Source organism: Myotis nattereri (assembly GCF_964212035.1).
Source record: "Myotis nattereri genome assembly, chromosome: 16".
Classification (NCBI taxonomy): domain Eukaryota; kingdom Metazoa; phylum Chordata; class Mammalia; order Chiroptera; family Vespertilionidae; genus Myotis; species Myotis nattereri.
The window spans coordinates 52,727,779-52,864,146 of NC_138091.1; the positions used below are offsets into that span (position 1 = coordinate 52,727,779).

The 136,368-nt window shown below is 56.5% G+C and overlaps 10 protein-coding genes across 12 annotated transcripts in view; 3 read left to right on the forward strand and 7 right to left on the reverse strand.

Moving 5' to 3' along the window:
• The window catches only part of GPRC5C (G protein-coupled receptor class C group 5 member C), a 14,346-nt gene extending 2,133 nt beyond the window's left edge, over positions 1–12,213 (forward strand). The window contains exons 2-5 of one of the 2 annotated variants that reach the window (XM_081110208.1): positions 3,520–4,602; positions 6,541–6,635; positions 8,534–8,683; positions 10,333–12,213. In XM_081110208.1, the coding sequence (XP_080966334.1) occupies positions 3,552–4,602; positions 6,541–6,635; positions 8,534–8,683; positions 10,333–10,365 (1,329 nt within the window). In that variant the 5' untranslated portion in view covers positions 3,520–3,551 and the 3' untranslated portion in view covers positions 10,366–12,213. Of the gene's footprint in view, positions 1–3,519; positions 4,603–6,540; positions 6,636–8,533; positions 9,130–10,332 lie in introns of those variants that run through there. The other variant, XM_081110207.1, reaches the window with a different exon arrangement.
• Positions 12,214–24,337: 12,124 nt separating this feature from the next.
• On the forward strand, positions 24,338–37,270 carry CD300A (CD300a molecule). 2 transcript variants are annotated; one of them, XM_081110559.1, is made up of 7 exons: positions 24,338–24,698; positions 28,275–28,607; positions 30,261–30,429; positions 32,977–33,077; positions 34,489–34,526; positions 35,129–35,233; positions 36,292–37,270. In XM_081110559.1, exons 1-7 carry the CDS (start codon positions 24,638–24,640, stop codon positions 36,493–36,495), a joined length of 1,011 nt encoding a protein of 336 aa, XP_080966685.1. In that variant the 5' UTR covers positions 24,338–24,637; the 3' UTR covers positions 36,496–37,270. The 2 variants fall into 2 exon arrangements, with proteins under 2 accessions (XP_080966685.1, XP_080966686.1); XM_081110560.1 differs by lacking the exon at positions 35,129–35,233 and having other exon boundaries at positions 36,292–37,254.
• An 11,686-nt stretch (positions 37,271–48,956) lies between these two features.
• On the reverse strand, positions 48,957–52,425 carry CD300LB (CD300 molecule like family member b). Its single transcript, XM_081110297.1, has 3 exons — positions 52,099–52,425; positions 51,004–51,064; positions 48,957–50,263 (listed from the first exon to the last, which is right to left on the reverse strand). The coding sequence occupies exons 1-3, from the start codon at positions 52,199–52,201 to the stop codon at positions 50,101–50,103; spliced, it is 327 nt and encodes a 108-aa protein (XP_080966423.1). The 5' UTR covers positions 52,202–52,425; the 3' UTR covers positions 48,957–50,100.
• Positions 52,426–57,485: 5,060 nt separating this feature from the next.
• LOC308532743 (uncharacterized protein) lies at positions 57,486–64,794 on the reverse strand. The gene is made up of 5 exons (XM_081110291.1): positions 64,409–64,794; positions 63,082–63,426; positions 60,407–60,751; positions 57,937–58,678; positions 57,486–57,823 (listed from the first exon to the last, which is right to left on the reverse strand). Exons 1-5 carry the CDS (start codon positions 64,467–64,469, stop codon positions 57,676–57,678), a joined length of 1,641 nt encoding a protein of 546 aa, XP_080966417.1. The 5' UTR covers positions 64,470–64,794; the 3' UTR covers positions 57,486–57,675.
• Positions 64,795–67,514: 2,720 nt separating this feature from the next.
• Positions 67,515–71,377, reverse strand: LOC308532746 (CMRF35-like molecule 6). Its single transcript, XM_081110294.1, has 4 exons — positions 70,996–71,377; positions 69,890–70,234; positions 67,987–68,134; positions 67,515–67,865 (listed from the first exon to the last, which is right to left on the reverse strand). Exons 1-4 carry the CDS (start codon positions 71,054–71,056, stop codon positions 67,733–67,735), a joined length of 687 nt encoding a protein of 228 aa, XP_080966420.1. The 5' UTR covers positions 71,057–71,377; the 3' UTR covers positions 67,515–67,732.
• A 3,054-nt stretch (positions 71,378–74,431) lies between these two features.
• On the reverse strand, positions 74,432–78,374 carry LOC308532745 (CMRF35-like molecule 6). The gene is made up of 4 exons (XM_081110293.1): positions 77,937–78,374; positions 76,822–77,166; positions 74,898–75,063; positions 74,432–74,776 (listed from the first exon to the last, which is right to left on the reverse strand). The coding sequence occupies exons 1-4, from the start codon at positions 77,995–77,997 to the stop codon at positions 74,644–74,646; spliced, it is 705 nt and encodes a 234-aa protein (XP_080966419.1). The 5' UTR covers positions 77,998–78,374; the 3' UTR covers positions 74,432–74,643.
• A 1,213-nt stretch (positions 78,375–79,587) lies between these two features.
• Positions 79,588–84,837, reverse strand: LOC308532747 (CMRF35-like molecule 6). The gene is made up of 4 exons (XM_081110295.1): positions 84,444–84,837; positions 83,221–83,565; positions 81,301–81,430; positions 79,588–81,174 (listed from the first exon to the last, which is right to left on the reverse strand). The coding sequence occupies exons 1-4, from the start codon at positions 84,502–84,504 to the stop codon at positions 81,042–81,044; spliced, it is 669 nt and encodes a 222-aa protein (XP_080966421.1). The 5' UTR covers positions 84,505–84,837; the 3' UTR covers positions 79,588–81,041.
• Positions 84,838–86,504: 1,667 nt separating this feature from the next.
• LOC308532748 (CMRF35-like molecule 6) lies at positions 86,505–91,483 on the reverse strand. Its single transcript, XM_081110296.1, has 4 exons — positions 91,091–91,483; positions 90,004–90,348; positions 88,154–88,265; positions 86,505–88,032 (listed from the first exon to the last, which is right to left on the reverse strand). Exons 1-4 carry the CDS (start codon positions 91,149–91,151, stop codon positions 87,900–87,902), a joined length of 651 nt encoding a protein of 216 aa, XP_080966422.1. The 5' UTR covers positions 91,152–91,483; the 3' UTR covers positions 86,505–87,899.
• Positions 91,484–94,217: 2,734 nt separating this feature from the next.
• LOC308531894 (protein CD300H-like) lies at positions 94,218–100,345 on the reverse strand (the record flags this gene model as incomplete). Its single annotated transcript, XM_081108985.1, is given in 5 exon segments — positions 94,218–94,350; positions 95,870–95,924; positions 98,138–98,282; positions 98,286–98,431; positions 100,306–100,345. Coding segments are annotated over 5 exon segments (519 nt in total).
• Positions 100,346–114,867: 14,522 nt separating this feature from the next.
• Positions 114,868–121,674, forward strand: LOC308532744 (CMRF35-like molecule 7). Its single transcript, XM_081110292.1, has 4 exons — positions 114,868–114,939; positions 116,408–116,737; positions 118,030–118,273; positions 120,657–121,674. Exons 1-4 carry the CDS (start codon positions 114,900–114,902, stop codon positions 120,775–120,777), a joined length of 735 nt encoding a protein of 244 aa, XP_080966418.1. The 5' UTR covers positions 114,868–114,899; the 3' UTR covers positions 120,778–121,674.
• Positions 121,675–136,368: the final 14,694 nt, after the last annotated feature.

Consider the following 136,368-nt stretch of genomic DNA (forward strand, 5'->3'; position numbering starts at 1 on the left):
GTGTCCAAGGCAGGGCGTTCAGTGTGTCTTGCTCGCGACCCTCAGACGTCGGAGCCTGGTAGGGGAGACACGAGCACACACGATTCTCACACTCAGGTCTCAGAAGGCCCAGCCTCGCAGAGCAGGCTCTAGGGACCCATGGGAGGGAGAGTCTCCAGGCAGAGCTGGGTCCGTTTCATTGAAGTCCGTTCCCCCTTCACCATCTTAAAGGTGGCACCCGCTGACTGGCTCAGTCTGCACTCCTGGAGGTCAGACTTGTCGGAGTTACCGTCACCAAGTCTGCTGGCTTCCAGGGGTCGCTGTCCTGGGCAGCGGACAAGAGCCGGGTCCACCCGGCCCAATTTCCCCACCCGAGTCAGCGTATCTTGTCTCCCCGCTCGCCCTTGCTTTTGCCAGGGAGTGGGAGACAGGAGACCCATCAGGGCGGGAAGATGTGTTGCCTCGGGATGGCAAGTTTCAAGGCCTCCTGTTACCTGGACGTGGAGGAGGGGCGCATTCCTCTTCCTTCCCTGGAAATCCCCTTGTTGGGGCCACCCAGGGGAGACTGGCCCAGGGGTACAGGCAGTAAGGATCGAAGAGCAGGATGGATGGAGGAGGAGTGGCCTGTAAGGGTCGCAGGGCTAAGTGAGGCTTGGTGTGGTGTTTTCATAGAGACGTGGCTGTTGTCAGACTTGAACTGGTGGCATAGGCTTAGCATCCTTCCTCCCACGTCCACCCAGGCCTGGGATCTTATGTTGGAAAGGATCTCTCGGATCGGCCCATTCCGGCTTACCTTGGGTCTGGATCTTTCAGCCGGATGAATGTGTCCTCAGCAAATCGCTTGGCTGTGCCGTGTGCCAGACTCAAATCTTAAAGCACAACCCTGGTTCTGCCGCCATCAGGCAACAGAACAGCCTTCCGTGGCTCCCCCCCTGCCGTTAGAATAATGCTCCAAACCCCTTCCCTGTGGCATTTCTCCTCCGACTCCCGCTAGCAACTCAGTTCACGCGTGGGGAGCTTGATGGAAGGTCCCGTTCTGCCTTTTCTGACCCCCTGGGCTGGAGGAGCTTCCTGCTCTGTGTTTCGGTTGTGCCTTCTCTCCCCCAGAGGCCACGTCTGCTGTGTGGCGCTTACCTTATTCCTCACTGTGTAATTTTCTTGTAGATCTATCTTATCTCTCCTGATAGATTTTTTTAAAAAAATTGTATTTCTTTATTGATTTCAGAGAGGAAGGAAGAGGGAGAGAGAGATAGAAACATCAATGATGAGAGAGAATCATTGATCGGCTGCCTCCTGCACGCCCCCTACTGGGCATCGAGTCCGCAACCCAGGAAGAGGCAGGTGGATGAATGAGAAGCCCTTGAAGATGTGCATATGCCGGGAGGCTAAGTCTGGGTGGCCATTCTCAGGGTGCGGTTCCTCATCTCCCAACTTCACCCCAATCTCTGGCTGCCTCGCTGTGAGCCAGAGATGCCCTAGATGGGCCGAGTGCTTAGGATCCTGTAGTGTAGCAAGACACCGTAAAGTCCCCCCTGGAGCGGTTCAGCGTTTCTCCTTACCCCTCAGCCCTTCCTGACTCCCTTCTCGGTCCCACACTTGTAAATACAACGTGTGCTTTCTTGATCTATGATTACACACAGTCTCCGGCAAAAGATTATTTAAGTCACGACATAGGGAAACCTGCTTTTACATTGGAAGCCAGAAGTGCCAGTTATTTAGGAAAAAAAACACGATAGGAAAATTCACACAGAATGTTAATTTATTACAAGTGGATGGGTGGTCACTTCGTAAGGTGTTTAAATGCCTAAATGCTATGTTGTGCACCTGGTACTAGCAATGTTGTATGTCGACTGTAATTGAAAAATAATTTAATTAAAAAAGAGTTAATGGGAAAAGCAAGCCTAATTGAACGGTGAGGAGGTAGCTGAGAAGGCGGAGATCCCTAAAATATCTTTAAGGGGCACGTGGGATATCCTCATGGTTGTTGAAAATGGGTGATCTTGATTATGTCAGTTTCACTTAATTTATGAATTTTCTTCTTCCCGACAGTAGCAGTGTCCTTCCATGTAATTGTGGCGAGACGATTTATACTGACTGAGATTTAGGCTCTTTTGTTTCCTTTTAGAAATTAAGGAACCAGGAATGGTGAAAACGTAAGGGACTAAACCTCCTCCCTCCCCCTCTTCCCTCCACCCCCAAAATGGGAAGAGAGGTGGTGGGGAGGCTGGAGTTGGATCATGCCATTCCCCTGCCAGCCACTAGTGGTCACTGTCAGCCAGGAAAGCTCGGTTGCTGTCTTTCTGGCGAGTTCCTGGGCCCAAGGGGTGCGAGGAAGAGGGAGGGTGATCGCTAGTATTTGAGCATAGAATACCTTTAAATATGGAGCACCTGCGTTGCATAGAATTTCGGAATTTACAACCTCCGTTATAGAGCATTTGCATTTTCTGTTCCCCAAGTACATGTAAAGCCTTTAGTTGGGAAACTCATTGATTTGGTCTTATATTTCCCTTAACCTCCACATTCTGTACTTCCACCTCATACAGGGAACATCCACTTGCCATTGAGAGCAGGAGCTTGGCTTCCTTTGGTAAAGCTGCAGCCCGAATGGCCGAATGAGCGGCTAGAATAATAAGTTCGCTTCCTGGTGTGAATAAAAGACATTTTTCTTGCTTTCAGCGGCAGTGTTTTAGAGTTTTCCATTATAGATTCATTCCTTTGGGTTCTGCATTGCCCTTGCCTGGTTCTTGCTTTTAAAATGTGAGCGCCTCGTAGGAGACGTTTCGCATTAAGTCATTAACTCCCTTGCTGGGAAATTACTTAATCCTGACGCTTATGCATTTGAGCTGCACAGAGAACTTTGGATTCTGAAGAGAGGCTTTGGCACTAAAAGTGGGAGCGTGAAGGGCAGAAAAGGGAAGTGGGAGGGAGGGGTCAGGGGGAAGTGCTGATAAGTACAACTTTCAACTCTCTTCATTTTTTTTTTTATTCTCTTCCTTTTTTCTGGCTGCAAGTTATACCTGTCACAGGGGCTTGTGAAATACTTGAATGAATGAATGATGGACTCAGTGAACTTAGGCTGATCACCATGGACTCCGGCATCCCATAGACAGTGTTCAGGGCCATGGTATCTGGCCTACTGAACACTGGGAGTACTAGAGCAAGAGAGGAAGTGCTGAATGGGTGGCATGCTTGGTTTTGACTTGCTCATAAACCCCGCCCCGCCCCGCCCCCCCCCCCCCCCAGGCTGTAAGAACTCAGGGAATATTTAGATCCACATTATGGGGGTGGGACCTGAAAATGCAATGACAATTCCTTTCTCTTCCCTGAATAGGAATGACAAATGGGCTTCATCTCATTTGCCTCTCTGGTCGGTTGGCAGGCCTTCCAGGAGTTCTGTGTTAAGAAGGATTCTGAAGCCCAGGGGACAGTCTCCTGGTCAGCGTGCACCGTCCGCCCTGGTTCAGGCTCCGGGAAGCGACACCCACGTCAGCGTCTGACTTTGGGGAGGACTGATTGTGTCTTTTCTCCCTCCGTCTTTAGGGACCCCGCGGGAGCCTGGCCTGGGAGCCAGGATGGCCACCCACAGAGCCTTGCTGACATGCCTGGGACTGCTGCTCTTCCCGGTCCCTGGGGCGCAGGCCCAGAACCGGGCCCCGCCCGGCTGCAGCCCGGACCTCAACCCCCTCTACTATAACCTGTGTGACCGCTCCGGGGCCTGGGGCATCGTCTTGGAGGCCGTGGCCGGGGCGGGCGTGGTCACCACCTTTGTCCTCACCATCGTCCTGGTGGCCAGCCTGCCCTTCGTGCAGGACACCAAGAAGCGCAGCCTGTTGGGGACCCAGGTGTTCTTCCTGCTGGGGACCCTGGGCCTCTTCTGCCTCGTGTTCGCCTGCGTGGTGAAGCCCGACTTCTCCACCTGCGCCTCGCGGCGCTTCCTCTTCGGGGTCCTGTTCGCCGTCTGCTTCTCCTGCCTGGTGGCCCACGTCTTTGCCCTCAGCTTCCTGGCCCGGAAGAACCAGGGCCCGCGGGGCTGGGTGTTGCTCGCCGTGGCCCTGCTGCTGACCCTGGTGGAGGTGATCATTAACACCGAGTGGCTGATCATTACGCTGGTCCGGGCCGTGGGCCGGGACGGCGCCCTGGGCAACGGCAGCGCGGGCGGGGCCGCGGCCTCCCCCTGCGACATCGCCAACACGGACTTCGTCATGGCGCTCATCTACGTCATGCTGCTGCTGCTGGGCGCCTTCGCGGGGGCCTGGCCCGCCCTGTGCGGCCGCTTTAAGCGCTGGCGGAAGCACGGGTTCTTCGTGCTGCTCACCACGGCCACCTCCATCGCCATCTGGGTGGTGTGGATCGTCATGTACACCTACGGCAACCGGCAGCGCAACAGGCCCGCCTGGGACGACCCCACGCTGGCCATCGCCCTGGCCGCCAACGCCTGGGCGTTTGTCCTCTTCTACGTCATCCCTGAGGTGTCCCAGGTGACCAAGGCCAGCCCGGAGCAGAGCTACCAGGGGGACCTGTACCCCACTCGGGGCGTGGGCTACGAGACCATCCTGAAAGAGCAGAAGGGCCAGAGCATGTTTGTGGAGAACAAGGCGTTTTCCATGGACGAGCCAGCCTCGGGTAGGTCCTTTTCCCTCCACGTCGTTCACTGCAGGCCTGGGGGCTGGTCTGGAGCCAGGTCCCTGAGGTTTACCCGTGGTGTTCTGCCTTAAGCTCCCTTCGTTCCATTTCTTAAAAAAAATGTGTTTTTTTTTTACTATAGTCAGTGTAACTCACGAATATATTTTCACCGTAAAAATCTCAAACATTACAGAGAAACAGAATTTCTCCCAACTGTTTCCCCAGTTCCTTCCTGTGCATCACCAGAGCTGACTGTCGATTGGTATTTTAGCTGCACGTGCCTCAGTTTCCTCGTCTGTAAAATGGGGATGATACAGATCCTGCTCCAGAGGATTCTGATGAGGACTCGTTAATGTGCGGGAAGGCGCGCTGGGAGCACGGGCTGTCAGCTGGGCGTGTTACTGTTATTTTATTCTGATCATCATTGTCCCTCCGGAACTGGTTTTCCTATTACGTACCGCCCCTGGTCATCCTGGTTCCCTTTAAAAGTCTTGTCAGTTGATTTTTCCCCTTTTTTTTAAAAATATATTTTATTGATTTTTTACAGAGAGGAAGGGAGAGAGATAGAGAGTTAGAAACATTGATGAGCGAGAAACATCGATCAGCTGCCTCCTGCACATCTCCCACCGGAATCAAACCTGGGACCCTTCAGTCCGCAGGCCGACGCTCTATCCACTGAGCCAAACCGGTTTCGGCGATTTTTGCCTTTTTGATAAAAGCACTCATGCCCCATCCAGGCTAAAGCAGCCCCCCTGTCCCGCGGCTGCTCCCCAAGCTCCTGCCCAGGCCCCGTTAATGGGACAGGCTTTCCTGGCAGAGCCCCGCTCTGGGTAGTCCGGGTGCCGGGCGGTGCAGGAGACCTGGCCAGGGAGCTCCCAGCGCCCGCAAGGAGTCCTCTCTATCGTTCGTACCCGGGGAGGACCACGAGCCTTTATGGAGCACCTGCCGTGAGCCAGGCACTGTGCCTTTCTCGGTGTGTCCTAGGCGTGCACCTCGCGCTTTCTCAGCCCGTGTGTTTGTCGGGGCCAAACGCTCCCAGCCTTTGTCCTCTCAGGGCAAACAGCTGGGGCTGTGAGGGCTTCTTTCCCTGTAGTTATTTATTTTTTCCTCCAAATGGAAAAATCAATCATCGCGTGAGCCCGGCGCTTAGAAGTGCGATGTGGCTGTGGTCCCTCGGAGCTGCGGGGCCGTCGGCCTGCAGCGGACAGACAGCCCTCCGCGGGGCCGGCCTCCAGGCCCAGCCCGTCTTGGGCCCGGGCTGGTCAGCAGGTTTCCTGAAACACCTGACGGCGCCCAGCGGGTGGAACAGGTCGGAAGCCAGCTCCCCGCGGGAGGCTGGGGGAAGTGTTCCTGCCGCTGAAAATAGTCCTGGAGCCGGGCCCAGGGGCCGAGGGACAGGATGTGCGTGCGGTCCCCCTGGGGGGCTCTGGGCCGTGGGTCACGGGGAGTCGGTTCCCAGCTCCGGAGTCTGGGGCTGTGGGGTCTCTGCTGTATTTACCCCAGCGCCTGGCAGCTGGCCGGCGGCGGCGGAGGCCCGAGCTGGAGGCTGGCCATCTCGGAAGGCGGCCGAAGGCCTGTGTGCCCTGGTGGCCTCTGGCCCTGGAGGCAGATGGCGATGGGGATGTGAAGGTTGCTGACAGGAGCTGTTTTCTGAACTGACCAGGAAGGGGGGGGGGGTCCCCACACTGCAGGAAAGGCCGAGGGAAAGGCAAGCAGCCTCATGGCTCCCGCGCATCCGAACAAAGGGGTGTTGGGTTCCGGAGGGGCCCCCACACCCACAGCCTCACCCCCAAGCTGGCCGCCCCCGGCCAGGCTCCCTCCTGGGTTAGATGTTACCCCCGGGAAGCCTAGCCCCTCTCCCCGCCCCCGGGAGCCTGGCCCTCGGTTGGGAAAGGGAGCTGAGGGCCCAGCCTTCAAACCTCTCCTGTCTCCTTGCAGGCAAGAGACCGGTGTCACCGTACAGTGGGTACAACGGGCAGCTGCTGACCAGTGTGTACCAGCCCACCGAGATGGCCCTGATGCACAAAGGCCCGGTGAGTGGGGTCCCCGAGTCCCCAGGACCCTGCGGAAAGCCACGGAGCCCAGCCTCTGTGGGCGGGCAGAGGGCCGTGCGGCCATGTGGGGCGGGGTGAGGCGCAGGGGGTGGGGAGAAGGCAGGTGTCTCTCTCGGTGCCTCAGCCTCGGGGAACCCAGAGCTCCGGCTCCTGGTGCCTTTTCCTGGAGTCAGTGCATCCACTGCCTTCAGTTTTATTGCGATGGCACCTGCCCGGCCCGTGCATCGGGGTGTCACACACTGAACAGAGGAGGGCCTCGGCCAGCGGGGGTCATGCTTGGTGACTCCAGGGGACAGGGGACCAAGCCTGGGTAGGTGTTTACACTCCCACCACAGCTGTCTCCGGGGAGGCCCCTCCCCCACCGCAGGCAGCTGCTCTCAGCCTCACACCTCCCCTGGGTCCTGGAAACCAGATGCTCCCTGAGCCCTGGGAGGGGGTGGGAACAGATTCACTCGCTCCATATATGTTCCTGCTCCCGGCTGGCAGACTCGGGAGAGGACGGCGACCCGCCTTGGCAGGAGGCTGGGAACAGGAAGGAGGGAGGTCAGCAGGGTGGCGTTCTCACCCCTCCCGCTGGGAGCCTGGGTAAAGCCAGCTCCGAAACTCCCAACCCAGCCCTTTGGTGTCCCTACGCCTGACCCTGCGGCCGCCGGGAGCCGCGATGGGCAAAGGAGTTTGCAAACACGAGCGAGTCTGCTGGGCCCCAGGGTGCCCACGCTTGCCACCCTCCTTGCGAGGGGGGTGGAATCTGGACTGACAAGTGTTGCTCACAGTGTCTGCAGGCCTGCGGCATCACCAGCACCTAGGATCTTACTAAAAATGCAATTGGGTGGGGCCAGTGCTGTGGTGAATCCAGTGGTTAGCATCTCCTCAGTGACATCACCCTGATGCATTATGGGAGTAGCCACCTGTAGAAATCTGCAGACCCTACTCATCAGGGCTTCCTCCCTTCCCGCCCACCTCGGTTGTTAAACATTTGCCGGCCACGCACCCACCACCGGGTGTGGGTGGGGTTTAAACAGCCCAGGTGATTCTGATGCGCACCCGGGTTTGAGAACGCCCACGGGGATGTTCCAGGAGCTCCCAGGGCAGCAGTCAGCAAACTGCAGCCTCTTGAGTGTGGCTCTTCCACAAAATACCACGTGCGAGCGCGCACGTACAGTGCGATTGAAACTTAGTGGCCACACTCAAGGGGCCAAAGAGCCGCGTGTGGCTTGCGAGCCGCAGTTGTACTAGGGTTGCCGACCACTGTACTAGGGGATGGGGAGCTGGAGACCACCAGGTGGGCAACTTGGGGCCCTGGAGCTGCCCGGAGCTGGGGCACCCAGGACCCTCTGCACCCTCAGCCAAGGACAGGGCCGCTGTAGCTCGAACCAGGTTCCAGGCAGCTAATTTGGGTCTGGGGTCTCCAAAACTTAAAATACTCACACCCAAAAGCATTTGGGATTTAAGCCTCCAATCAGGCAGGCCAGCCAGACTTCTAGAGGAGAAATATGTGGGCACGGCCAGGGCCTGGCACACCAGCAACTGTAATGCTGTTGGGGGTTGGAGGGCCAATGGTGAGACTCGGTAAGAGTCTTGGAGGACGGGAGGCTGGGAGCTCCAGACAGGTGACGGCCGCCCAGCGTGTTCACCCTCCACTGGGTCAGGTCTGAGGGGCAGCCGCGCGGAGCCCCAGGAGCACCCTGGGGGCCTCCTTCCCAGGCCCAGAGGCCGGGCCCTCTGCAGAGTGAGATAAGGGGCTGGAGGTCAGAGGTGGGCCGCTGGGGCCTGGCTGGGGTGGGGAAGGGAGCCGGCAGGCCCCGCCTGCAGGAAGCCGCGTGTTTGTGCATCTGCGCTGGCGGAGCCTGGCTGAGACCTCCTGCTCTTCCTTCCAGGCGGAGGGACCCTACGACGTCATCCTCCCACGGGCCACCGCCAACAGCCAGGTGATGGGCAGTGCCAACTCCACCCTGCGGGCTGAAGACATGTACGCGGCGCAGAGCCACCAGGCGGCCACGGCCCCGAAAGACGACAAGAACTCTCAGGTCTTTAGAAACCCCTACGTGTGGGACTGATTCGGCGCCAGGAGGCGGCGGGCCGGTGCGGGGAGGGCCCTGGGGGCCTGGCCTGGGCCAGGGACAGCCTGGGGGCCCCGGGCCCTCCTGCTCCCCGTGCCCCTCGATGGCTCAGGGCAGCTTGTGCCTCAGCCGTGAGCCCTGCCTGGTGGCCAGGGTTTCGTGGTGTCCCAGGTGCCCCTGCCCACTCCTTGGTGTTTGTGGAGTCGAGGAGCCACCGCCGGCTTCATGCCAGGGTCCCTCCAGGGGTCACGCTCCAGCCAAATAGTGTTCTTGGGGGGTGGCCTCGCAGCACCTGCATTCTCTGGAGTCTTTGGAGAGATTCCTGCAACCTCGAGAGATTTCACAGGCTCTGCCCCGGGCCTTGCTCCTCCGTGAGGAACAAGGTGCCTAATAAACACGTTCTTTCTGCTTTGTTAACGCTTCCTCTGGGAATGTCGTTTCTGACCCGGCTCTGGGTTTCCGACGAACCGCTCCTCCTCGGCCCAAGGGTGGCTCCTTCCGCCTCCTCCCTCCAGACCCAGCTCACGTGACAGCTGCACTTGTCTGCAGTGGGGTAGCAGACACCTGCACGCGGGGAAGGGTCCGTCCGCTGAGCCTGTGTCCCTGCCGTGTGGGCTCACAATGAACCCGGCCAGCTCCTGTCCGGGGGCTGGTCCATCATCCGAGCTCGTCTGGAATTGGACAGTTTTCCTCCGGGTCCCCCTCCACTGGCCGTACGTGGGGACCGAGCCGGGAGGTGGCCCACCAGCAGGCACCCTGCAGAGGGTGCTGGTAAGGGAGGGTGTGCCAGGGAAGACGGGCTACCCTCAGCCCCTCAGTGGGGACGGGGGTCCAGGTCCTTTAGGGCACGGGTGGAGCCTCACTCTGCTCCGTGCTCTGAGGCCACATGACCAGGTGGGTTCACAAAGGTGGGAAGGGTGGAGCCACGCTCTGGTTGGGTTCACTCCTGGGCAGGAATTGTTCAAGCGCCAGTTTGCTCAGGCCCCTACGGTGAAGCCCTCCGCACCAGCTCCCTGGCACCCCCATGGCTGCCCCCGTAGGTGGGCAGGCCATTCTCCTTTCCAGAGTCCAAATCCCAGAACTGTTCCCTTTTTAGGGTTTGACGCGGCCGTAGGGGAAAGTTGGGGGTTAGCTCTCCTGTCCCCTACTTGAGGTTAGCAAACTGATTGAGAGCCTACACAGCCTCCCCAGGACACGGCCTCCCCAGGACCAGGCAGGCTTTCTCTGGACCCCGACTTCCGGGGCCCTGGGACAGCCGCGGGCCCAGGGCCCGGAGCGCAGACAAGCAGCAGTGTCCTGACCCTTGGACACGGGTCATGGCCTCGCAAGGGGACTGCCAAGCCCGCCCCTCCCAGGCCTGGGAATGTCTCTCCCCGACGAGCCAGAAGCTATTTTCTGACACCGGTTGTAGGAAAAAAATGTCCTGTTGGGAGGGAGAGAAAGGTGGCCGGAAGAGAGGAATGGACCTTCGCCCGAGCCTCTCCTATGTCAGACTGCACCAGCCCCTCATCCCCCCTCCCTCCCCCGCACAATGCTTTTTTTTTTAAGTAAAAACCAGCACTTGTGCCCCGAGCAGTGGGGTCCCCTTTGACTGTTGTTCTTTCTGGTTACTTTAGGCTCAGTCCCCGCAAAATAAAACGAGATGGTAGACGCCCTGCGGCCTGGACTGCACGCCGTCCTCATGTCCTCTGTCCTGGCTGGCAGGGCCCTGCACCTTTCCCACCTTGGTCACTGGAGCTGGGAGGGCCCGGAGGCCACCGATCTGGAGCAATGGACCAAGTTGGGTGGCGGGTGGGGGGGGGGCGGGGGGGACTGTGAAACCTGAGGCTTAGTCTGGGGCTCGAGGGCCACCCCTACCTGCCCTGCCCAGCCTCTCCTGGTCCCCACGTGACTGAGGCCACAGGAGCTGTCTGCAGACCAGCCTGCCTCCATCCCCCTGTGACACCCTCCCCCACATCACAGCCCGTGTCCTCGTGCCGTGGCTCTGCAGGGGCCACCCTCAGATGGCCCTGTCTGCACACCGTGGGCCTCCCTGGCCATCTTGCTGGTGTCCAGCAACTGCCTGTCCCTCTGCACGCGGTGAATCGAGGCGGAGCTCCGTGAGTCTTTGGAGCCACACCCTGGCGGGACTGCCCCTGGCCTTTCTCCCCGGGGCCATCACCGAGTGAACGTGGAAGGCCGCGAGCTGGGGCAGGGCTCATTCCAGCCTGGACAGCTGCGCCTCTGTGGCCTGAGGGCCCTGGACCTGAGCCTCGGCCGTGCTTCTCTCCAAGACCCGCCTTCCTCACCTTCGATGACCCGGGTCCCATGGAGACACAAGGTGGGGCTGGGGCTGCATTCTCGGGGACCAGTGGACAGTCCTGGGCCATGTGGACGGGGGTCTAGGCCTCTTCCAGGACAGACCTGTGGGACTGGGGGAGGCCCCTCAGATAAGTGGCATCTGGGCTGAACACTGCCATTTCCTGATGGGCAGGGGAAAGGTGCCTACCTCACCCTGGGCACCTCCATGTGCTGGTGCTGTGCTCCTCACCCAGGATGCCCAGAGGGTCCTGACGCCCCAGGGGAAGTGGGGACGTCCGCGGGGCCTGCGTCATCCTGGCACCAAGGATGGGAGGTGCACGGCTCCGGGTTTGTGGGGACAGCTCTGTAGCATCGTCTCCCTGGCCTTGTCCTGCTCTCTGGTACCTGACAGCAGGCTCGTCCAAGAGGGGCCTCCCCAGGTGTGCCCCCAGGTGCAGTTCTCACCCCAGCATCACCTCTGGGGCCGTGAGGGCCAGGACCAGAGCAGGGGAGGTCACCCTGCAGTCAGGCCCACAGCTCCAGTGCTGCCCCCTGCTGCCTGCACCTGTGCCTTGACCCCGGAGTCTCCCCAGAGAGGCGTTGGGTGAGCAGGCCCAGCAGATGAGAGTAGGGCTGCCCCCCAAGTGTGATAACCAACCCCCCCCGCCCCACCCCCCCCACACACACACCATTTACCACGGGTTGTCAGTTCCAAGAGTGGAGTGTAACCTCCCTCTGATGGAAGAGAAGGGGGAGCTCTGGACCTCAGACTTCTCCTGATCTAGGTTAGTGGCCCCAGGATCCCTTACGGTGAACAAAGGGACGGTCCTGCTTTTCGAGGTGATGGTATCACGTGAGCCCTTCGCCGTGCCAGGCGGCCAGGGTAGGCAGCCTGCAGTGAATGTGGGTTTGTTCCTAGCCCGCGTCCCCTGGGGGCCTGTGGGGAGGCACGGGGAGGGGTACAGCCTGCCCGGCCTCAGGCACACCCCTGGCCGAGCAGAGAAGATAGCAAAGCGATCCAGCTGCATTGCAAACAGGCCTGGGAGGGAAGGACGCCGGCACAGGCCCGAACCCGCCGCAGGCAGGCACAGGCCGGCACCTGGGTAAACCTCACAGCCACTGTCGAGCTCCAGCTCAAAGCAGAGTAGTTTGGACTTCGTACCTGCTCGGAATTAAACGACCTTATTCCTCTCTGTTTGTGAGGAATTGCTACCAGGAATCCCTGTGTGTTCGTTAAGAATATTCTGGGCTTTCTTAATATATATTTTTAACGTTCTCCTTGCCTCCTAGACCAAGAAAGGATGTTTGATTCCAAGTACCTTTTTTCTTGGTTGGGAATTTATTCTAAGAGGGGAAACCAGGTCTCCCAAACCAGCCTGGCCCCAGACCAGTGCCCTCTCACCCACCCAACACACAAGGCCTGGGGATGTAGGGATGGGGCACAAGCGGGGAGGGGGGGCTTTATCTTAGTCCTGCTGCGGCCTGGCATGCTGGGGGGAGGGGCACCGCTGGGTGAAATACTGGGCTCCTGGGAGGGCGTCCTGGGGCCGGGGGTGGTCAGTACCTCCCCTGGGTCAGGAGGACATGGTCAGTGCCGCTCCCAGGATTTGGTTAGACCCGTGGCTCCCACTCATTCAGGGACCTTCCCGGCCCATAGAAGAGCCTGAAGCAGATCGGCTAAGTGGCAGGCCTGCGGTCACGCAGCTAGGAAGGGTCCGTCAGCCCGCAGCCCCCTTCTCACCAAGCCGATCACTTAGTCTAGCCCCGGGGGGGACGTGCTGGGTCCCCCAGGTGCTGGTGACCAGACGGTTTCCTGTCTGCCGTCTGCACCGGGACCCGCCGGAAGCTGCAGCGCTGGCTCACAGCAGCCCATGAATTATTGAGCATCTGCACCCGCCTCTAATGGTCTGACCTCATCCTCCTTGGGCTCCGGGCGCCTCTGACCTGTTTCCTTGAGAGGATGCTGCTGGTCGTGGGGCTGAAGGTCCCGCTGTGGGGTGCGGGGTGCGGGCGATGGAGGAGGGGACACCAGCACTCAGGAGAGGTGGGGGCCAGAGACTCATCCCCTTTGTGACGGGAGGCAGCTCTGCAGGGCAGAGAACGGGACTTAGCGATCAGCCGACTGCGGGTGCCGCTCTCAGCCTCGCTTCCCGGCTCTGTGACCTGGGGCAGCTCTGGATGCCTCAGTCTCCCCATCTGCGCAATGGAAGTGCTACTCCCTGAGTTCATAGTGTTCTGGCCCCTCAAGGTCACTCCTAAAAGTCACGGCCAAGGCAGAGCATCGAGAGCTGGCTGCCCTGGGTTTCCTGCAGACACGCTGGCCTCCAGGCCAGATCGCACCCGTTGCTGCCACCTTCCCTGTCCTCTGCGGCCCCTCACGTGCCAGGCCCTCAACGGGTGGGATGGCGGGATCGGAGGGGTGCACTGGGCAGGCCCCCGTGAGACCTGGTTCTTACTAGTCCTGACCTGGGGCAGCTCCCCACCCTGCCTCCGCTTGCTCATCCGTGAAATGGACCTGAGCTCCCAGCTCTGCCTAAGCCCTGGTGTTGGGGTCCCCAGCAGTTGGGAGGTGCCCCAAAAGGCAGGTCTGGAACTGAGCTGGGCGGAGCTGTCCACCATCTGGCTGTGCCTGGGACCGAGGCTCTGGGTCCCCTTAGGCAAGGGGCTGAATTCCAGCTGGCTCCCCTCCCCCAGATCTCTCCAAGGGAGGGGGAGGGGGAGAAGGGGGCTCTATGGACTGGAAGGCCCAGGGCGGACGCACACGGGCATCAGCTGCTCCTCCCGTCCGAGGGAACCCGAGGGCCAGGGGGGCTCGCCGCCTACGGCAGGTTTTACGGTTTCTTAACCGAGCGTTCCAGCGGCGGCCCTGCCCTGAGCGGGCGGCAGGAGGGCGCGGGCTCCCCAATCCCTTTGGCTGCACCCCCAGACACCAACCACACTGTAACCTGGGGTGGTGGCAGGTGGGGGTGGGGACCCGACCTCGGGCGCTCCGACGTCACCCTCCAGCGAGGGCCCGCCCCCTGCCCCCAGCCAACCCGAGGCCGCCTCCCCGCTCCCCACCCCAGGCCCCGCCCGACACCCCTGCAACCTGATCCCCGCGGCCGCTGCTGGGACAGCTGGCTGGGACCGGCTGTCTCCGCTCTGCCGCTGCCTGGGGGCTGCCCGCCCAGCTCCCCTCCCTGGTCCCCCCACCCGCCTGTAGAAGGGGGGTCGCAGTGCCCTGCCAACCCCCATGACCCGGCTCCTCCGCTCAGACCTGTTCCCTGTCCCCTCAGGCCGAGAGCCCTGGACCTGCCGACCCTACAACCTTCATCCCTGTATCTCTGGGCCCAGCGAGAGCAGGTCCCAGGTCCCTGAGAGGAGCCTCTTGACGTTCCATGGGTGGGTGCCGTGGTGCCCAGTGCCCAGGGTCAGGGTCTAGGGGGTTCTTAGCCAGGCCCTGCTGACCTTGGGGCTGGTCATTCTTTGTGGAGGAGCCTGCCCCGGGCGCTGTAAGATGCTGAGCAGCATCCTGGATGCTGAAACTGTCCGGGCTGCCAACCCCCCCCCCCCCCCCCCCCCGCCCAGGGCAAACTCTCCTGGGTGAGAACCAGGCTTCTGGGGTGTCAGTGTGGGCACTGGTCCCCCCAGCCCAGGAGGGGGTGAGAGTATCCTGGGCCCCCTCCTCAGGCCTGAGGGTAACTCAGGGACTGTGACCCTTCCCTGCCAGCATCTGAGCAGCGTGTGACCAGCCCGCCCCTCTTACTGGACTCACACCTTTTCAGCTCCTGCCTGATGAGGGTGCTGAGCGGGCCCTGGGACGGGGTGCAGGGGACCCGGGTGTCTTCCAGTCACTAGGAGTCAGAGTGGGGCACCAGGAGACTCACATGGTGTGCCCCTCAGGTAGCCTTGGGGTTCAAGGAGAGGAGCTGGGGGAGGGGTGCAGTGGGCTGAGGCCACCAACTGAGGCTGTCAGGATTAGGGTCAGGGGAACATCCTGGTCAGCAGGGGCTCAATTGTGGACCCCAGTCCTTGGAGCTGTACGCGCACACACACACACACACACACACACATGCAAATAAACGAATCGAGCCTGGGGGGTGTGGCTTAGCAGTTGAGCATCAACCCATGAACCAAGAGGTTGCTGGGTCTCAGGCTCCATCCCCAGGAGGGAGCATGCAGGAGGCAGCTGAGGTGGGGGTGCTCACCAGAGCCAGGAGAAGGGCACAGAGAGGGTGGGGGTGAGATACCCCTCCCTCGACCCCCACCCCACCTGCAAAGTAGAATTTCCAAAAGGATTCACTCCCGTACTTAAGATAAATATGACTGCCCCAGTCGTATTTGCCTGTATTTGCATAGAGTCAAAGGCACCATCACCAAAGGTGTCACTGGGACCTGGCAGGTGGGGGACAGGGAGGCTTTTTACTGTTTTCTCTCTTTCTTCCCCCTTCCTTTCTCTCATGCTTTCCTTTCCCATGAAAACAGCCCCCCCCCCCCATCAGCCTGTTGTCACTGCCCCAGCCTTCACAAGCCAGGCTCACAGTGTCCTGGGCCTCTTCTCACCCCTCGTCCGCCCTGCCTGGCTTTTCCAGTGCCTTCTCCTCTTGGGGGACCCAGGGAAGGCAGTGTGTGTGCCCCCACCACCACCTGCTCCCCAGCCTTGTGAAATAATCGCCTTCTGCGAAGATTGAATTAGGTCGACATTCGTGGAGCAGGTCGGCAGCCTCTCTGTGTAGCTCATTATAAACCTGCTGTGTCCCGCAGGGCAGACAACACGGGCCCGGGAGTGACACTTGGCGCATTAATCCATTCATTCATCGGTTCTTCATCAATATTTATTAAGGCTGTTCCCTGCCACCATCTGACTGACATCAGTTCTCACCCGGAACTCTCTCCTAGCGCCCAAGTCCATCTGGCACACGGTTCTGCCTCCTCAAATCCGTGAACTCCTTCTCCCCCATCAGCTCAGAGGGCAGTCGGGCGTCCCCAGGAGGAGCCACCTACCCTACCATCTGCAACATGAATTCTGCAACTACTTTCCCAAATCAGTAAGGTGTTGGGGTACAGGACAAAGCTGGGGTACTCCCTGTGTGTGTGTGTCCATGGACCTGCACTGGGGGCGAGGGCCACCTGGGAGAGATTGTGTCAGGTTGGGAAGGGGAGGGAAGGGGACACTGTGAGCTGGGATGGAGCGTCTCCCTGTTGGTCATTCTCACAAAGGTCAAGAGGGGAGTTTCCGAGTCATCACAAGGCCCATTCCCCACGGGACCAGCGAGGAGGGACCTGGTTGTCAGTTTGCTGGGGCTGCCTGCCGAAGGGCCTCAGACTCGGGGCTCACCAACAGGAGTGTCTCAGCTCACAGTCCTGGAGGCTGGAAGCCCGAATTCCAGGTGCCGGCAGGGTGGGTTCCTCCTGAGGCTGTGATCTGTCCAGGCCCCGCTCCTTGGCTTGGAGGCGGCTGTCTTCTCCCTGTGTCCCTTCACATCACCTCCCTCTATGCGTGTCTCTGTCCACGTCTCCCCTTTTTACAAGGACACCGGTCCTGCTGGATTAGGGACCCCCCTAATGACCTCATTTAAGCTGATTACCCTGTAAAGACCCCACCTTCCAACCACATCACATCTGAGGCACTAGGGCTTCACCATAGGAATTTGGCGTGTGTGTGAAGTCAACCCATAACACCAGGGCTGGGCTGGACGCGGCTGAAGGGAATGAGGGGACGAGGCTGGCCCCAGCGGCGAAGGAAGTCACCGGAGGCCGCTTGAGGAAGAGGGCGCCTTGTGCATCCTTCAGAAGTGCGGTCTTGCAAACGTGTCTGTTGTTTTTCCTCCTCCGGGAAAGCAGATGGCATTGATAATGGAGACACTTAACATGGAGACCCGTGTGCCCATCCCAGACATGGGCTGGCAGTGAGCGGGCATGGAGAGTAAACCCAGTGCTTAGAAAGCAGGCTTCCTTGTTGTTCGTGTTTCAGTGAAAGAACAGGACAGAAACTGCCCCTCCGCACAGCACCCCAAATGCGATCGAGACTCTGATGGGCTGTCAGCGGGCCCACAGTTGTCCTCTAGGCAGTGGGCATCTCCCTACCGTGGGTGGCAGAGGCATCTCGGTATAAGTGCTGGCCACTCCCAGGAGTGAGCAGCCCTGAGCCCAAGACCATCTTTGAAGGAGGAGGGCCTGAGATGGGGGAGGGGCCCAGGGCTGGGGTCCGGGACCTGGGGTCACTTGTCTGTGCCATTTCCTGTGTCTGATGAAGGGGGGCCCCTCTCTCACCCACGCCCCTGGGATGCTTGCCTTGACCTGAGTACCACGGCTACCTTTTAAGGTAATCCTGTTTTCCCGTCTTTGTTTTTACATGTTTCCCACGAAACCACAAACTCCTGGAGAGGAGAATTGTTTTATTTTTAACCTTCATGTCTCCATCTCTGGGCCCAATGGTTGGCACAACGTAGGCAGCCATTCAAGAGCTGTCAAATAAACAGATAAACGCTACCCGGGCATAGAGTGCCCCCTGGTGGAGTCAGAGAGTATGGCAGCGTCTTAGATTTTGGCTGGAGCAGTTGAAGGGGAGGGAGGTGTCCTGGCCCTCTGGTTCTGGGCAGCCGGTCCGAGTGTGAGGTCACGCGGGTCAGGGGTAAGCGCAGGGGTCCATGGACAAAGTCTTGTGGGGAGGGACAGGCTGGGCCTTTGAAAGATGTGGTTGTCGTAGGGTAATGAGGGGCAGGTGGGAAAGGGGCACCCAAGGCACGGAGAGAGAGGAGGGAAGAGTTGAAAGAAGTCTGGGCTGGCACGCAGACCAGTGAGGCTGGAATTCAAGCTGGGCAATGAGACCCAGAGTCCACGCTCTTAATCACTGTCAGCGTACACTCATTCATTCATTCATTCATTCACTCATTCATTCATTTCCAGGGCCAACCTATGGATCTGACCCTGTGGAAGGGTTGGGGTCCAGTCCCCCTAGAGGAGCCCCCTCCTTCTCTGGGGAGAGTTTTGGTGTCCAGGGGTTGGGACTAAAATAAATTCTGACTTCTCTGTTTCCTCCACCTGCTCCAGGGCGTGCCCAGGGTCTGAAATCTCATTTCTGCTCCCTGAAGCATTCCTCACCCTCCCTCTTCCTTGCGGTGTGGGCTCCACCCAACAGGCTGAGTCAGAATCTCCACGCCAGTTGGGTAGGAAAAGGGGAGGGGGCTGGGGAGGAGGCTCAGGCATGGTCCTTAAAAAAACAACAAAAAACAAACAAACAAACAAAACTCCCTAAGAGAGTCTAATATGCATGCAGGGCTGGGAGCCCTGGAGGCTTCTGGGTAAGCAAAGGTGGCCGGCGGGATGGGGAAGCTATCGGACTAGGCCTCTCTCTGCTTCACCCCACGGGCCCTGCACCCCACTCCCCACATGCACCTGACCCCGAACTGCCCACGACCAAGGTGAGCCTCCTCTTCTCTGGTGCCGGGAGCCCTGCAGGGCTGAGGGTCTCATTCTTGGGTCCCTTCCCCTGTGGCCAACACACATGTCAGCGGGAGCCACGGGGGGTGCAGCCGCCAATGCAGAGCCTGAGGGTGGAGAACTGAATGGGACGGGGGGGGGGGGGGTGGATAGGGGGTGGCAGGGCTGGGAGGTGTGAGACCGGTTCCTGTCTCTGCCTTCTCAGTCCCCAGGTGGAGGCTGCTGCCTTCTCTCCCTCCCCCGACCTCCCCCCCTACCCCCCTGCAGCCTCAGCGTCATCCCCCATCTAGGGCAGTCCTCTTCCAGGGCAGGCAGGAGCTGCAGCGCCAGCCTGTTCACCCCAATGGGGCAGCTGGGCAGCCCCAGGCTGGCCTCAGAGCCGGTGGTCCACTCGGGCGTCTGGGCACCCCCTGGCTCTCATTGGCGGCAAATACGCCTGAGACACGACGAAGCCTGAGCTCCCGCTTCCCCCCTGGGTGGCCTGGTCTGAGGGCCCGGCACTGTCCTGCTTCCTTCTCCATCATCCCCACCCCTTCACTCCTCCTCCGCTTCCACAGCCTGTCTCTGAAGCCCCCAGACCCCCTGCCCAGGGGCTGGAGCCTTCCCCTGGTCCCCAGTCTGTTGGTTGAAGGGTCTGGAAAGATCAGCCGGGCCCAGGGTGGAGGTCTGGCTCAGGGGCTGGACGGCTGGGTCATGGAATGATGGTCTGGACTAGAGGTCCTCAAACTTTTTAAACAGGGGGCCAGTTCCCTGTCCCTCAGACATTCCACACATGCGCACTCGGGCCCGGGGCCAGTCGGCTGCTAAGCAGGACAGGCAGCGGCGGCAAAAACACCCGGTGGGCCGGATAAATGTTTTCGGCGGGCCGCATGTGGCCCGAGGGCCGGAGTTCGAGGACCCCTGGTCTGGACTACTGTGGTGGTGTGGACCCCGATAAAAGTCTGGAGACTGGATTTGAAATCTGGGCCTCAGCATGAAGGTCTGGGACCCGGATGTAGCTCTGAGCCCCAGTTGGAGGTCTGGGTCCTGGGACAAAGTTCAGGGCACTGGGCGGAGTTCTGGGCCCCCGGTGGAGGTCTAGGTCAGGGGTTGGACCTCTGGCTTATGGAATGGGAGTCTGGACTGCTTGGTGTGGTCACGAACCCAATAAAGGACTGGATACTGGGTTCGAGGTCTGGGCCCCGGCATGAAGGTCTGGGACCCGGATGTAGCTCTGAGTCCCGGATGGAGGCCTGGGTCCTGGGATGAAGGTTTGTGCTCTGGGCAGCTGTCTGGGTCAGGGGCTGGAGCGCTGGGTTATGGAATGGGGGTCTGGACTGCTGTGGTGTGGTCACAAACCCAATATAAGACCTTGATACTGGGTTCGAGGTCTGGGCCTGCGCATGAAGGTCTGGGACCCGGATGCAGTTCCAAGCCCCGGATGGTGGTCAGGGGCCTGGGAAGGAGATCTGGGCACTGGAGGGGTGTCTGTGCCCCAGGAGGTGGTCCCAGTCAGGGGCTGGACCTCTGGGTCATGGAATGGGGGTCTGGACTGCTGCAGTGTGGTCTGGACCCCGATAAAAGATTTGATACTGGGTTCGATTCTGGGCCCGAGCGTGAAGTTCTGGAACCCGGATGTAGCTCTGAGCCCCGGATGGAGGTCCGGGTCCTGGGACAGAGGTCTGGGCACTGGACAGAGTTCTGGGCCCCGGGGGAAGGTCTGGGTCAGGGGTTGGACCTCTGGCTTATGGAATGGGGGTCTGGACTACTGTGGTGTGGTCATGAACCCAATAATGGACTGGATACTGGGTTCGAGGTCTGGGCCCTGCCATGAAGGTCTGGGCCCCGGATGTAGCTCTGAGCCCCGGATGGAGGTCTCAGACACACACACACACACACACACACACACACACACACACACACACCCTCCCCTTCCCCCTCCCCCTCCCCACAGGAGCCTCCTCTTCCCTTCCTGACTTGCAGGTGGGAACAGTTACCTGCCCCAGAAAGGCGGTAGTGCAGGCAATTACCAGCAGGTGGTCTGGTGCTGCTCATCGCTAGCCAACTTGGACTTCCTGCGTTCCCAGAAGAGCAGCTTCTCTCTACGGTGCCGGCTCCGCCTAGTTGCCCAGGTGCCAGAACCAGGGAATACACACCAGGCCTGACTGAGGTAGCCCTTGGAAACACACATCCCCCCGGCTTCCGGAGGTGTGTGTGGGAAGACCCCTGAAGACAGGTGAGCTGTGAGGTCACGATGGTTGTAGGGGTGGGGGTGGGGAGCTTTGACCTTGCTGAGGCCGCGGGCGTTGGGGTCATCCCCTGAGAGTCAGAAACTCATGTCTTCAAGCTCAAGGGCCAATGTGGCTCCCGAAGCCAAACATGAGAGTTTTCTGAACCGGCAGCTTGCTGGTTCGCCCCGCCCTGGGCCAGCACAGCAGCCAGAGCCACAGGCTGTCCCAGGTGAGGAAGGAGGAGGAAGCAGAGGGGCGGGGAGGCGGGGGGATGGGGATCCCCTGGGAAGCCTGTCGGTTTGGGTTCCCATGGCCCCAGTTGCCCAACATCCTCTTCCTCCTCTGCTCGTGGTCAGCAGTTTGGGCGCGTTCCCCGGCCTCCCCCAGCCACTCCCTGCCCTGGGCAGCCATCCCCCAGAGGCACGGAGTGTGGCCCGAAGTCTGGGGGCCAATGGGGACGACATGTTAAAAGTGACCGGCGGGTAAGGAATCTGGGCTGTGAGGAGTAGAAATCTATGCTCGCACGTGGTGGCATTCAGCAAACCACACTCACGTGACGTAAATGAATTCACGTCTCTGTTCTCATGTCCGGCTTCCTACGAAGTGGGTAAGGTGCTTAGCAATGTCCCCATTTCACAGAAGGGAAAACTCCCTGGACAAGGGTGCACAGGCCCTAGAATGCAGCTCAGGGCCAGGACACAGGGCAGGACCTCCCCCCTACCCACCCGCCTCGATCTCACTCCATGTCACAGTCAGTGGTCCTCGCAGGCCTCCCCTCACCTGCCTCCCGCCCTGGCCCTGCTTCCTGGAGGGATCCCAGCGTATTACCTGTGATTCAGGAGGCAGCCCCCTTAGACGCTACTATCTCTGGGCGCCCCGGGGAGCTGGGACGGCGTGATGCCTCCCCTGCTTTCGGTTCCAGGTGTGCACACCCCTGGCCTGTGCTGGAACCTGGCTGTCACCCAGGTGGAGGGCAGGAATCTGAATCGCTCAGCTGGGCAGGTTTTAACATGCCCTCACCCATTTTAAGTTCTATCCCTTTCTTCTCCCTGGGGTGGGGTCTGGAGAGAGGAGACGGAGGCCTCCATGCCCAGCCTTCTCTGTATTGAACTCCAATTCTGGCTCCCCGTCCCCGGGAAGTGCAGTGGGCACATGAGCCTGGGGTTGTGGGGGCCCCGTGTGGACAGGGGTGCAGGGGGAGGGGGCTCAGAGGGACTGGGAGAAGCAGGGCCATCTTCTGAGGAGATGGCTTGAAGGGTCATCCCTCTGGCTGTGGGTGCCCCAATCCCTGTGACTGTGACATTGAGGAACCCCAAAACTGTTTCTCCAGGTAGAGCCAGGAACAGGCCCACGCCTGGTGGGCCGCTCCCCTCCTGCGCTGCGCCAATGGGTGCCCTGCTGAGCTCCCAGGTCCCCATCAGAACAGCTCTCCATCCCCGGTCCCTGTCCAAGGTGGGACAGGGCCTGCAGGGAGTGCTGGCTCTGTGGATGGGGGGCTCCGGGCCACTGGCTGGGCTCCCCCTCTCTGCTCACCCACAGCTTCCTCTTCCTCTCCATCTGCACCACAGCGCAGCCAGGACCAGGCGGGAGAGCGTGTCACAGGCCATCGGCGCCAGCTGGTTGTGGACTGTGAGGTTACAGATGCGGCCATGCTGGGGCAGCTTCCCCAGAGGTGGGCAGGAGGGTGGGGCCTGGGCAGTGCCCAGAGTCCAGCAGAGGGGCAGGCCGGCCCGATGGGGCAGGGCCAGGCCGGCGATGCTGGTCTCACCCAGGCTCCTGGGGCAGGCAAACCAGTACTGTGTCCCCCTCCCTGCCGCCCCTGCCCTGCTGCTTCTCATGGTGTCGGTCCATTTGCCTCATGGATCTTGCAGTGATTAACCCCCGAGTCATGTCCATTCAACCACGACCAAGCCCTTGGTGGGAGGCATTGTCAGCAACACCTCAAGCAGCTTCCAAGCTCTTCTCCCAGCAGCCTCATCGCGTGGCCCCTCCCACGCCTCGCTGCGGCTGGGGCACAGCCTCTTCACCTTTAGGCCCCACTTGAGCCCCTCACTCAGGGTGAGGAAGCGGCAGAACGAATAGGGAGCCACGGATTGCCCGGGAGAGCGGGCAGCTCTAACCTGGGCAGAGGGAGGTTCTGTTGAGAAGTCCCACAATTCAGTCACCCCCAAATCTTTTCTGGGGCTCCCACCGTTTGCAGGACTCAAAGCTGCTGCAAGTCTGCCCGGAGAGCCGCCACCCAGCACGAGCCGCACCCTCCCCACTGGACCCCGAAAGCTTGGGTCCACGCCGGGAAGAGGACCCAACCCAGTGAGGGGCCTTGTGGTTGCAGCACCCCAATCCCCCTGAGAAAGGGGGCTCAGGCCTGGGCTCAGGTCTGCCCGTGGTGAGCAGGGAGCAGCAGCAAGGGGGCCACTTCCTTGTTTTCCTGACATCATGTGGTAACCTGACATCATCCCTCTCTTCCTCAGGGTTTGGGGCAGGCTGGGTGAGCAGGATGCGTGTGGTGGGGACCGGTTCCGCCCGCCCCTTCCTCTCCTCCGGCTCGGATCCCATAGATTACACGTAGAGCCCACTTCTCACCATCGAGTCCTGCTTTCCTGTTGCTTTTCACTAAAGATGTACTCCCCGGGAAATGCCTGAGGATATTCCTACCTCCCGTCTGAGTATTTTCGTAATTGTTATACTGTTTATTCCCACAGACGAGCTATTATCATCGACATTTTAGTTTTGTTCGAGGTCACCCCGAAGGTGATGGATGAGCCACAGGAGAACCCAGCCTCCTGCTTCTCAGTCCTGGGTGTCCCCCTCTTCACCGTGACACTCACAACCGTAGCCAGGCCTCTCCGGGGTTGAATTGCAAAATACACATTTCGGGGAAACTTACGCGTATTTGACAAGTAAGCCACCAGAGGTGACAGCCCTTCTCCGTTTCCCGTCCAGCTCTGGTCTTCACAGCGTTCGCGGGTCTGTGCCTGCATCGTTCTAGAAACCCTCCCGGTTCCTACCAAGCTGTCCGCGGAACCTTCCAGAAGGAGAGCCAGCGAGGCTCCCTGGTTCCCTTGCACTCCGGGGGAAGGTGATGGGGCCAGAGGGCTTGCAGATTCCCTGCTGTGTCCTGCCCTGAGCCGGGTCCAGCGGGGGCCGTGCAGGGTGAGAGGTCACAGCCTGAGGACCTGCCGGTCACGCTGAGGCCATGTTTCCAAGACCAGACAGCATTCAGGGACTCGGGGGACACTGTGCCAACTTGGGGGTCAGGCCTGGGGCCTGGAGCTGGAGGCTCATGGGAAGCGAGCTCCCCAGCCCGGCCGGCCTGGCTCAATGGTTGAGCGTCAACCTATGAACCAGGAGGTCACAGTTCGATTCCCAGTCAGGGCACATGCCCAGGTTGCGAGCTCAATCCCCGGTTGTGGGGGGTGGTGCAGGTGGCAGCCGATCAATGATTCTCTCTCATCATTGATGTTTCTCTCTCCCTCTCCCTTCCTCTTTGAAATCAATAAAAAATATATATATATTTTAAAAGATAGAGAACTCCCAGGTGGCGTTACTGTGGGTGCTGCCCAGGGCTCCTCCCCTCAGTCTCACCCTGACCACATGACAAGGAAATGGACTGGGGGAGTTACTGGGCCCCACTGGGAGGAAACCTGGCCCTGTGGTCTTGGGGGTGTGAGAGGGGAGACGCAGGCCTGTGAGCTGTGGAGGTGGTGGTGGGGGTGGGGGTGGGGGGAAGGTGGGGCGTCCTCCCTGGAAGTATGTACAGAACCGGCGGCTCTGGGATTAAGTGGGGGCAGGCCCGGCTCTGGGGCGTCTCAGCCAGCCCCCCGGCCTCTGCTCCCTCGAGCCCTCCATTTCCTGACCAGCTCTAGGAACAAAACCAGAAGCTGAACAAGGAAGCAGCCGCACAAAGAAAAACAGAAGTGGGATCTGGGCCTGGCCCTCCCGGTAAGGAGGACAGAAGCCGTGGGTCCAGCAGGCCGGGCGCCGCTGCCCGTGACCTCGTGGCGCAGAGATGACCCCGCAGGGCCGGGCGTCCAGGCTGCCGGCAGCCCTGCTGCTGCTCTGGGTCCCAGGTGAGGGGCTGGGGCAGGGTGGGCGGGAGGAGGGCGGAGGGCAGGGCTGCAGAGGTCTTGCTCTGAGCGCCCCCAGTCCGGGCTCCCTGGGCTCAGGATGGGTGTGGTCACTCCACCGGGTAAGATGGACAGACGGAAGGACCGCATTCCTGGTCTGACCCCTTGGGCATCCACCCGAGCTTAGCTGAGCCTGGGTGGGCATGGAGCTAAGGGGGGTGCGGAGGGGGGGCTTTTGGGGAGGTAGAGAGGCAGGGCACAGCGGGGGGTCGGGGGGAAAGTGGCCTCCTGTGCATCCCAGGGGCCGGGTTTTGCCGGGAGGCACCCTTCTGGTTCCTGGGCTCCAGGGTGTGGAGGAAGCGGGGAAGTGGGGAGGGGGGGAAGGGGGGGAGTGGGGAAGGGGTGAGTGGGGGGCTGGGCAGGAGCAGGCCCAGTCTCAGGGATGTGGGGGTGCATAGGCAGAGCCCCTTGAGAGGACAGGGCCTGAAGGCCGGCAGGGAGAGGGGGGCTGAGAGGCCAGGCTGTGGGGAGGCGGGGAGAGGGAGACCTTCTCCAGGGACAGGGCCCCCCCATTACCTTCTGTGCCCCTCAGTCAGTCTGCAGCCATGAGGCTTATCCTAGGCCAGTGGTCGGCAAACTGCGGCTCGCGAGCCACATGCAGCTCTTTGCCCCTTGAGTGTGGCTCTTCCACAAAATACCACGTGCGGGCATGCACGTACAGTGCGATTGAAACTTCGTGGCCCATGCGCAGAAGTCGGTATTTTGTGGAAGAGCCAAAGAGCTGCATGTGGCTCGCGAGCCACAGTTTACCGACCACTGGCCCAGGACAGCTGTGACCTCTGTGGCCGCTTTGCTCCTAAAGGGCAGGCTTTCCTGCATTCCATCCGCTAACCAGCTGTCTGTCGGGAAGCCATGACTTTTTGTGAATTCACCTGGAAACCGTCAGCCTCTCGCCACCGTCTGTCTCCTGAGCCTCCCGGGTCCTGGTGTTCCCATGGATCCGCTGGCACCCAGAGCTGCGGTTCCCCCTGACGCCGGCCCCTCCCTCGCTTTCTCTCATTCATCACGAGCCGGTGTGGCCAGAATGATGCCGGGGCCGAGGCCACAGGGTCATCCCCGCCGTCCCGACCAGCGCGGCGTCCAGCGTGTCCCACTGCGTCTGGACAGGCGTCCGCTGGCGTCTGTTTACGGAGAATTTAAAATCAACAGCAGGCTGGGGGCTTTTCCTTTATCTGTGGAGACGACTGTGCTTTTCTCCTTCGAACGAGTAAGGGGGCGAATTGCATTGACATTTGGCCAAAGTTTAGTCGCATGTGTCACACTGACCTCACGAAAAGATTGAGAGGTTTTCTGTGTCTGCACTCCCTGCGGATGCGCCAGTGCAGTGTGAGTGGTCGCTGCTGGATAGTTTGAGAGAAGTGACTTGGGAAACTGTCTGGGGTTTGCTCCTTTATTTATTTATTTATTTATTATTTATTATTTTTTATTTTTTTGGTGGTGGTGGTGGTGGTGGTGGTGGTTGTGGTGGGCTCCTTTTTTAAAAAAGATATTTTAAAAATTGATTTGAGAGAGAGAGAGGGAGAGAGAAAGAGAGAGAGAACATAAGAACAAATGCAAAGGGAAGTCAGACACTGGAGAGGACAGACGGACAGACAGGGTTGGGTGTTGTGGGTAGGGGTGCTGGGGTGACCCAGAACATAGACGGGGCACAGGACTCAGGCAGAGAGAGAGGACAGGGAGAGGACCATTGAGGAGGGGAGGGACTAGGCCCAAATGCGGGGACCAGGAGGGTGGTCCTGGAGGAGGGGGAGGAGGAGCGCGGTCTTGGGGGAGGGGGAGGAGAGCGCAGTCCTGGAGGAGGGGGAGGAGGAGTGTGGTCCTGGAGGAGGGAGGAGGGAGGAGCATGGTCCTGGAGGAGGCGGGGGAGGAGGAGTGTGGTCCTGGAGGAGGAGGGGGAGGAGGAGCGTGGTCCTGGAGGAGGAGGGGGAGGAGGAGCGCGGTCCTGGGGGAGGGGGAGGAGGAGCGTGGTCCTGGAGGAGGAGGGGGAGGAGGAGCGCGGTCCTGGGGGAGGGGGAGGAGAGCGCGGTCCTGGAGGAGGAGGGGGAGGAGGAGCGCGGTCCTGGGGGAGGGGGAGGAGGAGCGCGGTCCTGGAGGAGGGGGAGGAGGAGCGTGGTCCTGGAGGAGGAGGGAGGAGGGAGGAGCGGGGTTCTGGAGGAGGAGGGGGAGGAGGAGCGCGGTCCTGGAGGAGGAGGGGGAGGAGGAGGGTGGTTCTGGAGGAGGAGGGGGAGGAGGAGTGTGGTCCTGGAGGAGGGGGAGGAGGAGTGTGGTCCTGGAGGAGGGGGAGGAGGAGTGTGGTCCTGGAGGAGGGGGAGGAGGAGTGTGGTCCTGGAGGAGGGGGAGGAGGAGCGCGGTCCTGGAGGAGGAGGGGGAGGCAGGAGGGTGGTTCTGGAGGAGGGAGGAGGGAGGAGAGCGCGGTCCTGGAGGAGGGGGAGGAGAGCGCGGTCCTGGAGGAGGGGGAGGAGGAGCGTGGTCCTGGAGGAGGGGGAGGAGGAGCGTGGTCCTGGAGGAGGAGGGGGAGGGAGGAGCGTGGTCCTGGAGGAGGAGGGGGAGGGAGGAGCGTGGTCCTGGAGGAGGGGGGGCTGCAGAGACCTGTAGTTACGAGGCCCTTGGTCTGTGTGGGTTTCAGTGACCTGTGTTTTTCTAGAAAATCACACGTTCACGCAGGTTGCACATTTGTCTGTAGAGAATTTCTGGGATGCACCAGCTTCATTCTCCTCGTTCTCTCCATGTCTGTGGCCATTTTCTCTTTCATCTCTTCATTTGGCTACACAGAGCGTTCTCTGTTAGACGGAATCATATGAAATTTCTGGTTTTTGAGTCAAAAACAGTTGGATATCAGCAGCTTCACATGGTCCAAGCCAATATTATTTACCAGGCATACTACACCCACTGTCTCACTCAATGCCCCAGGGCAACGTGAGGCCTCACAACCATCACCACTTCCCAGAGGAGGCGCCGGAAGCCCAGAGAGGTTAAGTAACTTTCCCCAGCACACACAGCTGACATGCATAGAGCTGGGACGTAAACCGGATGCTTCGATGCTTCTGCCCTTTTCACTTCGCAGGCGCAATCATTAATGAGCGTCTCAGTAGCATCCCTGCTGTGACAGGGCTTGGGAGGCCTCCGCAGGCCACCGGCTCACCCAGGCTGGCGGTGGGGGGTGGGGGGGTGGGGAGGGACTGACAGGAGCTTGAGGTCAGGGCACTGTGGACGGAGCTGCGATGGGGTGGGGGAGGGTCGCATGCTGAAAAATTACTTGAGGGGTTCATGGGGGCGGGTTCTCATGGTCCTGACGCGTTTGGAAGGGGAGGCCCCTGGTAGTGAGGGGGGCAGGGCAGCAAGAAAGCAGGTTGGGGTCTGGAGGAAGGAGCTGCTGTCATCAAAATATTGGGGTGATAGACAGGGGAGGACCCTCAAGATGTTACCTGGCTGATGGGAGCGGGAGACCTATAGGGTGACCCCAGGGCGCCCTGCCCCTGGCCCATCTGGTAAGAACCCGGGACGGGCTGTGTCTTCCAGGCTGTTTGTCTCTGAGCTGCCCCAGGCGCGTGACGGGCACCGTGGGGGGATCGCTGAGCGTGCAGTGTCGGTACGAGAAGAAGTACACAGACCATAACAAATACTGGTGCACACGCCCATGTTTGCCACCGCTGAGGATGAAGACTGTGGAGACCACAGAGTCAGAGAGAGAAGTGAGGCGCGGCCGTGTGTCCATCAGGGACCATCCAGCAACCCTCACCTTCACAGTGACCTTGGAGAGACTCACAGAGGGTGATGGAGGCACATACTGGTGTGGGATCGATAGATCATGGACAGACCTCACCTTTCAGGTTGTGGTGTCTGTGTCCCCAGGTGAGTCACACACACCCTCCCCTTGTCCTTCCTGAAGAGTCTCAGGTCAGAATAGCTGAGGCAGGAATCGGATCAGAGACTCAGAGCAAACAATGAGTGTGCGTGTGAGTGCATGTGAGAGTGTGTGCGTGTGCGTGTGCGTGTGTGCGTGTGAGTGTGTGTGCGTGTGTGTGAGTGTGAGTGTGCGCGCGTGTGTGAGTGTGTGCGCGCATGTGAGTGTGTGTGTGAGAGTGTGCGTGTGAGTGTGTGTGTGAGTGTGAGTGTGCGCGCGTGTGTGAGTGTGTGCATGTGTGTGTGAGAGTGTGCGTGTGAGTGTGTGTGTGAGTGTGCGTGCGTGTGTGTGTGTGAGTGTGTGTGTGTGGGTGTGCGTGTGGGTGTGCATATGAGTGTGCGTTTGAGTGTGTGTGTGTGTGAGTGTGTGTGAGTGTGCATGTGTGTGCATGTGAGTGTGCGTGTGTGTGAGTGTGCGTGTGTGTGTGTATGTGTGAGTGTGTGTGTGTGAGTGTGTGTGTGTGAGTGTGTGTGTGCGTGCGTGTGCGTGTGTGTGTAGAGAGACTGTGTGTGTGTGTGAGTGTGTGAGTGTGTGTGTGGGTGTGTGTGTGTGTGTGTGTGTGTGTGAGTGTGTGAGTGTGTGTGTGAGTGTGTGCGTGCGTGCGTGTGCGTGTGTGTGTGTAGAGAGACTGTGTGTGTGAGTGTGTGTGTGTGCGTGTGAGTGTGTGTGTGTGTGAGTGTGTGTGTGGGTGTGTGTGTGTGTGAGTGTGTGTGTGTGAGTGTGTGAGTGTGTGTGCGTGCGTGTGCGTGTGTGTGTAGAGAGACTGTGTGTGTGTGAGTGTGAGTGTGTGAGTGTGTGTGTGAGTGTGTGTGTGAGTGTGCGTGTGTGTGTGAGTGTGTGAGTGTGTGTGTGGGTGGGGGTGTGTGTGAGTGTGTGTGAGTGTGTGTGTGTGAGTGTGTGTGTGTGAGTGTGTGTGTAGAGAGAGACTGGGTGTATGTGTGTAGAGAGAGACTGGGTGTGTGTGTTTGAGTGTGTGTGTGTGAGTGTGTGTGAGTGTGTGTGTATGGGTGTGGGTGTGTGTGAGTGTGTGTGTGGAGAGAGAGAGAGACTGGGGGCATCCTGTAGGAGCTGCCGCCCGTGCTCAGTCTGAGGGATGGGAAGGCGTTTGTCAGGCAAAGGGGAGGCGGAGAGAGCAGAGTGTGCGAAGGAGAGAGAGGAGAGGAGACGCCAGGTCAGCCCCGTGGAAGCCGGACCTGCACCTGCGTGGGGGAAGGCTGGGGGCTGAAGGTGTGAGCGCGGGAGCTCCAATAAGTGCTGTGGCAGACTCGCAGCGAAGCAGACAGCTCTGGAGGCGGTGGGGGGGGGGGGGGCGGGGGGGGGGGGTGGTATCACGTGGCGGTGGCCGAGGGGGCAAGACGGGGTGTGGGGTGACTTTGGGCCCCTCTGGAGGACTGTGACCTCCTGGGCAGGATGGAATCAGGGCTGTTGGGGAGGTACAGCGTCCTGTTAGGAATGCTCATTTGCCCTGGATGGTCCTGGGCGGCATGGGCCTTGGGGGGAGGGGGGGGGGGACATGCTGTGTGAAGTTCCGCCTAAAAGGCGTGGCCAATGGTGGAGTCAGGAGAGAGCCGTGGGCCTGATTGGTGTTTCTGCACCAGCAGCAACCTCCACGCCAACTACAACTACAAGTACAAGTACAAGCACCACTACAGCCACGACCTCGACCGTCACAGCCCAAATTCCAACGGTGTCCACAGCCCCAACAGGGAATGCCACCCACAGCAGGAACAGCCAGGATGGCTCCCAGCCGAGCCCGGACCAGGACCACGGGTAAGGGGCCCTTGTCCTGGGGTCGGGGAGGGGGGGGCCTTCTCCTCAGGGGAGCGCAGGGCGCCACCTCCTTCCTGGGCGTGTGGCGCTGGGTGAGTGTGTTGGGGGAGGGGGGGTCACGCCCATCCTGGGGGGACCTCCGCTCCCTTTGTGCCAGGCCCAGGCCGGGAGCCACAGTCGGTCTCTCCCAGCTGGGCCTGCCTTGGGGTCTGAGAGAAGCTGTGGGGAGACGCTGGGTGGATGAAGGAAATAACATTGAGTGAGAGCTGATGTTATCGCCCCGCACGGGCTGATGCCTCCCGTGAGGGCTGTCCGCTGCTCCTCACCATGACCTCGCCATCGCCACTCCCACCGTACAGATGGGCAAACCGAGGCTGGAGAGGTTAAGCGATCTGCCGGGTCCTGTGGCTACAGGCAGGCTGGGCCTCTAGCACAGGCTTCTGGGATCCCGAAGTCTTGGTTCTTCCTTCTAAACTTGTGATTCGTGACCTCTCTGGGGGTCACGCGCCTCAGGAGGACCTGACAACATATGTAGACTTTCCAGAAAATCCAAGCTGTTCTAAACCACTTCCCGGCTCACACACCACCTGGTGCCCTGTGGTTCAGTCCCGGCCCTGACACCCGGCGTTGGCACAGACCCCACAGGGGCTCAGTCCCATATGACTGCCTGCCTTCAGGTGTCGGGCACTGGGCGGGGGGGGGGGATCCCCAGGCCATCTCACTCTGACCCACTGGCTACAAATGTGGGGTTCCCATAACCCCTTGGCTTTGATCATGGGTAGACCGCTGGCAGAATGCCAGAAAGCGCCAAACTTATGGCAACAGTTTGACCATCAGAGTAAAGGTGGGGACCCGCCGAATGAAGAGACACGGAGGGGGAGGGCTGGGAGGGCTCCCAATGCAGGGTTCCCGCCTCCCAGCGGCGTAGCTGCACCCCTCCCGGAACTCGATGTGTTTACGGGCCGGAAGCTCCTCCAAGCTCTGGCTGCGGGTTTTCACTTGGGTTTCATCACATAGACCGATTGGCTGAATCACTGACCACATGATTGAACTCATTCCCAGCCTCCCTGAAGGTCAGGCGGGCTCGGAACCCCAAATCTCTAATCACGTGGGTGCTCCTTCTGGTGACCAGCTCCCATCCTGAGTCACCTCATCTCTTAGCGTGATCTTGGGGGTGATGCAAGGGGATTGTGGGTAACCAGAGAAAGCCTGAGGGTTTGGCGCCCCCCTCCCGGGACCCAGGGGCAGAGGCCAGTCTGATGACAGGCCTTCCACAGCTCCCTGCCCCTCCCCCCCGCCCCCCGCTGACCATCCTAACGCCAGGCAGGTGGGACTCCGGTCCCAAACACAGCGCTTCCAGAGACCGACGCTGCACATGCACCCACGGGGGCAGGGCTAGGTTCTGTGGGGCTTGAAGCCTCGGCGATTTGGGGAGAAGGGAGGTGCATCTTTAAGAAAAAGACTAGACCAGTGGTCGGCAAACTGCGGCTCGCGAGCCACATGCGGCTCTTTGGCCCCTTGAGTGTGGCTCTTCCACAAAATACCACGTGCGGGCGCGCACATACAGTGCGATTGAAACTTCGTGGCCCATGCGCAGAAGTCGGTATTTTGTGGAAGAGCCACACTCAAGGGGCCAAAGAGCCGCATGTGGCTCACGAGCTGCAGTTTGCCGACCACTGGTCTAGACCATTATGAATGCCAACGGGGGATGAAAGAAGGGGCCCAAGCCAGTGAGGGGCCGAACCCTAACTCGTGTCAGTAAGTCTGCATGGCTACGTGTGCAGTGGCAGAGCTACGAGGTGATTTTTCGCAGCGATATTGATATTTGTGATGGCAAAAGCTGGGGAAATGCCCACGAAGAGGGAGGGACACGTTAAATAAACGATGGTCTGGCCACCCGGGCAGTGGAATACTATGCAGCTGTGAAAAAGGGCAAAGGCCTTTCCTATGTGCTGACACGGGAAGAGCTCCAAGATGGGTTCTTTTGTTGTTTGTTTGTTGTTGTTGTTTTTTGCCTCCATCCTCTCAGGGTCCAAGATGTATTAGTTAAGTATAAACTAGTGTTTATACTGTGCCTCCCGGGTGTGAGAAAGGGAGGAAAATAACACACATTCGTGTTTTCTTGTTTCTGAATACAGAGCCTCTGGAAGGTTCTCAAATATACAGTGGGTGGGAGTCGGGGAACTGGGTAGATGAGGGGATGTGGGGAAAGGACGGGTTCTGCTGTTTTGTTTGTTTTAAATATATTTCTATTGATTTCAGAGAAGAAGGGAGAGGGAGAGAGACAGAAACATTAATGATGACAGAGAACCATCCATTGGCTGCCTCCTGCACACCCCCCACTGGGGATCGAGCCCGAAACCCAGGCATGTGCCCTGACCGGGAATTGAACCGCAACCTCCTGGTTCACAGGTCGATGCTCAACCACTGAGCCATGCTGGCTGGGCTTATTTTGTTTTGTTTTTAATATGACCTTATCCATGTACTGAAACAAAGGCGGGCGGCCAGATCCCCGTCCCACCCTGCCCCGCCCTTGCCTCCCTCCAGGCTCCCTGTGCTGCTCATCTTGTTGGCGCTTCTGCTGCTCCTCCTGGCGGGGGCCTCACTGCTGGCCTGGAGAATGGTGCAGAGGCGGAGGCGGGTCAAAGGTGAGTTGGCTCCCTGCCCCCTGTGCCCCCAGCCTAGGCTGGGCATGGAACCTGTGCCCTCCGACTGCACATCCCGGGCGACCCGAGAGCAGGTGACCCTGGAGTGGTGCCTGCAGGCTGTGGGAGGTGGCCCCAGGAGGCCTCTCCCAGTCTGGCCTCAGTCAGTAGGTGCTCAATAAACACCTGGGAGTGAGTTAAATGAGAGTGGATGACCGGCCAGCAGTCAGCTGTAGGATGCAGGCTTCTGCCTGAGGTCAAGTGTCAGGGGCGGGGAGGGGGATGCTCTCTCCACGGCTGCAGTGCTAACTGGGAGCGGGTACATGCCAGGGGCGGTTTGGGGGGACACTGCCTTACCCTCTCACCTCCAGCCCGTCCACCCGCCCATGGGCCCAGCCTCTCCCGCAGCACGGCCGGGCCTTCAGGAGCGGAATGGGTGTCAGCCACTTCCTCTTCCCAGAGCGTCTTGGGGCGGGCGGGGGGGGGGGCGGGGAGAAGCGGGGGAGACGAGGGGGGGTTCCCAGCCTGGACTGTCTCAGATCCGTGGTGTCAGCGATCCCCAGCAATGCCCTTTCACCTAGAAAAGTTCTTTAAAAAAAAGGGATCTGTGATTGTTGTAGAAAATCCAAAGGTAAGTAACAGCAGAGAGGAGGAAACAAGTTCCCATCAGAAATAGAAATTGAAACTCCCTCCACCAGAGAAGAGAAACCACCCACGTCTGGGGTGTTCCTTCCAGTCTTTTCTTGATGCCTCTTTGTGCACATGTTTCTGAAAATGTCATAATACTATTCCTCTTCTAAGCCTGTTGCACTCATTCATTCGTTGGTGCATTCACACACTCACACACACACATGCGCACACATTCACACACTCACACACACGTATACACATTCACACACTCATTCACAGACTCACTCACACACTCACTTCCTCACACACTCACACACGGCAAAGCTGTCCTGAGCACCTACTGTGCGCCAGGCCCTATCCTGTGCTGGGTGCCGGGTCACTGTGTTACGAGGGTAGAGCGGGCCCCACGTCCAGTGGGTTACCTCTGAGCTCCCTCAGTGCGGCCTTCCGTCCCCGGCGGTGCTCCCATCTCTCCCCCCCACCCCTGCCCTTTCTGTCCCTCCTCCCCCATCAGAAGGCCTGTCCCCTCCGAGGGGGAGGGTGGTGTGGAGCCTGCGTGCAGCACCGGAACCCGAATGTGTTCACACCTGCTTGCTCATTCCCTCATTCACTCATCCCCTCAGTCGCATTCCCCTCCACAAACCCTGAGTCCAGCCGCGCTGCGGATCTGAGGCAAAGGGTCCCCAGGGCTGAAGTCTGCAGGCAAAGGCCTTTCTCCAGATGGATCGCGGGACAAACCTGCCTTGTTCGGGGACAAACCTCCCCCTCCCCCTTGTCTCTGCAGCTGGTGGGAATCCGGAGCCACTCCAGACCCCCTGTCAGGTAAGAGAGGCCACCAGTCCTGGCTGGGTTGGCTCAGAGGATAGAGCGTCGGCCTGAGGACCAAAGGGTCCTGGGTTTGATTCTGGTCAAGACCATGTACCTTAGTTAGGGGCTCCTCCCCGGTCCGGGCCCTGGTCGGGGCGCAGGAGCCAACCAATCGATGTGTCTCTCTCACATCGATGTTTCTCTCTGTCTTGCCCTCTCTCTTCCATTCTTTCTAAAAAGAAAGGCCACTGGGAGGGGTGGTGGGTGGCGGGGCACAGGGGGTGGGGGCTGGACCGTCCCGTGGGCTAGTGGAGGTCGGGGGGGACCATCGATGCAAGGAGTGGGGTGCTCGCCCAGAGCAGGAAGAACCACGCCTGGGCGCCCTGGCCAGTCTGCCCCCCACTCCAGGGAAAGGGGACTGAGGGAGGCTTGGCCACGGGCCTGGGGAGCAAGCGTGGCCTGGAGAGGACCAGCGTGGGGGCGGGAGGCCGGGCGGCAGCTGGGCCCCGAGCGTGAGGGGGGAGATGTCTGCGGAGAAGCAGGCACAGGGCCTCTCTGGGATGGACCCGGGCGCTCCGCGGCCAGCCGCCCAGCCCCGCGCCTCCTGCCCACCCCAGGCCGCCCCGCAGAGGGAGCCCTGCTACGCCAACCTGGAGCTGCAGACGCTCCTTCAGGGAGAGCCCGTGCGCCCGAGGCAGGAGGAGGTGGAGTACAGCACGGTGGTGAGTACCGCCCGCTCCTGGCAGGGCACCCGGGCGATGCCAGAGGCACCACCTGGGGCGGCCGCGGGCAGAGGGAAGTGAGGGCTGGACAGTGATCTCCTGTCACTTTAAGATGGAGCCACCAGCCCTGGCCGGTGTGGCTCAGTGGATAGAGCATCAGCCTGCAGACTGACGGGTCCCAGGTTCGATTCCGGTCAAGGGCACATACCTTGGTTGCAGGCTCCTCCCCAACCCAGGCCCTGGTCGGGGCTCGTGGAAAAGGCGACCAATGGATGTGCTTCTCCCACATCGATGTTTCTCTCTGTCCCTCCCTCTTCCTCTTTCCCTAAAAGCCAATGGGAAAATATCCTCGGGTTCGGATTAACAACAACAACAGACTGAGCCACACAGACAACAGGGCCCAGGGCCGGTGTGGACCTTGCCAGAGCTCGGCGTCATTGTGGCTGGCATGGGGGAGGGGCTGGGAGACAGAGGGGCTGGGAGATGGCCAGTGACTGGGGCCCTGGTCGCGAATACAGCACAGCTTTTATTAAGCACCTGCTGGGTGCCGTGGGCCTGGTGTCCAGGCCTGTGAGCTCTCACTGTTTTGGTCCCATCATCTCTTTGGTATCAGCTCTGCTTTCAGTTCTTACCAAGGACCCGCTGCAGGCCGATCCTTAGGCAGAGCTGCTGTAACGTGAACTAGAGGAGGAAGTCCCCCAGGGCCCCCCAATGGACCCCCTTTAGTGGAAGAAGTCAGGCAGAGGACCCCTCGGTGGGGAAGATGGGGAGAGATTTAGGCCTCAGGCATGTGGCCCCAGGACTATAACACCCTGTTTTCCTAACTCGGTGACTGATGCTCTCAGGGTGTGTCCCAGGGACCCCGGCCCTGAGCCTGGGCTCCGTGCTTGGCTTGAGCGGGTGTGTGTGTGTGTGAAGGTTGCGGGGAGGGGCAGGATCTCAGAGCCCAGGCCTTTAGGGAAAGAAGGCAGGACAGTGGGGAAGGCTGAGCCCCCTCGGTGTCCTGATCCCCATCGGTGGTTCCCCACCTCCCCCTGAGCCCAGGCCTCTCTCCGCAGCAGGCCCCCAGGGAAGACCTGCACTACTCCATGGTGGTATTCACGGCCCAGCATCAGGACCCTGAGGACCAGAGGCCCTCCCAGAGGCCCCCGCGGCAGGAGCCAGAGTACAGCGCGATCAGAAAGACACGGCAGGAGCCAGAGTACAGCGCGATCAGGGAGACACAGCCGGAGCCAGAGTACAGCACCATCAGGGAGACGTAACTGGCCTCCCACCTCCCAGCCTGGAGGTCTCTGTGGGGAGCCCGGCGACCTCCCCTTTCCCCCACGTGCCCCTCAGCCTGCTCCCCTCCAACAAGGGGCTGGGCTCCCGCCGGCTGTCCCCCTGGCGCTGGGACCTGCGGGGACCCTCCCATGGGGCGGCTCTGTCACACCTTCCCTCTATTCTCTGCCTCACTCCAGCTGTGCGATGGCGCTCAGCCCCGCGGGATCCAGGACAGGGAGGCGCACAGACTGTCCCTCCCAGTAGCTTCCTAAGGCCCTGCCAGTGTCTGGCTGGCTGGGAGGGAGAACCCGCAGAGAGCGGGGAGCCCCTCGGCGCTGAGAGCAGATCTCTCTTCTCCAGGCGAGGAGGCTGGAGGACAGGCTGCCCTGGCCCAGACCCAGCAGCGGGCATGTCCTCAGCTCCCCTGGACCCTGAGAGGTTGAGTTTAATACAAGAGACAGCAATAAAGGTGACATCTCGAGAGAGAAGAGGCGTTATTGGAACGATGCCTGGCGGCTTGGGCTCTGCATTGAAGAAAGCCCCTGCCCTGGATCCCAGAGGAGCAGAGCGGCTGGAGGGGCCCCAGGGTGGGGACATCCCAGAGGCCAGCACTGGGCGGGACAGGGGCAGCCACCCCTCGTGCGCTCCACGTCAGGGGGTTCGGACCTCAGAGCCTGTCTGCCACCCGCTCCGCTGTGCAAAGTCTCAGGGCTTTTGTTTCGACGCTTCACAATGTTGTGACCCATGTTAAGTAAGTAAGAGCTAAAAGCAAGGAGTGTATGTCAGTATGTCCCGTAAGTCAAAGGGAGGCCCGACCCCTGACCCCTGGGGGTACCGGCCGTGGTGATGCTGCCATCACAGTCAACTTGAGCCTTTCGAGCACTTTTCTCTGGGCTGTGGGCCCGTAGCTTCGGAAGGTTTTTCCCGAGGGCGGATGGACACATCTGCTGGTGTCTTCTTCAGATTTTCGTGATCTGTGCATGCGAGTCATCCCACTACTTCCTCTCTCTTTACTGCTGTTCTGAGATGCAAAGGGAAAATACACACACACACACACAGAATGGGGGTATCGGATTCCCCAGGTGGCCCGTGAAATCACAAGGGGCTTTGTGGGAGGGAAGCCAAAGGGTTAGAGTTAGAAAAAATTGATGACAAAGTGTGTGTGGGGGGATTATTCAAATTCACCCAATTTTAAAAAACATGTTCCCACATTTGTTTTGTTATTCTATCTATATCTGTATCTGTATCTGTATCTGTATCTGTATCTGTATCTATATATATACCTATATCTATATCTATCTATACCCATACCCATACCTATACCTATACCTATATCTATATCTGTATCTGTATCTGTACCTGTATCTATATCTATGTTTATATCTCTACTAGAGGCCCAGTGCACAAAAATTTGTGCACTCGGGGGGGAAGGGGGGGGTCCCTCAGCCCGGCCTGTGCCCTCTCGCAGTCTGGGACCCGTCAGGAGATAACGACCTGCTGGCTTAGGCCTGCTCCCGGGTGGCAGAGGGCAGGCCCAATCCCTAGGTGCAGCCCCTGGTCGGGCTCAGAGCAGGGCCGATTGGGGAGTTGGGGCGCTGCCCCCTGTCATGCACAGAGCAGGGTGGATCGGGAGGTTGCGATGCCACCCTCAGTCATGCTCAGGGTAGGGCCGATTGGGGGGTTGGGGCACCGCTCCCTGTCACACTCAGGGCAGGGCCAATGGGGAGGTTATGGCTCTACCCCGTCACACACAGAGCAGGACCCGTGGGGGGGAGGGAGGTTGGGGCACCGCCCTCTATCACCCACAGAGCAGGGCCGATCAGGGGGTTCAGGCACCGCCACTGTCACACTCAGGGCAGGGCCGATGGGGAGGTTATGGCTCTACCCTGTCACACACAGAGCAGGGCCCGTGGGGTGGGGGGATTGGGGCGCTGCACTCTGTCACACACACAGCAGGGCTGATCAGGGGGTTGGGGCGCCGCACCCTGTCACACACAGAGCCGCAGGGCGATCAGGGGGTTGGGGAGCTCCCCCCTATCAGGCACAGAGCAGGGCTGATCAGGGGGTTGGGGGCGCCTTCCCCTGTCCCGAACAGAGCAGGGCAGATAGGGAGGTTGTGGCCCCGCCCCCTGTCACACACAGAGCCGCAGGGCGATCAGGGGGTTTGGGCGCTGCCCCCTGTCACGCTGATTCTGGTGCCGGGAGGCCTCGCGGCTCCGCTGATCCCGGTGCTGGGAGGCATATTACCCTTTTACTATATAGGATAGAGGCCTGGTGCACGGGTGGGGGCTGGCTGGTTTGCCCTGAAGGGTGTCCTGGATCAGGGTGGGGGTCCCCACTGGGGTGCCTGGCCAGCCTGGGTGAGGGGATGATGGCTGTTTGCAGCTGGTCACACACCCTTCAGGGTGGGGGTCCCCACTGGGGTGCCTGGCCAGTCTGGGTGAGGGGCTGATGGCTGTTTTCAGGCTGGCAGGTGACTGAAGCTCCCAACTGCTCCTTTTTTTCTTTATTCTGGGCCAGCTTTAGCTCTGGCTCCAGCTCTGAGGCCTCTGCTGCTGAAAGCAGGTATCTGGTTTGTTTGGGTTCTATAATCAAAACACTGTATCAACTCCAGCTCTGAGATCCCAGCTGGCTGAAAGCAGGTTTCTGGGGTTTTGTTTAGCTTCTATATTTGTAACAATGTTTCAAACTGCAAGCTCAGAGGCCGGCAGTGGCAGGCGGGGAACGTTGGAGTCCTCCGTCACTGAAGTAAGCAAGCCTCATGTTAACTTCAAGCTGCCTGGCTTCCAGCCGCCATCTTGGCTGGAAGTTAATTTGCCTATCGCCCTGATTAGCCAATGGGAAGGGTAGCAGACGTATGGCTAATTACCATGTTTCTCTTTTATTAGATAGGATATCTATTTCTATCTCTATTTCCATCTATATCTATATCTATCCATAGCTATATATCTATATCTATATCATCTATATTTATATCTCTATCTCTATCTCTATGTCTATCTCTAGCTATATCTATATCTATATCTATATCTATATCTATATCTATATCTAATCTATATCATCTATATCTATATCATCTCTATCTCTATCTCTATCTCTATCTCTATCTCTATCTCTATCTCTATATCTAACCTATCTAAAACGCTTTTTCCGGAAGCATCTGTGAGTGGGTTGCTTGTGTGGCCCCTGTGGGAGAGCTGCGACGCCCAGGGCCGGCTCGCGGTGTGAGTGCTGGTGTTGGATGGCGTTCTCCCTGGGTTGTGTGTGTTGCCTTTGTGTAACCATCCGGATTCATCTTCACAGCCCAGCACTATGCCGGGCACCGAGGGCCAATGTGACAAATACTTGCAGGTGACGTGATGTCGGCTAATCATCAGTCTGTTCACAGCTGGTCCAAGGAGATGGAAGTTACTTCTAAACTTGCCCAAGGCCTTTAGTGAGATGACCCGGGGCTGACTTGGCCAGGGTTTAGAAATGACCTCAGGCCTAGGTCTGCTCATTTTTTAAGCCCTACACCCCAGCAAGTCGTCTGTTTGGGCTCAGCCTTGGAGCAAGACGTAGGGATTGGACAACCCTGTGTCTCCCCCCTGTGGCCGTGTCTGGAATCACACACCCTGGCCCCCAGCTGGTCATATCCGCTCCAGCTGCTGGGGCAATGCGGAAGCAATTGTTTTCTCCAGGTCAGTGCAGCTGGTCAAGGGACGGCCTGAAACGGGAAAGGACCCCCAAACTCCTCCTCAGCTTTGCAGTGCCCCTCCCCACCCACCCCTTGGATGGCATTGTGCTGAGAAAAAACAAACCCCCCAAAACCTCAATTTCTCCCCAATCTTGAGTTCCCTTATTTCATACCCAACTCCTCTTCCCGATGTCTGGATTCCCCGCCCGGACTTGCGCTGCCAGGGGAAAGCACAGCCAGCCGCCTGTGGCTGGGGGAACAGATCTGGGCTCAGACAGGGCGGGTCCCGCATACACTCCCCTCCGCCCACCGCCTCCTTGGAGGCCATCACAGGCGTGTCCTCGTCCTCGACCAACAGTGGCCGGTGGCCCTTCCGTGCTTTCTCCCTCCCAGGCTCAGAGCAAACGCTTATTTTCTGGAAAATGCTTTAAAACGTTTATCAACACCTATCAACCTATTACTAGAGGAAAACCTCAAGGGAAAATTCTTGAAGAAATTAATCCTATTAGAAGCAAGCTCTTTTTAAAAAATATATATATATTTTTATTGATTTCAGAGAGGGAAGGAGAGGGAGAGAGAGATAGAAACATCAATGAGAGAATCATTGATCGGCTGCCTTCTGCAAGTCCCACACTGGAGATGGAGCCCACAACCTGGGCATGTGCCCTGACGGGGAATCGAACCCGTGACCTTCTGAGTCACAGGTCAACGCTCAACCACTGAGCCACACCGGCCGGGCTAGAAGCAAGTTCTTTATAAAGGCCCTCGCCACCCCCACCTGCCCCCAGGCTGCTTAGTTCCCCCTGAGGCTTCCCTGTGCGGATTCTCACCGCCCGCAAGTTCTTTGTTGCCAACTCTCTGGCTTATCCCTCGACCCCTCTGCTACAAACCTGGGCCACAGGTGGCGAATGGACCCACAACACGCTTTTGACACCACCCGGTCACCCAGGTCAAGGGCAGACCTGCAGGGAGCACAACTGGCCACCCTCTGCTAGCAAACCCAGCAGCACAGGCTGGCGGGTGCGGAGTGGGGAGGTGGCTGCGATGCCCACACTGCCGTGTGAAGCCGCGTTTCCCCGTCAGCCAGACACTAACTGCTTCACAGCCAGACCGGGACCCTGGCTTCCACTAGGCACTGAGCGCTGGATGGAGTAGGAGGCGGGAGAAGCGAAGGGATGGTGGTGACAGAGGAGGAGCAGGGAGCTTTGACTGACAAGGGTGCCTGACCACCCAGCACTCCTTGAAGGAATTCAAGATCAAGGTCACCTGTGGGATACCAGCTGGCCAAACGCCTCTTCATTTCCTCAGAAGCGGACAGTATGAGCCAGTGGTCGGCAAACTCATTAGTCAACAGAGCCAAATATCAACAGCACTTCTTCAAAATAGACTCGCCCAGGCCGAACACCGACTTCTGCGCACGGGTCACGAAGTTTCAATCGCGCTGTATGCGCTCCCCCACGTGGTATTTTGTGGAAGAGCCACACTCAAGGGGCCAAAGAACCGCATGTGGCTCGCGAGCCACAGTTTGCCGACCACGGATCTGAGTATTTCACACGTTGGTCGGTCAGTCAGTCGGGGAGAGGGTCAAAGGTAAAACTTGTCAGATCATCAATCTCATGGGCCGTCAGCTGATCCAAAGGATATGGATGTGCAGGGGAGGTGAGGAGGGGGGTAAGGAGGCCCCAGGGTCAGCTGGGGGTGGGGGAGGGGACAGGCCTGGGCTTCAGTGGTTCTTGGTGGCTTTCCTCTTGGTGGGGCACATGGCTTCTCGCTCAGGCACAAGGCTACCCCCAGGCAGCCAGCGTCGGGGGTGGAGGAAAAGGCTCTCGGGGGAGAGAGCAGGGCTCCAGGCAGCAGTCAGGATTCTCCCAGAACCTAGAGAAGGAGGCAGCCGGAGCCCGGAACCTTCTAACCGCAGAACTCCTGCTTTCCCCGGGACTCCAGGCATCGTAGGACAGTGCCCCCAGAGCACCAATGCGGGGTACAGCTCTGTCCATATGCCCCAGGTAACAGAGTACCGGTACACCTGGGAGCTCCCTGCGGAACCAGGCCCGGACGGCACGCACACGGCAGGGCGTCCTGCCTTCCCGGGGCTCTGGCTGTGGGAACCGCACCTGCCCCCGCATCTCTCTTCCTGGGGACAGAGCGTTAGGAGGTTGACTTCAGAAGAAACCACTGTCTACCTACAGATATCCGAGGCAACCAGTCCTCCAAGTTCAAATTCTCTGTTAGAAGCTGCACAGCCTGGTCCGCGATGAGAGAGGCCTGGCCCAGCTGGACCAGGTGTCAGGCATCAGCCGGAGGAGGTCACGCCTCTTCCACGCCACAGATGGGAAACCTGAGGCCCAGGGAGGTGACGGGCTGCGTGCGCCAAGCCCACGCCACTTGCACCGAGCTGGGATTCTGGACCAGGCTCTGCATAGACACGGCACCGGCCGTGAGCTGCATGCCTTCGCCCGGGAGGGGAGCTTGAGGCTGGCCTTGCCCACCATCCAGAGCCACTGGAAGGGCGGTGGGATGGGCGCTGCGGAAGCGGGTGTGCACACGTTACACAATGTTACTGTCACCCGTGATGTAAGTTCCCTTCCCTCCCCGCCCGGTGCTGTCCAGGATGCGGTTGGCTCTTTCTGACCTATTTTTCTCTTTCTGGTGAATTTTAGCTTTAGCACAGAGACTCGATGAGGTCATGTAGGGGTGACACCAAGGGTGGGGGGGAGGAGAATGTGCTTGAGCAGCATGGGGGTTCAGGCCCGATGATTGCACGTACCTGTTCCCTGAGGTGGGCCATGGGCCCTGGTGTCGTCCGGCTGGACCAAGCCCCCAAGGGCTTTGGAGGTGGATGGAGTCAGGTGAAGCAGCGACCCACCTAGCAGCCCCCTCACCGCTCTGCTCTCCTGTGTTCCACCACCAAACAGTCTGCGGTTGGCATCACATTCTTTGTTCAGAACAGAATTTCTCGACCTTGGCACTATTACATATTTTTTAAAATATGTTTTTATTTTATTTTTAGAGAGAGAGAAAGGAAGAGGGAAAGAAAGATAGAAACATCAGTGATGAGAGAGAATCATTGATTGGCTGCCTCCTGCATGCCCCACACTGGGGATGGAGCCTGCAACCTGGGCATATACCTCCACCGGGAATCGAACCATGACCTCCTGGCTCATAGGTCGACACTCAACCACTGAGCCACGGGGCCGGGCCAGGCTAGACATACATTTTTATTTCTCTTGGGTCTCTTACCCCTAGGAGTATCAGTGCTGACTTGTGTGGTAACTCAATGTTTGATTTTCTTTAGCTGTTGATATCTTGGGTAATTGACATTCTGAGGTCATTTTTTGTTGTGGAGAGCTGTAGGGTGTTTAGCAGAATCCGTGACCTCTACCTAGCAGATGCCACCCCCGAACAAACACCAGCTGTGACAATCAAACTTGTCTCAGTTGTTGCCAGGTGTCCCCTGTGGGTGTCTTTGGCGTTTTAAGGTAAAGCCAAGTCGTGACATTGGTCCGTTGGGCCCGGAGAACATCCCCTGTGTCTTCCTAAAGGTACATTTGCATGACCTGCTTGCAGAGGTAGCCCCCGCTCTCCCACTCGCAGCCACCCGTTTTCTGTCAGTTCCTCATTCTCTTATTTGACATCTATTTGGAAACTGTCTACTAAGTTCCAGGGGATGGGGCGTCAACAAGATAAGCAGGGTTCCTGCTTCGTAGCTTCCCTCTTCCTCCTCTGCTCATGATCACCACCACCAGCAAACATGCAGCGAGGCTGGAGCGCTGTAGGCATTTTAAATGAAGTCCCTTAGCAGCCCTCGAGCCTAGGCTCTCACTGTCCGCAGGCCCGTGTGGAGGACAGGAGCAGGGACACCACAGGGACGGTCACAGCAATGCAAGGACCGAATCCACAAGTCCCGATCCCACTCGGGTGCCCTTTGCTCCCCTTGTCCGGGACTGGGTCTGACTCATGTGGTCAAGCCCGGGCTTTCTCATGGTGCCGATGGACCCAGCCTTATCCAATGATGGGCAAGTCCAAGGTTGTTCTTTTTAAATTTTATCTTAGTCTGAAAATGTTTATTTTTGAGTCTAAAGGACTCAAGAGAGTTACCCGGGAGAGGGAAGACTAGAAAAGCCATCCTGATTTTATTCGCAGAAGTTCTCAGTCTTAGCATGACAGCTGATGACTCAAGCCTGTCCCTCTGGCCTCATGTCCCCCCCACCCCCCGCCCCCACGCCATCCTGACATCCTGAGAAATGCTCCCGTCCACGTCCCCAAGCTCTTTCGTGTCTTTATGCTCTCCCTCTGTCGGGGGGGGGGGTCCTTCTCCACCTGGGAGACCCCTGTTGTCCTTCCCAGGGAAATGTGACGCCCCCTGTGAAGCCTTGGCTGGTATCTGGTGCCTCACCCCTGTACAGCCCTGGTCTCTGGAGGGAGGATTGTCTGTGGGCGGGAGCTCTCTGAGTATAGGAGTGACACTTTGTTCATTCTTGCATCCCTAGCACCCAGTCGGTGCCTGGCACACAGGAGACCCTGGCATGTGTTTGCGTAGGGGTGTTTGCGTTACTGGTTTTCCCTCAACACCTCTCCACTTGGGAACAGGCAGCCCCTCCGCCCCACCCTTCAGCTCCAGGAGGCTGAGAAGGAGCAGGTTTGGGGGGCAGCCTCTGAAGGCCCCCTCTCCAGCTCCTGCCTCTGTGAAATTAACTTTATTCATCTATTTGATTTAACCCAATACACTCAAAACATTATTTCAATGATATTGGAGATATTTTAAATTCTTTTTTTCATAAACATTTTAAACGCCTCCTGTGCCTGTGACACTTATCACACATCTCGCTGCAGACCAGCCGCAGTGCAGTAGCCAGTGTGGCTTGTGGTTACCGTATGGATCCGGATGCTGGTTACCGGCTCCCACATCTCCAGCCCAGATCTCCTTGGTGTTTCTCTTTCATCTGCCTTCTCGCACCTCCTCCAGCAGTGTCTTACTTTCAAGGATGAGAAGAGGCAATAGTGACGGAAATGTTAAAAGAAGAAATCTTGACAGGAGACTTCAGAGCTGGGCTGAAAGAGCGGTGGTAAACTTGACCAGGAGCTCAATCTTGGTAACGTGATAAACCAATGGTGGCAAAGTTCTGGTGTAAAAACCATAGAACGTGGCAGTTCCCCACCTCGCACTCCCATTCCCGACTCCCGGTCCCAGCTCTCTCCCCTCCGAGGCGCTCATTCTATCTCTTTGTGGTCAAGTCTTCGAGGTGAATATTCTGCCCGCCTTTCCTGTTTGATGATTAGGGTACGTTAGCGTTGGATTTCTTCCCTCCCCATCTTGGCTCTATCAGGGCCAGTTTAATCAGTGCTCATCTTCCCTCCCCATCTTGGCTCTATCAGGGCCCGTTTAATCAGTGCTCATCTTACCTTTGGGACAGTGCTGTCATAGGCTGGGTGGTGGAGACAGGTCCCGTGCTGTGGAAGAGTCTGTAGCTCCAAGATGGAGAGCGGCCCTCAGTTCTCTATTATCCTGGTAATGCCATTGACGGGGGGAGGGGTTCCCGTGCTGGGTGGTGTGGGTGGGAGATCACAGGGCTCACAGCAGGTTCCTGCCACCAAATGAGACACCGGAAGACACACCCAAAAGCCCCCCAATCTCTGCATGAACTTGGGAGTCGGGTGTCGGAGGGCACCGGTGCCATCCTTGGCCACTCCGTATAGATGGGCGATCACTAGTGGACGGGCAGTGATGCCCTGAGATTCAGTTAGGCATCTGTATCAGAGGGTCAAACTGGATTCCACCACCGCGTACAGGCTGGGGCCCAGCCGCGCCTTGTGGAATTTCTGCGTCTTCCTGCTCCCAGGCCTGCACAGCAATGCCCACCGTTCTTTTGGCTAATGCCATCTGAGGATGCCCCGAGGTTAGGTCCTCGCTCCACACAGATGTCACCACGCACTTCTGAGGGGCGGATGGACAGCAGGGTCTTCATTGATCCCCGTGATCATCTCCATTTCACAGAGACAGTGAGGTTTGGGTTTTAAGCCATCCTGTTGGGTGTGAAGTCATGTCTCCTTGTTGTTTTAATCCCACCTATGGTGTCTAAGTTATCACCAATGGTGGCTGCCAAAGGGGAGCCCATGATCCCCCTTCTCAGCCACAACCTTCCCTTCAGTGACAAAAGGAGGCAGTTGAAATGAGAACAGGCTCTCGCATTTCAAGCCGGACTTATAGAAGGAGACAGCAAGAGGCTCTCCTTGTTCATACAACAGTCAATGAGCACCAGAAACAGTGCCTGACCCAGGGAGTACTTTACTGGTTACATTTGTTTAATGAATGCATGCATGAATGAATGAATGAATGAATGAATGAATGAATGGGCAACAAGGATCTGACCTGGCCCCGATCTCATGCTTTCAATGGGAACAGCATCCTCAGTGCTAACTCCCCACAAGGTCATCCTTGGAGCGCTCCACTGAACAGCTCTTCACCCGTTGGGAACTAACGCCGACCTCCGCACTCGGGAACCTCCAGTCCTGGCCGTGCCGAGCTGGCCCCAGCCAAGGGTGACTCATGAGCCTGGTTGGGGGATGGTAGGAGGTCGTCAGAGGCCTGGTCAGGGATGTCGGGCTCCTAAGCTCCGTAAAGGTTTGAGGAAAGGCGACCAGCAAGTGAGGAGCTGGGATGGAGATGACACCGGGCCCCAGCTGGTGCCCTTCCAGCGAGGGGATGGGAGAGTAGTGCTCAGAGGTCCCCCCAGGCCCCCTCCCCATTAACCTTCACAGCATGAGTTTGGGGGAGCCCGGGAAAGCCGCTGGAGCTGCATCCAGACCCTCATTCTAGGTGGAGGCTTGGCTCCTGACTCAGAGGGGCAGGGGTCTACAGCGGGGGCATCAGAGGGCCCAGCCGTGAGGACCCAGGCCAGGCGGACATGTGAGCCGTGGAGAGAGAAGCTCCGGAGAATAGGTGAGGGACGTGCTGGAGACTTATTTCCTTCAGCCTCATTTATTACGAAAACAGCACTCAGGACGCATCCAGCCTCAAGAAGAAAGAAGCCCACATCCCAGGCCCTGCTAAGGGGTCCTTCTCACCGCCCCACGCCCACCAGCTTCCCCCCGTCCTCGGCGAACTTCCTCTGTGGTCACGCAGTGGCTCAGAAGGGCAGGCCCGTGAGGAGGAACTCCCGGGGAAGCAGAAGTCACACTTTTCTCTGGAAGGGGCGATCCCCACCCATTCGCTCTGCTTCCCGACCTCCGCTGAGTTTTGGCTGCAGTGGATGCTGACTTCAGCCCGCCAGGACCTTGTCTACAGCTGCTTAGGAGCCTGAGGGCACCAGGCTCCTGGATGGAGACACACGGGCTAGAAAAAATGCTATTCCAGCTCTAACTTAGTCAGTGTCCCTCTTTCTCCCTACCCCGGACAGTGGGCATGTTAGCCAAGCTTTGCTGGACAGGGGCAGTTCCCAGGTATATGTGTGTGTGTGTATGGGTGTGTGTGTATGGGTGTGTGTGTATGTGTGTGTGTGTATGGGTGTGTGTGTGTATGGGTGTGTGTGTGTATGGGTGTGTGTGTGTATGGGTGTGGTGTGTGTGTATGGGTGTGTGTGTGTATGGGTGTGTGTATGGGCGCGTGTGTGTATGGGTGTGTGTGTGTATGGGTGTGTGTGTGTGTATGGGTGTGTGTGTGTATGGGTGTGTGTATGGGCGCGTGTGTGTATGGGTGTGTGTATGTGTGTGTATGGGTGTGTATGTGTATGGGTGTGTATGTGTATGTGTGTGTATGGGGTGTGTGTGTATGTGTGTGTATGGGTATGTGTATGTGTGTGTGTATGGGTGTGTGTATGTGTGTGTATGTGTGTGTATGGGGGGGTGTGTGTGTATGTGTGTGTGTGTATGGGGGTGTGTGTTCAGGACAGATAGACAACAGATGTCCACTCCGGTGGATTCTCTCGGGTGATGTTATTCTCTCTACCCAACTGCTGTATCTCCAGAGAGATGAGGGAGTTCATTGCACATCAACAGTGAGAACCTGAGGGGAAAGCACGGGCACTAGGTTGGCAGCTGCTAGTGGCCGCGTGCCCATTTGGGCCGCTGGGGGCGAGCTGGGCACTGGCTTTGCCTTCCGCAGAGCCGCTGGGTCACCCGAGTCTGGCCGGGTCTTCGGGCAGTAGGATCCAGGGGGGTATTTGCCGAGGGGGCCTCTGCAGTCGCTGGACTATGGGCCTTGGTCCCCAACAGGGTGGCTCAAAGGTCTGGGTCTGGCTCACACCCTGTCCTTTCCGGGCACCGTGTGTGCTCAGACCCTTAACCAGGCGCAGGCGGGAGCGGGTCTGTCAGCAGCGGGAGGGGGGAGAGAAGGGACTGCGGCGCCCAGCGGGGAGGAAGGCTCCTCCGGGGGTGGAACCAGGGGATCCCTGCATCTTCCTGTGCCCGGAGGCCGAGGGCCAGCGCCCACCTCTGAGGGCCAAGGGCAGGGCGGACAGGCCTGTGTGGGGGTTCAAAGGGCAATGCTCCACAGGGAACCCCGGGCTGGGGACGTGGGGGAAACGGGGACGTGCTGGTCAGGGCACACACTCCCCGTGGGCGAGGAACACATTCGGGGTCCAGGGCACAGCTGGGGCTGCGGGCAGCAGCCTGGGGGGGACACTTCAGATGCGCTGGGCGGGTCCATCTGAATCTTCTCACCCAAGAAACAAGCCAAGAAGACAGCTAAGCAAGCTGACGGTTGTATCAACCAGATTGTGGTTATTATTTCACGATGTGATGCGTATTAAATCATCCTGTTTTGCACTTTTTGTGTTTTGTTTATTTAAAAAAAATCTTTATTGTTGAAAGTATTACATGTCCCTTTTTCCTCCCATTGATTCCTTCTAGCCCGCCCGCCCCCGCTCCCTGCCTTCACCACCACCTTTTGCACTTTTTAAAAATCGCGTTTACGCCTCACACGCATGTGATTTGTATGTCAGTCGCACCTCAGTAAGCTGGGCAAAGAAAAAGCCAACGGGACAGATTCCAAACGGCGCCCGTGTGTTTGCCTGGGGCACCTCCCTATGGGACTGCCTCCTCCCGTGCAGACGCCCTCGGTGTGAGGACCCGCGACCCACGTGGCACAGCCCAGGCGGCGGTGTCTGGGAGGGAGGCGCTTGCAGAGGCAGCGTCGGTTCCGCCGACAGTTTTAATGGAGCTTATTAAACAGCTTTCCTGAAAGAGACCCATCCCCTCCGCGTTGTGGCCGCCCTCGCAGGCCTGAGGTAGCTTCTGAGGCTGCAGCCCCAGGGAGGCCGAGCAGCTGTGCTGAGAGCCAGGCTGCGGGAGGAGGGTGGGCAGGAGGACGAAGGCCAGCCCTGGGCTCTCTGTCCCTCCTCAGCCCCGTGAACTCGGACCAGTGTCCTCCCCAGGCCCAGGGGACGTCCAGTCTCTCAGGCCCCAGACCAGGAAGCCCGCAAACTCCCCGTCCCTGTGTGTGTATCAGGCAGTGTGCTCATGGAAAGAGCCATCAAAACCCAACCTGATTGGCTACAGGAAAAGGTTAAAGCCCTCGACTTATATCAGAAGCGCAGGCACAGCGGTGTGGAGCCGGCCCCAGGACCGGCCAGAACCGGGGACTGGCCCTGTCTCTCCTGGCACATTCCTGTCGCTCCTCTCTGCGCTTCGCTCCCCAGCTCTGTGCCGAGGTCCTCCCGTGAGGACACGACTGTCCCAACGTGGGCTCCCTCCCACAGCTGCTGACCATCAGCGGACCCGGCTGGGCTGGGCGGGCCGGGCTGTGTGCTACCGGGAGAAGTGGGAACAGGTGTGTCCCTCCAGCAGTGCTGCCCAGTCGGGAGGGTCCGAGCCCTGTACCTGGCTGTGCCGGCAGGGGACTGGGGGACCCTCGCAGGAGTGTGCCTCCCAGCCCGGGTCTCCTCTGGAAACGGGGTCCAGCGCCCCAAGTGTCTCTCCTCCGTCCGTCCGTCTAAGGGGCGGCGTCTCCGGCCAGATCATAGGCCAGGTTGATGTGGACGGGCTGCTCCCACTGCTCCTTGGGGACCCTCGGGGGCCCCTTCAGCCAGAGGATGGCGCCGACCACGATGAGTAGGAGGGGCACCTTCACGAACACCAGGAGCAGGTAGTAGTTCCTGTCACAGGGACAGCGGTCAGCGCCGGCCCGCCAGGCCCCGTCGCCCCCAGGGCCCTGACCCGCCCGCCCAGCCGAGCCTGCGACCCCGGCCCGCTGCCCACCCTGAAGGCCCCATGAAGCTCCTCCGTGGCTCAACCAGGAGGGCTGCTCAGAGGCCACCCCAGCTCTTCGGTTCTGCTTTGCACCAGGCCCAGCTTCCTTCCCCGGAGTCTCCCTCCTGCTCTGAGGCCTGAAGCCTTGGGTCGTGGAGATTCGTGTGTGACCGCCTCTGGGCCCCACCGGGTCACGAGGCTTTATTTGTCAACAAGCGACCAGGGTGACGGTGCTGATGGAGGAGCATTGCGCACAGCGGGGTCTGGTGAGTGCTGGGAGGGGCCATGGTGGGTGAGGGGTGAGACGCGGCCATGGTGGGTGAGGCTGGGACGCAACCATGGTGGGTGAGGGGTGAGACCCGGCCATGGTGGGTGAGGGGTGAGATGTGGCCATGGTGGGTGAGGGGTGGGACGCGACCATGGTGGGTGAGGCTGGGACGCGGCCATGGTGGGTGAGGGGTGGGACGCGACCATGGTGGCTGAGGCTGGGACGCGGCCATGGTGGGTGAGGGGTGAGACCGGCGGGGGCTTTGGGCCCTGATGCTGGTTATGATGGGCGACCGCCCAGGGGCAGAGAGGTTCTAGGCTTGGCACCCCACTGGAGAGGCCTCAGGTAGGGGCAGGAGAAGGGGCCCAAGCCACTCACCGGATGCGGGAGCCAGAGGACACCCCTGTGCTGTTGGTGGTCGTCCAGGATAGCCAGTTTTCTAGACACAACAAAGCCAGCCGAGGGTTATTGACACAGACCAGGGCTGGTGCGTGGCTCACACTGCCTCCCTCACCGCCGCCCCCCATCAGGAAGCGTCCTCTCTAGAGAAGGGGCTTCCCCTGTCTGTTGCACCAGCTGAACCCAACACCCAGTCATGGCCTCCGTCGCTTGCAGGTGTGGCGAGAAGCAGTAACAGCTACGTGGGCGCAGGCTCTGGGGCTCATTCTGAGGAGAGCTCATCTCTCCCAGCCCCTCCACAGCCCCCCTAAGGGGGACGGCTGGTTTGGGGGGCAAGCCCGGGGCCTTTTGCTCAAGCAGGGCCTGAGCAGGCTCAGGGACAGACGGTTCCTGAAATGGGGCTCCCAGTTCCAGGGGTGACGAGGGCAGGGAGCACCCCGCAGGCTGGTGAATAAGAGGGTGCATTTCGGCTCAGCAGTGAACAGTGACTACAAGGAAGGACACCTCTTTCTGAGCCTGTGAGACGCTGTAGGCGAGCAGCTGGGTCTGGCTTCCCGAGACCAGCCGGCACCGGCGTCCCTGGTGACCTTTGAGTCCCAGGCCTGGCAAATTCTGCTCCGTGAGGCCCCACCTTTGGCCACGATGGGTGGCTCCTGGCTGAGGCCATGGTCGCCTCACAGGCTGGTGCCCGAGACCCCTAAACGCCTTTCTCCCTAAAGCGCCGCATGGGCACACGTCTGCCCGCCCGGGTCCCCGCTCATGTGTTAGTCAATCGCTTGTGTCCCCGCAGATCTCGGCTTTCCTCCTGGGCAGCCAGGGGACGCTTGGCTTGGTGGGTCCCTCTCTGGGCCCCACTCCACACAGCGGCAGCCCCTGTCTTTCTCGGGCTCCAGCCCGAATTTCTCTCACTTCCCTCCCCATCTGTCTGTCTGTGTGTCTGCCTTTTGCTCACTCACATGCATGGGTTCCCAGGAACTGGGCCATTTCCCTTCTGCCCCTGGAAGGAGGGGCAGGCGCCCCCGCTCTGGCAGCCGGAGCACCAGGGTCTCAGAGTAGCGATGAGCAAGTTCTCACCTGGGCCAACAATGATCACTTGAATTTGTGTCCCACGGTCCGTGCCAAACCTTTTGATCCCGCACCAGTAGGTGTCCTGGTCGTCGCGCCGGAGGCCCCTCATGGTCACCGAGATCACGCGGTCCCTCTGGTTGTCGCTGATGGACAGCCGGGGTCCCTGCACTGTTCGCTGCGATGATGTGGTTTGAATGAGGGTCTGGCAATGATACCAGTCTGCTCCCCGGCACCACCACTTCCTGTTGGTCTCCCACCCTGGCTTGTAGCGACACTCCACGGTCAGCGAGCCCCCCTCAAGGCCTCTCGCCACCTTTGGGCCTTGGATGGAGAAACAGCCTGGAAAACAGAATCCTAGGGTGTAAATACTGCCCCTCTTCCCCCCTCACCCCCAGCCAGGCCTGACCTGGGCTCAGAGGGCTCCAGGCTGATGCCCAGGCCCTGGACCAGCATCGCCGGCCTTCCCGCCACCCCTCAGCTGGCCCCTCGCATCTACCTTCTCCCCCATCCAGCTTCCCCATTGGCTCCCCCAGCGACAATGCTTGGCCTCTTTGGTCCTCATCTCCTAGGGGTGCTCACTCTGACCTCTGACCCATCCCTAACGGTCCTCGCAATGCCGTTCTCGCCTGATCTCTGACTACAGTCTCAGAGGCCCCACCGGTTTCCCTCCCTCTCTCTACATCAGCATCACCAGTGGTTGCAGGTGAATACGGAACAGCCAGCCCCCTGGGGGAGTAATCTCCGATTTGTAGCACTTTCCAGTTCCTGTGGTGGCTGGTCGGTGCTGGGGCTGGACACAGAGTAGGGAAGAGCTGTTCGGAGCCCATCCTTGTGCACCAGGGGTGGTGGTGGGGGACACACACAGGTGCTCATCTGGTGCGTGATCGTGGTGGTAGCACCTGGAGCAGGTCTCCCCCCCCCCTGCTGCTCCCCTCCTCCAACCTCCTCCACACATGGCTGCCGGGGCCATTCCTGAAACCGCCCCTACCTAGTCCTCGTCCGCAACTGTCAGCACGGGAACCTCCTTCAGGAAGCAGCCCGCGTGCCCAGCGGTAGACAGATGGATAGAAAGGATGCGGGTCATAGACACGGTGGGATCACTCAGCTGCACCCCACAGTCTCAGAACCATTTCAAACACAAGCTCGGCACTCGTCTTCCTGCAGCCTGGGTCCCAGGTCTCTGCCCAGCGCCACTCCCTGCGCCGTCTTGCCTCCCGCTCTCCCCTGTGACCCACCCCGCTTCCCCCTGGATTCTGCCGTGTCCTCCCAGGTGGCTGGGTCATTGCTCCGTTCCTTCTTCCCCCTGGAAACCTGTCTGACCCCTGCCTGTCATCCTTGGCAACGCCTTCTGTGCTAAGTCTCAGCCCCCTACCCAACCAGATCTGCTTCCTCCGGTCGCTCCCCCGGCCTTTACCGGAAGCTGAGCGCCAGCCGGTGGGACTTGATCATCTGTCTGTCTCCCCTGCTGGGATGCTCCGTCCGAAGGTCAGGGATCTGTTGTTTGGTTCGCTCTCTCCTCCCACCCCATCCCCAGTCCCTCCCTGTGTCATGTCAGGATCCTCGCAGATACCAATCCAGTTTATGATTGTTTTTGAAAAGATCTTGGACAGAGTCGTTTTGATTCTAAGATTAATTTCCACCTCACTGGGCAGCAAAGCTAAGGAGGCTGATTGCAGTGTCATGTGATACTAAGTGCGGGAACCAGACGCGGATTGGAGATGCGGCCGATGTAAGCCACTCACAGTCGGATTGGGCTCATGTTTTTAAAAACACGTGGGAAGTTTCATAAACGCAGCTTCTGATGGGTGGGAGGATTCGTTAGGTCTGTGTGAACTCGCGCGTGTCCGGAGGGAGAGAAGGAGAGAGAACAGGAGAGCTGTCAGCCAGGAGCAGGGCGCTGGGGAACAAGGCTGGCAGGTTTCAAGGCACCCGATCGTGTGCGTTTCAATTGTTCATTTTCGTGAATCTGAGACGGAAACTCCCTCCTGCGTCCATCGCTCGGGAAAATTTGCTCCATGCGTGAAATCCTCGTGTGAACAGTCTTGTCCCGACATTGAGAAATGGCTGAGCTCGTGGCTGGGCCGGTAGCAGGAGACAAACGACACCCCAAACAAGGCAAAGGCCACCACTGGGAGCTCCGCGCAGAGACGCCCACAGAGCGTGGGGTGCGTGACAGCTGGCCGCTTGTCTCATGGCCACTCTTGGGCAAGGCGTCTCAGCTGACACCCCGAGCGGCCCTGCCAGCCCAAGCGCTGCAGTCACTTCTGGGGCACAGGTCCCCGCGCCTGGCCGTCCGGCCCCACTTCCCTCACTTCCTTTTATAGGGAGAAGGGGCTCTGGGTTTCCGCCTGCAGACACTTAGCCCCGCCTCTACCCAGCGCCCTGCCTTCGCCTCGGGGCTGTCGGGGGCTTATGCAACCCAGCAGATAAGACAACAATGTCTTAGCAGAAGTTGGGTTGCTCTGACCTCCCCCACCTTCCCCTCTTGTATTTCACAGAGGTAGCCCCCACCCCCACCCCCCATCCCCGCCGTGGCCAGTGGCAGTCTGTAGGTGAGAACTCGGGGGGCGGCTTTTCTTTCATCCTTGCCTAACGGCACCCCCTTTCTAAGGTAACTCGCAGTCCCGTCCCCAAGCCACGGGTCAGCCATGGTGGGTCTCGGCCTTCGTCTGGGGGAGAAGTGTTTGTGTGGGAGGGCGCGTATGAGGGAGACTGCGTGGTCTGTGTGTGACTGTGCAGGCGTGTGAGCACATGTGTTCCTCGGTGTCCCCTGAGCACGCCTCCATCATGCCTTACCGTGTCCTGCCACAGTTATTGTCCGTCTGTGTGCCTCACCCACTGAGCCCTCTGGGGTCCCCTCTTTAACGATCAGTCCTACGTCTTTTCCCTTCGCGTCCTCAGGGTCTGATGCCTGCCTGGCACGAAGCAGGACCCTGGTGCGCTTTTGCTCAATGAATTAACAAGCCACCTCTCGTTTTCCCAGACATGACGCGCCCCTCCCCCTCCCGTGGTACCCGGGACAGCTGCTGTCCGCACCCCGTCCTGCCCCTGCAGTTCCAAGTTCCCGAGGCCCCAGCTGCACTCACCTAGGAGGCTGAGAAGGAGCAGAGCTGGGGGCAGCCACATGGTCCTGCTCCCGGCTCCGCGGCCCTGCGACCTCCGCCCGCGGGCACGATGCCAGCTGGACCCGGAGCTCGGCCTGGGCCCCGCTTGCGCCTTCTGCCTGTCCAGACCGCCTTTGAGCTTCTCTGACGCGTTCACTTCCTTTTATAGAGCATTTCCTGCTTTTCGTTATTCAGCAAAAGGAATGTCGCTTCTTAGTAAGTCTGTCTCAAAGGACACTAGAGTCCCCACGAGATAGGAAAGAGGAAGCCAGGCGCTGTGCAGGGTGAGCAGGGCGCGGGGAGGTATGTCTGCAGGAGGGTCAAGGAGGGGTCATCTGGCCCATCGGGCCCCGGGTTCCAGGGACACATGCCAACTCCAGAAATGGCTCTTCCCAGCAGCAGGGCTCTCCTCCCCCCCGACTCCCCACCCCCCCACCACGTCAGGAGTGAGGTGAGCATGCAGGCATCCCGGAGATGCCCTTGTTCAGGGGGTACAGCCAGGTGCGTAAGTGCGGACGGGGAAGGAGCAATGGGGAGATGCTGGTCAAAGGGCACCGACTTCCAGTTATAAGCTAAGCTCTGGGGGTCTGACGTGCAGCCGGGGGACTGGAGCGACTAACACTATGTTATAGACTTGGGAGTCGCTAAGAGAACAGAGCGCCAATGTTTTCACCACAAAAAAATAAATAAATAAATGGCAATTCTGTGATGTGATGGAGATGTTAGCTCACCCTATAGTGCTCATCATTTTGCATTTACAATCAATAAGTGTTTTAAATAAAAATACTGTACACTTAAAATTACACAGTGCTATGGGTCAGTTATATCTAAGTAAAGCTGGAAAAAATAAAGTAACGTAGGGGACTGTTAAAAATATATGTATAGCCCTAGCCGGTTTGGTTCAGTGGATAGAGCGTCAGCCTGAGGACTGAAGGGTCCCAGGTTTGATTCTGGTCAAGGGCATATGCCTGGGTTTCAGACTCAATCTCCAGTAGGGGGTGTGCATGAGGCAGCCAATCAATGATTCTCTCTCCTCATTGATGTCTCTATCTCTCTCTCGCTCTCCCTTCCTCTCTGAAATCAATAAAAACATATTTCAACTAGAGGCCCGGTGCACAAAATTTATGCGTGGGGGGGTCGCCTCAACCCAGCCTGCACCCTCTCCAATCCGGGACCCCTCGGGGGATGTCTGACTGCTGGTTTAGGCCCGATCGGCAATCGGACATCCCTCTCACAATCCTGGACCACTGGCTCCTAACAGCTCACCTGCCTGCCTGCCTGGTCGCCCCCAACAGCCCCCCTTGCTGGCCTGGTCACCCCCAACTGCACCCCCCACCAGCCTTGTTGCCCCTCATGGCCCCCCTGCCGGCCTGGTCACCCCACGCAGCCTGCTGTTCAGTTGTTTGGTCATCCTCACTAACCCCCCTGAGGGGCTGAGGGGACTGGGTGCCGCCATCTTGGGGCTATGGATGCCATCATCTTTGAGGGAGTGGCAGTCAATTAGCATATTCACTCCTTATTGGCTGTGGATGCTGCCATATTTGAGGGCAGGGCAGTCAATTAGCATATTCCCTCCTTATTGGCTGTGGGCGCTGCCATCTTTGAGAGTGGGGCAGTCAATTAGTATATTCCCTCTTTATTTGCTGTGGGTGCTGCCATCTTTGAGGGTGGGGAAGCCAATTAGCATATTCCCTCCTTATTGGCTGTGGGGGCTGCCATCTTTGCAATGGTGTGAGGGTCAATTAGCATATTCCCTCTTTATTAGATAGGATATCTTCTTATATGATAAAAGGCTAATATGCAAATCGACTGAACGGCAGAACGACTGGTCACTATGATGCACACTGACCACCAGCTCAACACAGGAGCTGTCCCCTGGTGGTGAGTGTGCTCCCACAGGGGGAGCGTCGCTCAGCCAGAAGCTGGGCTCACAGATGGCAAGCACAGCGGCGGTGGCGGGAGCCTCTCCTACCTCTGTGGCAGTGCTAAGGATGTCCAACTGGTGGCTTAGGCCCATGGGGAGCGGGCCTAAGCCATCAGTCGGACATCCCCCTGAGGGCTTCCAGACTGCAAGAGAGTGCAGGCTGGGCTGAGGGCCCCCCCCCCCCCGAGTGCACAAATTTCATTCACCAGGCCTCTAATATATATATATATATGTATTTAGAGAGAGAGAGAGAGAAAGTAAGGAGATGATGAATGTAAACTCAGACCTGGTTCCCTCGGTGAGATGCTTAGGGCTACAGAAGTATTCATGGTGTTTGTTACATAAGCTACAAGGTGGGCACATGAGTGGCTTAATGAGTATGCATTTATTAGGTATCTTTTGTGTGTATCTGATACATTGAAAGAAAAAACTCTCTAATAGGTTCACAGACTATTCCGACAGAATCTTGGACAATGACACTGGATTGATTGGTCAGAAGGTCCTTCCTCCCACAGCGGGGCTGTGCTCTTGGGCGGGGCATCGACAGAGCAGGTGTCACTGGTTCTCAGAGCAGGGCTGACTCTGCCTCCCCCCAGAGCTCCGCTGAGGCCAGTTCACCCACAGGATGGCACCGAGCATGCTCAGGAACAGGGGCACCTTCAGGAAGACCAGGAGCAGGAAGTGGACACTGCTGAGCAGGGACCTGTGGGGGACACGGTGACGGGGATGCACAGTGAGCCACATCGTCACCACCCCCACCCCCCATCCAGAGGAGAATGCACCAGGTGTCAAAGTCCTGGGATGCGGGCCCCTTACCAAGGGTGTTGGCTGGCATCAGGCATCTCCTGGCTGGTCACACTGGGCCCGGTGGTGGCTGGCCGGGAGGAGGGAGGGTCCAGGGTGCTTAGAGAACCCAGGGTGCTTGGAGGACCCAGGGTGCTTGGAGGTCCTAAGGTGCTTGGAGAACCCAGGGTGCTTGGAGGACCCAGGGTGCTTGGAGGTCCTAAGGTGCTTGGAGGACCCAGGGTGCTTGGAGGACCCAGGGTGCTTGGAGGACCCAGGGTGTTTGGAGGTCCCAGGGTGCTTGGAGGACCCAGGGTGCATGGAGGGCCCAGGGTGCTTGGAGGTCCCAGGGTGCTTGGAGGTCCCAGGGTGCTTGTAGATCCCAAGGTGCTTGGAGGATCCAGGGTGCTTGGAGGTCCCAGGGTGCTTGGAGGTCCCAGGGTGCTTGGAGGGCCCAGGGTGCTTGGAGGGCCCAGGGTGCTTGGAGGTCCCAGGGTGCTTGGAGGGCCCAGGGTGCTTGTAGATCCCAAGGTGCTTGGAGGATCCAGGGTGCTTGGAGGTCCAAGGGTTCTTGGAGGTCCCAGGGTGCTTGGAGGGCCTAGGGTGCTTGGAGGACCCAGGGTGCTTGTAGATCCCAAGGTGCTTGGAGGGCCCAGGGTGCTTGGAGGTCCCAGGGTGCTTGGAGGTCCCAGGGTGCTTGTAGATCCCAAGGTGCTTGGAGGGCCCAGGGTGTTTGGAGGTCCAAGGGTGCTTGTGAGGATCTTCAGGGTGGGGGCTGAGGAAGAAGCACATGTCAGGCCCTGGGTCTTCCACTCTGTCAGCTGTGTGGCTCTGACACAAGGTCAAGGTCACTGAGGCCATCACCTCCATGGCCACAGGCAGGCCAGACCTGGGCCCCCTCCCCGGGCCCTTCGCCAGGAACTCCGTGGCCACGTGAGCACCTTCGGAAGCAGAGTTGTCCTGCTCAGCAGAGGATCTGAGAGTGTGTGGGAAGAGCACCTGGCTCCGGCCACACCCCCACCACAGCCACCCCTTCTCCCCCTGTCCCGCCAGCAGGGGGCGGGGTGACACTTATTCTGTAGCCTTGACTAGAGTGATGGGGGGCCAGGGCCCTCAGGCGGGGAGTGCTTGGTGTAGGACCCAGGAAACAGACCTGCCTCAGAGTCTGCACTGGATGGCCGGACCCGCAGTCCCTTAGACACACCCTGGTCTGAATGCTCGTGTCTCCACATTCCTTTGTTGAAAGCCCCGGGCCCAGTGGGTGGTGTTAGGAGGCCAGGCATTTGGAGGTGGTCAGGGCATGAGGGTGGAGCCCTCATCCACGGGATTAGTGCCCAGATGAGGGAGGCCCCTCACCCCTGACGATACAACAAAAGTCTGCACCCTGAGGAGGGCCTCCCCCACCTGCCGGCCTCCTGATCTCGGGCTTCCAGCTGTGTCTGAGCTACCAGCCCCCACACTGTCAGCCAGGCCTTTGGCCCACCGGGCAGTCCTCTCCGGGGGAAGAAATGAGCAGAAAGAAGGACCTAGAGCAGGGGTGGGGGTCTTTTCCTGCCAAGGGTCATTTGGAGATTTATAACATCATTCTCAGGCTTCACAAAATCATCAACTTAAACATTAGCCTGTTCTGTTTGGCCAGTGTTTCATTCACTCACCCCTAATGCCTTGGCAGGGCCAGACCCAAAGATTTCGTGGGCCTTATACGGCCCTCGGGCCGGACGTTCCCCACCCTGATCTAGAGAGACACACACCAGGTAGACCCATAGAACGTGGCCTGTCCTGAAGGCACCAAGACAAGCCCCTCCCCCTTCCCTCCAGCCAGAGGTTCTGGGGTTTCCAGTTTCTCCCTCTTAAATAGGCAGACACCAAGGCCAGTGAGGGCACCTCCCACATGAGAGGGAGAAACCGAGAACTACAAGGGGGAAGTGGGGAGCCAGAGCCACCGTCAGCAGGAAGGTGATGTTCACTGGGCTCCCAGGCAACAAGCACAGCGACCTGTGGAGAGAACTGTGCGAAGAGCGGGCAGGGAGCTGGGGCCATAGCACCTGAGCGCCACGTGATCACCTTTCCTCTCCTTCCTGAGGGAGGTATTTTCAGGGGCTCCTCTGGGTTCCCCCCTGTGGCTACAAGGCATCAGAGAAAAACGGGGAGGGACAGGGTCAGCCTGGAGGGAAGGGAGGCCCCCAAACATCACAAGGACCCCACACAGGGACCTGGGGCTCCTCTGGGCCCGTCTCATGGCAGCTGCAGGTGTCTCAGGAGCCATCCAGGCCTGAGACTGCGTCAGGGCCTGGGCCCCGAAGGGGTCTGGAACAGACTCTGTGTGCGTATATGTGTGTTCAGGGCACACCTGTGCCTAGATAACACCCACACACGCTGTGTCCTGATCACTGACCCCCACTTCACCCAGCTCTTCAATTCCATGTCTGTCCTGACCAGCGGTTGGCCAGGTACAGGTCAGGCAGCCTGGATCTGGGGCGAGGGGAGGGTGTGTGTGACTCACCTGGGGACACAGACACCACAACCGGGAAGGTGATGTCTATCAGTCCTTCTGTCCATGGTCTATGGATCCCACACCTGTATGTGCCTCCATCGCCCTCTGTGAGGCTCTCCAAGGTCACTGTGAAGGTGAGGGTTGCTGGATGGTCCCTGATGGACACACGGCCGCTCCTCACTTCTCTCTCTGACTTTGTGGTCTCCACAATCTTCGTCCTCAGCGATGCCAAACATGGGCTTTTGCACCAGTATTTGTTATGTTCCTTGAACTCCTTCTCGTACCGACACTGCACGCTCAGCGATCCCCCAACGGTGCCCGTCATGCGCCTGGGTCCACTCAGAGACAAATAGCCTGGAAGACACAGCCCGTCCCGGGATCTTACCAGATGGGCCAGGGGCAGGGGCGCCCTGGGGTGCAGGACCCTCAAGAGCCCTCAGGGTCTGGAGGCCATGCCTTTCCTCAGACCAGGCGAGGGGACCAGGGGCGATAGCTCCCTCCTCCCAGTGGTGACACAGGGAGAGGGTGTCCATGGAGACAAGAAGGGCCATGATGGGAAAAAGGGAGTGTGTGCACATGTGTATGTGTGTGTGTGTGTGAGATGCATCAGGCGTCTCCTGGCTGATCATGCAGGTCCCAGTGGTCACTGGCAGGGAGGAGAGAAGGCCCAGGGTGCTTGTGACGATCTTCATGGTGGGGGCTGAGGGAGAAGCACATGTCAGGCCCTGGGTCTTCCACTCTGTCAGCTGTGTGGCTCTGACACAAGGTCAAGGTCACTCAGGCCATCACCACCATGGCCACAGGACGGCCAGGCCTGGGCCCCCTCCCCGGGCCCCTCTCCAGGAACTCCGTGGCCACGTGAGCACCTTCGGAAGCAGAGTTGTCCTGCTCAGCAGAGGATCTGAGAGTGTGTGGGAAGAGCACCTGGCTCCGGCCACACCCCCACCACAGCCACCCCTTCTCCCCCTGTCCCGCCTGCAGGGGGTGCGGTGACACTTATTCTGTAGCCTTACCTAGAGTGATGGGGGGCCAGGGCCCTCAGGCGTGGAGTGCTTGGTGTGAGACCCAGGAAACAGACCTACCTCAGAGTCTGCACTGGATGGCGGGACCCCGCAGTCCCTTAGACACGCCGTGGTCTGAATGCTCGTGTCTCCAAAATTCCTTTGTTGAAAGCCCCAGGCCCAGTGGGTGGTGTTAGGAGGCCAGGCATTTGGAGGTGGTCAGGGCATGAGGGTGGAGCCCTCATTCGTGGGATTAGTGCCCGGATGAGGGAGGCCCCTCACCCCTGAGGATACAACAAAAGTCTGCACCCAGAGGAGGGCCTCCCCCACCTGCCGGCCTCCTGATCTCGGGCTTCCAGCTGTGTCTGAGCTACCAGCCCCCACACTGTCAGCCAGGCCTTTGGCCCACCGGGCAGTCCCTTCTGGGGAAGAAATGAGCAGAAAGAAAGACCTGGAGCAGGGGTGGGGGATCTGTTTCCTGCCAAGGGCCATTTGGAGATTTATAACATCATTCTCAGTCCACACAAAATCATCAACTTAAACATTAGCCTGTTCTCTTTGGCCAGTGTTTCATCCACTCACCCCTAATGCCTGGCAGGGCCAGACCCAAAGATTTCCTGGGCCTTATATGGCCCTTGGGTCAGATGTTCCCCACCCCGATCTAGAGAGACACACACCAGGTGGACCCCATAGAACAGTGCTTCTCACCTTCCTAATGCCGCAACCCTTTAATACAGCTCATCCTGTGTGGTGACCCCCAATTTCATTGTTACAAATTGAACATAATTAAAGCATAGTGATTAATCACAAAAACAATATGTAATTATATATGTGTTTTCCAATCATCTTAGGCGACCCCTGTGAAAGGGTCATTCAACCCCAAAGGGGTAGCAACGCACAGGTTGAGTACCACAGGCATAGTACATGGCCTGTCCCAAAGGCCCTGGGACAAGCCCCACCCCTCCACTCAGCCAGAGGTTCTGGGAGTTCCAGTTTCTCCCTCTTAAATAGCAAGACACAAAGGCCAGTGAGGGCCCCTCCCACATGAGAGGGAGAAACCTAGAAATACAAGGAGGAAGTGGGGAGCCAGAACCTCCGTCAGCAGGAAGGTGATCTTCACTGGGCTCTCAGGCAACAAGCACAGCGACCTGTGGAGAGAATTGTGCGAAGAGCGGGCAGGGAGCTGGGGCCATAGCACCTGAGCGCCACGTGATCACCTTTCCTCTCCTTCCTGAGGGAGGTATTTTCAGGGGCTCCTCTGGGTTCCCTCCTGTGGCTACAAGGCACCAGAGAAAAACGGGGAGGGACAGTTCAGCCTGGAGGGAAGGGAGGCCCCCCAAACATCACAGGGACCCCACACAGGGACCTGGGGCTCTTCTGGGCCCGTCTCATGGCAGCTGCAGGCCCCCAGGACCATGGGTGTGAAGGTGGTGCCTCAGGAGCCATCCAGGCCTGAGACTGCGTCAGGGCCTGGGCCCCGAAGGGATCTGGAACAGACTCTGTGTGCGTATATGTGTGTTCAGGGCACACCTGTGCCCAGATAACACCCACACACGCTGTGTCCTGATCACTGACCCCCACTTCACCCAGCTCTTCAATTCCAGGTCAGTCCTGACCAGCGGGTGACCAGATACAGGTCAGGCAGCCTGGATCTGGGGCGAGGGGAGGGTGTGTGCGACTCACCTGGGGACACAGACACCTCAACCTGGAAGGTGAGGTCTATCAGTCCTTCTGTCCATGGTCTATGGATCCCACACCTGTATGTGCCTCCATCGCCCTCTGTGAGGCTCTCCAAGGTCACTGTGAAGGTGAGGGTTGCTGGATGGTCCCTGATGGACACACGGCCGCTCCTCACTTCTCTCTCTGACTTTGTGGTCTCCACAATCTTCGTCCTCAGCGATGCCAAACATGGGCTTTTGCACCAGTATTTGTTATTTTCCTTGAACTCCTTCTCGTACCGACACTGCACGCTCAGCGATCCCCCCACGGTGCCCGTCACCCGCCTGGGGCCGCTCAGAGACAAACAGCCTGGAAGACACAGCCCGTCCCGGGATCTTACCAGATGGGCCAGGGGCCGGGCGCCCTGGGGTGCAGGACCCTCAAGAGCCCTCAGGGTCTGGAGGCCATGCCTTTCCTCAGACCAGGCGAGGGGACCAGGGGCGATAGCTCCCTCCTCCCAGTGGTGACACAGGGAGAGGGTGTCCATGGAGACAAGAAGGGCCACGATGGGAAAAAGGGAGTGTGTGCACATGTATGTGTGTGTGTGTGCAGGTGTGTGTGTGTGTGTGTGTGTGTGTAAGTGTGTGTGATGCACCAAGACCTCATCTCTGATTTTTTTAATCACTTAAGGATATTTTTCCATTGCTTTTTAGAGAGTGTGGAAGGGAGGTATAGAGGTAGAGCAAGAGAGAAACATTGATTGCATGAGTGCAGGTACATGCCTTTGACCCAGAATTGAACCTGTGTCGGGCCTACGCTCTAACCCAGTGGTTCTCAACCTACTGGCCCTTTAAATACAGTTCCTCATGTTGTGGCCCAACCATAAAATGATTTTCGTTGCTACTTCATAAGTGTAATGTTGCTACTGTTATGAATTATAATGTAAATATCTGATATGCAGGATGGTCTTAGGCGACCCCTGTGAATGGGTCATTCGACTGCCAAAGCGGCTGCCACCCACAGGTTGAGAACCTCGGCTCTAACCACTGAGCATTCAGCCAGGGCCCACGTACCTGGTTATGAAAATAAGGTGAGGAGCACAGGCCCCGTCTCCCCAGCACAGGTCTGTGGGCGCAGTGGTTGAGCCTCACCTGCTTTGTGCACTGAATCCTTGTGGTTGCTGCTGAGGCCGGTGCTGGCCGCTCCCAGAAGCTTCTCTGCCTCCTCCTGCTCTCCCCCATCTCCTCCCTCCCTCCTGCTGGGCTGCTCCTCACCCTCCACACCCCCCTCTCCCAGTCTTTCCTCATTCCCACTTGGGGTCCACCTCCCTGTGCAGCCCAGCCCCGCTCACCTGGGACCTGGAGAAGGAGCAGAGCTGAAGGCAGCCACGTGACCCCACTCCTCAGGGTCATGTCTCACAACCTGCAGCAGCGCCAGGTCCTACGTGCGGACACGGACAAACCTCCTCAATGAGGGTTCGATTACCCTGTGTCCACTTCCGCTTTTCTGGGCCTCTCCGCTTCCGTGTCCAGCCCAGATTTGAGTCCGATGCTGGATGGTCAGGGTGCAGGAAGCTCAGGGTCAGGAGCTCCACAGGCTGCTGCAGACCCCCAGCTCTCGGCGCCCTGGGCTTCTGCTCTCAACCCCAATGACAGGACAGGGCCCATGACCTCAGAGAGGCTGCTGCCCCTTCTCAGAGCACATGGCAGCTCCTCTGACGGCCACACACGTCTCCGCACAGCAGAGCTGCTGGGATGTTTCCTCCTTGGTGGTGTCCCCACCCTCTGCCATATGTCACTTCCTTGTAGTCAGGAATGATAGTCCTGGGCTGAAGGCCAGACCATTTCATCCTCTCGGGGCTTGGTGGTGACCTAGAGGTGTTCTGACCCCCAACATGTAGCTGCAGGCACCCACGGGAGCTCTGACCCTGTGGGCCCCCAACTCTTCTACGACCTCAGATGCCTTCAAAGGTCCCAACTTGGTTGTGGGTCCCACCCAAGGCTGAGTTCTCCCTCCTGTGGGTTCCCTGTTCACCAACCCTCTATGGTAGCGGTTCTCAACCTGTGGGTCACAACCCCTTTGGCAGTCGAAGGACCCTTTCACAGGGGTCGCCTAAGACCATCCTGCATATCAGATATTTACATGACGATTCATAACAGCAGCAACATGACAGTTATGAAGTAGCAACGGAAATAATTTTATGGTTGGGTCACAACACGAGGAACTGTAGTTAAAGGGCCAGAAGGTTAAGAACCGCTGCTCGGAGGACTCCACATTTTCCTCTTTCTGTTTCGGAGAGTCAGCTCCACGGTGACACTTGGCACAGAGGTCTGACAGTGGACAAGGAGAGCTCAGAGCTCAGAGCATGGAGAGTGGGGGACCCTGCGCAGCTGAGACTGAGCCTTTCCTCTCCGTCCAGTGGCACAGAGAGGGCGGTCTTCCCAAAGACACTGTCGCTGGTGAACCTTTGGGGTTCACAGGGGTGACCAGGGGCCTCTTCAAGGGGCAGAGATGGGGATGGTCCTTCCCAGGAGGTGGGGACGCAGGTCTGTCCTGCCTCAGACAGGCTCGGTAGTCTCAGGACATGATGGCTCCCGGGACAATTTGCCCTGGAAATGGAAGGGGCTCAGGTCAAGAGGAGGGGCCTATTTTAAGGTGTCTCCTGGGTTGCGCTGGTTTCTCAACCTTGTCAAGTGCATTCCAGGTCTGTCCATTTCCCCAAAACACTCTCTTCTCCGATCTGTTCCTCTTCTACACCAGCTTCCCACGACCAAAGGCAATAATAACCCCAGAGTGGTTGCAACCCAACTCCTGTAACATGGGCTTCTTGTCTCCTCACTCCCCATCATCCTTACCCCACGTCTCTCCAAGCTGTCCCTTCCCCTCCTGTTTCTCTGACCTTCTGTGTCCTCTGTCCTCTCACCACGACTGTGACATCCCCCTGTTGCCCTTTCTCTCTCTTCTCTGCTCATCAGCAAGAGCCACAGAAATCAATAGCAGTCAGTAGCACTCCTTGCCGCACGTCGTCCAATGAGACACACTGTCCTTGCTTGGCCTACTCGACCCGAGTGGACCTGACAAGGGTCTCACTCCCCTTGCCCCTTAGTTTTAGTCAGTGTCCATCCCTCTCCAGGCCTTAGTTTCACGTGAACAACATTGCGCCCAGACACGGATATACCTTACAAAGTGGTCACCCCAACAAGTCTAGTCCCCACCTGACACCTGACACATAGTTCACTTTTATTTTTGAAGCTTTTGGCATCTTAAAAGAAAAATGATGTCAGAATAGGGTTATCAAAATGGTGTCATGTTTTAAGTGTGTCAAGTTCATGAAAAACTTTTGATACACAAATGACCATAAGAATAATCAATCAGACAATGAGAAGATGACTATAGCATTAAAATGTTAACTTTCAGGTGGCTTAATAGGAATAAAACACATGTATAAATACATAGCATAAACACGTCTACCAACACAGCCTGTGATTGTGTAGATAATTCAATGTAGAGATCATGTTAAAGACTAATTTGGAGGCTGTTCATGGGAAGCCAGGCCAGGACCAAACTGTAGATCTCCCAGGACACTGGAAGATGAACCCGCCACCCCTCCCCACTTCCCACCCATCTCTCTTCGCCCCTGCACCTCTGTCTCCTTGTTTCTCATCCCCACAGCTGCCCTTCCTTAGACGCTTCCTGGCACTGGTCATAGTTAGTCCCTCAGACACAAGTTCCCTTGTTCCTGGGGAATAGGAAGTGGTGACAGCTGTCAGCCCCTGAAGTTCCAAGCTCACTGAATGCATTCACTGAGGCCCTGGGTCTCTCTGCCTCTCCCAGGGAGTGAGAAATCAGCAGATCCACGTGGTGTTGCTTCTTAAGAAATCTGAAGCCTTGGACAGGAATCAGGTGTATCTTCATCTCTCACACCCGGCTCCATCCCCTCCCCTAGGTTCAGTCTACTCCAGTCTGAGCTGCCCACTGGGATCCAGACCCCTGGTTGTACCTTGAGCCCTGGCCCCCTGAATGTCTGAGTCCTCATCTGGTTGGCCCCATGGAGACAAGGGGGTCCCTACTCAGATAGCCTAGGCTGATGAGCAGGATGGGGTCGGGAGTGGACCCAGCCTGGGGGAAAGGCCAGCAGGATACAATGGGTCTGGATCTGGGGATCAGTCGGGAGGGACCCAGCAACTGAGAAGCAATCCTGTTGGAGAAGAATTATTTCTAAGTCCATGAAGAGGTCCATAGTGAAGCTCTGCAGATGGCCTCTGGCGCCATCTGTTGGTGGCCTTAAGAACTGCCACAAGCGTGCTCTTCCTTCTTACCTGTGAGGTTGGATAATAGAAATGATTGGCACAAACTAATGGAGAGAGAGGTTGACGCTGGCAACAGGAGAAGGAGGGGCTTGAGGTCAGAGAGAAGTAGGTGAAGGCGTCAAATGTCTCAGTGATGTTTGATTTCTTAGGCTGAATGGCGGGTACACAGATGTTTATTTTTAGTCCTTCAACTGGTCATGTGCACACGTTTGTGTAGGTGATATAGGCATTAAAATGTTTTTTTTAGTCTCTGGCGATAGGCTGAAAAGGGATGTAAGGCTCAGGGTGGAGGTTCCGTCTTCTGTAGCCCGAGTGGCTGTGTCTCTGGACAGGACATGGGTGGGCGGGGACGGTGGCAGGTTGTCTTAGCCAAACTGTGTTTCCTCACAAGCGGCCTGCTGAGGCCTGTTCACCCAGAGGACAGCACTGCACATGCTCAGGAGCAGGGGCACCTTCAGGAATATGAGGAGCAGGAAGTGGACACTGCGGAGCAGGGACCTGAGGGGGACACGGTGACGGTGATGCACAGTGAGCCACATTGTCACCACCCCCGCCCCCCCATCCCCCGTCCAGAGGAGAATCCACCAGGTGTCAAAGTCCTGGGATGTGCGCCCCTTACCGAGGGTGTTGGTTGGCATCAGGCGTCTCCTGTCTGGTCATGCTGGACCCAGTGGTCACTGGCAGGGAGGGGGGAGGGCCCAGGGTGCTTGGAGGGCCCAGGGTGCTTAGAGGACCCAGGGTGCTTGTGACGATCTTCAGGGTGGGGGCTGAGGGAGAAGCACATGTCAGGCCCTGGGTCTTCCACTCTGTCAGCTGTGAGGCTCTGACACAAGGTCAAGGTACTCTGGTAATCCCCTCCATGGCCACAGGCAGGACAGACATGGGCTCCATCCCTGGGCCCCTCTCCAGGATCTTGGTGGCCCAGTGGGCATGTCCGGAAGCAGAGTCGTCCTGCTCAGCAGAGGATCTGACTGTGGGAAGAGCACTTAGCCACATCCCCACCACAGCCACTCCCCTCTCCCTCTTGTCCTGCCAGCAGGGGTGGGGTGACACTTATTCTGTAGCCTTGACTAGAGTGGTAGGTGGCCAGGGCCCTTGGGCATGGCTGATGGATTGAGTAAGAGGAGTGAGACGAGGAAATAGATGTGCCTCGGAGTCTGCACTGGATTGTGGGATCCTGCTGTCCCTTAGAAACCCCACAGTCTGAATGCTCCAGTCTCCAAAATTCCTTTGTTGAAAGCCCCAGTCCCAGTGGGTGGTGTTAGGAGGCCAGGCATTTGGAGGTGGTTAGGTCATGAGGGTGGAGCCCTCATCCTTGGGATTACTGCCCGGATGAGAGAGCCCCCTCACCTCTGAGGATACAACAAAAGTCTTCACCCAGAGGAGGGCCTCGCCCACCTGCCGGCCTCCTGATATCGGGCTTCCAGCTGTGTCTGACCTACCAGCCCCCACACTGTCAGCCAGGCCTTTGGCCCACCGGGCAGTCCTCTCTGGGAGAAGAAATGAGCAGAAAGAAAGACCTAGAGCAGGGGTGGGTGACCTGTTTCCTGCCAAGAGCCATTTGGAGATTTATAACATCATTCTCAGGCCACACAAAATCATCAACTTAAACAGTAGCCTGTTTTGTTGGTCCAGGCGTTTCATTCACTCTCCCCTAATGCCTGGCAGGGCCAGACCCAATGATTTCCTGGGCCTTATACGGCCCTCGGGCCGGACGTTCCCCACCCCTGATCTGGAGAGACACACACCAGGTGGACCCCATAGAACGTGGCCCGACAAAAAGGCACTGGGACAGCCCCTCCCCCTCCCCCAGCCAGAGGTCCTGGGATTTCCAGTTTCTCCCTCTTACATAGAAAGACACAAAGGCCAGTGAGGGCCCCTCCCACGTGAGAGGGAGAAACCGAGAACTGCAAGGGGGAAGTGGGGAGCCAGAGCCACCGTCAGCAGGAAGGTGATGTTCACTGGGCTCCCAGGCAACAAGCACAGCGACCTGTGGAGAGAATTGTGCGGAGAGCGGGCAGGGAGCTGGGGCCACAGCACCTGAGCGCCACGTGATCACCTTTCCTCTCCTTCCTGAGGGAGGTATTGTCAGGGGCTCCTCACGGTTCCCTCCTGTGGCTACAAGGCATCAGAGAAAAACGGGGAGGGACAGGGTCAGCCTGGAGGTCAGGGAGGCCCCCAGAACATCACAGGGGCCCCACACAGGGACCTGGGGCTCCTCTGGGCCCATCTCATGGCAGCTGCAGGTTCCCAGAACCACGTCTGTGAAGGTAGTGCCTCAGGAACCATCCCAGCCTGAGACTGCATCAGGGCCTGGCCCCCAGAGGGATCTAGCACAGATTGTGTTTGTGTGTGTGTGTGGCACATGTGTGCCAAGATAACACAACACCCACACATGCTGTGTTCTGATCACTGACCCCCACTTCACCCAGCTCTTCAATTCCATGTCTGTCCTGACCAGCGGATGACCAGGTACAGGTCAGGCAGCCTGGAGCTGGGCGAGGGGAGGGTGTGTGACTCACCTGGTGGCACAGACACCTCAACCGGGAAGGTGATGTCTATCAGTCTCTCTGTCCATGGTGTATCGATCCCACACCTGTATGTGCCTCCATCGCTCTCTGTGAGTCTCTCCAAGGTCACTGTGAAGGTGAGGGTGGCTGGATGGTCCCTGATGGACACACGGCCGCGCCTCACTTCTCTCTCTGACTCTGTGGTCTCCACAATCTTCATCTTCAGTGTTGGCAAACACGGGCTTTTGCACCAGTATTTGTTATTTTCCTTGAACTCCTTCTCATACCGACACTGCACGCTCAGCGATCCCCCCACGGTGCCCGTCACGTGCTTGGGACCGCTCAGAGACAAACAGCCTGGAAGACACAGCCCGTCCCGGGATCTTACCAGATGGGCCAGGGGTAGGGGCGCCCGGGGGTACAGGACCCTCAAGAGCCCTCAGGGTCTGGAGGCCATTTCTTTCCACAGACCAGGCGAGGGGACCAGGGGCGATAGCTCCCTCCTCCCAGTGGTGATACGGGGAGAGGGTGTCCATGGAGACAAGAAGGGCCACGATGGGAATAAAGGAGTGTGTGCACATGTATGTGTGTGTACGTGTGTGTGTGTGTGTGTGTGTGTGTGTATAAGTGTGTGTGATGCACCAAGACCACATCTCTGATTTTTTTAATCACTTAAGGATATTTTTCCATTGCGTTTTAGAGAGAGTGGAAGGGAGGTATGGAGCAGAGAAAAAGAAAGAAACATTGATTGCATGAGCCCAGGTACATGCCTTTGACCCAGTATCAAACCTGCATTGGACCAACGCTCTAACCACTAAACCCTCAGCAAGAGCCCAAATCCCTGGTTATGACAATAAGGTGAGGAGCACAGGCCCCACCTCCCCAGTGCAGCTCTGTGGGCGCAGTGGTTGAGACTTATCGGCTTTGTGCACTGAATCCTTATGGTTGCTGCTGAGGCAGGTGCTGGCCGCTCCAGGCAGCTTCTCTGCCTCCCTGTATTCTCCCCCATGTCCTCCCTCCCTCCAGCTGGACTGCTCCTCACCCTCCACACCCCGCCTCCCTGTCTTTCCTCATTCCCACTTGGAGTCCAGCTCCCCATGCAGCCCAGCCACGCTCACCTGGGACCTGGAGAAGGAGCAGAGCTGAAGGCAGCCACGTGACCCCACTCCTAGGGGTCATTTCTCACAGCCTGCAGCAGCGCCAGGTCCTCTGGGTGGACGCGGACAAACCTGCTCAATGAGGGTTCGATTGCCCTGTGCCCTCTTCCGCTTTTCTGGGCCTCTCCGCTTCCGTGTCCAGCCCAGATTTGAGTCCGATGCTGGATGGTCAGGGTGCAGGAAGCTTAGGGTCAGGAGCTGCACAGGCTGCTGCAGACCCCTGGCTCTTGGCGCCCTGGGCTTCTGCTCTCAACCCCAATGACAGGACAGGGCCCGCGGCCTCAGTGAGGCTGCTGCCCCTTCTCAGAGCACATGGCGGCTCCTCTGACGGCCACACGTCTCCGCACAGCAGAGCCACTGGGTCGTTTCCTCCTTGGTAGTGTCCCCACCCTCTGCCATATGTCACTTCCTTGTAGTCAGGAATGATAGTCCTGGGCTGAAGGCCACACCCTTTCATCCTCTCGGGCCTTGGTGGTGACCTAGAGGTGTTCTGACCCCCAGCATGTAGCTGCAGGCACCCACGGGAGCTCTGACCCTGTGGGCTCCCAACTCTTCTATGACCTCAGATGCCTTCAAAGGTCCCATTTGGTTGTGGGTCCCATCCAAGGTTGAGTGCTCTCTCCCTGGGATTCCTGTTCCCCAAACCTGTAGGACTCCACGTTTTCTTCTTTCTGCTTCTGAAAGTCAGCTCCACGGTGAGACTCAGCACCGAGGTGGGACAGTGGACAAGGAGAGCTCAGAGCTCAGAGGATGGAAAGTGAGGGACCCTGCGCAGCTGAGACTGAGCCTTTCCTCTCCTTCCAATGGCACAGAGAGGGCGGTCTTCCCAAAGACACTGTCTCTTTTGAACCTTTGGGGTTCATAGGGGTGACCAGGGGCCTCTTCAAGGGGCAGAGATGGGGATGGCCCTTCCCAGGAGGTGGGGAGGCAGGTCTGTCCTACCTCAGACAGGCTCGGTAGTCTCAGGACATGATGGCTCCCGGGACAATTTGCCCTGGAAATGGAAGGGGGGCAGGTCAACAGGTGGGGCCTATTTTAAGGTGTCTCCTGGGTTAGGCTGGCTTCTCAACCTTGTCATGCGCAATCCAGGTCTATCCGTTTCCCCCAAACACTCTCTTCCCAGACCTGTTCCTCTTCTACACCAGCTTACCCCAACCAAAGGCAATAATAACCCAGAGTGGTTGCAACCCAACGCCTGTAACATGGGCTTCTTCTCTCCAAACTCCCCATCATCCTTACCCCACGTCTCTCCAATCTGTCCCTTCCCCTCCTGTTTCTCTGACCTTCTGTGTCCTCTGTCCTCTCACCACGACAGTGACATCCCCCTGTTGCCCTTTCTCTCTCTTCTCTGCTCATCAGCAAGAGCCACAGAAATCAATAGCAGTCAGTGGCACTCCTTGCCGCACATCTTCCAATGAGACACACTGTCCTTGCTTGGCCTACTCGACCCGAATGGACCTGACAAGGGTCTCACTCCCCTTGACCCTTAGTGACCCCATGTTTCAGTCAGAGTGGCCATCCCTCTCCAGGCCTTAGTTTCAGGTGAACAACATAGCGCCCAGACACTTATATATCTGACAGAGTGGTCACCTGATAAGTCTGGTTCCAACCTGACACCTTACACATAGTTCGCTTTTATTTTTGAAGCTCTCAGCATCTTGAAAAAAAAAAATGTCAGAATAGGGTTACCAAAATGGTGGCATGTTTTAAATGTGTCAAGTTCACGAATCAACTTTTGATATACAAATAACCACAGAGAATAATCAATCAGACAATGAGAAGATGATTATTGCATTAAAATGTTAACTTTCTGGTGGCTTAGTAGGAATAAAACACACATATAAATACATAGCATAAACACGTCTACCAACACAGCCTGTGGTGGTGTAGATAATTCAATGTAGAGATCATGTTAAAGGCTAATTTGGAGGCTGTTCATGGGAAGCCAGGCCAGGACCAAACTGTAGACTCTCCCAGGACACTGGAAGATGAACCCGCCACCCCTCCCCACTTCCCACTCATCTCTCTTCGCCCCTGCACCTCTGTCTCCTTGTTTCTCATCCCCACAGCTGCCCTTCCTTAGACGCTTCCTGGCACTGGTCATAGTTAGTTCTTTAGACACAAGTTCCCTTGTTCCTAGGGAATAGGACAGGGCTGGACAACCTTTTTGTGAATGCGTGCCAAAACCAGCAAAATCTCTGACTCAAAATTCTTCTGCGTGCCAACCCTAATTATTTGAAAACATGTTACGCCTACTTGATATCTCTTAAGGTGTACGTATGTGAAGAACCTTGAAGAAATAATGAAATTCATTTCAGAGAACAAAAACATAGTATATGATGATGAAAAATACATTTATTTTTTAATGTATACATGTACACTGATAGTCCTACATAACACTTTATGACTCCAGTTGATATTATCAGTGGGACTTTTGCTGCTGCATCACTGATGACAGAGATTTTACATCAGGTTTATATTTTGTGACCTTCAGAGATATTCACGAGCTACTACTTTCATCCGTCAGGCTACTCCTATTACGAGACTTAACAAAATTCATCACTGAGAACAAAGATTCACAATTGTAAATGGAAGATTATAAGAGAGAGTTTTGCCTGCCAACAAAAGTTACTGCTGTGCCATGTTTGGCACGCATGCCAGGGGTTGTCCACCCCTTGAATAAGAAGTGGTGACAGCTGTTACCACCTGAAGTTCCAAGCTCGCTGAATGTGTTCACTGAGGGCCCTGGTCTCTCTGCCTCTCCCAGGGAGTGAGAAATCAGCACATCCATGTGGTCTTGATTCTCAAGAAATCTGAAGCCTTGGACTGGAATCAGGTGTATCTTCATCTCTCACACCCGGCTCCATCCCCTCCCCTAGTTTCAGTCTACTCCAGTCTGAGCTGCCCACTGGGCTCCAGACCCCTGGTTGTACCTTGAGCCCCTGGCCCCCTGAATGCCTGCGTGCACATCTGGTTGGCCCCATGGAGACAGGGAGTCCCTACTCACATAGCCCAGGCTGATGAGCAGGATGGGGCGGGGAGTGGACTCAGCCTGGGGGAAAGGCCAGCAGGATACAATGGGTCTGGATTTGGGGATCAGCTGGGAGGGACCCAGCAACTGAAAAGCAATCCTGTTGGAGAAGAATTATTTCTAAGTCCACGAAGAGGTCCATAGAAGCTCTGCAGATTTCCTCTGGCGCTATCTGTTGGTGGCCTTAAGAACTGCCACAAGCGTGCTCTTCATTGTTCCCTGTGAGGTTGGATAATAGAAATGATTGTCACAAACTAATATAGAGAGAGGTTGACGCTGGCAGCAGGAGAAGGAGGGGCTTGAGGTCAGAGAGAAGTAGGTGAAGGCGTCAAATGTCTCAGTGATGTTTGATTTCTTAGGCTGAATGGCGGGTACACAGATGTTTATTTTTAGTCCTTCAACTGGTCATGTGCACACGTTTGTGTAGGTGATATAGGCATTAAAATGTTTTTTTTTTTAGTCTCTGGCGATAGGCTGAAAAGGGATGTAAGGCTCAGGGTGGAGGTTCCGTCTTCTGTAGCCCGAGTGGCTGTGTCTCTGGACAGGACATGGGTGGGCGGGGACGGTGGCAGGTGGTCTTAGCCAAACTGTGTGTCCTCACAAGCTGCCTGCTGAGGCCTGTTCACCCAGAGGACAGCACTGCACATGCTCAGGAGCAGGGGCACCTTCAGGAATATGAGGAGCAGGAAGTGGACACTGCGGAGCAGGGACCTGAGGGGGACACGGTGACGGTGATGCACAGTGAGCCACATTGTCACCACCCCCGCCCCCCCATCCCCCGTCCAGAGGAGAATCCACCAGGTGTCAAAGTCCTGGGATGTGCGCCCCTTACCGAGGGTGTTGGTTGGCATCAGGCTTCTCCTGACTGGTCATGCTGGACCCAGTGGTCACTGGCAGGGAGGGGGGAGGGCCCAGGGTGCTTGGAGGACCCAGGGTGCTTGGGGGGCCCAGGGTGCTTAGAGGAGTCAGGGTGCTTGTGACGATCTTCAGGGTGGGGGCTGAGGGAGAAGCACATGTCAGGCCCTGGGTCTTCCACTCTCTCAGCTGTGTGGCTCTGACACAAGGTCAAGGTCACTGAGGCCATCACCTCCATGGCCACAGGCAGGCCAGACCTAGGACCCCTCCCCGGGCCCTTCGCCAGGAACTCGGTGGCCCAGTGGGCATGTCCGGAAGCAGAGTCATCCTGCTCAGCAGAGGATCTGACTGTGGGAAGAGCACTTGGCCACACCCCCACCACAGCCACTCCCCTCTCCCTCTTGTCCCGCCAGCAGGGGGCGGGGTGACACTTATTCTGTAGCCTTGACTAGAGTGGTAGGTGGCCAGGGCCCTTGGGCGTAGCTGATGGATTGAGTAAGATGAGTGAGACGAGGAAATAGATGTGCCTCGGAGTCTGCACTGGATGGCGGGATCCTGCTGTCCCTTAGAAACCCCACAGTCTGAATGCTCCAGTCTCCAAAATTCCTTTGCTGAAAGCCCCAGTCCCAGTGGGTGGTGTTAGGAGGCCAGGCATTGGGAGGTGGTCAGGGCATGAGGGTGGAGCCCTCATCCACGGGATTAGTGCCCGGATGAGGGAGGCCCCTCACCCCTGAGGATACAACAAAAGTCTGCACCCTGAGGAGGGCCTCCCCCACCTGCCGGCCCCCTGATCTCGGGCTTCCAGCTGTGTCTGAGCTACCAGCCCCCACACTGTCAGCCAGGCCTTTAACCCACTGGGCAGTCCTCTCCAGGGGAAAAAGTAGCAGAAAGAGAGACCTGGAACAGGGGGTGGGGGACCTTTTCCTGCCAAGGGCCATTTGGAGATTTATAATATCATTCGAGGGCCACACAAGGTCATCAACTTAAACAGTAGCCTGTTCTGTTTGGCCAGCGTTTCATTCACTCACCCCTAATGCCTGGCAGGGCCAGACCCAATGATTTCATGGGCCTTATACGGCCCTCGGGCCGGACGTTCCCCACTCCTGATCTAGAGAGACACACACCAGGTGGTCCCCATAGAACGTGGCCTGTCCCGAAGGCAGAGGGACAAGCCCCTCCCCCTCCCCCAGCCAGAGGTCCTGGGATTTCCAGTTTCTCCCTCTTAAATAGCAAGACACAAAGGCCAGTGAGGGCCCCTCCCACGTGAGAGGGAGAAACGGAGAACTGCAAGGGGGAAGTGAGGAGCCAGAGCCACCGTCAGCAGGAAGGTGATGTTCACTGGGCTCTCAGGCAACAAGCACAGCGACCTGTGGAGAGAACTGTGCGGAGAGCGGGCAGGGAGCTGGGGCCACAGCACCTGAGCGCCACGTGATCACCTTTCCCCTCCTTCCTGAGGGAGGTATTGTCAGGGGCTCCTCTGGGTTCCCCACTGTGGCTACAAGGTATCAGAGAAAAACGGGGAGGGACAGGGTCAGCCTGGAGGGAAGGGAGGCCCCCAAACATCACAGGGACCCCACACAGGGACCTGGGGCTCCTCTGGGCCCGTCTCATGGCAGCTGCAGGCCCCCAGGACCATGGGTGTGAAGGTGGTGCCTCAGGAGCCATCCAGGCCTGAGACTCCGTCAGGGCCTGGATCCTGGAGGGATCTGGAACAGACTGTGTGTGTGTGTGTGTGTGTGTGTGTGGCGCACATGTGCCCAGATAACACCCACACACGCTGTGTCCTGATCAGTGACTCCCACTTCACCCAGCTCTTCAATAACATGTCTGTCCTGACCATCGGATGACCAGGTACAGGTCAGGCAGCCTGGAGCTGGGCGAGGGGAGGGTGTGTGACTCACCTGGGGACACAGACACCACAACCGGGAAGGTGATGTCTATCAGTCCTTCTGTCCATGGTATATCGATCCCACACCAGTATGTGCCTCCATCGCCCTCTGTGAGGCTCTCCAAGGTCACTGTGAAGGTGAGGGTTGCTGGATGGTCCCTGATGGACACACGGCCGCGCCTCACTTCTCTCTCTGACTCTGTGGTCTCCACAATCTTCATCTTCAGTGTTGGCAAACATGGGCCTTTGCACCAGTATTTGTTATAGTCTGTGTACTCCTTCTCGTACCGACACTGCACACTCAGCGATCCCCCCATGGTGCCCGTCACACGCCTGGGACCGCTCGGAGACAAATAGCCTGGAAGACACAGCCCATCCTGGGTTCTTACCAGATGGGCCAGTGGCAGGGGCGCCTGGGATTCAGGTCCCTCAAGAGCCCTCAGGGTCTGGAGGCCATGCCTTTCCTCAGACCAGGCGAGGGGACCAGGGTCAATAGCTCCCTCCTCCCAGTGGTGACACAGGGAGAGGGTGTCCATGGAGACAAGAAGGGCCACGATGGGAAAAACAGAGTGTGTGCACATGTATGTGTGTGTATGTGTGTGTGTGTAAGTGTGTGTGATGCACCAAGACCTCATCTCTGATTTTTTTTTATCACTTAAGGATATTTTTCCATTGCTTATTAGAGAGAGTGAAAGGAAGGTAAGGAGGCAGAGGAAGAGAGTAACATTGATGTGAGAGAGACACATTGATTGGTTGCCTCCTGCATGAGCCCAGGTACATGCCTTTGATTCAGAATCGAAACTGCGTCGGGCCGACACTCTAACCACTGAACTCTCAGCCAGGGCCCACTTCCCTGGTTATGACCATAAGGTGATGAGCACAGACCCTGCCTCCCCAGCACAGGTCTGAGGGCGCAGTGGTTGAGACTCACCTGCTTTGTGCACTGAATCCTTGTGGTTGCTGCTGAGGCAGGTGCTGGCTGGTCCTGGAAGCATTTCTGCCTCCCCCTGCTCTCCCCCATGTCCTCCCTCCCTCCGGCTGGGCTGCTCCTCACCCTCCACACCCCGCCTCCCAGTCTTTCCTCATTCCCATTTGGGCCCAGCTCCCATGCAGCCCAGCCCCGCTCACCTGGGACCTGGAGAAGGAGCAGAGCTGAAGGCAGCCACGTGACCCCGCTCCTCAGGGTCATGTCTCACAACCTGCAGCAGCGCCAGGTCCTCTGGGTGGACACAGTTAAGCCGCCTCAATGAGGGTTCGATTACCCTGTGTCTCCTTCCGCTCTTCTGGGCCTCTCTGCTTCTGTGTCCAGCCCAGATTTGGGTCCAATGGTGGACGGTCAGGGTGCAGGAAGCTCAGGGTCAGGAGCTGCACAGGCTGCTGCAGACCCCTGGCTCTTGGCGCCCTGGGCTTCTGCTCTCAACCCCAATGACAGGACAGGGCCCGTGGCCTCAGAGAGGCTGCTGCCCCTTCTCAGAGCACATGGCGGCTCCTCTGACGGCCACACGTCTCCGCACAGCAGAGCCGCTGGGACGTTTCCTCCTTGGTGGTGTCCCCACCCTCTGCCACATGTCACTTCCTTGTAGTCAAGAATGATAGTCCTGGGCTGAAGGCCACACCTTTCATTCTCTCCAGCCTTGGTGGTGACCTAGAGGTGTTCTGACCCCCAACATGTAGCTGCAGGCACCCACGGGAGCTCTGACCCTGTGGGCCCCCAACTCTTCTACGACCTCAGATGCCTTCTAATGTCCCATCTTGGTTGTGGGTCCCACCCAAGGCTGAGTCCTCTCTCCTGTGGGTTCCCTGTTCACCAACCCTCTGAGGACTCCACGTTTTCCTCCTTCTTCTTCTGAAAGTCAGCTCCACGGTGACACTTGGCACAGAGGCCTGACAGTGGACAAGGAGAGCTCAGAGCTCAGAGGATGGAAAGTGGGGGACCCTGTGCAGCTGAAACTGAGCCTTTCCTCTACGTCCAATGGCACAGAGAGGGCGGTCTTCCCAAAGACACTGTCGCTGGTGAACCTTTGGGGTTCACAGGGGTGACAAGGGGCCTCTTCAAGGGGCAGAGATGGGGATGGTCCTTCCCAGGAGGTGGGGACGCAGGTCTGTCCTGCCTCAGACAGGCTCGGTAGTCTCAGGACATGATGGCTCCCGGGCCAATTTGCCCTGGAAATGGAAGGGGGGCAGGTCAAAAGGTGGGGCCTATTTTAAGGTGTCTCCTGGGTTGCGCTGGTTTCTCAACCTTGTCAAGTGCATTCCAGGTCTATCCGTTTCCCCCAAACACTCTCTTCCCCGATCTGTTCCTCTTCTACACCAGCTTCCCACGACCAAAGGCTATAATAACCCCAGAGTGGTTGCAACCCAACTCCTGTAACATGGGCTTCTTCTCTCCTCACTCCCCATCCATCCTTACCCCACGTCTCTCCAAGCTGTCCCTTCCCCTCCTGTTCCTCTGACCTTCTGTGTCCTCTGTCCTCTCACCACGACAGTGACATCCCCCGGTTGCCCTTTCTCTCTCTTCTCTGCTCATCAGCAAGAGCCACAGAAATCAATAGCAGGCAGTGGCACTCCTTGCCGCACGTCGTCCAATGAGACACACTCTCCTTGCTTGGCCTACTTGACCCGAGTGGACCTGACAAGGGTCTCACTCCCCTTGCCCCTTAGTTTTAGTCAGTGGCCATCCCTCTCCAGGCCTTAGTTTCAGGTGAACAACATTGTGCCCAGACACTTATATACTTTACAAAGTGTTCACCCCAATAAGTCTAGTCCCCACCTGACACCTGACACATAGTTCACTTTTATTTTTGAAGCTTTTGGCATCTTAAAAGAAAAATGATGTCAGAATAGGGTTATCAAAATGGTGTCATGTTTTAAGTGTGTCAAGTTCATGAAAAACTTTTGATACACAAATGACCATAAGAATAATCAATCAGACAATGAGAAGATGACTATAGCATTAAAATGTTAACTTTCAGGTGGCTTAATAGGAATAAAACACATGTATAAATACATAGCATAAACATGTCTACCAACACAGCCTGTGATTGTGTAGATAATTCAATGTAGAGATTATGTTAAAGACTAATTTGGAGGCTGTTCATGGGAAGCCACGCCAGGGCCAAACTGTAGATCTCCCAGGACACTGCAAGATGGACCCCGCCACCCCTCCCCACTTCCCACCCATCTCTCTTCTCACCTGCACCTCGGTCTCCTTGTTTCTCATCCCCACAGCTGCCCTTCCTTAGACGCTTCCTGGTACTGGTCATAGTTAGTCCCTTAGACACAAGTTCCCTTGTTCCTGGGGAATAGGAAGTGGTGACAGCTGTCACCACCTGAAGTTCCAAGCTCGCTGAACCTGTTCACTGAGGCCCTGGTCTCTCTGCCTCTCCCAGGGAGTGAGAAATCAGCAGATCCACGTGGTGTTGCTTCTCAAGAAATCTGAAGCCTTGGAAGGAATCAGGTGTGTCTTTGTCTCTCACACCTGGCTCCACCCCCACCTCTAGGTTCAGTCTCCTCCAGGCTGAGCGGCCCACTGGGCTCCAGACCCCTGGTTGTACCTTGAGCCCTGGTCTCTGGCCCCCTGAATTCCTGAGTCCACATCTGGTTGGCCCCATGGAGACAAGGGCTCCCTACTCAGACAGCCCAGGCTGATGAGCAGGATGGGGCGGGGAGTGGACCCAGCCTGGGGGAAAGGCCAGCAGGATACAATGGGTCTGGATTTGGGGATCAGCCGGGAGGGAACCATCAACTGAGAAGCAATCCTGTTGGAGAAGAATTATTTCTAAGTCCATGAAGAGGTCCATAGTGAGGCTCTGCAGATTGTCTCTGGCGCCACCTCTTGGTGGCCTTAAGAACTGCCACAAGCGTGCTCTTCCTTCTTACCTGTGAGGTTGGGTAATAGAAATGATTGGCACAAACTAATACAGAGAGAGGTTGACGCTGGCAGCAGGAGAAGGGGGGCATGAGCTCAGGGAGAAGTAGGTGGGGCTTTAAATGTCTCCATGATGTTTGATTTCTTAGGCTGAATGGCGGGTACACAGATGTTTATTTTCAGTCCTTCAACTGGTCATATGCACACGTTTGTGTGGGTGATATAGTCATTAAAATGTTTTTTTCAGTCTCTGGTGATAAGTTGAAAAGGGATGTAAGGCTCAGGGTGGCGGTTCTGTCTTCTGTAGCCCGAGTGGCTGTATCTCTGGACAGGACATGGGTGGGCGGGGACGGTGGCAGGTGGTCTTAGCCAAACTGTGTGTCCTCACAAGTGGCCCGCTGAGGCCTGTTCACCCAGAGGACAGCACTGCACATGCTCAGGAGCAGGGGCACCTTCAGGAATATGAGGAGCAGGAAGTGGACACTGCTGAGCAGGGACCTGAGGGGGACACGGTGACGGTGATGCACAGTGAGCCACTTCGTCACCACCCCTGCCCCCCCCCCCCGCCCCCCATTCAGAGGAGAATCCACCAGGTGTCAAAGTCCTGGGATGTGCGCCCCTTACCGAGGGTGTTGGCTGGCATCAGGCGTCTCCTGGCTGGTCATGCTGGGCCCAGTGGTCACTGGCAGGGAGGAGGGAGGACCCAGGGTGCTTGGAGGACCCAGGGTGCTTGTGATGATCTTCAGGGTGGGGGCTGAGGGAGAATTGCATGTCAGGCCCTGGGTCTTCCACTCTGTCAGCTGTGTGGCTCTGAAGCAAGGTCAAGGTCATTCAGGCCATCCCCTCCATGGCCACAGGCAGGCCAGACTGGGCTCCCTCCCTGGGCCCCCTCCCCGGGCCCCTCTCCAGGAACTCGGTGGCCCAGTGGGCATGTCTGGATGCAGAGTCGTCCTGCTCAGCAGAGGATCTGCCTGTGGGAAGAGCACTTGGCCACACCCCCACCACAGCCACTCCCCTCTCCCTCTTGTCCCGCCAGCAGGGGGCGGGGTGACACTTATTCTGTTGTCTTGACTAGAGTGGTAGGTGGCCGAGGACCTTGGGCATGGCTGATGGAACCAGTGAGATGAGTGAGACGAGGAAATAGACGTGCCTCGGAGTCTGCACTGGATGGCGGGACCCGCATCCCTTAGACACTCCATGGTCTGAATGCTCGAGTCTCCAAAATTCCTTTGTTCAAAGCCCCGGGCCCAGTGGGTGGTGTTAGGAGGCCAGGCATTGGGAGGTGGTCAGGGCATGAGGGTGGAGCCCTCATCCAAGGGATTAGTGCCCGGATGAGGGAGGCCCCTCACCCCTGAGGATACAACAAAAGTCTGCACCCTGAGGAGGGCCTCCCCCACCTGCCGGCCTCCTGATCTCGGGCTTCCAGCTGTGTCTGAGCTACCAGACCCCACACTGTCAGCCAGGCCTTTGGCCCACCGGGCAGTCCTCTCTGGGGGAAGAAATGAGCAGAAAGAAAGACCTAGGGCAGGGATGGGGGGCCTTTTCCTGCCAAGGGCCATTGGAGATTTATAACATCATTCTCAGGCCTCACAAAATCATCAACTTAAACATCAGCCTGTTCTGTTTGGCCAGTGTTTCATTCACTCACCCTTAATGCCTGGCAGGGCCAGACCCAATGATTTCATGGGTCTTATACAGCCCTCGGGCCGGACGTTTCCCACCCCTGATCTAGCGAGACACACACCAGGTGGACCCCATAGAACGTGGCCTGTCCTGAAGGCACCAAGACAAGCCCCTCCCCCTCCCCCAGCCAGAGGTCCTGGGATTTCCAGTTTCTCCCTCTTAAATAGGCAGACACAAATGCCAGTGAGGGCACCTCCCACGTGAGAGGGAGAAACCGAGAACTACAAGGAGGAAGTGGGGAGCCAGAGCCAACGTCAGCAGGAAGGTGATGTTCACTGGGCTCCCAGGCAACAAGCACAGCGACCTGTGGAGAGAATTGTGCGAAGAGCGGGCAGGGAGCTGGGGACGTAGCACCTGAGCACCACGTGATCACCTTTCCCCTCCTTCCTGAGGGAGGTATTTTCAGGGGCACCTCTGGGTTCCCTCCTGTGGCTAAAAGGCATCAGAGAAAAACGGGGAGGGACAGGTCAGCCTGGAGGGAAGGGAGGCCCCCAAACATCACAGGGGCCCCACACAGGGACCTGCGGCTCCTCTGAGCCCGTCTCATGGCAGCTGCAGGCCCCCAGGACCATGGCTGGGAGGGTGATGCCTCAGGAGCCATCCAGGCCTGAGACTCCGTCAGGGCCTGGGCTCCAAAGGGGTCTGGAACAGACTGAGCGTGTGTGTGTGTGTGTGTGTGTGTGTGTGTGTGTGTGTGTGTCACACGTGTGCCCAGATAACACAACATCCACACAGGCTGTGTCCTGATCACTGACCCCCACTTCACCCAGCTCTTTAGTCCATATCTGTCCTGACCAGCGGGTGACCAGGTACAGGTCAGGCAGCCTGGAGCTGGGCGAGGGGAGGGTGTGTGCGACTCACCTGGGGACACAGACACCACAACTGGGAAGGTGGGGACAAAAGGTTCTTCTGCCCATGGTCTATCCATCCCACACCAGTATGTGCCTTCATCGCCCTCTGTGAGGCTCTCCAAGGTCACTGTGAAGGTGAGGGTTGCTGGATGGTCCCTGATGGACACTCGGCCACTCCTCACTTCTCTCTCTGACTTTGTGGTCTCCACAGTCTTCCTCGTCAGCGGTGGCAACCATGAGCCTTTGCACCAGTATTTGTTATGGTCTGTGTACTTCTTCTCGTACCGACACTGCACTCTCAGCGATCCCCCCACGGTGCCCGTCACGCGCCTGGGGCAGCTCAGAGACAAACAGCCTGGAAGACACAGCCCGTCCCGGGTTCTTACCAGATGGGCCAGGGGTAGGTGCGCACTGGGGTGCAGGTCCCTCAATAGCCCTCAGGGTCTGGAGGCCATGCCTTTCCTCAGACCAGGCGAGGGGACCAGGGGTGATAGCTCCCTCCTCCCAGTGGTGACACAGGGAGAGGGTGTCCATGCAGACAAGAAGGGCCTCGATGGGAAAAACAGTTTGTGCACGTGTGTGTGTATGCGTGTGTGTGTGTGTGAATATGGGTATGTGCGTGTATGTGTGTGTGTGAACATGGGTATGAGTGTGTGTAAGTGTGTGTGATGCACCAAGACCGCATCTCTGATTATTTTTTCATCACTTAAGGATATTGTTCCATTGCTTTTTAGAGAGAGTGGAAGGGAGGTAGGAAGGCAGAGGAAGAGAGAAACATTGATGTAAGAGAGACACATTGATTGGTTGGCTTCTGCATGAGCCCAGGTACATGCCTTTGACCCAGAATTAAATCTGCGTTGGGCCGATGCTGTAACCACTGAGCCCTCAGCCAGGGCCCACTTCCCTCGTTATGACAATCAGGTGGTGAGCACAGACCCTGCCACCCCAGTGCATCTCTGTTGGCGCAGTGATTGAGACTCACTTGCTTTGTGCACTGAATCCTTGTGGTTGCTGCCGAGGCAGGTGCTGGCCGTTCCCAGAAGCTTCTATGCCTCCCTTGCTCTCACCCATGTCCTCCTTCCCTCCTGCTGGGCTGCTGCTCAACCTCTACCCAGTCCCCCATGTCCTCCCTCCCTCCTGCTGGGCTGCTCCCCACCCTTCACCCACTCCCCATCCCCGTCTTTCCTCATTCCCACTCGGGGTCCAGCTCCCATGCAGCCCAGCCCCACTTACCTGGGACCTGGAGAAGGAGCAGAGCTGAAGGCAGCCACGTGGCCCCACTCCTCGGGGTCATGTCTCCACACAGACAGAGCCTGCAACAGTGCCAGGCCCTATGTGCGGACACAGTCAAGCCTCCTTGCTGAAATTCGATTGCCCAGTGCCCACTTCTGCATTTCTGGGCCTCTCTGCTACCGTGTCCAGCCCAGATTTGGGTCCAATGGTGGACGGTCAGGGTGCAGGAAGCTTAGGGTCAGGAGCTTCACAGGCTGCTGCAGACCCCTGGCTCTCAGCGCCCTGGGATTCCGCTCTCAACCCCAATGACAGGACAGGGCCCGTGGCCTCAGAGAGGCTGCTGCCTCTTCTCAGAGCACATGGCTGCTCCTCTGACGGCCACACACGTCTCCGCACAGCAGAGCCACTGGGACGTTTCCTCCTTGGTGGTGTCCCCACCCTCTGCCATATGTCACTTCCCTGTAGTCAAGAATGACCGTCCTGGGCTGAAGGCCACACCTTTTCATCCTCTCGGGCCTTGGTGGTGACCACAGAGGTGTTCTGACCCCCAACATGCAGCTGCAGGCACCCACGGGAGCTCTGACCCTGTGGGCCCCCAGCTCTTCTACGACTTCAGATGCCTTTAAAGGTCTCATCTTGGTTGTGGGGTCCCGTCCAAGGCTGAGTCCTCCCTCCTGTGGGTTCCCTGTTCACTAACCCTCTAAGGCAGCGGTTCTCAACCTTCCTAATGCCACGACCCTTTAATACAGTTCCTCATGTTGAGGTGACTCCCAACCATAAAATTATTTTCATTGCTGCTTCATAACTGTAATTTTGCTACTGTTATGAATTGTAATGTAAATATCGGATATGCAGGATGTATTTTCATTGTTACAAATTGAACATAATTAAATCATAGTGATTAATCACAAAAACAATATGTAATTATATATGTGTTTTCCGATGGTCTTAGGCGACCCCTGTGAAAGGGTCGTTCAAACCCCAAAGGGGTCGCGACCAATAGGTTGAGAACCGCTGCTCTGAGGACTCCACGTTTTACTCCTTCTTCTTCTGAAAGTCAGCTCCACGGTGACACTTGGCACAGAGGCCTGACAGTGGACAAGGAGAGCTCAGAGCTCAGAGCATGGAGAGTGGGGACCCTGCGCAGCTGAGACTGAGCCTTTCCTCTCCGTCCAGTGGCACAGAGTGGGCGGTCTTCCCAAAGGCACTGTCGCTTTTGAACCTTTGGGGTTCACAGGGGTGACCAGGGGCCTCTTCAAGGGGCAGAGATGGGGATGGTCCTTCCCAGGAGGTGGGGAGGCAGGTCTGTCCTACCTCAGACAGGCTCGGTAGTCTCAGGACATGATGGCTCCCGGGCCAATTTGCACTGGAAATGGAAGGGGGCAGGTCAAGAGGTGGGGCCTATTTTAAGGTGTCTCCTGGGTTAGGCCGGTTTCTCAACCTTGTCTTGCACAATCCAGGTCTGTCCATTTCCCCAAAACACTCTCTTCCCAGATCTGTTCCTCTTCTACACCAGCTTCCCACGACCAAAGGCAATAATAACCCAGAGTGGTTGCAACCCAACTCCTGTAACATGGGCTTCTTCTCTACTCACTCCCTATCCATCGTTACTCCACGTCTCTCCAAGCTGTCCCTTCCCCTCCTTTTTCTCTGACCTTCTGTGTCCTCTGTCCTCTCACCACGACAGTGACATCCCTCTTTTCCTAATCCCCCTTTTGCCCTTTCTCTCTCTTCTCTGCTCATCAGCAAGAGCCACAGAAATCAATAGCAGGCAGTGACACTCCTTGCCACACACCCTTCCAATGAGACACACTGTCCTTGCTTGGCCGACTCGACCCGAGTGGACCTGACAAGGGTCTCACTCCCCTTGCCCCTTAGTTTTAGTCAGTGTCCATCCCTCTCCAGGCCTTAGTTTCACGTGAACAACATTGCGCCCAGACACGGATATACCTTACAAAGTGGTCACCCCAACAAGTCTAGTCCCCACCTGACACCTCACACATAGTTCACTTTTTTTTTTGAAACTCCTGCATCTTGGGGGGGGAAAAAAGATGTCAGAATAGGGTTACCAAAATGGTGTCATGTTTTAAAGTGTGTAAAGTACATGAGTCAACTTTTGATACAGAAATGATCAAAAAGAATAATCAATCAGACAATGAGAAGATGACTATGGCATTAAAATGTTAACTTTCTGGTGGTTAAATAGGAATAAAACACAAATATAAATACATAGCACAAACATGTCTACCTACACAGCCTTTGGTGGTGTAGATAATTCAATGTAGAGATCACGTTAAAGACTAATTTTGAGGCTGTTCATGGGATGCCAGGTCAGGGCCAAACTGTAGACTCTCCCAGGACACTGCAAGATGGACCCAACCACCCCTCCCCACTTCCCACCCATCTCTCTTCTCACCTGCACCTCGGTCTCCTTGTTTCTCATCCCCACAGCTGCCCTTCCTTAGACGCTTCCTGGCACTGGTCATAGTTAGTCCCTCAGACACAAGTTCCCTTGTTCCTGGGGAATAGGAAGTGGTGACAGCTGTCAGCCCCTGAAGTCCCAAGCTCGCTGAATGCGTTCACTGAGGCCCTGGTCTCTCTGCCTCTCCCAGGGAGTGAGAAATCAACAGATCTAAGTGGTGTTGCTTCTCAAGAAATCTGAAGCCTTGGACAGGAATCAGGTGTGTCTTCATCTCTCACACCTGGTTCCATTCCCTCCCCTAGGTTCAGTCTACTCTAGTCTGAGCTGCCCACTGGGCTCCGGACCCCTGGTTGTACCTCGATCCCTGGTCCCTGGCCCCCTGATTGCCTGAGTTCACATCGGGTTGGCCCCATGGAGACAGGGAGTCCCTACTCAGATAGCCCAGGCTGATGAGCAGGATGGCCGGGGAGTGAACCCAGCCTGGGGGAAAGGCCAGCAGGATACAATGGGTCTGGATTTGGGGATCAGCCGGGAGGGAACCATCAACTGAGAAGCAATCCTGTTGGAGAAGAATTATTTCTAAGTCCATGAAGAGGTCAATAGTGAAGCTCTGCAGATTGTCTCTGGCGCCACCTCTTGGTGGCTTTAAAAACTGCCACAAGCGTGCTCTTCCTTCTTACCTGTGAGGTTGGGTAATAGAAATGATTGTCACAAACTAATATAGAGAGAGGTTGACGCTGGCAGCAGGAGAAGGGGGGCATGAGCTCAGAGAGAAGTAGGTGGGGCTTTAAATGTCTCCATGATGTTTGATTTCTTAGGCTGAATGGCGGGTACACAGATGTTTATTTTTAGTCCTTCAACTGTTCATATACACACGTTTGTGTGGGTGATATAGTCATTAAATTATTTTTTTTAGTCTCTGATGATAAGCTGAAAAGGGATGTAAGGCTCAGGGTGGCGGCTCTGTCTTCTGTAGCCCGAGTGGCTGTGTCTCTGGACAGGACATGGGTGGGCGGGGACGGTGGCAGGTTGTCTTAGCCAAACTGTGTTTCCTCACAAGTTGCCCGCTGAGGCCTGTTCACCCAGAGGACAGCACTGCACATGCTCAGGAACAGGGGCACCTTCAGGAATATGAGGAGCAGGAAGTGGACACTGCGGAGCAGGGACCTGTGGGGGACACGGTGACGGTGATGCACAGTGAGCCACATCGTCACCACCCCCGCCCCCCCATCCCCCGTCCAGAGGAGAATCCACCAGGTGTCAAAGTCCTGGGATGTGCGCCCCTTACCGAGGGTGTTGGCTGGCATCAGGCGTCTCCTGGCTGGTCATGCTGGACCCAGTGGTCACTGGCAGGGAGGAGGGAGGGCCCAGGGTGCTTGTGACGATCTTCAGGGTGGGGGCTGAGGGAGAATTGCATGTCAGGCCCTGGGTCTTCCACTCTGTCAGCTGTGTGGCTCTGACACAAGGTCAAGGTCACTCAGGCTATCCCCTCCATTGCCACAGGCAGGCCAGACCTGGGCCCCGTCCCCCGGCCCCTCTCCAGGAACTCCGTGGCCCAGTTGGCACCTTCGGAAGCAGAGTCGTCCTGCTCAGCAGAGGACCTGACTGTGTGGGAAGAGCACCTGGCTCCGGCCACACCCCCACCACAGCCACCCCTTCTCCCCCTGTCCCGCCAGCAGGGGGCGGGGTGACACCTATTCTGTAGCCTTGACTAGAGTGATGGGGGGCCAGGGCCCTCAGGCGGGGAGTGCTTGGAGTGAGACCCAGGAAACAGACCTGCCTCAGAGTCTGCACTGGATGGCCGGACCCGCAGTCCCTTAGACACACCCTGGTCTGATTGCTCGAGTCTCCACAATTCTTTTGTTGAAAGCCCCAGGCCCAGTGGGTGGTATTAGGAGGCCAGGCATTTGGAGGTGGTCAGGGCATGAGGGTGGAGCCCTCATCCACGGGATTAGTGCCCGGATGAGGGAGGCCCCTCACCCCTGAGGATACAACAAAAGTCTGCACCCTGAGGAGGGCCTCCCCCACCTGCCGGCCTCCTGATCTCGGGCTTCCAGCTGTGTCTGAGCTACCAGCCCCCACACTGTCAGCCAGGCCTTTGGCTTACGGGGCAGTCCTCTCTGGGGGAAGAAATGAGCAGAAAGAAAGACCTAGAGCAGGGATGGGGGGCCTTTTCCTGCCAAGGGTCATTGGAGATTTATAACATCATTCTCAGGCTTCACAAAATCATCAACTTAAACATTAGCCTGTTCTGTTTGGCCAGGCATTTCATTCACTCACCCTTAATGCCTTGGCACGGCCAGACCCAATGATTTCCTGGGCCTTATACGGCCCTCAGCCCGGACGTTCCCCACCCCTGATCTAGAGAGACACACACCAGGTGGACCCCATAGAACGTGGCCTGTCCCGAAGGCAGAGAGACAAACCCCTTTCCCTCACCCAGCCAGAGGTTTCCATGAATTTCCAGTTTCTCCCTCTTAAACACCAAGACACAAAGGCCAGTGAGGGCACCTCCCACGTCAGATGGAGAAACCGAGAACTACAAGGAGGAAGTGGGCAGCCAGAACCTCCGTCAGCAGGAAGGCGATGTTCACTGGGCTCTCAGGCAACAAGCACAGCGACCTGTGGAGAGAACTGTGCGAAGAGCGGGCAGGGAGCTGGGGCCATAGCACCTGAGCGCCACGTGATCACCTTTCCTCTCCTTCCTGAGGGAGGTATTTTCAGGGGCTACTCTGGGTTCCCTCCTGTGGCTACGAGGCATCAGAGGAAAACGGGGAGGTACAGGTCAGCCTGAAGGGAAGAGTGGCCCCCAGAACATCACAGGGGCCCCACACAGGGACCTGGGGCTCCTCTGGGCCCATCTCATGGCAGCTGCAGGTGTCTCAGGAGCCATCTAGACCTGAGACTCCGTCAGGGCCTGGACTCCACAGGGGTCTGGACTCTGTGTGTGTGTGTATGTGTGTGTGTGTGTACAGGGCACACCTGTGCCCAGATAACACAACACCCACACATGCTGTGTCCTAATTACTGACCCCCACTTCACCCAGCTCTTCTTTTCCATGTCTGTCCTGACCAGCGAGTGACCAGGTAGGTCAGGCAGCCTGGAGCTGGGGCGAGGGGAGGGTGTGTGCGACTCACCTGGGGACACAGACACCTCAACCTGGAAGGTGAGGTCTATCAGTCCTTCTGTCCATGGTCTATGGATCCCACACCTGTATGTGCCTCCATCGCTCTCTGTGAGGCTCTCCACGGTCACTGTGAAGGTGAGGGTTGCTGGATGGTCCCTGATGGACACACGGCCGCGCCTCACTTCTTTCTCTGACTCTGTGGTTTCCACAATCTTTGTCCTCAGCGATGCCAAACATGGGCTTTTACACCAGTATTTGTTATTTTCCTTGAAATCCTTCTCATACCGACACTGCACGCTCAGCGATCCCCCCACGGTGCCCGTCACGTGCTCGGGGCCGCTCAGAGACAAACAGCCTGGAAGACACAGCCCGTCCCGGGATCTTACCAGATGGGCCAGGGGCCGGGCGCCCTGGGGTGCAGGACCCTCAAGAGCCCTCAGGGTCTGGAGGCCATGCCTTTCCTCAGACCAGGCGAGGGGACCAGGGGCGATAGCTCCCTCCTCCCAGTGGTGACACAGGGAGAGGGTGTCCATGGAGACAAGAAGGGCCACGATGGGAATAAAGGAGTGTGTGCACATGTATGTGTGTGTACATGTGTGTGTGTGTGATGCACCAAGACCACATCTCTGATGTATTTTTAATCACTTAAGGATATTTTTCCATTTTAGAGAGAGTGTACGAGAGGTAGGGAGGCAGAGGGAAGAGAGAGACACATTCATTGGTTTCTTCCTGCTTGAGCCCAGGTACATGCCTTTGACCCAGTATTGAACCTGTGTCAGGTCGATGCTCTAACCACTGAGCCCTCAGCCAGGGCCCACTTCCCTGGTTATGACCATAAGGTGAGGAGCACAGACCCCGTCTCCCCAGCACAGGTCTGTGGGCGCAGTGGTTGAGACTCACCTGCTTTGTGCACTGAATCCTTGTGGTTGCTGCTGAGGCAGGTGCTGGCCGCTCCCAGAAGCTTCTCTGCCTCCCCCTGCTCTCCCCCATGTCCTCCCTCCCTCCTGCTGGGCTGCTCCTCACCCTCCACACCCCGCCTCCCAGTCTTTCCTCATTCCCATTCGGGCCCAGCTCCCATGCAGCCCAGCCCCGCTCACCTGGGACCTGGAGAAGGAGCAGAGCTGAAGGCAGCCACGTGGCCCCACTCCTCGGGGTCATGTCTCTGCACAGACCCAGCCTGCAGCAGCACCAGGTCCTATGGGTGGACACGGTCAAGCCTCCTCAATGAGGGTTCGATTGCCCTGTGCCCTCTTCCGCTTTTCTGGGCATCTCTGCTTCTGTGTCCAGCCCAGTTTTGAGTCCGATGCTGGACGGTCAGGGTGCAGGAAGCTCAGGGTCAGGAGCTATAGAGGCTGCTACAGACCCCCGGCTCTCAGTGCCCTGGGCTTCCGCTCTCAACCCCAATGACAGGACAGGGCCCGTGGCCTCAGAGAGGCTGCTGCCCCTTCTCAGAGCACATGGCTGCTCCTCTGACGGCCACACGTCTCCGCACAGCAGAGCCGCTGGGACGTTTCCTCCTTGGTGGTGTCCCCACCCTCTGCCACATGTCACTTCCTTGTAGTCAGGAATGACAGTCCTGGACTGGAGGCCACACCTTTCATCCTCTCGGGCCTTGGTGGTGACCACAGAGGTGTTCTGACCCCCAACATGTAGCTGCAGGCACCCACGGGAGCTCTGACCCTGTGGGCCCCCAGCTCTTCTATGACCTCAGATGCCTTCAAAGGTCCCATCTTGGTTGTGGGTCCCACCCAAGGCTGAGTCCTCTCTCCTGTGGGTTCCCTGTTCACCAACCCTCTGAGGACTCCACTTTTTCCTCTTTCTTCTTCTGAAAGTCAGCTCCACGGTGAGACTCACACAGAGGCCTGACAGTGGACAAGGAGAGCTCAGAGCTCAGAGCATGGAGAGTGGGGGACCCTGCGCAGCTGAGACTGAGCCTTTCCTCTCCGTCCAATGGCACAGAGAGGGCGGTCTTCCCAAAGACACTGTCGCTGGTGAACCTTTGGGGTTCACAGGGGTGACCAGGGGCCTCTTCAAGGGGCAGAGATGGGGATGGTCCTTCCCAGGAGGTGGGGAGGCAGGTCTGTCCTACCTCAGACAGGCTCGGTAGTCTCAGGACATGATGGCTCCCGGGCTAATTTGCCCTGGAAATGATAGGGGCTCAGGTCAAGAGGTGGGGCCTATTTTAAGATGTCTCCTTGGTGAAGCCGTTTTGTCAACCTTGTCTTGCACAATCCAGGTCTGTCCATTTCCCCAAAACACTCTCTTCCCAGATCTGTTCCTCTTCTACACCAGCTTACCGCAACCGAAGGCAATAATAACCCAGAGTGGTTGCAACCCAACGCCTGTAACATGGGCTTCTTCTGTCCTCACTCCCCATCATCCTTACCCCACGTCTCTCCAAGCTGTCCCTTCCCCTCCTGTTCCTCTGACCTTCTGTGTCCTCTGTCCTCTCACCACGACAGTGACATCCCCCTGTTGCCCTTTCTCTCTCTTCTCTGCTCATCAGCAAGAGCCACAGAAATCAATAGCAGTCAGTGGCACTCCTTGCCGCACGTCGTCCAATGAGACACACTGTCCTTGCTTGGCCTACTCGACCCGAGTGGACCTGACAAGGGTCTCACTCCCCTTGCCCCTTAGTGACCCCAAGTTTCAGTCAGAGTGTCCATCCCTCTCCAGGCCTTAGTTTCAGGTGAACAACATAGCGCCCAGACACTTATATATCTGACAGAGTGGTCACCTGATAAGTCTGGTTCCAACCTGACACCTTACACATAGTTCGCTTTTATTTTTGAAGCTCTCAGCACCTTGGAAAAAAAAATTTAAGAATAGGGTTACCAAAATGGTGGCATGTTTTAAATGTGTCAAGTTCAGGAATCAACTTTTGACAGACAAATGACCACAAAGAATAATCAATCAGACAATGAGAATATGACTATTACATTAAAATGTTAACTTTCCGGTGGTTTCATAGGAATAAAACACATGTATAAATACATAGCATAAACACGTCTACCAACACAGCCTGTGATGGTGTAGATAATTCAATGTAGAGATCATGTTAAAGACTAATTTTGAAGCTGTTCATGGGATGCCAGGCCAGGGCCAAACTGTAGACTCTCCCAGGACACTGCAAGATGGACCCAACCACCCCTCCCCACTTCCCACCCATCTCTCTTTGCCCCTGCACCTCTGTCTCCTTGCTTCTCATCCCCACAGCTGCCCTTCCTTAGACGCTTCCTGGCACTGGTCATAGTTAGTCCTTTAGACACAAGTTCCCTTGTTCTTGGGGAATAGCAAGTGGTGACAGCTGTCAGCACCTGAAGTTCCAAGCTCACTGAACCTGTTCACTGAGGCCCTGGGTCTCTCTGCCTCTCCCAGGGAGTGAGAAATCAGCAGATCCACGTGGTGTTGCTTCTCAAGAAATCTGAAGCCTTGGACAGGAATCAGGTGTATCTTCATCTCTTAGGGCCTGGCTCCATTCCCTCCCCTAGGTTCAGTCTACTCTAGTCTGAGCTGCCCACTGGGCTCCGGACCCCTGGTTGTACCTTGATCCCTGGTCCCTGGCCCCCTGATTGCCTGAGTCCACATCTGATTGGCCCCAACGGAGACAAGGGGGTCCCTACTCAGATAGCCCAGGCTGATGAGCAGGATGGGGCGGGGAGTGGACCCAGCCTGGGGGAAAGGCCATCAGGATACAATGGGTCTGGATTTGGGGATCAGTCGGGAGGTACCCAGCAACTGAGAAGCAATCCTGTTGGAGAAGAATTATTTCTGAGTCCATGAAGAGGTCCACAATGAAGCTCTGCAGATGGCCTCTGGCGCCACCTGTTGGTGGCTGTAAAAACTGCCACAAGTGTGCTCTTCCTTCTTACCTGTGAGGTTGGGTAATAGAAATGATTGGCTCAAAATAATCATTTTATTTCAGAGAGTGGTTGACGCTGGCAGGACTTGAGGTCAGGGAGAAGTAGGTGGGGGCTTTAAATGTCTCCATGATGTTTGATTTCTTAGGCTGAATGGCGGGTAAACAGATGTTTATTTTCAGTCCTTCAACTGTTCATATACACACGTTTGTGTAGGTGATATATTTTTTAAAATGTTTTTTTAAGTCTCTGATGATAAGCTGAAAGGGGATGTAAGGCTCAGGGTGGAGGTTCTGTCTTCTGTAGCCCGCGTGGCTGTGTCTCTGGACAGGACATGGATGGGCGGGGACAGTGGCAGGTTGTCTTAGCCAAACTGTGTTTCCTCACAAGTGGCCCGCTGAGGCCTGTTCACCCAGAGGACAGCACTGCACATGCTCAGGAGCAGGGGCACCTTCAGGAATATGAGGAGCAGGAAGCGCACACTGCTGTGCAGGGACCTGTGAGAGGGACAGTGGCCAGCAGTCAATGGGAGGTCCAGGCTCCGCCTCTCCCCGACCTTCCTTTGCGCTCAGGTCCTATGGCCTCAAAACTCATTATCAGTGTCAAACCTGGATGGTGTCAGGGCCAGACAGCCCCATGCTGAGGACCACAGACGCCTGTTCTTTGTTTAGTTCCAGAATGAACTCTGAGGTCAGGACACAGCAGGTGCATGAGGACATGGTGTGAGAAGCGGAGGGAAGACAGATGTGGGATCCCGGGCAGACCCTGGCACCCAGAAAGCCCTCAGCCATCAACACTCACAGGACCCCAGCTCTTGCTGGGACCAACTTTAAGGATGAATGTCCCCTTATAACCACTCCACACTCAAATGCAAGTCCTGGCTCATCCTTGAATACAATCATGGGAGCAGATATTCTGCTTAAACCACCCAATGACCTCTATCCCAAGGAGTGACTTTGCCCATCCCCTCACCCCCTAGGTCCCAGTGCACTGCCCATTCCAGCTCTCACTAATGTAGCAACCCCTGTTGGTACCTTCTGTTTGCCCACCTGAGCTTCTGGTAGCTGTGGACAGTCTTGGACCCGCCAATGGCTTCTCACCTCAAGCCCCTGCCCCTTCTTGCCTGAGGATTCTCTCTGGCCATAGGAGTGGGCATGGCTTGCTGGGCAGAGAAGGCCAGAAATGCCCCAGGATTCAGGCCCCAGGAGTGACCCTCTGCCTGGAACTGTCCTACTCCAGATGCTTTCTTGGTTGACTCTCCCACTTCCTTCAGGTCTCTGCTCACATGTCACTAGTTGGGAGGCCTTCGCGCATCACTCTGTATAAACTAGCAAACCTGCCATCTGCCCCCGCCAGGAGGACAGACGTGTGTGGATCCCCACCCCGGCTTCCTCGCTGCTCCATGGGCGGCCTCTCTGAGGGAGCCCAGGGCATTGAGCCCGGTTGCTCCAGTGAGAACGCTCTCATCAAGAGGCACTTCATTTGTCTTCCCTCCTTCCCAATCCCTCACTAGGCCTCCTGGGATCACCTCTCTGTAAACTCTCGACACCTTAATTCTCGTCTCGGGATCCAATTGTGAGGAAACCCAATCTAAGTCTCTTTGTTACTTGTTTTCATGGAACATCTCACTAGCCTTCATCATGCCCAGTCACCTTCCCCACACACATCCATCACGCTGTCCTTTAATACCTACCTGCTTAATTTTTCTCCATAGTAATGATCATTAATGACATTGCCTCTGTGTGTGTGTATCTATTTATCTACCCACCTACCTATCTAGCTACTCATCCATTTGGTCATGTTTAAATCTGCCCATTTGAAAGAAACGTCCTTGAGAGCACAGCCTTGCCTGTTCACTGTCATATCCTTAGCATTTGCATCAGTTCCTGGCACATAAGAAGTAAATCAAATATTTTTTGAGTGAGTGGCTCGTTGCAGAAACCTGTGTCTGGGAAGCCCTACCCTCGGGAAGATGCCGTGCAGATGGCAGCAGACACGGGGACATGTGCGCCTTACCCTGGGCCTCGGCTGGGAGGTCCAGGTGTCCTTACAGAGCTCCTGCTGTTGGAGGCTGTGGGGGAGATGGAGGGTGAGGGACAGGGCCCAGGGCCCCTCCCAGGACTCTCCCCACCTAGATACCCCTCACCTGCATGGTCCTAACTTCACAAAGCAGGGGGAACTTGGGGAGGGGGCTGAACAGATGTTCTCAGACCATCCTCTCCCCATAGTCAGACCCAGGCCTGAGCAGCATAGGGGAGTATCCCCTCCAACCCCATCCCAGTGTGCTCTTAGCCAGGTGAACGCTATAACCAGGACGAGAGATGCATCGCCTTCTGCCATTAGGCAGTTAGGCGTTCCTCATCTCCCTGAAAACAGGAGTGCTCGAAGGTCAGGTCAAGAGTTAGACCTCAGGTTCCACGCCGCCCCCCCCCCCCAGCCAGTGCACCCACCTATCACCCCCACACCCCCACCCCTGGCAGAAGACTATAGAGGTTGATGCAGGGAAGTTTGAAAGTGGGGCTCCCTCACACAGCTGATGGCTGGAAAATGCTACCAGCCCCAAAGACATGGTATCTGTACTCTGGAAAGTGGGACCCCCAGCCCCCTCAGCCCACCCAGCTCCTCGGACATTGGCAGCCTCACCTATACTCCCTCCGGCGGGAGACTGGAGAATCTCACTGGCTCAGTGGCCAACCCGGAGGAAGAACCTCCAGACTCAGACACTCAGGGACCCGGAGGAAAAGAGCTGAATCTCAGGGCGGTCACCTAAAGGTGAGGCTCCTCCTCCAGCCCCCACAAAGCACCTCAAGGCTGCATTCTTAAGTGCACAGAGTCAAAACCTTCAGAGGAAAGCCTCCAACATGAAAGAGAGAGACCAACGCAATGAGGAAAAAGTGTCAGAAGAAGCTGAGACAATGCAGGAAGCAGGAGAACACACCCTTAGATTGATAAGGGACGATGCAGCTCTCAGGAAAGAAGAGAAGGAAGGAAGGAAGGAAGGAAGGAAGGAAGGAAGGAAGGAAGGAAGGGAGGGAGGGAGGGAGGGAGGGAGGGAGGGAGGGAGGGAGGAAGGAAGGAAGGAAGGAAGGAAGGAGAGAAAGAGAGAAAGAAAGAGAGAAGTAAAAGGACTTATTAAAAGATCAAGCAACAGTTTGAACAGAAACATGTTAGAGGTGCCTCTTCTCTCTTCTGCCCTGTCAGGCCCAGGGGTTTACTGGGCTCTCTCCTCCCTGGTCAAGTGAGTCGGAGGGAGAAGATGAAGAGGGAGGGGGGGGATGCCAGACAGACAGACCAGACAGGGGATTGAGGGCTCCCTCCTTCCCCACGACCACCAACAAACCCCATTGACCTGGAGCCCAGGGGCCAGGGCCTCCAGAAAATGGGCTTTCCCTGAGGCTGAAGAAAGGCCCAGAAGATGGGTGCTAGAGAGGCCAGGGCGAGAGTTGGGGCTGGCCTTGGATTTCTGGCGCAGGGCTCCCCAGTCAGAGGGATGAGGTTGGCAGTCTGGGCCATCCCTGACCTTAGACCATCTCAAGGTTCCTGTGTGGACCCTGGGTGAGGCCCTGGGCCCTGGGGTTGTGGAGAGGTCTTAATCCTGAGAGCTCAAGCCAACGGACAGTGTGAAGGGGGCCCCTTTGGAGTGACCTCCACCCTGTACACACACACGCCACCCTGTGAAGTCAGGAAGGTAGCATGAGGCCCTCAGTCCTGATGGATCCGATGACACAGGGCCCTCCCACCTCAACCCCCAGACATTGTCAGGACCTGGGGTGGTGGCAGGAAACCTGGATGTGACCCACCCACACTCACTCTCACACACCTGACACACACACTGGCACTCCCACTGACCCACATTTTCACACATGTTTTCCTCACACACACCCTCATGCTTTCACACACTCACACACACTCACATACACACAATGCACTTGGTCCTGAATCTCTGGTGCACAAACACCAGGCCCCATTCCCTCTCCTGAGTTGAAATTTCCTGGGATGCCCTGCAGAGATTCGCTCAGACCCCTTCATCGCTGGTACCAGAGGAAGGAGGGCCTTACCTGGGGAAACAAACACTTGAACCTGGAAAAAGAAGTAAAAGGACTTATTAAAAGATCAAGCAACAATTTGAACAGAAACATGTCAGAGGTGCCACCTCTAAGACTTTGGCATTGCCCTTTCTTCTCCAGTCTCTCTGAAACAAACGGGGTTTGTTGGTGGGTGTGGGGAAGGAGGGAGCCCTCAACCCTCTGTCTGGTCTCTGTCTGTCTGGCATCCTCCCCCTGCTTCTCCTTCCTGGCAAGAAGCCAGGAAGCCCCTCTTCCATCAGTAGCGTGGAAATCCCACACCTGTATTTTCCTGCATCGTTTGCAGTGAGGTTCGTCGAGGTCACTGTGAAGGTGAGGTTTCCAGGATGGTCCAGGACGGACACTCAGCCTCTCCTCACCTCTCTCCTGGAGGCGCTGGTCTCCACAGTCTCAGAGAAAAGTGGCAAGCACGGCTGTCTGCACCAGTATTTGTTAAATGCCTCATATTCCTTCTGGTACCGACACTGCCCGCTCAGGGATCCCCCACGGTGCCCTCACATTACTGGGGCCGCGCAGAGACAAAGAGCCTGGAAAACGCAGTCCATCTTGTCTTCCCCTGGAAGAGCCTGGGCCAGAGGGCCTGGGTGTCCGGTCTTTTGGAAGTCACCCTGAGGCCTGAAGGAGGGGGCAGGCACCAGCAAGGTATAGGCAGACACAGGAGGAGATTAAGGAGACACCTGTTGTGGAATTCTGAGACTCAAGAGGCCATGACCAGCCTGTGTGAGTTCAACCAACTCACAATGTGAGGGGGAGAGGAAGACTTTGGTGGTCCTAGACAGTTCTGGGTCCCATCCATTACTTAGAATTGAATAAAGCTACTAAGCATGATCTGAATAAAGGGATGGATGGATGGATGGATGGATGGATGGATGGATGGATGGAGAAATGGATGGATGGATGGATGGAGAAATGGATGGATGGATGGATGGATGGATGGATGGATGGATGGATGGAGAAATGGATGGAGAAATGGATGGATGGATGGATGGATGGATGGAGAAATGGATGGATGGATGGATGGATGGATGGATGGATGGATGGAGAAATGGATGGATGGATGGATGGAGAAATGGATGGATGGATGGATGGATGGATGGATGGATGGATGGATGGAGAAATGGATGGATGGATGGATGGAGAAATGGATGGATGGATGGATGGATGGATGGATGGATGGATGGATGGAGAAATGGATGGATGGATGGATGGATGGATGGATGGAGAAATGGATGGATGGATGGATGGATGGATGGATGGATGGATGGATGGATGGATGGATGGAGAAATGGATGGATGGATGGATGGAGAAATGGATGGATGGATGGATGGAGAAATGGATGGATGGATGGATGGAGAAATGGATGGATGGATGGATGGATGGATGGATGGATGGATGGAGAAATGGATGGATGGATGGATGGATGGATGGATGGATGGATGGATGGATAGATGGAGAGATGGACTAGGAAACAGAAAATAAGAATGGGAACAGGAAAATTTAGATAAAGCCCAGTGTTGGGAACTAAGAGGAAGCCTTTGGCTCACTGTGGACCCGAGTTTATAATCCCTGCTTGTACAGGTAGGACCTCCTGCTCATAGGTCTGAGTCACACAGGAGATGAGCGTTGGCCAGGGTATAAGGACGCCATTTAAGAAGAGGCTCTTCTTGACCACGGTTCAAGGACATTAAGACTTCGATTTCCCTACTGGGACAGACTCCTGCAGCAACACTTGCCATCACTGACTATCTCAGGGACTCCTTGCTCCACATTGATGGCCCACCAGTGTGGTTCCTTCCCTCCCCTACTCCTCGGCAGCCTCCCCCCCCCCCGCCCCCCGCCCCCAGCCTTGCCATGCCCTGGGCCTTAGCTGCAGGTCCTTTGCCACCTCTAAGACTTTGGCATTGCCCTTTATTCTCCAGTCTCTCTGAAAGCTCCAGTTCCAGACAACGAGGACGCAGGCCCCTACAATCTCTGCTTCCTGCCTGGAGAGTCACATGAGCTCTAGACACCTGAGGAGTCCTCTCACTGCAAGGAACCACTGCTGTCCGCTCTGCCTTGACAGGTAACACAGCCACCAGCCCAACAGTCCTAGCTCTCCGCCACTGCCCTCTTCTCTCTGGCGTCTTCCTGGCCCTAACAGTGATGGAACTAATGATTAAAATGGCTAGACTTCCTTGGGGCTCCGTCTGTGCTCACAGCGTGGAGAGCATTTCCCACTTAACCCTCATCCCATCCCAGTGAGGAGCAGGGCGTGCCGGGGTTTTTATAATCACACCTCATCCCTTTTGGCTTGTGTTTTCGTGGCGTTCCCTGCCCATCACCACCCTCTGCTCACCCTGACCTGCCAGAGCAGGTTTCCCGCTCACCTGGGACACAGACAAGCAGCAGAGCCCGTGGCAGCCACATGGCCCCGTCCCTCGGGCGGGCCTCTCCGGCTGCACCTGGCGGGGGGCTGCAGGCTCCTCGCCCAGGGTCTGCTCCCCCGTCCCCTCCTCTGTCCTCAGAGCAGGTCAGAAAGTGTAGGCAGCGGAGGGAGCGGGGCAACACATGGATGGAGAAACTCGATGCTGAATCTGAACTTGCAGTTCCCTTTTCTCTCCCCAGACATGAGAGCACCCCCACCCCCGCATCACTCAGCCACAGGCGGTACCCCCTTCCCGCCCCCCGCCCCCCCCCCCAGCAGTCTGGGTCCATTTCCATCCCCATTTCCCAAGGGAGCCCTGCCCTTCGTGAAGTGCTCATTTCCTGTGGCCGAGACGAGCAGTCCCGTGCGGTACAGGCATGACTGGGCCTTGTCTAGACAAGGCCAGCTGCGTACAGGGCCCCATGCAAATGGACATGTTCCAGAATATTAAGAAATTCGAATGGCGGCTACGAGAGTTACACCAAGAGCGAGGTCCTTCTAAGTGCAGGGCCCGGTGGGTGTGCATGGCACTGTGCCCCCAGAAAGCCGGCCCTGTCTCTGGGTGGGACAGATGGTGAGGCTGGGTCCACATGGGGGGCTTTGCTCTTCTGAGCCCCCAGCTCTTGTCTGCCCTCCTCAGACCCCAGAAGCCTTGAGTAGTTTCATCTTGGTCATGTGCTCATGACTGGTCTCCATTGCTCTGGCTTCAAGGGGAACTTGACAAACCACCCTCAAGCCTCACCTTGAACCTGTGTGGTTGAATGAGAGGCGAAGCGTCTCCTGGGTAGAGATGTTTCCGTAAATGGGAAGGCAGGTCAGGTGTTACCGGGCCAGGAATATACCCAATTCCATGAAGCAGCCACAGGGACGAATAAAGGCAGACACAGGAGGGAAATGCTTTATCCAGGAGCTTAGGTTCATGTCCGGAGAAAGCTCTGCAGTTCGGGGATTCTGTTGTCAAACAACTTCTCTTAATTGGGCGTCTCAGTAAAAATAAAAATTCTTGTTCAGTTTTTGCTGAGGAAGCTTCATATTTTCTGTGGTTTTGTGTGTGCTCTTGTGTGTGCGCGCGCACCCACCCCTCCCATGTGGGGTGGCTTCCCCCACAACGCGTTGAGCAATCTCACATTGCCGGCAGAGCCAGGGAGGACTGTGCTAGAAGCAGCGGCTTCTTCCGGCCACTGGCTTCTGTCTGCTTATGCTGGACTGCCCCCTGTAATGTAAACCTTAGGGCTCCAGAACATGAAAAGGTACAAAAATTCACGTCCATATTCTGTGTGGTTGTTTTTTTAACTGATTGTGAGAGAGAAAGGAAGAGAGAGAAACACCGATCAGCTGCCTCCTGCATGTGCCCCAACCGGGGAGCAAACCTGCAGCCCGGGCATGTACCCTGACCGGGAATCGAACCAGCAACCTTTCGGTGCACGGGGTGACGCCCAACCAACTGCAAGGGCCCAGGCCATATTCTGTCATTTTTTCACCACTTTTTGTGACATTTTAGGTAAACTTACTTTCTTTTCAACGTGACTTAAAAGAAAAGGACGCCCCCAAAAGTGATTTGTGAGGTGCCGCTGAAAGTTTTTAGCTGTGACCCTCCGTGAGTCACATGATTGCTCTCAATGGAGAATTCAGACTCGCTCCCTCCTTCCCAGCTCACCCGGTCTGGGTGCAGTTGGCAGTTGGTTATCCTGTGTGCCTGTGTGTCCTTTGAAGAAATTCTATGTGTGTGTATGTGTGTGTGTGTGTGTGTGTGTGTGTGTGTGTGTGTGTGGTCTTTCCCTTCCTCAGGGAAAAGTAACACCTTACAGGTGTTGTCTGTGGCTTGCCTATTTTAACTTACTGTATTTTCAAAATCACCCCATATCAATACCTGTAGACTATTTTTTTAAAAAATATTTTTATTGATTTCAGAGAGGAAGGGAAAGGGAGAGAGGAGAGATAGAAACATCAATGATGAAAGAGAATCATTGACTGGCTGCCTCTTGCACGTCCCCTACTGGGGATCAAGCCCACAATCCAGGCATGTGCCCTTGACCGGAATCGAACCCAGGACCCTTCAGTCCGCAGGCCCACACTCTATCCACTGAGCCAGACCGGCTAGGGCTGCCTGTAGACTTTTGTTTTTAATGTCTGCATAGTATTCCATGATATCTGCATATTACAATTTGTTTCATTCTTTCCCTCTTGATGGACACGTGAGTTGTTTTCAGCTCTTTGTAACTACATGCAATTCCTTAATGACTGTCTTTGCATATGTGGCTTGATATGCATTCGTGAATGCGCCTGTGGGATAAATTCCTGTCTATAAAACAGCTGGGTTGCGGGTCTGTGCATTGTCTGTGCATGGAGCCAGCAACTTTTCGGTGCACGGGGTGATGCCCACCCACAGAGCCACACCTGCCAGGGCCCAACAGTGAAGTTTAAACACGCACGATATAAAAATGTCTGCAGAGGCAGACACAGGTACAGGAGACAGAGGAAGGACATTCCACAAATGCTCCTTAAGAAAAAGAAAAATAAGCCACAAGTGAAAATGATCGAATTTAATTTAAAATGATCCTGAAATAAAGAAACCCTTCCATCTGCAACTGAAAATCCACAGTGTCCCAGTGGAGGGGAGGGGGATTCCTAATGACCCACACCTAGAACCTTCTGAAGTTACAGAGCCTCCAGGACAAAGATAGAATCGCATGGGCCCGTATCAGAGAAGACCCAGGTCAGAGGGAGTAAGTTGCGAATATGAAGGGAAGAGGCTGGCATCAGATGTCACCACAGCACGGCATCCCAGGGGACGTGAAGGAAAATCTACACATTCCCAGAAAAGACAGGACCCTCTGGGAATTTTCTACCCAAGATTGTTGCTTTTGGCAACGAACACTCCCATGCGCACAAGCGCTTATGAAATACAGCACCCACGAGCCCTTGGAAAATAGAAAAACAACATCGTGATGAAATTTTGCCAACCAAGAAATAAATCAAATAATGAAGAAAAAAGAAGCTACGGTGAACAGGGAATATATTAAAAATAGGAAAAAAAGGCGAAACGACCATGGGAAATATTTACAGAAGGGAATATAAATATCATCCATGCAAAAAGTACGATACCAGCAAAATCAGTACTGGGAAGGGGAGGGTGGGCAAAGGGCAAGATGCCAAAGTCCTCACCTTATACAGCACAGTCCATCGGTAGCTTAAATGTGCTGTTAAAAATAAGATGTTCATGCCCCAGCCAGTTTGGCTCAGTGGATAGAGCGTCGGCCTGTGGACCAAAGGGTCCCAGGTTCGATTCCTGTCAAAGGGCATGTACCTTGATTTCAGGCTCCTCCCCAGCCTGGGCCCTGGTCGGGACTCATGCAGGAGGCAACCAATCAATGTGCTTCTCTCGCATCGATGTTTCTCTCTGTCTTTCCCTCTCTCTTCCACTCTCTCTAAAAATCAAGGGGAAAATATCCTCGGGTGAGGATTTTTTTAAAAAGGATGCTCATGGCGGGTCTCAGGGCCCAAGCAGAGGGTGACCCGGAGAGGGCAAGTTGGCCCCAGCGGGATGAGCAGGGTCCCTTGCGGACGAGACCTCCCCTGGCCATGTCCCACACTGTCCCTCCTGGCCTGGCTCATGCTGTTTCTTCTGCCCTTTGCGCTAGTGGCCCCCCTTTTCAATCTTGAAGCTGCCAGAAGTTCAAGTCCAGGGAGGAGCCAGAGAGGAAGAACGTTTTTGTCTTTCCGAAGCAGCAGCATCCTGGTGTCCTCGTCCCTCCTCCATAATTGACGGCCAGGAAGGCTCACATCCTGATGGGAGCGATCCGGGTCCGGCTCTTGAAAGCCCCCAGCTGCTAGGCTGTTCCAGGCTCCACAGTCTGACCGATGGTTCACGTCACAGTCCCCAAAATACGTGAGCATCTCCCTGTGACACCAGAATGAGACTGGCAGCCACACCGATACTCTCAAAAGAAATGAGAACATTTACGCATCCTAACAGGAAGGGTGATGGGGACCATGAGGGGCTGTGATGCCAAGTTCAACGTCAGACGTGCAGGAGGCAAGGGATGGAGCTAGCACCAGAGCTTCCTTCCCGACACGTGACAAAAACACCGCAGGGCAAGGGTTCCAGAAGCTTCTGTTCCCCGTGCATCAGGTCTTCACTCGTGGTTGGCGTGTCGTCGGTGCACGGTTCGGTTTTTCTATTCACGGGTCAAGAATTGTGAAACCGGGATTGGCGGGAGCCCTAAACCTCAGGGGACATGGGATGCAGAAATCAGCCCAGGACCCTGGCAGGTGGCTCACGGGCTTGAGGCCGGAAATTCCCCGCAAGGACTTGGGCCCCAGGCGAAAGGCCTCTTCCTGCACGTCTGTTCGTATTTCCTGCTCTGAGGGGGCCTCAGGACAGGGAAGACCAGGGATTGTGCACAGGAGGGGGGTGGCAGAGGCCCAGGTATCACAGCTGTGGGTCCCCAGGGATTACGGTCCTGTCCCTGAGGCAGGGCCCAGGCTACCTCTAGGGCCACGGTCCCTGCTGATCACCGTCATTTCACAATAAAACAGTCTTTCTTCCGTTTGAGTTTCTTACTTTCAGACATGACATCGATGAACACGGGAGCTACTGGTTACTGGTCCCCAGAGCGGGGCTGACTCTGCCTCCCCCCTGAGCCCCGCAGAGGCCGGTTCACCCACAGGACGGCACCGAGCATGCTCAGGAGCAGGGGCACCTCCAGGAAGACCAGGAGCAGGAAGCGGGTGCTGTTGAGCAGGGACCTGCGGGGGACACGGTGACAGAAGTGAGCTACCGCCCAGGACCCCTCTTCCCAGCCCCCCCTGTGCCCAGAGTGTGGATCCCAAGAACCTATGTGAGGACAAGCCTGGGACCTCAGGCTGACAGTGGCCCCCACTTGCCCCCACACTCTCTCTTCTGATTCCTCACTCTTCTCACCCTTGCTTGTTCTTCTGGGAGGAAATGCCTGGGGTTCTTATAGGAAGAAGAGACTGGGACACAGACCCACACAAAGGGGAAACCATGGGGAGACACAGGGAGAAGAGGCCTCGGGAGGAACCAACCCTGCCGCCACCCTGACGCAGACGTCTGGCCTCCAGAACTTGAGAAAACAAATGTCTGTTGTCTAAGTCGGTGCTGCTTTGTGATGGCAGCCCGAGCTACGCACACAAGGATTCTCTCTTATTCGTCACAACTCACAGAAATTCGTAAAATAAATCCATCAATTAATGATTTAACTCTATTTGCTACATTAACTATCCCTCGACTGTAAGTGCCTGGAGGGCAGACAGACAGCTTGATTGTTCTGTTCATCTCCTATCCCCCCTGTGTTCCCTAAATCAGTGCTAGACATGAGGGGGGCTCAATAGCTCTTTGTTGAATAAATGAGTGAGTTATCCGTAATGTGAGCAAAAGCCCTAATTGGCACTTACATCTGGCCTTGATTCTTGCATTTAAAAACTGCTTGCTAGTCTTATTAAAAGCAGTTCGGCCCTGGTCGGTGTGGCTCAGTTGGTTGAGTGCCGTTCCATGCACCAAAAGGTTGCTGGTTTGATTCCCAGTCAGAGCACATGTCCAATTTGCGGGCTCGATCCATCCCCAGAAGGGGGCATGCAGGAGGCAGCCCATCAGTGATTCTCTCTTGTCATGAATGTTTCTATCTCTCTCTTTCTCTCTCTTCCTTCCTCTCTCTCTAAAATCAATAAGAACATATTTTTAAAAGTAAGTAAGTAGTTCAGTAGGAAGCAATTCTCAAAACAGAGAGCAAATGGGAGAGGGCAAAGGCGTCCCTGGGTTGAAAAGACGGGATGTCCCATCGAGGCTCTGCGGGAAGGCCCAGCAGTAGAAGATACAGCAGATCTAAAGGCAAAGCGAAGAGGCCCAAGGAGGGTGAAGGGGAGAAACGAAAGAGGCCCCTCGGCTTCCAGAAAGCTCCTGTGGCTGCAGAGCTGGGAAACATGAGCCCGGCTCCGTGTCTTCCTCTGTAAAATGGGAACGTGCATATCTACTTCCTGTTCCTCCTCCTGAGGTGGTCGTCGGCAGGGTCAACACATGCACAGAGTAACAGGCAGGAAAGTCCTCTGTGAGCTGCCAGGGGCTCTAGAGACACGAGGGCCTATCAGGATCACTGCTGTTGCCGTAACAGTAACTGGGGAAACAGGGCTTCCCCAGGCCCTTCCTGTTCTCCCAGAATTTGGACCAAGGGGCCTTGTGGCCCCATGACACCAGTGCCCACACACCCTGGCCATGCCCTCTGCCCTGAATGCCTGCTCGTCCATCTCCCACACTCTGAGCACCACGGGGGGACGCCCCATGTCTGTGTGAGAGAAGTCTGGGACCAGTGGGCCACAGGGAACAGCAGCATCCAAGCTGACTTACCTGCCATCGGAGTGCTGGCTGGTCACAGTCGGGGAGCCTGTGGTGTCTTCTGGGGCGACTGGTACTGTGAACGCGTTGGCAGTGGAGGTGATGGCGGAGGTGGGGGTCAACACTGCAGTTGCTGCTTGTCATACAGAACAGATTACATTCCACTCTCCTGCTGTCCCACCCGCAGCCCTGCACGTAGCTCAGAGCCGGGGAGGAATGTGGGTGCCCTGGCCTGTGGGGCCTGGAAGGGAGCCTTGGGATGGGGCGTCCAGCTGGACACTCATGTCTCCTTGGCTTCCGAGAGACTCAGAGCCTCAGAGGCCGTCGAGTCTGGGCACAGGTCCAGGAGGACATCGAGCAGGCCCTGGAAGGGTGAAGGGGCCCAGGACTGCCTCGGGTCAGGGTAGCTGGGGTTCCGCTTTGGACAAGTTATTAAGTTTCTATGATGGGGTAGTTCCTGCTCACGGTAATTCTCGAGATCCCATGAGACAAGGTACGTGCTGCATTTGGCGGCTACCTCAGGCCTCCCGGGTTCCCGGTGTGGTGGGGACGCTCTGAGTGTGTCCCCTCCCGGCCATAAGTGCCCTGTGAGCTGGTGCTGGCTGTCCGAGGGTCGGCAAAGCAGAGCCCAACAGATACACCTGTTCACACCCAGATGCTCCCAGGAGTGTCTATTCCAGAAGGCCTTAGGAAGAGAACGTCTCTAAGCCCAGATGCATCCATGGCTCATGGTGGGATGTCAGGCGCCCAGAAGGCAACTGTTTGGCTGAGGAAGCCTTTCCAGACCTCGGGGGTGACCCACAGCCCCAACTGTGCTGGGCCTCCTGCCCCCTGAGACCAGATATGGAACAAGGGGTGGGACAGCGGCTATGAGCCCGGGCCCCAACCTTCAGGAAGAGCAGGGACACCTAGCACCAGAGGTGCCAGGGAAGCCTTGGCAGGAATTGGTTCCCACAGAAGAGGCTTCCTTCAGCCCATGAGTTAAAACTGGAGCCATCACTGTGGTCTCTGTGGGCAATAGACTCAGGCGATGAGCTGTGCAGAGAAAAAATGTGCCCAGAAAGGCTTGATCCCATCTTGAGCCCCAAGAGCATCTAAGAGAAGCCCTGCACCTCCCAACCTAAGTGAGCAGCTGTGTTTCCATGAGACCTCAGGTCCAACCCCCCCTCTGTGGCAGTTCATCTGAGTGAGTTCAGTCACTGGAGAGGGACCTCAGGGACCAGGGCAGAGCAGGCCCTGAAGAGACACAGCCACACATGCGCGTCCTCTTACCTGGGTCAATGGTCACTTTAACAGGGACCGCAGGGTCACGTCCAGCTCTCTCAATCCCACACCAGTAAGTGTCTGTGTCTTCCCGCCTGAGGTCCTTCATGGTCACAGTGAACGTGTGGTTTGTCTGATTGTCCCTGATGGACACACGCTCCTTCTCCCCAAACGCTGATCCGTTGGTTTGAACAAGGATCTTGCAGCTTCCTAAAACAGCCCCTCGACACCACCACTTCCTGTAGGTCTCCCATCGTGGGTCATAGCGACACTGCACGGTCAAGACTCCCCGCTCCAGACCTCTCACTGCTTCTGGACCCGTGATGTCAACCGATGAGCCTGGAAAACACAAACCCATGTGTCTGTCACCACCACCTGAGACCAGGGCCACCCGCTGCCTGCACTGTGAGCAGCTCCAACAAGTCCAAGGCCTGAGGAGTGGGACAGAGTCAAGGAAGGAATTCACCTTCCACAGCACACACCTTTGTCCTTCCAAGTTCCACTGGCTCAGAGCCACCCCCAGAACCACCTAACAGCACCACTGCACAGCTCAAGGAAACAGAAGCACTGACTCTGAGCAATAATTATCTCCTATAACTCCCTCCCTCCCGCTCCCTGTGGCCCATAAATCTTTGTTCTTTTGCAGCAACTCAGTGTTAACTGGTCTCAGGGGGAGGAAGCACCCGCGGACCCATGGCCACAGGAGTGAGTGCTCCTGGCCTGTGCTGATGGGCTCAGGAGGGGCAGCTGCTGCACCCGCTCCCCTGGCTGTGCAGAGGCGGCTCCTAGTGGGTCTAGGGCAGTGATGGCGAACCTATGACACGTGTCAGAGGTGACACGCGAACTCATTTTTTTGGTTGATTATTCTTTGTTAAATGGCATTTAAATATATAAAATAAATATCAAAAACATAAGTCTTTGTTTTACTATGGTTGCAAAGATCAACAAATTTCTATATGTGACATGGCACCAGAGTTAAGTTAGGGTTTTTCAAAATGCTGACACGCCGAGCTCAAAAGGTTCGCCATCACTGGCCTAGTGGTTCCACAGCAAAGCACCCGCTGCAGGGCCTTTGACATTGACCACAGCAGTGATGCCAACTACGGAAACCATATCACACTGATCCCATGTTCTCCATTGACTCGCCATACATTTCAGTCCAGGCTTTCTAGAACAAGTGATCTTATAAGAGAAAAGCATTGAAGCTACAACCTCGTGTGTCTTTCTTAAACCTAATAGAAAGGATTCAAGATGGAGCTAAAGAGTGAGAAAAGGACAAGCTCATGAGCCCTCATGAGGTGAAGACCTAGAGATGGGAGGTTCTCCTGGGTGAGCCAGGAGGAGCCAGGGCAACCCCGCCCTGAGGCTGTGGATCCGCTTCCTCGGTTGCTCACCTGGGAGGATGAGAAGCAGCAGAGCTGGGCAGCCCAATGGCCCCGCCTCCCTAGACCCTGTCCTCTCTGAGCACCAGCACGAGCTCTACCCAAGGACTTAACGTTCAGCCCAGAATTAGACCCCTGGTCTCTCTCCCCATGATACGACTCCATGCGTCTCCGCCATCGCACTGACCACGCTGGGTGACATCTGGCCTTTGGCTCGGCCAGAGCAGAACCTCAGGCAGGCGGATGGGTGGCTGGACCCACGTCCAGAGAACCTGCCCACCCTGGCCTCGCTGCCCGTCTCCTCCCTGGACCTGAGCGCTTTCCTGGAGGCTTCCCAGCTCCAGCTGCCAGCCCACACCAGCTGCCAGGCTCTGGAACAACCCAGACCCAGACCCCTGCTGTGACTGACGGGGGTGGGTCTGGGCCGAGCACCTGTGCTCCTAAAGCCCCAGAGAAGGATTCACCACGATCTGTCCATCTGTGTCCGCAGCGCAGCCCAGTTGGGAGACACTGGCCATGAGGGGGCGCTTGTGTGCACTGGGGTTTTCTGTTTTTTTCCTGCACCTGACAGAGACCCTGTGAGGTAGCAGCACCTTGATTTCCGTTTAACCAAAAGGTGCCTGGGTGCTGAAAGGGCCCTGCCATGAGCCCTGACGTGCCCCGTCCCCCGGGACAGACCCTCGGGTTTCCTGCCCAGCCTCGGTCATCCCCGTTCCTGACACCCCAGCCCCACTCACCTGGGACAATGAGGAGGAGCAGGGCTGGGAGCAGCCACATGTCCTGCCTGCGGGCTCTCTCCCTGGTCACCGTCCAATGCCAGTGCCTCCGGGGACTTGCGCGGAGCCCAGGCGCACTCTGCCCTCGACTTGTCTAAGACATAATATTTTCTTTCTCTCATCAACTTCCCTTAAATTTTTGTCTTCCGTTACTTCCTCATTTCATTAGGTAGGAGACAAGCAGTGTCATCATTTATGAGTGTATGGCTGCTGTGTCTCCAATAATTTGGGGAAAGCAAAGCATCCAGGCCTGGCCAGGGTTCCACTCTCGAGCCTGTGTGTGTGAGGAGCTGAGAAGGCGACTACTGGCAGGGCTAGCAGCGGGGGCGGGCGGGGGGGGGGGGGAGAGGGTCGGGATGGGACCTGGGAAGAGCTCAGCACTTGGTGGGGGGCAAGGGAGTGACCAACGAGCACTGGGTTTGCCCTTTGGGGAGGGTGCCGCACTCAGGGCCTTGGGGACATTATAAGGAAGGAGTGGTCTGTGGCTTCAGCCTCATTTTGTCCTGGATGCTTTCCCCACATCCTTGCATATATCACTGGCAATGGGCCCTGGAAGGGTGAAGGGGCCCAGGACTGCCTCAGGTCAAGGGCAGCTGGGGTTCAGCTTTGGGCAAGTTATTAAGTTTCTGTGATGGGGTAGTTCCTGCTGGAGATCCCATGAGACAAGGAACATGCTGCACTTGGCAGCTACCTCAGGCCTCCCGGGTTCCAGGTGTGGCGGGGACGCTATGAGTGGGTCCCCTCCCGGCCATAAGTGCCCTGTGAGCTGGTGCTGGCTGTCCGAGGGTCGGCAGAAGCAGAGCCCAACAGACACACTTGTTCACACCCAGAAGCTCCCAGGAGTGTCTATTCCAGAAGGTCTTAGGAAGAGAACGTCTCCAAGCCCAGATGCATCCATGGCTCATGGTGGGATGTCAGGCGCCCAGAAGGCAACTGTTTGGCTGAGGAAGCCTTTCCAGACCTCGGGGGTGACCCACAGCCCCAACTGTGCTGGGCCTCCTGCCCCCTGAGACCAGATATGGAACAAGGGGTGGGACAGTGGCTATGAGCCCGGGCCCCAACCTTCAGGAAGAGCAGGGACACCAGGGCACCAGAGGTGCCAGGGAAGCCTTGGCAGGAATTGGTTCCCACAGAAGAAGCTTCCCTCAGCCCATGAGCTAAAACTGGGGCCATCACCGTGATCTCTGTGGGCAATAGACTCAGCCGATGAGCTGTGCAGAGAAAAAATGTGCCCAGAAAGGCTTGATCCCATCTTGAGCCCCAAGAGCATCTAAGAGAAGCCCAGCACCTCCCAACCTAAGTGAGCAGCCGTGTTTCCATGAGACCTCAGGTCCAACCCCCCCTCTGTGGCAGTTCATCTGAGTGAGTTCAGTCACTGGAGAGGGACCTCAGGGACCAGGGCAGAGCAGGCCCTGAAGAGACACAGCCACACATGCGCGTCCTCTTACCTGGGTCAATGGTCACTTTAACAGGGAACCCAGGGTCAGTTCCAGTTCTCTCAATCCCACACCAGTAAGTGTCTGTATCTTCCCGCCTGAGCTCCTTCATGGTCACAGTGAACGTGTGGTTTATCTGATAGTCCCGGATGGACACACGCTCCATCTTCCCAAACGCTGGTTTATTGGTTTTAACAAGGATCTTGCAGCTTCCTAAAACAGCCCCTCGACACCACCACTTCTTGTGGGCCTCCCATCCTGGGTCATAGTGACACTGCACGGTCAAGACTCCCCGCTCCAGACCTCTCACTGCTTCTGGACCCGTGATGTCAACTGATGAGCCTGGAAAACACAAACCCATGTACCTGTCACCACCACCTGAGACCAGGGCCACCCGCTGCCTGCACTGTGAGCAGCTCCAACAAGTCCAAGGCCTGAGGAGTGGGACAGAGTCAAGGAAGGAATTCACCTTCCACAGCACAGACCTTTGTCCTTCCAAGTTCCACTGGCTCAGAGCCACCTCCAAAACCTCCTAACGGCACCACTGCGGAGCTCAAGGAAACAAAAGCACTGACTCTGAGCAATAATTATCTCCTATAACTCCCTCCCTCCCGCTCCCTGTGGCCCAGAAATCTTTGTCCTTTTGCCACATCTCAGTGTTAAATGGTCTCAGGGGGAGGAAGCACCCGCGGACCCCTGGCCACAGGAGTGAGTGCTCCTGGCCTGTGCTGATGGGCTCAGGAGGTGCAGCTGCTGCACCCGCTCACCTGGCTGTGCAGAGGCCGCTCCTAGTGGGTCTAGTGGTTCCACAGCCAAGCACCCGCTGCAGGGCCTTTGACATTGACCACAGCAGTGATGCCAACCATGGAATCCATATCACACTGATCCCATGTTCTCCACTGACTCGCCATACTTTCCAGGCTTTCTAGAACAAGTGATCTTACAAGATAAAAGCATTGAAGCTACAACCTCGTGTGTCTTTCTTAAACCTAATAGAAAGGATTCAAGCAAGAGCTAAAAAGTGTGAAAAGGGACAAGCTCATGAGCCCTCATGAGGTGAAGACCTAGAGATGGGAGGTTCTCCTGCGTGAGCCAGGAGGAGCCAGGGCAACCCCGCCCCAAGGCTGTGGATCCGCTTCCTCAGTTGCTCACCTGGGAGGATGAGAAGCAGCAGAGCTGGGCAGCCCAATGGCCCCGCCTCCCTAGACCCTGTCCTCTCTGAGCACCAGCTCTACCCAAGGACTTAACGTTCAGCCCAGAATTAGACTCCTGATCCCCCCACCCCCACCCATGATACAGCTCCAAGCGTCTCCGTCATTGCACTGACCACACTGGATGACCATCAGGCCTTTGGCTCGGCCGGAGCAGAACCTCAGGCAGGCGGATGGGTGGCTGGACCCACGTCCAGAGAGCCTGCCCACCTGGCCTTGCTGCCCGTCCCCTCCCTGGACCTGAGCACTTTCCTGGAGGTTTCCCAGCTCCAGTTGCCAGCCCACACCAGTTGCCAGGCTTTGGAACAACCCAGACCCCGAGCCCTGCCGTGACCGTGACCGGGTGGGTCTGGGCTGGAGCCCAAGTGTCTGTGCTCCTAAAGCCCCCGAGAAGGATTCGCCACAATCTGTCCATCTGCGTCCGCAGCGCAGCCAGGCTGGGAAACACTGGCCGAGAGGGGGCGCTGGTGTTCACTGGGGTTTTCTGTTTCTTTCCTGCACCTGACAGAGACCCTGTGAGGTAGCAGTGCCTTGATTTCCATTTAACCAAAAGGTTCCTCGGTCATCCCCGTTCCTGGAACCCCGGCCCCACTCACCTGGGACGATGAGGAGGAGCAGGGCTGGGAGCAGCCACATGTCCTGCCTGCGGGCTCTCTCCCTGGTCACCGTCCAATGCCAGTGCCCTCCAGGGACTTGTGCGGAGCCCAGGCGCACTCTGCCCTCGATTTGTCTAAGTCACTGTGTTTTGTTTCTCTCACCTGCTTCCTTTAAATTTTTATCTTCATTTACTTCCTCATTTCATTATGTAGGAGGAGACAGGAGTGTTGTCATTTACGAGTATATGGCTGTTGTGTCTCGAATGATTTGGGGGAAGCAAAGCGTGGAGGCCTGGCCAGGGTTCCACTGGTGTGTGTGTGTGTGTGTGTGTGTGTGTGTGTGTGTGTGTAGCTGAGAAGGTGGCTGCAGGCAAAGCGGGCAGGGCGAGCAGCGGGGCCTGGGAGGAGCTCAGAGCTCGGGGCGAGGGAGTGACCCACTCCCGCTGGGTTTGCCCTTTGGGGAGGGCGCAGCGCTCAGGGCCTTGGGGACATTATAAGGAAGGAGTGGTCTTTGGCCTCAGCTCATTTTGTCCTGGATGCTTTCCCCCACATCCTTGCATGTTTCACTGGCTGTGGGCTCTTGGCATTGCCAGTGACAGCCGAGAACCGCCCCAAGAGATGGGGTGGCAGGAGGGTGTGTTTGTGACGGTCCTGTGCTCAGAGGTGATGTTAGGCAGCCGGGAAGGGACACTCCCTGAAGACAAGAGATTCTAGGACAGACTCCAGGAGATGGGGTGGGCGGGGGGGGGGGGGGGAGAGGACAGGTGAGAGAGAAGGAGGGAGGGGGCTTCTGGAGGAGGAGGGGAGAGGGCTCATCAGCATAAGCAGTGTCCACGCAGTGAGTTCACAGCCCGTGGAACAGGCAAAGATGTAGGGGAAAAAGCATCGAAGACAAAAAGCCACTTCTCCTTCCTTATCACGTCCCCAAGGCGGTCTCTGCTGGAGAGTGACTCAGGACCTGGGAGGAGGCTGTCCTGGGGGTCAGGGGGGCAGGGGGGCAGGGGGGCAGGGGGGCAGGGGGGCAGGCTCAGGGAGGGACAATGGCCCAGGGCAGGAAGGGGGTCTGAGGTGCCCTGTGGTGGGGCTGCCTGGAAGAGGGCTAGGATGGGGTGTCCCTTCGGCCATGCTGGGAATCAGCCCTGAGCACGGTGTCCTCCCCAAAGGGCAAACCCAGCGGAGTCGGTCACTCCCTCGCCCCGAGCTCTGAGCTCTTCCCTGGGCCCCGCTGCTCGCCCTGCCGCTTTGCCGGCAGCCACCTTCTCAGTCCTCACACACACTCACACCCTGGCCAGGCCTGGGCGCTCTGCTTCCCCCAAATCATTGGCGACACAGCAGCCATACACTCCCAAAGGACCACACTGCCTGTCTCCTAATTAATGAAATGAGGAAGTAATGGAAGACAAAAATTTAAGGGAAGTTGATGAGGAACAAAATATTATGATTTAGACAAATCGAGGGCAGAGTGCGCCTGGGCTCCGCGCAAGTCCCCGGAGGGCACTGGCACTGGATGGTGACCAGGGAGAGAGCCCGCAGGCAGGACATGTGGCTGCTCCCAGCCCTGCTCCTCCTCATCGTCCCAGGTGAGTGGGGCCGGGGTGCCAGGAACGGGGATGACCGAGGCTGGGCAGGAAACCCGAGGGTCTGTCCCGGGGGACGGGGCACATCAGGGCTCATGGCAGGGCCCTTTCAGCACCCAGGCACCTTTTGGTTAAACGGAAATCAAGGTGCTGCTACCTCACAAGGTCTCTGTCAGGTGAGGGAAAGAAACAGAAAACCCCAGTGCACACAAGCGCCCCCTCTTGGCCAGTATTTCCCAGCCTGGCTGCGCTGTGGACACAGATGGATGGATTGTGGTGAATCCCTGAATCCTTCTCAGGGGCTTGTAGGAGCACAGACGCTCAACTCAGACCCACCCGGTCATGTGGGGCTCGGGGTCTGGGTTGTTCCAGAGCCTGGCAGCTGGTGTGGGCTGGCAGCTGGAGCTGGGAAGCCTCCAGGAAAGCGCTCAGGTCCAGGGAGGGGACGAGCAGCGAGGCCAGGGTGGGCATGCTCTCTGGAAGTGGGTCCAGCCACCCATCCGCCTGCCTGAGGTTCTGTTCCGGCCGAGCCAAAGGCCAGATGTCTCCCAGCGTGGTCAGTGCGATGGCGGAGACCAGGACAATGTGGTCTGGCAGCATCGGGAGGGCTGTGTTGGCCGCAGAATCTGGAACCCTTAGGAGAGATGATACAGGAGCTGAGCCTGGAGGGATGGGTGCAAGGGTTTGATTCCTTCAGCGGAGGGACGAGAACCTTCCGGTGGGAGGGAACAGCTGTGCCAAGCTTTGGAGACACAAAGAGCACGGTGTTCAAGGTAAAAGGAAAAGGGTGTGTGTGAGTGTGTGCTGTGAGTGTGATGTGTGTGCATGAATGTGTGTCTAGTTCCCGCAACTCTATCCCCTGTGCAGAGTCAGAGGGCGAGGGCTTTAGGTGTGTGGTGGACGGAGGAGGCCCAGAGGTAACCTCATGGCTCTAGGATTCAGAAATAAACCTGTGGCCCTAGCCAGTTTGGTTCAGTGGATAGAGCGTCGGCCTGCAGACCAAAGGGTCCCGGGTTCGATTCCGGTCAAGGGCACGAACCTTGGTTGCGGGCTTCTCCCTGGCCCAGGCCCTGGTCAGGGCGCGTGCAGGAGACAGCCAGCCGATCTTTCTCTCACATTGATGTTTCTCTCTGTCTCTCCCTCCCTCTTTCACTCTCTAAAAATCAATGGAAAACTATCCTCAGGTGAGGATTAAAAATAAGGAGGAGAAATAAACCTGCGGACTGTGGGCTGGTGAGGAAGGAGGAGTTCAGGATGGGAGAATCCCCGAAACGGGGCATGGGGAGTGGGCAGAGGCATTCAGATCCCAAAGGGGACCTTCGCATGAGAGGTGACAGCAAAAGAAACCGAGCCGGGGACTAAGGAGCACACAGGAGGTGGGGACGTGAGGACCCTGGGCCCGGGGCGGGCCCGGAAGCCCGCCAGCCCTGGGCTGCAGGAAGAAGGTGCATGTTGGGGCTCTGTTTTGCAGGCTGCTTCTCCATGTCTGGTCCCTGGTCCGTGAGCGGCCCCAGAGGGGGTTCGGCGACCATTCAGTGTCGCTATGACCCAGGCTGGGAAAGCTACTCTAAGTGGTGGTGCCGCGGAGAGGCCTGGGGTTCCTGCGACACCCTCCTTAAAACCACGGGGTCCGAGCAGACGGTGGGGCACGGCCGCGTGTCCATCCGGGACGATCACTGGAGGCACCGGTTCACCGTGACCATCGAGGCGCTCCAGGCAAGCGACGAGGACGTCTACTGGTGCGGGATCGAGAAGTCAGGAACCGACCTGGGGCACCAAGTGCGCGTGTACGTTGGCCCAGGTAGGGCCTGCCCCTCCTGTCCTCGGAGCCGGGGACCGACCATGGAGCAGGCAGAACGCTCCCTCTGTCTGCACTGACAGGTGGGGAGGAGGCTGGAGACCACACGTGTGTGTGCGCCCGTGTGTCCGTGTGGGCACATACGTGTGTGCATTTGGTGGGGGGGGTATGCCAAGAGTCTGGGGAGACGGAAAGAAAGAGCAAGCCTGGGCATGTGTGTGCGCCTCCATCTAGTGTCACCAGGGGGCAGAGAAGGGCCGATGGGACTGGGCAGGCTTGTGCAGGGAGGGGGTTCCTCTTTTCCAGGCCTTTCAGGCATTGCCTCTACCCTCAGGGCAGCCCCAGCCCGACCAAACACCGACAGGGTGGGGGGGGGGGTGCCTTGTGGGCTGTGCAGGGAGGAGTGGGGTGCTGGAAGCCATTATCCGATTGTCTCGGCCACCGGACAAGTGGCCCTCTCCCTGCCCCCCCCCCCCCCCCCCCCGCCTGCTTCCTCTCCCTCCTCTGGCTCCATAAGAGCAAAGAAGCCCTGGCCGGTGTGGTTCAGTTGGTTGAGCATCATCCCATGCACCATAAGGTCACTGGTTCAATTCCCCGTCAGGACACATACCTAGGTGTCAGGTTTTTTGTTTGTTTGTTTTTAATATATTTTTATTGACTTTAGAGAGGAAGGGAGAGGGAGAGAGAGAATTGATTGGCTGCCTCCTGCATGCCCCCTACTGGGGATCAAGCCCACAACCCAGGCATGTGCCCTTGACCAGAACTGAACCTGGGACCCTTCAGTCTGCAGGCCGATGCTCTATTCACTGAGCCAAACCAGCTAGGGCGGGTTTCAGGTTTGATCCTTGGTGGGAACCTATATGGGAGGCAGCCAATTGATATCTCTCTCTCTAAAATCAATTTTTAAAAACATATTAAGAGCAAAGGAGGGGGCGACGGACTCTGAACTCATTAGTGGCGGAAGGGAGGGGTTCACCACAGGGCAAGGGCCTCCCACAGGCCTCCCCTGGCTGCCTCTGAGCCTTGAAGGGGCCTCTGGGCTCAGCCACACCTGCCCCGGAAGCACCTGAGTTTCCCTGGCGTCAGAGACCTGGAAGGAGAGTCAGGTGGTAGCCCCGCCCACAGGTCCGCTTCCTGAGCCCTCGGTCTTGTCTCCACTCTGGGAATCAGGGAAACCACCCCTCTCTGTTCCCACTAAACATACGCACAGACAGCAAACTCGACGGTACCTCTGTCACCAAAAACAACTAGACCTGTGTCAACACACATGGCTGACCTTATGTTAACATATGCAGCTCTGCCTGTGACAACGCAACTGGCTGTACTTGAGACAACACACCCGCCTGAACTTGAGACAACACACCCGCCTGAACTTGAGACAACACACCCGCCTGAACTTGAGACAACAGATATGACTGAACTGACATCACCAAACACAGCTGTACCTGTGACAACATCCGCCTCGGTCGGTCTGGCTACCTCGCATCCAATCGCCCAGAGCAGCAACAGCAGCATGGCTCTCACCAGATCCCTCACCAGGTGAGCAGAGCTGGGCCCCTGCAGACCTTCCCCGCTGCCGCCCTGTGACTGCTCCCCTGGGGATGCTCGGTCAGGGACCCCCCCCCCCCCAGCCCCGCTCTGATGTGCCCCGTGCAGGGGAGAAACAGCAGAGCCCGCACTGCGCCTCCAGGGCTCCCTTTGACCTCTGCGTGCTTAAAGGGCCCCCCACTCCCCACGTGGAACCTAAGGAAGCCCTCCGCGGGGCTACAGGCTCTGGCTCCCTCTGGTTCCCCACCCCCCAGGAAGCAAAAGGAAGTGTAGTGGGGTTCAGCCTCAAGTGCGCTAAAAGAAAGGTCTGCTGTATTAGTGTCTTGTGGCTGCTGTAACAAATCGCTGCTAACTCGGTGGCTTAAAACAACAAAATCGTTGTCGAATAGTTCTGGAGGTCAGAAGTCTGAAGTGAGGCTCATTGAGCTAACATCAAGGTGTTAACAGGGCTGAGTTCCTCTGGAGATTAAGGGAAGGATCCCCTGACTGTTCCAGCTTTTAGGGACCGCCCACATTCCTTGGCTCGTGGCCCTGCTCTCACCTGTAAAGAGCCTGGTGATTACTCGGGATCCACCCACATAACCCAGGATAATCGCCCCACCTCTGTCAGCTGATTAGTGATTTAAGTCCACCTGCAGCCTGAATTCCCCTTTGCCATGTCACATAACATATGCAGAGTTTCTGGGGGTTAGGGTGTCTTTGGGGATCATTATTCTGCCACAGTCACGGGTAGATACATGCTTCATTGCTCCAGCCCTTCTCTCCCCAAATGCTGGGGCGATGAGAGGAAGGGGTGGGAAGCTGAGGGCATCAACCTGAAGTCCACACCCTTCAGGGCTCCCAAAGGACAGTCAGTGAGTTCTTCCATCAAAGGGCAAGCACCCCAGCCCACATTCATCCCATCACAGCCTGGTGGGCTCCCCGAAATCCAGAGTCAGGCTCCCTTCTCGCCTGGGATCCAGCCTCTCAGGACCGCCCTCCATTGGCTCACTCCCCTGCTCCAGCCCATCCCCTTCCTTCCTCGAGGATCCTATTCTATGCCAGGCCAGCTCAGCCAAGGGTTCAATGAGCCTGAGGGGCAGGGCAGGGGGGGGGGGCGGTGAAGGATGTAGAAAAGACAGAGAGAATAAGCTGGGTGTAGGTGGCTCTTCCTGTGCCTGGCTGAGGCCACAGAGAGAGATCCAGACAGCAAGCTGAGTCTTTATTTTATAGCCAGAGGTAAACAAGGAAGTGGTCACCATAGTTACAATGTTCTTGTGAGTTTCACTTGTTCTGGCAGCACTTGCTGCATTTCCCTCCCCAGATAAGATCTAGGGAGCATAAGGTCAAGCCTAATGATGCTAAGAGGGCTGTGCCCTCTAAGCTGGGACTTGCTTGTGGCTTTGCCAACAGGTCAGTCCGAGGCTTAACCCTATAGCCGCGCCCTACACGATTCCTGGGGCCCGGGCCCCGCTGGACAGTTTGTTCAGTGCCGAGCCTGAATGGGGCGAGGCTCTGGGGGCCTGCTTCAGGACCCGGCTTTGTCCTGTTTGGAGAGCGGCTGTTCCGTCGAGTGGAGGGTGCAGAGGCAGGGCATTTATCGAGGCTGGAGAGGCACAGGAGGAAACAGTGGGAGAGCGATGGGTGCCACAGGGAGCAGGACTTGTGAAGAGAGCGCAGTGGGTATTTTTAGGGTGTGCGATACCGCACGCCTCTCTCCCTCCAGGAAACCGTCAGTGACATCAGCATGACTCACCTGCTCAGAGCAGGCTGAGGGACAGGGCAGGCTGAGGGAGAGGGCAGGCTGAGGGACAGGGCAGGGGTGCCTGCGGGGACGGGGGTCCTAGCAGAGGGGATGAGGCGTAGGGCGAGGGGATCAGATTCTTATACCCGGATAGGAACCCGGGGCCCAATCATCTAACTGGGCCAAGTGTCCACCAAGAGGGATACATGGTCAAGTGCACCTCACCTGTGCCCTTAGGTGGGGGGTCAGGGCCGCGAGAGGACCCTCCCAGGAGAGCCCAGCAGAGAAAGCCGTGCTCACAGGGTAGGGGAATCTCCCTCTGCTTCAAAGACTAGAGCTTCAGAGATGGGCAGGATGTACCAAGGGAGGTGGAGGTGGAGAGAACAGTAGAATAAAGCTTGGCTGGACTGCGGGTGAGCTGCAATGAATTGTGGGAGATGAGCCAGAAGGCAGGAAGGAACAGACACAGGGAGGCCCCTGCAGCTTAGCCCTTGGGCAGCAGGACTGAGCCCCTCAGAGGGGCCTTCCTGGCCAGGACAGAGACCGGGGCTTGCCTGTCACCCAGGCTGAGCTGTGGGAGGTGGGGGTGCTTGAGGGGGACAAGGGCTGCCCCAGAAGAGTCTCACCCCTGTGGCCACGCTCCCTGCACAGGTTCCTGCTCTGCAACCTGCACGTGGTGCTCCTGACCCTCATAAAGGTGCCCCTGCTTGGGTGCCTGCTGTGCACGCTGATGTGGCTGAGCAGGAGCCAGGGCGACCCCAAGGGGAAATAAGTCGGTCTTCGCAGGAGACGGCAGTCCCCATGCCATCGAGACCCTCGCCTGGGACTAGCAGAACCCCCTGCCGTCTTATCAGGGGGTGGGCAGTGGCTGCAGTTCCAGGAGAGACGAGGGCGCCTGCTGCCCTGAGGACCCCCTCATCCTGGCCCCGGGAACAGTCGGCTGCCCGCTCTCGGCTCAGCTCCGCACCCGGTCTCCACCGAAGGAGCAGAGACAGGAAGAGCGAGGTGCTCCCCTCACGCCCTGGGCCCTCGGTCACCTGCAGTCCTGCCTGTGTGGATGCCCCGTTTCCTTGTGACTCTGCTGTGGCTCTGCCCAGGGTCATGGACCACGGACGGCACTGCCTAGGGCTCCGGCCAATAATGGAATCAAGAGTCCAGACAAACCGATGGGTACAAAACCTGAATTAAACCCAAAGCTCAGAGTGTGTCTATGAGGGCAAAGACCGCCCCCCACCACCGCCACCGCCACCGCCACCACCACTGGAGGTGTCAGAGGGCTGCTGACCGCACCTCCTGTTGCATCGGGACCTTCTGGAGACTCACCTGAGCACAGATGATCAGAGACAGGGCTGGACCATCGCCCAGCTCACACCGATATGTCTCCTGTGTGTTCCTGTTGCATCCATGGATTTCCTGGGCTCTTTGAGATGATACTGTTTGCCTCACTGTTTCCATACATTCGAGAGGGCGTGAAGGGAGCCTGAATCAAGCACCAGGGTCAGGTGTGTCTCACACGATGTACCTGTGAGCCAGGGGAGGGGCGAGGGGAGGAGCCTGGAAGATATCTTTCTGTCCGCCCCCCCCCCCCCAGAGAGGTCGCAACTAGGACCCCCTGTGTAGATGCAAACTGTAATTGAAGGCTAGGAGTGAATAAAGGAAGGCACAGGACGTTTGTTTGTTTGTTTGTTTTTGTTCATCCCTAGGATATTTTTCTTTTGATTCTTTAGAGAGAGTGGAAGGGACGGGGAGAGACGGAGAGAGAGAAAAACATGGATGTGAGAGAGACACATGGATTGGTTGCCTCCCGCATGCGCCCCATCAGGGCTGGGGTGGAACCTGGAACCCAGGTATGTGCCCTTAACCGGAGTCGAACCCAGGACCCGTCAGTCTGCAGGCCAACGCTCTATCCACTGAGCAAAACTTGCTAGGGCCACGGGGACTTTTTGAGAGAACTTTTAAAAATGTTATTTTCTATATTTTTAAAAGTAATTATTGAGGTGTGTTTATATCTCAAAAATTACAAAGTCTTCACACGCTAAGTTTATGGTTTACTAAGTTCTTTTAAGGGTAAACACCTAGGTTGTTGTCATCTCAGTCAAGATACTAATAGAGGTGGTGGAGAGATGACTAGTTTTGTCAAAAGCATATCTCTGTTGTTAAAACGTTGTGGGATGGGGGCGAGTTTCAGAAAAAGAAAGTATCTAAACAGGTTCCTTAGAAAGAGGATGATGGGGAAAGCGTAGAGAAACCTGCTTTGTTTCCTGGTTGAAGCAGCCACTGCCCACAGACTTCCGGGAGGGGACATAAACCCAACTCGTAGGAGGAGGAGGGTTAAGGAACTTTCATCCATGGTTTTTTTTTTAATATATTTTATTTATTTCAGAGAGGAAGGGAGAGAGAGATAGAAACATCAATGATGAAAGTCATTGTTTGGCTGCCTCCTGCACGCCCCCAACCAGGGATCGAGCCCACAACCTGGGCATGTGCCTGACCAGGAATCAAATCTTGACCTCCTGGTTCATAGGTCAACACTCAACCACTGGGCTACGCCGGTCAGGCTCATCCATGTTTTAAAACTGCCCCCGTGCAGGTCTTAACCCAGCATGTTCATGTCACATGTGAGAACAAGGAGACCTGAAGGGCGAGGCCGCTGCTCCCCAGGCACGAGGTCGGGGGGCAGAGTTGGACCTGGCCTGGGCCAGCCCGGGGCGGCCACATGTGGTCCCCGCAGGCCCATCTGTGCAGGGAGGAGCTCAGTTCCCACGCCTGCTGAGGGCGCCATATGGTCCCAGCCGTAAATACGGGCAGACGCAGCAACGCTCTCCGATGTCTCCGCTTCACTCAGAGCTGACATCCTGCACCCACGGCTGGCAGGGACTCGCAAGCACGTTCCATTTTGATCACAATATTTTTAATGGAGTTTGATGCCAGACAGGAGGAATTTCACTTCTGGCTTCTCGTTTAAAAGTTTAAATGCCTGAAAACCATGGATTTCCGATGCATTTCCGATGCCACATGCTCCCGACGGCCACCCGAGTGCTTAAAAGCTTCCAGGGGCTCCCTGGGGCCTCCAGGACAGCATTAAAGCATATCCATTAGAAAAGAAGAAATAAAAGTGTCTTTCTTGCACAATGCTTTTCTCTGTAGAAGATCACAAGGAATCTACCAAAAAACTGCTAGAACTGATTGATGCGTTTACAAGGTTTCACGTCTCCATCTGTCTTCTCTCCTGCGCCAATGCTCTGCTAACCCACGGCTCTGGCTTCCTGGTAGGTTTCTCTGCTTGGTCACACAGAGAAATCTAAGCTATGCATCACTCAGGCCTGCGCTTGCCTCTCCTTGTGCCTGTAAATGACGCCCCATTCTCGTGGTGTTCTAGCTGTGGGACCCTCAGAAGAGGGGACGATGGAGCCCAGGGAGCTCAAGGACTGAAGTTGTGAGGGGCGTGTGGGAGGTCAGTTGCCAAGCCTGCTGAGGGCGCCATACGGTCCCAGGCCTAAGTCCTGGGCAGGCAGGAGCCTCCTGTCTGCAGGGAGGAGGTGGTATTGCCCTGGGGGATACTGAGCTAAGCTTTTGTGCCACAGAGAAGAATAAAGAGCCAGGCTTCTGAGCATGCAACCTCCAGAGAATACTTGAGGATCTGGGACGGAGAGAGGAGGACCCGACACAGGGGCCCGAAGGTTCATCTTTCTCCCCGAGAGGGTGTCCTCTGAGATCCAGGAGCCTCCCTGAAGACACAGGAACAATACCCTCCAAAGGCTTAGGTCCCTGCAGAGTCCGGGCACGGCTGCCTCCCTGCCCTGGAGTGCAGAGCCCGCAGGTCTCTGTGGTCCAGTCGGAAGGTCTGTATTCCTGGACAGGGCTCTCCCGGAGCTGGTGGGCGGCGTGGTGGAGTCCCCTGGTCAGGCCGACTCTGTCCGCCTCCGGGGCCCTTCTGACACCTGCCCACCCAGAGGGTAGCACCGAGCACGCCCAGGAGCAGGGGCAGCTTCAGGAAGACCAGGAGCAGGAAGTGGACAGTGCTGAGCGGAACCCTGCGGGGGGCACAGTGACGGGAAATGAAATGCCCCTCAGGGGGAGGCCCCGGGACCCTTTTGTCCCTGCTTCTCCCTGTGCCCTGATTCTAAAGCCCAAATCACTCAGAGTCTAATTTAGAAGGGACCCACTCCCGGGCCCCTCTCTAGGGCCCCTGCCACCTCTCCTCCCTTGGTCCAGACCTGCCCTTGGGACTCTCCCAGTGGGACGATGGAGAAAAGAGAGAAGAGGAACCAGGCTGCGCCTGTTTTCTGAGCATGCTCCTCTCTCTCTCTCTCTCTCTCTCTCTCTCTCTGTCTCTCTCTCTCTCTGTCCCCCCCCCCCCCGCCCCCAGCTTCCCCTTTACCAATGACGTCTTGAAACTCACACTGTTAGCCCTTGTCCCTCCCCTCAGGGGCAGGCAGCAGCATCCCAGCTCTTCTTTAGTATGGTCAGGAGGCGAATGGGTCCAAACTCCAGCCTGGAGCCAGCCTGTCTCCCCACAAACCCACAAGCAGCTTGTGGGAGGAGCAGGACTCCAGTAGAGAAAGGCCGTTGGGGCGAGCCCAGGTTAGGGGCCAGAACCAGGGCTCGGAGTCCAGCACAGTGGGAAGGAGGGGGGGAAAGGTGGTGCTGGGAGAAGGGACTGCACCGCCACCTGAACCAGCCTCCTCCTGTGTCCCCGCAACTGCCCCACGGGGCAGCATACACAGAACCAGTGACATTTTCCACTCAGAATTCCCATGTGAAAATCAGGACCTGGTTTGGAGGGAAACCCACGGACGTGAGGAAAAAAAGACATGGTGTGTTTTCAGCCCCACCACAGGCTCCCATAGGGCTGCTGACCCCCTCCTCCATGGCCTCCGGGTCTTGGGCCCTTACCCTGGGCAGTGGTTGGTGCTGAAATTCTGCCCAGCGGTCTCCGCGGGGAACGTGGCAGGTGTGGCTGGATGTGTGGTCCGCCTTGTGGTCGTACGAGGTGCTGGAGGTAAAATCACCCATCAGACATTGCTGTCTCCCCAGCCATGCACCACGCAGCTGTTTGAATCTTGGCGGGAGAGGGGGGGGCGGGGGGGGGGGCTCGGTTCAAGAGATAGCCTGAAGCCAAACCCAGGCCACATCCTGGGTGGTGCCCCTCAGGGACTAATGAGACTTTTCTAGATCCAGCCAAGAATCACCTCTAGTAAGTGCCAGGTTGTTCCTTCCACCCCAAGTCTGATTCTACCGGGGGTGAGGCCAGGGGTCCCCCAGCCTGATGGGAGCCTCGGAGGGGGTATTCTGGATGAAGATGGCTCAGAGCCTCATAGACTGTGGGAGGGGCTCAGAGTGCCATTTATATGGAAACTAAAGCCACTTTAACCCAAAGCTGGGGTGGGGGTAGGTGTCACCCAGTTCTCCCCAGGACCTCGGGTGTTCAGACTATTGGCATAACTTACAGCCCCACCTCCACTCTATCCGAGCCTCTTGATGTCCCCTAAAAAGCAGTCATCCGGGGCTCAGCCCTTCACAGAGCACCCAACACAGGCTCAGGTTTACCCAACCACAGCCTTTGAGGTCCTTGCTGTCGGGGACTTGTTGATGGATGTGGCACCATCCCTGCCCTCACAGAGAGGCAGAGACACCTAAACAGACCAACTGACTAGCTTTAATGGAAAGTGTGGACACTGGGTGGGACCCCACCAGGCACAGCTGGAGCATCGAGGAAGGAGTGTACCTCATCCACCTTCCAGGCCAGCGGAAAAAGGGAAAGGAGAAACAGTGGCCGGTGGAGGAGGCGGCAGGATTACCAGCCGGCATGCACAGGGGATAGGCCGAGGCGAAGAGCAGTGATGAGGAAGAGGCTGAGGATCGGGGAGGGTGTGGGTAATGGATGGAGAAAGGATGCGGATCAGCAAAGAGGGGATTTGGCCCAAGGGGATGGGAGGCAAGGAGCCATGGGGTGAGAAGCCAGCCACAGGAGCATTGCTCTTGAACTGGAGGAGAAAACTTTACCCTCAACCTAAAAGAGAAAGAGGGAAGAACGGGTTAGGCTGCACGGAAGTTTGCAGGTGAAGGAGGAAAGCAATCAAGAGAGTTAGTCTGATATCCCATGAGGAGCAAGGGGAGCTCTTACCTGGGGAAACAGACACCTGAACCTGGAACGAGGGGTCACGTGACCACTCGTCCAGGATCCACACTGTCTGAATTTTACACCAGTAGGATCCAGCGTCGGCTGCATTGAGGTTCTCCATGGTCACCGTGAGGGTGAGGGCGTCAGCGTTGTCTCTGATGGACACACGGCCACTTCTCTCTTCTCTCTCTGTTCCCTGGGTCTCCACAATCTTGTTACAGTCGGTGTCGTACTGTCCTCGGCACCAGTACTTATTATACCCCTTGTAATCCTTCTCATACCGACACCGTATGGTCAGGGAGTCCCCCGTGGTGCCGGTCACAAATCTGGGGCCCACCAGGGACCAGCAGCCTGGAAAACACAAACCACATCCGTCCCAGGACTCCATCCCGCTGGCCCCCAGGAACAGCAGCAGCTGCCTGGAGGCCCCGGGGGAAGGGGCCAGGGAGGTGTGGACGGTTCTGGGCTGGGGTATGGCGACCTGGAAGGATCTGGGACAGGGCTTTCCCAGAGGACGGCACCGAGCACACCCAGGAACTGGGTGAGCAGGTGTCAGAAGGGTCCCAGAGGCGGACAGAGTCGGCCTGACCAGGGGACTCCACCACGCCGCCCACCAGCTCCGGGAAAGCTCCGAGGGTAGGTGCCAGGGAGGTGTGGACGGTTATGGGCTCGGGAATGGCGACCCAAAGGGGTCTCTACCCACAGGTTGAGAACCGCTGCTCTAGCACCACACTTTATGTAACCTAGTCCCCTTTCCACTCATTCTTCAAGATCAACGTACAGTGAGGCCTTGGCAAAGACTAGTGTCCTTCCAACAGGAGAGTTAGCAGTCTCTTCTACAACGAGCTCCATGTTGTATTGAGCTTAGACCAAAGCCAGAGGGTCTGGGGACTGCAGTCAGCGGGAGGAGAAGCCTGTGCTCTGGGTGCCCAGAGACATGGAGTAACCACACAGGCCCCGGTCCCTTGGGGACAGGCAGAGTCAGCCCACAGCTGGAGGTGGGAGCAGAGAGAGCTGGCTGTCCTGCCCTGTGCTTAGCCTGCAGCCTCTGTCGGGTGGAGTGGGGCCAGAGGGGGGGGGGGCGGGCGCAGGGGGGAGATTTGGTCATTACTCAAACCTCCCTTTGGAGTGAGGGCTATGCATGCTGGGCTTCCTACAACTCGGACCTGTCCTTTAAGAGTCCGCGTCTGTTTACTCCGCTCTCCGTGTGTCCTCGAGGGAGGAAAACTAAATCTCTGGCTCTCCAGGACTCTCTAGGGAGGATCAACACACTCTGTCACACCCCTGGCCGCTGAGAAGGGGCAGGTTCCCAAGGAGGCCCTATTAGGCTTCCTGACACAGGTTTGGGGCGTGAGCTGGTCGCCCAAAATCAGAGTGCCCAGGGCCTGGAAAGACAGGAGCGGGGATGAAAAAGGAGACTGGACACACCAGTCTGTCCTAGTGACTTTGACGTTTTCAGCTGAGCCCCAGCTGCAAAGGGCCCTGGAGGGAAAGGTGAGCCCGTGGGGGTGCGGAGGTCAGCCAGCTGCGCACGAAGGGGTGGGACGTGCTCTCCATCATCTGTTTAGGTGATTTTATCTCATTGAAGCAAGTACATTAAAACAAGCAGTGACAAAGCTGATAACCAGCTCTCTGCGGGGGAGAGGGGAAGAAGGCCTGATTTGAAGCATTTGCCAATTTCCCTGGTGTAAACACTCTCACTATGACTGATTTCAGGCTAACCACATGCTGTCACTGAACGTGAGGTTGGGAAAACACGCTCATCATCGACTCTCGTGAGCCCGTGCAAGCTGGCCCCAGCCAACACTCTCTGCATGCCCATCCCGTCCCCGATGGTGATTCACAAAATGTCTATCCATGAACATCATCATCATCTTTTAAGACATTTCGAGCAGGTGTACGGAAATACATCTCTGGAATGTCGTTCTGCATCTAAGACTTGGATTATGAGGGCCTTAGGACGCCTCGAAGGTCAGCCAGTCCACTCATTCATTCCACTTATTAGGAAACCACACAATGTCAGTGTCACCCTTTGAAATCTGCCTTCCCACCCAGTTTTCTAAAAGAGTCTGTCATTGTATTGGGCAGGTTCTATGCTTCATATGGAAACCCAACCATAAAATTATTCTATGAACATGAAGACTACCCTCTCATTTTTATCCTAAACTTACTTCCCACAGAGGAAAAAAATGTGCCCTCAGGCATGTGCAATGTCTTTTCTAAGAGTTGTTCTTCTAAAAGTCCAGCCTGGGGTGGACAATTTCATTTACTTGCTTACATCACACCTTGACTCTAGAAAAAAATGTAAGGTAAATGCTGAAAATGGCATTTTAGACCCCACCACCACCACCACCATTAATTCCTTCTAGCAAATCTTTCCAACTCCTTTCAACTGGACTCCGACAAAACAGAACCACTGCCAATTCCTGAGCCTTCCATGATCTCTCTAGCGCAGTGGTTCTCAACCTTCCTAATGCCGCGACCCTTTAATACAGTTCCTCATGTTGTGGTGACCCCCAACCATAAAATTATTTTCGTTGCTACTTCATAACTGTAATTTTGCTACTGTTATGAATCGTCATGGAAATATCTGATATGCAGGATGTATTTTCATTGTTACAAATTGAACATAATTAAAGCATAGTGATTCATCCCAAAAACAATATGTAATTATATATGTGTTTTCCGATGGTCTTAGGCGACCCCTGTGAAAGGGTCGTTCGACCCCCAAAGGGGTCGCGACCCACAGGTTGAGAACCGCTGCTCTAGCACCACACTTTTGCGTAACCTATTCCCCTTTCCACTCATTCTTCAAGACCAACGTCCAGTGAGGCCTTGGCAAAGACTAGTGTCCTTCCAACAGGAGAGTTAGGGGTCTCTTCTACAACGAGCTCCACGTTGTATCGGAATTACTTGACTTCCTCATTCAACCATGAGCTCCTGAGTGCAGAAAGTGTTAATTACAGCATCTGGAACAGTCCTGGCACACAGTTGGTACTCAATAAGTGTACGTGGGAGCTGTGGACGAATGTTTAGATGCATATCAGAATATTCAGGTGGATGGATGGATGTGTCCTTCCCATTTCTGCTTTTGCTCAGTCTCTGGCTTGAACCCAGGGCACACCTTCTACCTTCTGTCCTGCCCCCTGTAATAGCAGGCCCCCCAAGCCCCAGCCCCACTCACCTGGGAGGCAGAGAAGGAGCAGAGCTGGAGGCAGCCACATGGTCCTATATCCCTGGCTGGTGTCCCCAGCAAATCCAAGTCCCAGCTGGAATCCAGATGTCTGCAACAGAGCGTGGCTCATCCGCCCTCTCCTCTTTCCAGTTTCCGCGTCATCTACTTCCTTTTTAATCGCTAAGCTACTTCCTAATTTGAAGCCTTAATTAGAAAAATGGGAGGAGGGGCAAGAGACATGCTGGAGAATGGACTAAGGAAAATCTGCTGACTTTCTCCCCTACTGAGTGGCAGTATAATGTTTGGGTCACACCCTGAGCCTTCATGAAATTCAATCCCAATTATGTGAAACCTCCCACAGAGGAGATCCTGTGTCCCCCTGACTCTCTCTTTCTGTCTGGAACTCTTCCTTGACCTAATCAGCTACCCCTTCTCTCTGGCTGCCTATTTCTGCGTCATAAAACACCCCACTTAGAGACCACCTCCAAGCAGATGGCCTCATACCTCTTCCTCAAACCTAATCTCCTTCCTGGACTCCAGACCCAATTTTCCTTCTTCCCAAGGGGCCACTCCTCCTGGTTGTACACTATTAATCTAATCCTATATAATAAAAGCTTAATATGCTGAGTGTCCAGTCGGCTATTCAACCAGTCAAAGCGTAATATGCTAATGATATGCTAAGGCCGCTCAACTGCTTGCTATGACATACACTCACCACCAGGGGGCAGATGCTCCGACCTGTAGGTTAGCTTGCTGTTGGGGTCCGGCCTATCAGAACTGAGTGAGGTGGGCCAGACATGCCCTGGAGCCCTCCCGAGGTCCCTCCCCGGCTGGTCAACCTCCCCCGTCTCTCCCCGGTCCTGATCCTGCACCGGTGGGGTCCCCTGACCTGGCCTGCACCCTCTCACAATCCGGGACCACTCAGGGGATGTCGGAGAGCCAGTTTTGGCCCAATCCCACAGGCCAGGCCGAGGGACCCCACTGGTGCACAAATTGGTGCACCGGGCCTCTAGTTCGGTATAAGGGTGTTGGTTAAGAACATAGATGTGAGCACAGATTCAAATTCCATCTCCATCCTTTACTAACCATGTGCCTAAATCATGCTCATCCTCAGTTTCTTCAGCTATAAAATAGAATAATAGTAATCGCTCTTATCTCGTGGGAATAAATGAGTGAACACAAGTCAAGTGCTTGGCACAGAGCCTGGAACCTAGTAATTGCTCAGCAAATGCTAAATATCTTTGGAATAGTCGTAGACATGAAAAATAGCTTCTCATCTGGTCTCTCGGCCAGTTATACATTCCCTCCAGTTCAGCATACATATCAGAAGTGTATTTTCCTCTAGGACACAGGTACCTGAAAGTATAATCAGTGATGAGCCCCGTCAGTGGCTTCTACTTTTCCTTCTATTTCCCCAGAGATCGACATTTATGGCCTTAAACGTCACTCTCTTTTAGAACTCTCTGCCCATTCATCTGCCATTTCTAATTTTTGCTGTAAGGCACGACTTCTTATCTTCCCTCTTTTGCCATATCTGATGAAAGATGGTACATAGGTTGAGCCCCAGTCCCCACATGGGTACTGACAGCATTCTATTTCTTGACCTCATTGGTAGTTATATAAACAGAGCTTCAAAATTGTTCTGCAAACTATACGTGTGTTTTTTGTGTGTTTTTTTAAAATATATTTTATTGATTTTTTACAGAGAGGAAGGGAGAGAGATAGAGAGTTAGAAACATCGATGAGAGAGAAACATCGATCAGCTGCCTCCTGCACATCTCCTACTGGGGATATGCCCACAACCCCGGTACATGCCCTTGACCGGAATCGAACCTGGGACCTTTCAGTCCGCAGGCTGACGCTCTATCCACTGAGCCAAACCGGTTTCGGCATATACATGTGTGTTATATGCAGTCTTCTCTAGGAATGATATATTTTACAATTAAATGCATACGTGTATATCTTATATACTATATGCAATTAAGTAGACATATATACGCAATGGAGTAATGTCTATGGTATTTTGAAAGAAAAGAATCAATGCCCAAGAATGTTATATCCCATAGAGAAAAAGAGACATTTTAAAAATGCAACAACTCCAAATGTTCACCCTCCATGTATACTGTCTTTTCTTAAAAAATGACTGATAGCCATGGCCAGTGTGTTCAGTGGTTAGAGCACAAGTCCACACACCAAACAGTCACAGGTTCAATTCCCAGTAAAGGGCACGTACGTATGTACATACATGGGTTGCAGGTTCGATCCCCAGACCTGGTCGGGGCGCATGCAGGAGGCAACCAATCGATGTCTCTCTCACATAGATGTTTCTCTCTCTCTGTCTCTCCCCCCACCACACGCCCCTGCCCTGCTTCCACTGTCGCTAAAAAACATCAGGGGAAAAACATCCTCCAGTGAGAATTAACAATTATAACAAAAATGACTCATAGTACTCCACCCAACTGAGAAATCAACCCAAAGAATTTACATTTGAGGAAGATGTGGTATGCAGGCAATAACAGTGGAAAAAACTAGTTAAACTTTAACATATAAACTTTATTTTTTTATCTTTATTGTTGAGAGTATTACAGATGTCCTCCCCTTCCCGCTCCCCCACTGCTCCCTTCCACCTGCCCCAGGACTTCACCATTGCTTAATCTCTTCCCACACCCCCTGCCCACTTCCCTCTGAGATTCACCCGTCTGTACCATGCTTCCAGGCCTCTGATTCTGTTTTATTCACCAGCTTATTTTGTTCATTAGATTCCTTGTGTGTAGGAAACACCCTTATGGAGCAGGACTTGCTTCAGTGGGGCTTTGGTGCTCACTGAGTCTGCCCCTTGAGTGTGTCGCTCATGGACGTGTAGAGCTGTAACCTGCTATGGTCTGCAGCTGTCCGCGGGGTGCACTGGCTCTAGGGCCTCCAGGGAGGTGCAGTCAGCCCCTGCCTGGGGTCGCCCTGCAGGAGCTATTTGTATTGTGCTTAGAGGTGCCCAGACGAGGCCCAGCTGGGAAGCAAGGCAGGCTCCTGCTAGTGCTGGGTCCTGGGCCTTTTACCGATCGGCTTGGGGTGCGCTGAGCCAGCTGCAGCTTGTTTAGAGGTTTTAGTACTGTAGTCTGAAAGCTGCTGCTAACAGGTTGGGTGAGCCTTCAAATCAGATGCGGCTATAAATTGGATGGGGCGGGTCTTAAGGAATCACCAGGGCAGAGCAGAGATGGCTGCCAGTCAGCCCTGGGACCAGGGAGGTCCCAGCACAGGAACAATGACCCTGCAAGCACCTCCATTTGGGAGAAAGCCGCCCGGAGTTCCTGCCCCGATGCCAGACAATCCAGTTCCTTCCGGTATGTGTCTGGGTTCCCCAGAGCCTTGCCCTGGCGCTGGAGCTCAGAGGAAGTGGGACTTTGTAAACTGAGGATGTGCTCTGGTCCTTTAAAAGGAACACCTGGGTCTCTAGCAGCTTCCGTGTCACTGAGCCCCAATCCCCGCTAGTTTTTACAGTTAGGGGACTTTTCTTCCCAGCTCTGGGAGCCTGGGCTGGGGGTCTGTATGGGGCTGGGACCCCTTGCTCCTCATGGGCGGCCTCCACAGAGGCGATCTCCCCTCCATTCAGCCAGCTGTCAGGCAGTTCTGAGTGATGGTTGTTCTATATTTTAGTTATAATTTTGATGTGGTTGTGGGAGGCAGTGAGTTCAGGCATTTACCTACGCCACCACCTTCTCCTCTCTTAAAATATAAACATTAAAATGAGGTTTGGAAAGAGGCTTCTCCTGCAGGGGTATGTGGGATGAACTGGAAAGAGGAGAGTCTAGTAATAAAACTCCAAGTCATGAGAGCGGCTATGAGAATGGACAAAACAAGAAAAATGTGAGCGCTACGAAAAAAGGTAGAATTGACACCATTTTTGATCCCTTGGAGGTGAAGAATAAGGAGCCAAAAATAATCTGGAACATCTAGCTTTGGGGCTGGGGACACCACGAACGGAGTGAGGGAAGCCGGGGGAACAGGCTGGGAAGGAAATGAGAAGTTTGCTCTGACGCGTGGGGAATTGGAGGAGCTTCAGGAACGGTCATGAAAAGATCTCCAGGTCGAGGTCCAAGAGAGAGATGGAAGGTCGACACACTAATTGGAGGGTTTGACAGAGTGGCTTAGGCAGACCAGTAGAATGGATGAGACAATGGTGAAGAGGATGTCCTCCAACTTAAGTGTATGTACTGCTCAGAGAACCTGTACTGCAGACCAAGAAGCAGACAGGCATGTTGGAGGACCTGACATTTAAGGGGTTGGCTGAGGAAGAGGAGTCAATGAAGAAAAACAAGAAGTGAATTTCAGAAAAACAAGAGAGCCAAGGGACATGATATGGTGAAGTTCCCAAAGGGAGCAGCCAACAATGGCAAGTGAGAAAGAAGGGAAAGTTGGCCTTCAGGGGCAGCAGGAGATGTCACTGGAGATTTTAAAAATATATATATTTCTTTTTATTGATTTCAGAGAGGAAGGGAGAGGGAAGAGAGAGCCAGAGACATCAATGATGAAAGAGAATCATTGATCGGCTGCCTCCTGCAGGCCTCACGCTGGGGATCGAGCCAGCAACCCAAGCATGTATCCTGACCGGGAATTGAACCCTGACCTCCTGGTTCATAGGTCGATGCTCAACCACTGAGCCACGACGGCTGGGTGTCACTGGAAATCTTCATTTCCAAAGGTCACTTCAGTTCCTCAGGCCCCACAGCCTTGTCCCACACTCAGGACACGTTCTGTGTCAGGCTTACAGAGGCCATTTGGCCGGGTCCCTTCATCCCCTGTTGTTCCAGCCTGTGATGCAAACCCCGCCTGGGCCCACCCTGTGGAGGTTTGTACTGGACAGTGTTGCTGCTCCTTCGTCCACCTCTGCTTCCATCAGGATATCCCCAGACAACTTGGAACCTGGACACTGGTCTCTTTCCCCACCCCCACGACGTGATTTCTCCCCAGAGGACCCCGGCAGAAGAGGGAGCCGGCAATGCTGCAGTGTGGGAATGTGCCACACTCTGGTTTCTGGCGGAATCCTGCAGCTCCTCACAAGCCCAGTGTGGCCAAAAACCAAACCCAAGGCAAAGGTTTATGTCCACAGGCTGTCCTAGGGAAAGCATCTGAGCCACAGCGGTCCCAGATATCTCTGGGCACGTGTGTGAGCAGCCCCTGCAGACCCTGCTTTTCCAGTTGGTGAACCCCATAGAAGAACACATAAAACGCTCACAGGCAAATATAAAGAACTTTCAAAAGGCCCTAACCGGTTTGGCTCAGTGGATAGAGCATCGGCCTGCAGACTGAAAGAACTTTCACACATTTCCACTTATGTTCACATGCACAGTCCGTAGTCAGCAAGAAAATGACAAATACAAGCTTCTAACTAGGAATTAGTCACCAAGAACGCACGAGCAATAACTCTTAGAAACTGCCCAGCATTGCACACTTCCTGCTAAACTGCCTGCAGTTTCAGTTCCTAGATTCCACAGACGTTTCGATGTGAGCTCATACATGCATGCGGGCGAGTGTCCCAGGAAACTGAGGCGTGTAAACAATGGGAAGATGCAGGCACAAAGGCAGCTCAAGGCTTCCTGTGGTCATTGGTTAAGAGGTTGCAAGTTAGCCCTAACTGGTTTGGCTCAGTGGATGGAGCATCGGCCTGTGGACTGAAGGGTCCCAGGTTCGATTCCGGTCAAGGGCATGTACCTTGGTTGTGGGCACATCCCCAGTCGGGGGTGTGCAGGAGGCAGCTGATCGATGTTTCTCCCTCATCGATGTTTCTAACTCTCTATACCTCTCCCTTCCTCTCTGTAAAATATCAATAAAATATGTAAAAATAGCTTCTAGTTTTTTAAAAGAAAGAAGTTGCAAGTTAAAGAGTGTGTGGTTACCCTAAATCTACAGGCCAGACTAGACTAAGAGATCATTGGAACTGTTTAGATCCACTGCAGAGGGTAAATGGAACTTAGCCAGTACTACCACTCGCCCAAGGTAGCACAGAGTGGGGCTGAACTAGCTGGTTGTGATCTCTTATGAGGAGAAAAGAGAGAGTAGTGAGTGAATGTCTAGCTTCACCAGCTATGGGGGTGAAACTTTTCCTTCTGCAGCCACCAGAATATTGAGGCAGGACCTCCACGACTGGAACAAGGCAGATAAGAATATCAAAGGCCAGTAAAGAAATGGCATTCAGAACTCCAGCAAGAAACTCACCCATGAGCTCACTGGAGAACCTCACCCAAGGATCCTCCCATCTGGCCACCCCCAATGGCCCGTGGTGAGACTACATCTCCCTCAACTCTGCAGCCAAATCCTTGTGCACATGTTGGGTGTGGAGACAAGATACAGTCTGGTAGACAGGGGAGGAGTGTGCGCAGAAAACAGGCTGGGCTCTGTGGAAAGGAAAACCACAAACGTGAGCTATAGCACCACCCTCTGGAAAACAAAAGAGGCTCCCAACAGCCAGCCTAGTAAATTGTAAGGTAGAGCGAAAATATGCAAGCTTAAGAATTCTGCCAAGAGAGGGAGCAAAAAGCAGATATATTCATACAAGGTTGGAGAAAGTCCCAGATATAGATAAAACCAATGAAAAATATCTCCTACCTGAAGCCAATTAGTAAATACTGGAAGAGGTGACTTCTACTTCAAATGCAAAAACAGAATGCAATATGCCAAAGAACATGAAGACTCAAAAAACCAAGATATCATACACACACACAAAAAAACTAATAATAATCTTCTGGTAAATAAACTCAAAGACATAAAACTCTGCAATCTACCTGGTAAAGAATTCAAAATAAATGTTTTGAGGACCCAAACAAAAAAAAAAAAACACACAAAAAGACAATTTAACAAAATCAGGTAAACTATACATGAACAAGATGAGAAATTTAATAAAGAGATAGAAATCATAAAAAGAAACCAAATAGAAATTATGAAACTGGAGAAATAAGTGAACAAAATTTTTTAAAATGTTATGAAGAGCATCAGTAGCAGAATAGACCAAACAGAAGATAGAATCAGTGAGCTAGAGGATAGGAACTTTAACATAATCTGGTCAGAGGAGA

Bases quoted from the DNA above. Each gene is read 5' to 3' on its own strand.
- CD300A (XM_081110559.1), top strand. From the start codon at position 24,638: ATGACCCCGCAGGGCCGGGCGTCCAGGCTGCCGGCAGCCCTGCTGCTG. The intron at 24,699-28,274 runs GTGAGGGGCTGG...TGTGTCTTCCAG, and splicing joins GCTGCTGCTCTGGGTCCCAG to GCTGTTTGTCTCTGAGCTGC. The intron at 30,430-32,976 runs GTAAGGGGCCCT...GCCTCCCTCCAG, and splicing joins AGCCCGGACCAGGACCACGG to GCTCCCTGTGCTGCTCATCT.
- CD300LB (XM_081110297.1), bottom strand. From the start codon at position 52,201: ATGAGGGGCCTCCGGCGCGACGACCAGGACACCTACTGGTGCGGGATC. The intron at 51,065-52,098 runs GTGAGAACTTGC...TGTTGTGTCTAG, and splicing joins AGTGATCATTGTTGGCCCAG to AAAACTGGCTATCCTGGACG. The intron at 50,264-51,003 runs GTGAGTGGCTTG...TCCCTGTGACAG, and splicing joins TCCTCTGGCTCCCGCATCCG to GAACTACTACCTGCTCCTGG.
- LOC308532743 (XM_081110291.1), bottom strand. From the start codon at position 64,469: ATGACCCTGAGGAGTGGGGTCACGTGGCTGCCTTCAGCTCTGCTCCTT. The intron at 63,427-64,408 runs GTGAGCGGGGCT...TGTGTCTTCCAG, and splicing joins GCTCCTTCTCCAGGTCCCAG to GCTGTTTGTCTCTGAGCGGC. The intron at 58,679-60,406 runs GTGAGTCACACA...CTTCTTCCTCAG, and splicing joins TGTGGTGTCTGTGTCCCCAG to CCCCCACCCTGAAGATCCTC.
- LOC308532746 (XM_081110294.1), bottom strand. From the start codon at position 71,056: ATGACCCCTAGGAGTGGGGTCACGTGGCTGCCTTCAGCTCTGCTCCTT. The intron at 70,235-70,995 runs GTGAGCGTGGCT...TGTGTCTTCCAG, and splicing joins GCTCCTTCTCCAGGTCCCAG to GCTGTTTGTCTCTGAGCGGT. The intron at 68,135-69,889 runs GTGAGTCACACA...CTTCTCCCTCAG, and splicing joins TGAGGTGTCTGTGCCACCAG to CCCCCACCCTGAAGATCGTC.
- LOC308532745 (XM_081110293.1), bottom strand. From the start codon at position 77,997: ATGACCCTGAGGAGCGGGGTCACGTGGCTGCCTTCAGCTCTGCTCCTT. The intron at 77,167-77,936 runs GTGAGCGGGGCT...TGTGTCTTCCAG, and splicing joins GCTCCTTCTCCAGGTCCCAG to GCTATTTGTCTCCGAGCGGT. The intron at 75,064-76,821 runs GTGAGTCACACA...CTTCTCCCTCAG, and splicing joins TGTGGTGTCTGTGTCCCCAG to CCCCCACCCTGAAGATCGTC.
- LOC308532747 (XM_081110295.1), bottom strand. From the start codon at position 84,504: ATGACCCCGAGGAGTGGGGCCACGTGGCTGCCTTCAGCTCTGCTCCTT. The intron at 83,566-84,443 runs GTAAGTGGGGCT...TGTGTCTTCCAG, and splicing joins GCTCCTTCTCCAGGTCCCAG to GCTGTTTGTCTCTGAGCTGC. The intron at 81,175-81,300 runs GTAAGGGGCGCA...TGTCCCCCTCAG, and splicing joins GATGCCAGCCAACACCCTCG to GTCCCTGCTCAGCAGTGTCC.
- LOC308532748 (XM_081110296.1), bottom strand. From the start codon at position 91,151: ATGACCCCGAGGAGTGGGGCCACGTGGCTGCCTTCAGCTCTGCTCCTT. The intron at 90,349-91,090 runs GTGAGCGGGGCT...TGTGTCTTCCAG, and splicing joins GCTCCTTCTCCAGGTCCCAG to GCTGTTTGTCTCTGAGCGGC. The intron at 88,266-90,003 runs GTGAGTCGCACA...ATTCTCCCTCAG, and splicing joins TGAGGTGTCTGTGTCCCCAG to CCCCCACCCTGAAGATCGTC.
- LOC308532744 (XM_081110292.1), top strand. From the start codon at position 114,900: ATGTGGCTGCTCCCAGCCCTGCTCCTCCTCATCGTCCCAG. The intron at 116,738-118,029 runs GTAGGGCCTGCC...TAACATATGCAG, and splicing joins GCGCGTGTACGTTGGCCCAG to CTCTGCCTGTGACAACGCAA. The intron at 118,274-120,656 runs GTGAGCAGAGCT...CTCCCTGCACAG, and splicing joins CTCACCAGATCCCTCACCAG to GTTCCTGCTCTGCAACCTGC.